This window comes from Pipra filicauda, unplaced genomic scaffold (genome assembly GCF_003945595.2).
Source record: "Pipra filicauda isolate LSUMZ 115617 unplaced genomic scaffold, ASM394559v2 scaffold524_size386432_pilon, whole genome shotgun sequence".
Classification (NCBI taxonomy): domain Eukaryota; kingdom Metazoa; phylum Chordata; class Aves; order Passeriformes; family Pipridae; genus Pipra; species Pipra filicauda.
This window is the reverse complement of record NW_024104670.1, coordinates 12,992-149,581: the sequence shown is the minus strand read 5'-3', so window position 1 is coordinate 149,581 and position 136,590 is coordinate 12,992. Positions and strand designations below refer to the sequence as shown.

The window sequence follows — 136,590 nt, the reverse complement described above, 5'->3', positions numbered from 1 at the left end:
CCGTGTTTGGGGGTGCGAGGGCAGGGGGGGCTGCCCCCAGTAGCCAAACGGGGCTTCTCCCCGCCCGGGCGAACTTTGCCATCATCGCTTCTACCCCCTATTTCTGCCGGGATTTCTGTCCCTCTGTGTCAAACCCTGTCGCGGCTCCTCTGGGTCGTTGCTCTGGCGGCCCAAAGACGTGGCAGAAGGAGGATTTTTATTGCCATTTGACAGTCGGAAGGCAGAAAACTCTTGATTTCTTTGCGACGCTTGAGTTCCAGCTGCCTTGGGGGGAATTTCGGCAAAGCTTTCCTCAGACGAGGCCTTCGGGAGAAAACCAGGCAGAAAAAGGAGGAGAAACGTGTCCCTGTGTGTTCGTACCGTGGGCGCAGATGATTAAAAACCTGCATACCTGAATCATTCAACAGCACGCACTATTAAATGGTTACTGTATTTAAATGATTCTTGTGTTTACCCCAAACTTTTCCGGCCCGATGTGACTCCTCATCACCACGTCTGTCTGTCTTTCCCCTCCTCTGCCTGTGTCTCCACCTGTCCAGTGCTCCTGAAACCCAAAGGGACTTTCTGTGTTATTTTCCCACCTCCCTTTTCCCAAATTTGGGACGCTTCCTAACGCAGATCCACACTAACCTGCAGCCCAGGATCGCACCGGCACCGGGTGTGGCAATATCTGGGTGCGAGCAGATTGTTCCCCACCAACACCTCTGCCGTTATTTTCTCGGGGTACCAGAGACCCTCTTTTCCCTCCATCCTCGCTTTTAGGGTCTGGAGGGCACGGTCCTCTCCCCAGCCATACAGAATTGGGGTTTTTGCAGCTCGAGGAGGGGCTGCCCGATGATGTGCGTGGGATAAAACCCCCCGAGCAAGGGAAGAATGAGGCTGGAGCCGAGGGGAGGCCCCATCCCCGGGGGTCCATCACTGCCCCACCATCACCCACTTAGGCCGAGATGGGCCGCTGGGTCTGCTCGGGCTGTGCTGGGATTTTTGCGAGGGCAGAAGGCCCCGAACCTGCGTGGGAATGATCCACACAAAAAAAGAAAAAAAAAAAAAAGGTGATTTAACCTGAACTCGGATTTTTCCACCGTGATTCTCTCTTTCCCCCTGCCCTCCCTCCCCTCGTTCTCCCCATTTCTCCACCTCTGCCTTTCCCCTTTTTTTATTTTTTTTTTCCAAGATGCAGCGCAGGAGGCGCTTCCCGCGTACCCGCCTGTCAAGTGCGGGGGAAGGGGGGTCGTGTCCTCCTCCTCCTCCTCCTCTTCCTCCTCCTCCTTCTCCTCCTTCTCTTGCAATAAAAGTATTTTCGCAATTTCTGCAGCCGGGGTTTATTGGGGCTGGAAGGTTGGGTGTTTTTTTTTTTTCCTTCTGTGCGGGGTTGGTTTTTTTTTTCCCTCCTCTCCGTCCTTTTCCCCCGCCAGCAGCAGCCAATGAGGCAGCCCCCGCCCGTTGCGTCAGGGCAGCCCGGCGGGGAAAGGCAGCTCTCGGCAGCTCTCTCAGCCTTTTAAAAAGATCCGGGGACCCCCCTCGGGCAGTGCCCGGGTGCCGCCGAGCAGGCTCTCCCCATGCCCCGGCCCCCGCGCCGCCCCCCATGCAGCCCCCGGAGCCCCGGGGCCTCGAGGGGCTCCTGGCAGCCGGCGGCTTCGCAGGCGGCCAGGGCAGGGGGCTGCTGCCTCCTCCGCCCCCGGCCCTCGGCGGCCCTTCGCCTCCCCCCGGGGTGAACCCCGGGTTCCCCGCGGAGGGGCCGCCCGAGCCCCCCAAGCCGTGCCCCGCCGCCCCGCCCGCCCCGCCGGGTCCCGCCGCCTCCGCGCCGCTGCCCTACGGATACTTCGGCAGCGGGTACTACTCGTGCCGCGTGGCCCGCAGCGCCCTGAAAGCCGGCCCGGCCCAGGGGCCCTTCCCCGCCGACAAATACCTGGAGCCCCCCGGGGGCAGCGAGGACTTCCAGAGCCGCCCCGCCGAGTTCGCCTTCTACCCCGGCTACGGGGCCCCGTACCAGCCCGTGGCCGGCTACCTGGACGTGTCGGTGGTGCCGGGGCTGGGCGGCCCCGGGGAGGCCCGGCACGAGACTCTGCTGCCCGTGGATGGCTATCACCAGCCCTGGGCTCTGGGCGGCGGCTGGAGCGGCCAAATGTGCTGCCCCAAGGAGCAGGGGCAGGCCGGGTACCTCCTGAAATCCGCCTTCGCAGGTAAAGTCCCCTCTTCTGGGGCTGGGAGAGGATAAAGGGGGGTCGGGGGGGGGCCGAAATGATCGCCGAGGGTTAAAATGATCTGCTGTGGGTTTGTTCTTGCCATCCAGGAACACTCGCTCGAGAGTTGGACCAAATGAGGTTTCACAAAATTAGTTATGATTTAGGTTATCACCGCCCTTTGCAACTCATCGCCCCGCGAGCAGGGAGGCAGATGATGTTAGCGGGGTTCGGGTGACGGTAATATCGGGGTTCAGATGGCGCTGTTACCGGCGTACAGACGCTGATATTATCGGGGTACAAGCGGTGACATTATCCGCCTTCCGGTGGTGACACTATCCTGGGTCAGCCACGACCCGGGTCAGCCGCAGCCCGCAAGCAGCGCTGGGATTCGGGGAGCTTAAAAGGGAACAGGGGGTGCACATGGCCCCCATATTTCAGGGCCGTGAAGGAGGGGGGCTCTTCCCATCGCCCACGCCCCTCCCGTGGCATTGAACCTTCCCCCGGCCCTGCTCGGCCGAGTAGAAACCGCGGTGTTAGCGCGGCTCTCACCCGTGTCGGGACTGTGCCAATACCTGGATTTCCTCATTAAAAAAAAATAAAAATAAAAATAAAATTAAAAAAAAAAAATCCCAACTTAGAAATTCAGGGAAGGAAAAATAAAAATCTATAAATATCAATAGGGAGAATACAGAAATTAATGACAGAACTGAAATATCTTTAAACATCATCGCTGCCGCGAGGCTGGAGAGAAGAAACGGGAGGGGGGCAGGGAGAGAGGAAGGGAGGGTGCTGTGCGCGGGGAGGTGGGTGCAGGGGGGGTGCAGGGGGCCCGGGGACCCCACTGAGCCCCGTGTCTCCCCTCGCCCAGACTCCGCCGGGCAGTTGCCCCCCGACGGCTGCTCCTTCCGCCGGGGCCGCAAGAAGAGGGTCCCGTACAGCAAAGGGCAGCTGAAGGAGCTGGAGAAGGAGTACGCCAGCAGCAAGTTCATCACCCGCGACAAGAGGAGGAAGATCTCGGCCGCCACCAACCTCACGGAGCGACAAATCACCATCTGGTTCCAGAACAGGCGCGTGAAGGAGAAAAAAGTCGTGGCCAAAATCAAAAGCGGCACCGGCGGCACCCCGTGAGGACGCGGCCCCCGCCGAGCCCCCGAGGGGTCCCCGTCCATCCCCGAGGGGTCCCCGTCCATCCCCGAGGGGTCCCCGTCCATCCCCCGCCGTCCCCGGGGGGCTCCGGCACCGCAGCAGAGCCGGGCCCGCGGCCGGGGCAGCGCGGGGGGCGGGCATCGCTTCGAGGGGAGAGACCCCCCGGAGGAGGGGAGATGCCCCCTCCCTGCAGGCAGAGCGCCCCGGACACTTTGCTCTCGCCTCATCACATCGCGCTCCCACCGCTGCGGTTCCAACGGCGCCCTCGGAGCGCAAAAATATCGACGAAAAACTGGCCTGATTGCGTTAATTAACCCCAACACGCAGCTCCCGGAGTGCGGCGGGAGAGGGGTTGTCCGGGGGTGCAGGGAGGGAGGGAGGGAGGGGGGGACACGGAGAATTTGGTCTTTAGGAAAGAAAATCCGTCCCTAAAAAAAAAAAATAATAATCTCCTTAATTCAGGCAGAAGTATCAAAATGCGCTTGTAAGGGAGAATAAATAAATAAATCCGGGTGCGTGGCAGCGAAACGCACCTGAATTATTTGCATAAAGGTGAATGTACAGAAAACACATATCACATATATGTAGGCACGCATTTATAGAGGCACGTACGACTTTTTTTCTTTTCTTTTTTTTTTTGTTTTTTTTTTTGTTTTTTGCGCGCGCGGTTATATATAAAATATACATATGCCCACGCCGATATTTAGCGTTATTTTACCTCTTCTCACACGCGATATTTGTGTCGGTGAGTTTCTCTGTCCCCGGCTCCGTGTCTGCACGTCTGCATTTTATATAGTCCTGGCTGTGTGGATATAAATATGTACTCGGATGAAGGTGTATATACACGTGTTCCATGTACCTGCAAATATCTATGCTCGTGGCTATATTTTGATACAGGTAAACGCGATGCCTATAATTCCAAACGCGCTTTCGTTTGTGCTTAAAATCCGTGTATTTGTACACAGGTTTTTCCTTCTACTAATCCAGAATTATAGCGACTCACTTCGTAGCATGCGCTGAGATAATCCCCGTGTAACACTAAATGATCCTGGTTAATATTAAGAAGCGTCCTCATCCTTTTCAGCGGAATAAATGGGGTGAAATTAAATACACTCGAACGTGCGTTTTTCTCTGCTCTTTTCGGCTTATTCACGGCTCGGGGAAGGGCCGACTCCACCTACACGATTTCTTTGTTTAATATCTCGGCTCGCAGAGTCCCCGCGGCGTTCAAACCTGCCTGAAACTCCCCCCAAAAAAAAACCCCACTCAAAATGCGAATAAACTCCCAAACGCTTTTACCGCGAACAAAAAAAAAAAATTGCCTTTTTTCCCTGCCTCTTCCCTCTTTTTTCGAAATTCGAAGCTTTAAGCCGCGTTTCGCCCTAAATAACGATCATTTCAAATAGTTTGTTGTTTAATAAAATATTTATTAAGTATTTCAGCCCTGGGGCGGCTCCGGGTTCCCGACGGGGCCTGGAGCGGAGCCGGCGCGTTATCCCTGGGTATTTTTCCCTTTTCCCCCAGTTTTCCCCAGATATTTTCTCCCCGAGCTTTGCGGAGGTGCCGAACCCTTCTCCGAGTGACGTCACGCGTGACGTCAGAAGCCCAGGGAGGAGAACAGCCAATGGCGGAGCGCTTTGACCGGTGACGTAACATAGGAGGCGGGGCATACGCCATAAACCCCGCCCACCCGGGGGGAGCCTCCGCGACCCCCGACGGCACAAAAAATTCCCTAAAAAAAAAAAGAGGAGGAAAAGGGGCGCTGCGGCCCCCGGGAGCTGCGTTACCAATAATGGGCTTTCTCGCCCCAATTTCCGTGCGTTCGTACCCAAAGCAGAGCAGAAGAGGCGTGACCCGGCGGGAGGAAAACCCTCGGACGGCCCCCAAAGAAAGGCGAATAAGCCAAGAAAATAAAACAAATCCGGTTGGATTTAGGGGTTTGGAAAGGGACCCTCCTCCCAAACCCTCCCCCCGTGGCGCGTTAAGGGTTAATCCTCTCAGCGAGACGTTTCTTTTCCCCATCCTTTTTTTCCCCCCTCCACCTGGGGATCTTTCCCCGATGTCCCCAAGGTCGCACAGGAACTCCTGGAAACCCCCGGCCACCCCCGGCCCGGTCGGGATCCTCACCCAGTGGGAAACTGGGCTGGAACTGGGAGAGACACGACGCCCCCGCCCCCAACCCCTGCCCTCGGCTCCGGCCCCGGGTCCGGAGCGGAAAATGCAGATGGGAAGGGGAGGAGGAGAGTCTCGGGGAGAGCTGTAAAACCTTTACACGGCGGCCTCAGCAAAGGGCGAGAAAGGCCCGACATCCTCGTAAAACGCCGGGAAGGAGCCGCTGCCGGGGGGCGCCGGGCCAGGTGAAGGCTCCCCCCCTCCCTTTGCCGTTGAACTTGAAACTCAGAAAACCTGGGCCAGAACAGCCCCAAAACCTGGGCCAGAACAGCCCCAAAACCTGGGCGAGAGCAGCCCCAAAACCTGGGCGAGAGCAACCCTGGGAGGTCCCGGCTGGGAAAGGGGATTGGGGGGGCTCTGGGATGCTGTTAGTAAGAAAAATGTGTTTAAAACAGAATCTCCTCTTCTCTCTCTTCTCTTCTCTTCTCTTCTCTTCTCTTCTCTTCTCTTCTCTTCTCTTCTCTTCTCTTCTCTTCTCTTCTCTTCTCTTCTCTTCTCTTCTCTTCTCTTCCTTCTCCCTTCTCTCTTTCCCCTTCCTCCCCTTTTCCCTCTCTCCCTTTCCCTTTTCTTCTCTCTCTCCCTTTCTCCCTCTCTCTCCCCCTCTCCTTTTCCCTCTTCTTTCTTTTCTTTCCCCCAAAACAAATTAACCCATCCCCAAAACACACCTACAGCCCGCAGCCCTGCAGCCAGAGGCGCGTTGGGAACACCTCTGCGAGCCCTCCCCTCCCTTCCCGCCTCCCCCCTTCCCAGCCTTTGACTCCTTTCCTTTGTTCAAGTTCATGCCCACTGCACAAAGTGTCTGGGATGCTTTTTTTCCCCCCCTTCTTTTCCTCCCCTTTCCCCTTCAAAGGATTTTGTCATTGAACTTGAGCCCGCGCTGTAAACATTCTTGGGTCTTACAAGCATCTTGCCGGGATGTCATTAACGGGGACCTCAGACTGCTCTGTCTTTCCCTGCCTCTCCTCCAGCACAATCAGAGGTACATTTTTTTACCTCCTCGCTCCATTTGCTTCTTAGTTCGAGCCCCAAAATTACGGTACAATATTTCATTTTGTACATAAAAAAGGGAGCTCTGCCTCTCTCCCTCTCTTTCCTTTCGAATTTTTTATTACTGTTATTTTTTTCAAGCTCTAAAAAGACGTGAACTCTCAGTGTGCGAGCTGCTCTACGTCACCTTGTAATTTTAGACCTGTAAACAAAATAGGAAAACTCCTCGTCGTAGTTACATCCAATAAATTCAAAATTAAATTCGTTCCTCTCCAGCCCTGCCAGGGTAATGCCTCCTCGACATATCGGTGTTACCCGCCGCGCAAAAAGGCAAAATAGGATTAATTTTCCACCGGAATCAACGCTTTCTTTTCTCTGCTAGATGACTTAATTGCTTTTCATAAAATTAAAGATTTAAACCAAAAAACAAACCCCATGGAACAGGTTTATTGTTTGCAGCAGCCTCGCCGTTGGCGGGTCTCGCTCCACTCTGGAAGCGCCACCGGGACAAAATATTCCCCGAACGAGAACTAAAGCGCCTTCTCGATGGGGTTTTATTTTCCGCTCCCATCTACAGAACTTAAGTGTCCTAGAGAGAAATATTTCAATTTTCCGAGCTGGAATTTAATACAGTCGTGGTTTCCTGATGGGGTTTCGTTCATTCCCACCCGATCCCACCTCGTTCCTGCTGCAGGGAACCGTGTGCGGAATGTTAATGTCCGCGGGAAGAGCGGGGAATGTCCGCAGTGGAGAGCCGGCCGCGAGTTTCTGCCGCAACCAAAAGCCGGAGAGAGAAAAAGGGGCTCTTTTCGATCCCTTTCAAGCGCCGTTTCGCCTTTATTCTGGCGAATAAACATTGCGGGTTTATCTTTTTTTTTTTTTTTCTCTTCTTTAAAAGGGCGATAAAGGAAGGCCCGGAAAGCCGAGGCTGCCCCTTCGCGTTCCCCCTCATCCCTCAGCCCCCGTCCCCCTCCTCGGCATCGGTTTGAGCGCAAAAAACCCGCGAGAGGAGGCGATTCCTCTGGAGAAACCAGAGCGCGGCGGGGAAATGAGGGGGGAAACCCGATTTTTTTGGTCCCGCCGCCCCCGTCACCCCGCGGGAGATGCCGCGCCCGACCCGCCGGGAGCGGGAGGAGGGAAAAAAACACCTCGAAAACACAATTTAACCTAAAAAGAGAAACCTTGAGAGTGTCTCCTGTGTCCATCAGCAACCTGAAGCCCGACAGAATTTTTGCAGTGCCTGTTGGTTTTTTTTTTTCACTAAACACCCAAGGTTAAATTATTTTTTATTATTATTATTAATCACGATTTCATTTGAGGATACACTCCCTTGCTTTTAATGAATAAAGTCTCTCTACAGCCACAGGACTGGGATCAGCTACTGAAGAAAAACATGTGGGCATCAGTACGTTGGTTATTGTGAGATTATGGGGGTTTTAGCACGGAGGAGGGTAAGAAAACCCCGGTGGTGCTTGTGTTCCCCTGCCTAAAACCAGGCAGTTCCCAGGACCTTGTGGGATTTGGGGCTCCCAAGGTCCTCCTCCAGCTCCACCCGCAGCCACAACAGTCACGATATCTGTGGGTACGAATGGCTGAGGTCGCTGGGATGGTCATTGTCACCTGAAGAGCAGCAGAGGAGGGAGAGGAAAATATTTCTGGGTTCGTGAATCCCATCAGGAAAAGGTCGGTTGGAAGAAATCTCTTCCTGGGAAAAAAAAATAATTAAATATTAAATATTCAATTAGCTGCATGCCTTCACCTCGCTTCCCCCATCCCAAATTAGTGAAGTGATAGAAAAGAAATTCCCTTTTGTTTTAGCGGGTGCCTGCACAGCCATCCACATCCAAATCCAAATCCACAGCCACAGCCACATCCACAGCCACAGCCACAGCCTCATCCAAATCCACACACAAAGCCAGGAACACACCTTTTATAAAGGTTATCAGGAAGATTTCCTGTCCTAGTAAATAAACAAACGACAACTTTTATTCTTTTCTCTGTATTTTGGGGTTGAGCCCTTTAACACGTGAGACAGGAGAGCCTGGAGGTGGAATGTGACTGAATTGGGTTAAATGACATTTGTCCTGCGTGAGGGGGCTCAGTCAGCCTTGGGAGCTCCAGGAACAACAACTTCCAGCTTTTTCCAGGGCAGAAGATCCCAGTTCTACCCCAAAGGGTTGGAGTGGATTTCCCAGGGAAGCTGTGGCTGCCCCATCCCTGGGAGTGTCCCAGGCCAGGCTGGGGCAACCTGGGACAGTGGGAGGTGTCCCTGGGGGTGGAACCGGGTGATCTTTGAGGTTCCTTCCAACCCAAACCTCTCCATGACTCTCTGGGATTGCAAACATTCCCTCAAAAGCCAGGGCTGTGCCGAGGTGCAGCAGGTTTGGCCCTGCTGAGCACACCCAGCCCCGAGGATGGTGCAGGATATTTGGCCCTGCTGAGCACACCCAGCCCTGAGGATGGTGCAGGACATTTGGGCCCTGCTGAGCACACCCAGCCCTGAGGATGGTGCAGGACATTTGGCCCTGCTGAGCACACCCAGCCCTGGGGATGGTGCAGGATATTTGGCCCTGCTGAGCACACCCAGCCCCGAGGATGGTGCAGGACATTTGGGCCCTGCTGAGCACACCCAGCCCCGAGGATGGTGCAGGACACTTGGCCCTGCTGAGCACACCCAGCCCTGAGGACGAGGGTGACCCTTTCCTTCCCTCCCATACCCGAGCTCAGCACCTCGACCCCCCCCCCTCTTCATTTCCTGGGCTCACTCTGACCTAAATCAACAGCAATTCCCCTAAAATACATCAGGAAAATGGTGCAGAGCTCTCCTCCATTACAGTTCCCTCCCCGGGCTGGGTGCAGAGGGATTGTCCTTCCATGGACATTTCTGAGGGATGAAGCAGCACCTTCCCACAATGGGAGCCATCATTTTATATCCCTTTATTGTGGCTTCTATTTATCCCTCCACATCCCTCAGCCAGCACTGCTGGAACACCAGCCTGCTGCTGGACTGGGGATGGAGCTGTTGGCTCTGAGATTCCCCCTTCCCTGGATTTCCCTCCCTCTCCTCCCCACCTGAGATTCCCCCTTCCCTGGATTTCCCTCCCTCTCCTCCCCACCTGAGATTCCCCCTTCCCTGGATTTCCCTGCCTCTCCTCCCCACCTGAGATTCCCCCTTCCCTGGATTTCCCTCCCTCTCCTCCCCGCCTGAGATTCCCCCTTCCCTGGATTTCCCTCCCTCTCCTCCCCATCTGAGATTCCCTCTTCCCTGGATTTCCCTCCCTCTCCTCCCCATCTGAGATTCCCTCTTCCCTGGATTTCCCTCCCTCTCCTCCCCGCCTGAGATTCCCCCTTCCCTGGATTTCCCTCCCTCTCCTCCCCATCTGAGATTCCCCCTTCCCTGGATTTCCCTCCCTCTCCTCCCCGCCTGTCCCTCTCAGGCCTTTCCAGCCCAAGTCTCCGAGCTGGGGCCGAGCTCCGGTGGCTGCAGGAGCTGAGCCATCCTGTGCTCTCGTGTTCCTTCAGATGTGCCCCCAGAACTGCTCCCCGGGGCCCTGTGAGCGCCAGGCTGAGCCAGACAGTTGGGAAAGAAGTGGGAATTCACGGCCCGTTCTCTTTAGCCGCCGGGAAATTCTGCCTGGGCGGAAGAAAGAGGAATTTGGTCATGGGTTTTGGACATCCAGAAACGCGGAACTGAGGGAAACAGGAGTGGATTGGATCCGTGGAGAGTGTGTTTGGGATGTGCTGGACCTGCCACACCCGAGCCAGCTCCGTGCAGAGCCCACAGCGAGTCCAGCAGTGCTGCAGGGCCCACGACCCCGCTTTGTGCCGGGAATTTCCGAGCCCTGCCTGTCCTCCCTTCCTTCCCCTCCTTCCTCCAACACTCATTCCCTCCCGTGTTCTGGATGCTCGTTTTTTTAACCCTGGTGAATATTGGTTAGTCCCAAATATTCCCTCCCCTCTGGATTTGAGACGGGGGTGGCAAACACGCGTGTGCAGGTCCTGCAGCAGCTCCAGAGCCGGAGCTGGGCCCAGGGGACCATCTGGGCCCGTTCTTCTACTCCTGCAGAAGCACAGATCGGCTGTTAAATCCAATACCTTCCCCATCTCATCATTCCTCCCCTCTGATACTCCTCCAGAGTCTGCCTGAACTCTTGGATGCTGAGAACATCCAAGTGTCTGATCCGGAACCCGCAGGTTTTTGGCCAAGCAATAATTTGGGAAGGTTTTGAACCCCCCTCCCCACCTCCAGCTCTATGTAAAAAACAGCCGTGGAGAGTTTAATCATTAGAAACAATATGTAAACTGATGTGCTTGATTAAATTTAACAATGTGTGTAAAGCCATAAAGGCCAGAGCTGAGCTCGAGGAGACAGGCAGGTGCTTCTTGTTAAAATTCCTCTGCTGAATGACACGGCAGGTTGGGGGGAGTTTCCTGCCATTTGAAGGCTCACCCTTTTTGCAACGACCATCCCTCTCCCCCAGGGTTCTCAAACAGCTTTTCACATCTCTGTATTTGTCAACAACACTTTGGGATATTGTGATTTTTAGATACCTCAACCTTTCCCGGAGCTCAGGTTATTTTTCTGAGAAGACACATGTATATATATATGTAGGTATTGATTCTTCATTTTTGAAGAATATGTAGATGTGTGTATATATATATATATATATAAATATGTAGGTATTGATTCTTCATTTTTGAAGAATATGTAGGTATATATATATATTTATATGTGTATATATATATGTAGGTATTTATTCTTCATTTTTGTAGAACCAGCAGAAATAATTTTCCCAGCTCTTCACAGCAGTGTGGTTTTTTCCCTTGTGTGTTCTTTCCTTGCCCAGCCCTGGGTCTTTCTTTTCCCAGCCCTGGGACCTTCCTTGCCCAGCCCTTGGATCCTCCTCCCCGCCAACATTAAAAGAAAAAGTGCTTTTGTGTAACCCGGGAGAGGAGCCCTGAGGTGTTGCAGCTCCTCAGACGAGATTTGCACAAGCAAAGGAAGGTCAGCGGTGCTTTTATGGGAGCCCCTGGTTAATGGACGCTGCCGTGCCTGATAAAACCCCTCGGTTTTCTATTCCTGTTATTGCTGAGCTCCCTCCCTCAGCCCTGAGTGCCCCGGGACTCAGGAGGGTTTTCAAGGAAACGTCAAGGTTTGCTCACGGCAAACGTGCCCCAGGTTCAGAGTCTGGAAGAGACCAAAGAACCGGCATCTAAATAAATGTTTGCATAAAAATCACACACCTTAAGCTTTATGGTCCCTCCTGGCTCTGTCTGCAGTCTGGGTGGGAGGGGAGAGCTTTGTGGGCTCCCTGCACAGCCCGTGGCACGGAGGGGAAGCCCAGACTCTCCTCTTGCCCCCCAGATGGGCTGGGCAGGGTTGGAGCTGGGCAGGCTGGTGCCCTGAGCTCCTCTGGCAGCTCCTCTGGCCCCCAGGGCCGGGAATCTCAGCTGGGGCCTTTGGAAGAACCTCAGGGAAATCAGAGAGTGGTTTTAACTGGCAACCAGAGGGATTCTGGGCTCAGCCTCATCACTTTGTTCCCATCACCAAATGGGCTTTTCCTCCACAGCCACTCGGACGAAAAAAGGGACAAAGCTCATTCCCAGAGCCCTGCACGGCCCCAGCCCTGAGAGGAAAGGGAGAGTTGTTGGGAGTAAGAAACCCTTCTCCCTGCCCTCAGTGTGGGCAGCTGATGGTGGAGAGCGAGAGCACTTCACCTCATGGTTGTGCTGGTTCTGCTTCACCTCTCCAGGCTGAGTTTGGCTGAGCTGTGGATTCCTGGGAATCTCCGTTCTCCCACCCTGCCTGCCCAGAGCTCTCTGTGTCCAGAGCTCTCTGTGCCCGGAGCTCTCTGTGCCCAGAGCTCTCTGTGCCTGGAGCTCTCTGTGTCCAGAGCTCTCCATGCCTGGAGCTCTCTGTGCCTGGAGCTCTCTGTGTCCAGAGCTCTCTGTGCCCGGAGCTCTCCATGCCTGGAGCTCTCTGTGCCCCAAGCTCTCCATGCCTGGAGCTCTCTGTGCCCCAAGCTCTCCATGCCTGGAGCTCTCTGTGCCTGGAGCTCTCTGTGCCCCAAGCTCTCTGTGCCTGGAGCTCTCTGTGCCCAGAACTCTCTGTGCCCGGAGCTCTCTGTGCCCGGAGCTCTCTGTGTCCAGAGCTCTCTGTGCCCAGAGCTCTCTGTGCCTGGAGCTCTCTGTGCCTGGAGCTCTCTGTGCCTGGAGCTCTCTGTGTCCAGAGCTCTCTGTGCCTGGAGCTCTCTGTGCCTGGAGCTCTCTGTGCCCAGAACTCTCTGTGTTTAGAGCTCTCTGTGCCCCAAGCTCTCTGTGCCCAGAGCTCTCTGTGCCCCCAGCCAAGCCCCCAGCACCATAAATTGGTGTTTTCCAACACAAACCACTGAACCACCTTCAGGTTTGTCTCTTCTCACTTCCCACTTGCTCTTTGTGTGTTGCTGAACCCAGCCCCGAGCTGACTGGGACAGCAGCCCCCCAGTTTCCTGTCCCTCTCCCAAGTCCCCCATCAGCACCAGTCCGCAGAGGATGTGAAATCTGGAATGAGATTCCAGGGCTCGCAGCCTCCGTTCCTGCTGATGCAGCTCCATTTATTGCCAGTCCCATGTCCTTTCTTGGAGTGCTTTTGGCAGTCCTTTCCTACATCTGTGCTCAACCATCATTCAGGCACATTCCACTGAACCTAGGACTGTGCACAGGCCCATGAAACAATGGAATATGTGTGGAGCAGAACTGGAAAGGCACTGGAAGCTCTGGAATCTGTCCCGCTGTTGCCATTACCTTTGTCTGTGCTCCACATCTTAATGTCCCGTGAAGAGGTAAAATACTGGATTAGGAAATCCCATCAATAAAATAATTTGAGGTTTTGAGTGTGGCTGTAGCTATTCTTTATGAAAATACTTCCCAGAATCGAGTTCTCCCTCTTCCCCACCCAAACTTCAGAGGAAAAGGGGAACATTCAGGACTTGGATTTCTCCAAGACCAAAATAAATGTTGGCTCGTCTCTGCTCCCAGCGGGAATTCAAAGCCCAAGACCGAGCACTTTAAACAGAAATCCCAAGATTTGGTTTGCATTTGGTTTATGGCTTCTGCTGTAAAGGAATTAATGTATTTCAGAAGCCCCAAGAGCCTGGTGGTTGGGTACTACCCTGGGACTTGAGAGGTCTGAGTAGAACTTCTGGCTTTACCATCATCTCTGATTTTATTTCCACCTCTCCCAGCCACTGTAAACTACGCAGGGACCTCTGTGGAACTTTGCTCTGTAAGGGCCAAAGTCATTTATAGCCTAAATTGCAAAGAAATCCTCCTAAATCGGCCTGGAATCCAAGAATCCGCCTTGTTTGCCAACACCAGGCACGAAGCACCGTGAAACATGGCAAAGCTGGGGGGTCACCCGGCCTGGAGGAGGGCAGGGCTCGGGGAAAGGCTGCAGAGAGGATTTGGGAACAGTGAAACATGGCAAAGCTGGGGGGTCACCCGGCCTGGAGGAGGGCAGGGCTCGGGGAAAGGCTGCAGAGAGGATTTGGGAACAGTGAAACATGGCAAAGCTGGGGGGTCACCCGGCCTGGAGGAGGGCAGGGCTCGGGGAAAGGCTGCAGAGAGGATTTGGGAACAGCAGGAATTGGCTGGAGCACCAGGAATGGCTCCAGCAGGGCCCAGGGCACCGAGATCCCCGAGGTGTGTCCACCTCAGGGGGTTGCTCTCTCCCCAAATCCAACCCCCCTTTAGCTGTTCCCTTTAACCAGCCCCCCAAATCCAGCTCTCCCAAACTTCCAGAGGAACAGGGTGACCTGGGAGTGGCTGTTCCTGGCTGGCCAGGACGATGCAGGGCAGGGTCAGCAGTGCCCGAGCAGCAGCCTCAGAGCTCAGCAAAGCCCTGCGGGAGGACGGGACTGATCCCACAGGTGGGATTTCCAGACACAGGCTCGGAGAAAAGCCCTTTATTCCCACCTCTGCCGCGGGAATTAGGGCAGGGCTGGCTCTGGCTTTGCCCCCTGCAGCCCTGGCATCACCAGCGCTGAGGGGGCAGAGCTGGTGGGCTCGGGTCTGACATCCCCAACTTCGGCTCCTGGGGCTCCACATCTCCTCTGCTCTGGCCACCTCCCAGGACAGGCCTGCAGGGGAAGGAGGAGAAATTAATTAGGAATTGGGGTTCTCTGTTCAGCCAGATTGGTTGCTTTTGATGGGGTTTATTGTGGGGTATTTTTTCCCTCCTGTCTCCCTGTTTGGTCTTAAAAAATCACCCCAATCAGTGGGAATTACCACTTTTCCTCCTTATTTTATTTTCTCTCCCTCTTTTTATTTTTTTTCCGACTTTTTTTTTTTTTTTTTTGCAAATATCAAACGCGAGCAGGACAAAAAGTCAGATACAAAAATCCTCCGAGGGTTTCTCTGCTCTCTCCCCTTCTGCCAAAGCATTTCTCCCCCTCGTTGCTCACTTCCCCCTTGAACCCCTCAAGAGAGAACCTTCCGGGTTCTCCTACACGATGGAGCCCCGGAGTGATTTGGGGGGGCTGAGTCCGCCCGAGCCCACCCCAAAATCCCCTCCCATGCTCTGCACGGGGCCCTTTTCCCTCTGGGGGGGTGTAATTCCACCCCATAATGCTCTGGACAGAAATCAGGATCCCCGATCCCCCCAAACCCGGCTCGGGGCACCTTCTCACCGGGCAGGGGGTGCTCCGGTGGGGAGCTGGGTTTGACCCCCAGGGACGAAGCTGCCGAGAACCGAGGGGCTGCAGACGAGCCCCCTTCCCGGCCGGGCCCCCCACCCTGTTTCCCCCCCGCCGCGGTTCAATTTGCTCCGTGCCACAGGGGAAATTTATCGCCGCCCGAACAAGAGCACCGGGCTTTTCTTTTTTTTTTTTTGGCGACAAACTCGGCCTAAGTGACATTCTCAGACTTTGTCGCCTCGAGTCCCCCTCCGGGAAAAGCCGCCGCGACGTTTTACAGTAAATCCCGGGGCTTGGGCTTCCAACGGGACGGATCGTAAATCCACAGCCCGCCCTCCCCCTCCCGCGGCTCCGGAGAGGAAAAACGGGGGGGAAAACCTTTTCCGTGCAAGGAGAGGGGGAGAGGGAAAAGGATGGGGATGATTCGGTCATAAACTAAATAAATCCTGCGTAATCCAGGGAAATCCCGGCTCCGGGTGTCTCCTCAGCCCAGGGCCGGCCCCCACCGTCTGCAGGGAAAACCAGCCCGAATGAAGCTCCCGGGAAGAGGCTGAGGGGCTTCCCCGGACGAAAAGGACCGGGAAGGTCTTGGGGGACAGTTTTCCTGCCTCAAGGACGAGTCTGAGGTGGCGGTGGCAGCGGGGGGGTCACCCGGCAGCCGGGAGGGTCGGACCGAGCCTGTTCCCACCATTGAAAAACCCTGGAGCTGTTCCTGTGGACGTTTGGGAGCACGAAAACTATTCAATTTTATTTTTTTTTTTTTTTTTTGCTAAAGAAAAGAAACTAATGAAGGCAGCGGGAAAAACCCAACCCCTTTTTTTACATCATTGAAACTGGCAGATAATGCCGATTTTAATTTATTTTGGACAACTCTCCAATATTTAACCCCATCTCAAACCCACACAACCTAAAACCTTTTTTCCCATTTTGATGGGAAACCCTTAAAATCAGCGTGGCCCTTCTGCAAAAGCTCTGTAAAAACCTCTCGATTTTTGTTGTTTTCGTTTTCTTTGTTCATTTTTTTTTTACGTGAACACACAGCGAATAATAAGGAGTCATTTAAACAATAATATCGGCGCTGGGTAACGTTCTGCTGGGAGGAACGATTGCACAAAACGCAGATTTCAACCTCGAAAATATCTCTGTAAAACCGCTCGCGCTCGGTATCAACCATTTCCCTGTCGAAAATTTGCACTAAATCCCCACCCGCAACCGCTGTTGCTCTTCCCGAATCCGAAATAAATCTCTCCCTAGATCCAGATACCGAGTTTTTTAGGCTACAGATTATTGTTTGTCTCTGTTCGCAGCTACACTTCCCGCCGGGTAAATGAAATTATCCCTACCGGGTTCCCCGCGTGCGTGTGAGGCTTTTCTTTGTTCGCTGCCTGCCCGAAGAAGAGGAGAGCGAAGCAGCTAAATAATGATATAAAGTTATAAGCGAAGATAAGAAGATCCCGCAGCCCCAAATTTTCTCGTGGAAAAGCCAAGAAAGGTTCCCTTTTCTCCGGGGCTGAGGGGAAGGTGAAGAGGAGCTGAATCCTCCTCGATTTCTGTTCCGCAGAGAGCCGTGATTAGAGCTGAGCGACGTAAAACAAAATAAACCCCGACCCGACGTTTGTTCTTCGCACAAACCCGCTGCTCATTCCGTGATTTTCCATCTGCTTGGCTGGCGAACAAAGGCACTCGCGATTTTTCAGAGCTCGGCCGCAAGAAAATGTATTTTAAAGGCGGCAGAGGGAAGCGGAGCCGCTTGTGCCGCACACGCGGGGTCTTCCCAGGCAATAATCCCCTCCTGCACATTTGCAGACGCACCTGATGAGCTTGCGGAAAGCACAAATACATCGCAGCACTCTGCTACCTTTATTTTACTCCTTATCTTCCACATGTCCCCCTCCTCTGCCGGATAAGTTATTCCTTCTGTCCCTTTGCGTTAAATATTGCTGGTGGCGTTTGAATAATTGTTATCATTAATCGCTTTATTTTGCTTTTGTAATTCGAGCCGGTCCAATTCTTTACTCTTGAAATTTAATTTGTGCTTCACGGGGACTTCACGCAACTGCGGGGGCGGCTACAAAGAAATAAAGGCGAGGGAGAAAAGCAAAGTACCAACCCAAAAAACTGCTCTGTGTTGCTTCAGGAGAGCGCGGTGGGACACAGGGCAGGGAGGATTGTGGACTGATGAGGATTCACAACCATCGCAGCTCTTGCTCCTCACACCCGTCCTTCGCGTTTGCTGCCTGTCACAAAGAGGGGACAGTGAGCCCCTCACTGCGGGCTCGTTTCGGAGGGGTGATTTGGAAAACTAGAAGCCCTAAAGCTCGTGAGAAAGGAGAATCCAAGGCGGGATTTGGAGGAGCTTTGCTGTCGTCCGGCTCAGTCAGAAAATCTGGGGTTGTCAACGCCCAGACGGAATGATTCTTATATATATGAATATATATACACAAATATAGATATAAAAATACAACGTGTGGAGCCCGATCGAGGCCCGGGGGTTTCCCTGCCCGAGCTGGGGGGTGCGGAGCTCTCCGCGGTGCTGCCGCCCCGGGTTCAAGCGCGGGAGGATCCCACCGAGCCCGGAGCCCTCTGGGGTGGGACCCCCGGGCTGCCGGTCCCTGCTGCCCCCGGGGGGGGCTCTGCCTTGGGACGGGGGCGGTTCTGCCCCGCGCCTGGGCAGGGACGTTCCTGCAGGAGCACCGAGAACATCCGACCGTGCAGCGCCTCGTCCCGCGAGCCTGCGCGTCCCCGGAGCCTTTTGGGGGTAATTAAGGAAAAAGTAACATTTATTGTCTGTGTTCTGTCACTGCGGGCATGGAGCGGGACATGACTTGCTTATCATTCTCCCTGTGATCTTTCTCCTCAAAGGAACGAGACCCATCTGTCGGGCAGAGCAAAGCTGCTCGAACTGAATCCATAAATGTTCCCGTTTAAGGGGTGCAACCTTTGACAGAACAGAGTACAAGCCTTTGAACGCCTCAGTTGTGCAACTGGCGTTAAATGGCCCGACTGGCTCCGTCACCAACCACACGCGCCCGCTTTGGGCAAAGGTTTGCTCTGTGCAAATATGATCTTGTCCATTTGCCGGGGAATTTATTGCCTTTCCGATCATGTGAGTTCCACGCTATCTGCCGACTTAAAAGCTTAAACATCGCGGATTCATCCTCTGCGTGCCCGCGTTTCATTAAGGTGCCCCATAAATTCATTCTGACTTTCATTAGTTTGCCTTCGCTTCCGCGTTACACTCGTTTCTGTCTTTTCAAAGCATCTCGGTTCGAGTTTCCCCTCCAGCTCTGCCCCTCCGAGCCGGAGACACGATATTTGTTCTGGCGTGTGTTAAACCGGAGCGGTTTCTCCTGGCTGGGCAGCTGCCGTCTGAGGGGAGCCCCCGAAATCCTCTGGGGGTGTTGGCCACGTCCCTTCTCGAGTGGACATTCCATCCCCTGCCGGACTCTGCTCGGTCCCGGGGGTTGGAGGAGCCGGAGCCGCGCAGGGAGGGCAGGATTCCCGCGGCCGGTCCTGCTCCCGCTCCCTCCCGGCGGGTTTTATCCCGCACCTTTGGACAGCAGGCTCGGGGGCCGACGGGGAAGTGAGGACAGGCTGGGGCCGGTCCGTAACCTGCTGCTCGGCTGCTCCCGGGATCAGAGGGCAATAAAGGCGTCCTGGAGGGAAGCGGGGCTGGAAGGAGGAAGGTCGGAGTCCCGGCTCGGTTTGCCACATGATCTCGGTTTTACCTCATGATCTCGGTTTTACCTCCTTCCCACCCAGCACCGGGGATCTCCCTCCGCCCTCGGCCTCCAAATCCGTCCTTTTCGTCCCTCGCAAATGCAAAAATCACTGAAAATGTGTAACATAAATCTCAGCTGTGAACTAAACCCGCTGTTCCCTGTCCTGTCCACCAGGAAATGAAAGCCCCCAACACACCCCAGTCTCGCCCCCACTTTCACCTATTATTTAGGGTAGTGCTCTGAAATTTATCTTCAGACTTTACTTCTTCAAGAACTTAAGTATTTAAATGTCTTCAAGGTCTCATTGCCTTTATACAGAAAAAGAGAAAATGCTGGGTTCACTGCTCAGTGTTTGTGAAGGGTCTGAACCGGGGGAAAAATGAAAAGCCACCGGAATTTCTTTTTTTCCTGCTTTGCAGTCAGTTTGTGAGTCCCCCGTAGGATTTGACCTCACACAGCTATGGCAGGGCAATAATTTTTATTGATAATAATGGTAAAATTAGGTGCATATGGATCGTATTGTTATAATATGACCGGGTTATATCGTTCTGGTTCTCTTTTATTTTTTAAAGAATTGTTATATACGGCTGTGAAAGGGAAGTTTAAATTAGAAAGCTACTCTGGACATTGGATTTATTGCATTGCATAAAACACTCACCAACCTGCTTGATCTGCTTTTTTCCTCTTTACAGCTTTCTGGGTGATGGCTAAGACGGGACTTTGCCCAGACTCTGCCCCTCGCAGAAGGAAAGTCCCTCCTGATGGTTATCACTGGCTCGGAGACTTTAAGGAGTTAACTCCAGACCTCGCTCTGGCTCCATTTCTGCTGAGTGGATTTTATGGGCTCCTTTTAACTCCCAGCACAGATTTGACACTCTGGCCTTTCGTAATAATCCTCTCACTCATGTTGTTTCTTCTGGAAGCTTCTCCTGCTCAGCCTGTGCCAAAAAACTCCACATTCCACTTCTCCCAGGCCTGAGTGGTTTTATTCCTCATTCCTGCTTTTTTTTTTTCCCCTGTAGTTACCAGTGAGAGACAGGATGGTCCAAGGACTGTTGCAACAAGGTTTTGTTCCTTTATTTTCCAGATATTCCCTCGCTGAGCCACTCACCCTCCCCGGGGTGAAGAGGCCTGGTGGGATGCACTTCCCTTCCAATATCTGCACATTTTCCCAAGTTTCTCCCTGGAATCAGTCAGGAAATCACTGAGGTGACGAGCTGCCCTCCTCCAGAGGGTTGTGCCTTTACTCAGGAGCATTTTAACCCCCTTTCCTCTGCCCAGCTTCCCCTCCTGCCAGCTCCTGGACACCTCCGAGTGCTTCACTGGCACACCCGGGACCCCTCTCACGTGGCCAATAAAACGTGTTTGAGAGACTGGCTTGGATCTTCACCGCCCTCTGAGGAAAGAGGACATCTGAAAAAAATTAGGTTTAATTCCTGCCTTCTGCAATGGGGCATCTTGCAAAATGTTACAGTTTCGGGAGCCTCGTTTTGCAGATGGGGAGGCCGAGGCAGAGAAGAGGCTGATTTGTCACCCAGTGGCACAGAATTAAACTTGGAATTTAACTTTTGCCGGGGTTTTGCTCACCAGGCTGCCTGCTCGGGGCAGAGTCCTTTTGCTGGTGTGGGAGTGCATTGCATAAATAAATTGTGTGCTGAAAATCGAGTATTTGGAGGAGGTTGAGAGAGAGAGAGAGACCTGTGGAGCTGCTTGTTTTACCCACCATACAACTGAATCCTCTGTCTGGGGTTTAAAAAGAAAAGATTAAAGAAGATAAATTCAACAAAAACCTGATGAAAATAAATGGTGAGCTGGGTTTAGGATTGGATCACCCAGCATAAAGTTCTGACTGATTCAAAAGAAACTCTGGCTTATTTTTAACTCTGATTTTTTTCCTTTTCTTGGGGCCAGTTTGATGAATGTCACTGTGTAAAGAAACACTGGCTGCCCCAAACTCGCACTCCCCATAAGTTCCCCCATCTGCGTTTTCCATTTCACAGCCTTCCTCCATCGCGGTAATTTGAGCTTTTGCCTGGAAGGAGCAGCGAGAGGGGAAAACCCTCCCGAGCATCTCGGGCTGAGCAGATTCCCGGCTCAGCTCCAGCTCCAGCCGGGCATTGCCCTCTCCTGGAGGACGGGGGAAAAGTCGCAGCCCGCGACCCCGCAGTCCTTCCTCTCGGGCTGGGAGCTGATCCCTCCACCTGCCAGAGCCCGGGCACAGTTCGGCTCCCCTGGGTCAAAAGAGAAGATTTTCTCCATCCAAAAATTGGGGTGATGAGCCCGTCTGTGGGTGACTGAGCTGCCAGGGACAGAGGAGGGTGGGGAGGGAGGGTGGGAGAGCTCTGCCCCAGCCTGGGAGGTGAAGGGAGGGCCCAGGGAAATATTCACCCTCTGTTTCAGAGCATGGGCAAGTGGTTCCTCCCCAAACACGGCAGAACTCGCTGCTCCTGGGGGACTGAGGAGCCAGGACTGGGGATGAGAGTTGGAGAGGGGTCTGGAGAGGCAGATCACCGAGGGGGGCATCCAGCCTGTCTGTCAGTCATGATAGACCAGGCCAGGAAGGTTTTTACCCTGCTGAGACATCATCCCCAGCAAAGGTGCACTCTGTGCATGCTGCCTTTTCCCTGGACATCTGCTCCTGGGTCACACTGGAAACAGGGATTGGGGTTGGGAGTGGGTTTGGATGATGCTCCAGGGTTGGGAGTGGGTTTGGATGATGCTCCAGGGTTGGGAGTGGGTTTGGATGGTGCTCCAGGGTTGGGAGTGGGTTTGGATGGTGCTCCAGGGTTGGGAGTGGGTTTGGATGGTGCTCCAGGGTTGGGAGTGGGTTTGGATGGTGCTCCAGGGTTGGGAGTGGGTTTGGATGGTGCTCCAGGGTTGGGAGTGGGTTTGGATGGTGCTCCAGGGTTGGGAGTGGGTTTGGATGATGCTCCAGGCTGACACACCTTGTTCCACCCGGCAGCTCCTGGGACTCGCAGCATTCCTGGTGTTGGTTCCTTGCTGAGGGCCTGACATATTCCAGTTCCAGCCATCCTGGGTCACATGGAGAGTCACCTCCATCCAGGCAGAGGGGGACCTGGGAGTTTGGATTGACAAGAAGCTGAACAGGAGCCAGAGTGTGCCCAGGTGGCCAAGAGGGCCAATGGATCCTGGCCTGGCTCAAGAACAGTGTGGCCAACAGGTCCAAGGAAGTGATTCTGCCCCTGGACTCAGCACTGGTGAGGCCACCCCTGGAGTGCTGTGTCCAGTTCTGGGCCCTCAGCTCAGGAAGGCCCTGGAGGGGCTGGAGCAGGTCCAGAGGAGAGCAACGAGGCTGGGGAAGGGACTGGAGCACAAGTGCTGGGAGGAGAGGCTGAGGGAGCTGGGGCTGTTCAGCCTGGAGAAGAGGAGGCTCAGGGGAGACCTCCTCACTCTCTGCAACTCCCTGACAGGAGGGGGGAGCCGGGGGGGGTTGGTCTCTTTTCCCAGGCAACCATCAGCAAGACAAGAGGGCTGGGTCTGCAGCTGGGCCAGGGGAGGGTTAGGTTGGAGATTAGGAAGAATTTCTTTGCAGAGAGGGTGCTCAGCCATTGGAATGGGCTGCCCAGGGAAGGGGTGGATTCTCCATCCCTGGAGGTTTTTAAGGTGAGACTGGATGTGGCATCAGTGCCATGGGCTGGGAACCACGGCGGGGTTGGATCAAGGGTTGGACTGGATGATCTCGGAGGTCCCTTCCAACCCAGCTGATTCTGGGATTCTCTGATTCTGCAGCTCTTTCCTCTCCCTTCCCGTGTCCCCAGCTCTGTCCCTGTGCCCATTTCCAGCAGCTGCTGGCCCTGGACATTCCCAGGGTGCCGGGAGAGCTCCGCGGGGCAGCGACACGGGAAGGCGAAGCATAAATCCTTTATGTATTTAAGTCTCGTAAAAACGAAGCCCACGTCTCCTTCAGCTGCTCCCCCGAGCCCCAGAGACTCGGCTGATACGAAACAGGGTTGTGCGGGGGTGTTTTTTAGCGTTGCTATTTGGATAAGGGCACCAGCAGGGGAGAAGGTCCATTTCTCTGCCTAATGGTCCTTCAAACGCTCCTGTGAAGTTGAATTAACGCCACTAAAGGGGAAGATTAGGAGTCACTTTAAGCGGCTCGGGGGGAAGTTTTCAACCCAATCTATTTGCACCCATGACACTGTGTAAAGGCAGAGCTAATGGGAGTGCAGCGAAGTCGTAAAGACGGGCTTGGTTTTAAATTAACAAGAGCATTATTTACACCTAGGCCGTGGCACACAGCAAACCCTTCCCATCATCTCTGCTGCTTTCCAGCTTCCCCCTCCCTCACTGGCTTAGAAAATATTAGAGTGGTTAATTAAATAGACGATATAAAACTTCCAAAAGCTTTGATTCCCCTGTTTTCCTTATCGAGCAATTCGTTTTTATTAAGGTTGGTTGATTTCTGTCAAGATAAATGCACAATATCGGTGTTTTATTCTCCAAAGAGCCACTGAATGGGATGCTAATAACATTAAAATGACAATAAATAAGCCCAACAGCAGCTTTTATGACCTCATTTCTTCCAAGATCCCTTTTGGTTCAGCTTTGCTCCCACTCAGGTCTGAACTCACCCACCACAGAGCTCCAACCCTTCCCCCACGCCAGGGGGACTCACATGGGGGCTTCTTTCCCTTTTCCCCCGCACCCAAAAATCTCTCTTTAAGTCTTCCACGGCCCCTGAAAGTCCCTCGTTGCCTTCAGGAGGGTTTGGTCCTTCAGCAAAGGGAGGGGGAAGCTGAGCCTGGGGCTCAGGAGGGACCTGCAGACCCTTCTCTGTGCAGACAACACCCTACAGGCACCCCAAACCCCGGGGATCCTCCTGGGGCTGCTCAGGCTGCACCCAAAAACCCCAGGGGATCCTTCTGGGGCTGCTCAGGCTGCACCCCAAACCCCGGGGATCCTTCCGGGGCTGCTCAGGTTGCACCCCAAACCCCGGGGATCCTTCCGGGGCTGCTCAGGTTGCACCCCAAACCCCGGGGATCCTCCTGGGGCTGCTCAGGTTGCACCCCAAACCCCAAGGATCCTTCTGGGGCTGCTCAGGCTGCACCCCAAACCCCGGGGATCCTTCTGGGGCTGCTCAGGCTGCACCCAAGGGCCCCTGAGCCCCTCACCCGTGCCCCCTTGGCTGTGATCCCGCTGCATTTGCAGGCTCTGGAGCAGAGCCCGGGGTCCCTTCCCAGCCCCTCTGGTCTCCCCGGGCACGAATTTATGGCTGGAAAATACAAAACTCCTCAACATTTATTCCTTACATTTCCCCTCCCTCCGGAGGCACTTCAAAAATCAATGCTGGCATAAAAAAAAAAAAAAGGGGCATTTTGGAGACAGATTGATGCTTTTTGCTTCCCTACAAAGGCTTCAGAGCACAGAATAAATATGTAGGTGAAGGGAAAGTGGGTCTGACGGTCGTTTAAATCAATTGGAGCCCCAAATTGCCCCAAATCAGATCACAGACACACAAAAGCCTTTTCCTTTGCTGTGTTTTGGGTTGGTGGCACCTCGCTGGGGTTTTTTATTAATACATAAATGCAGCTTGAAATGCCAGTGACAGCTCAGGGAAGTGAATTCTCGCTCTCTCTCCCAGCTCCGATGTGTTTCCCTCTCGGTTAATTCTCTCTGGTTAATTAATCGAGCCCGGGGCTCCCTCTAGCGTTGCTCGGGGTCGCTCCCGGGGCAGGGGCTGCTCTCATCCCAACCCTGTCCCGTCCCTTCCCGACCACCAGGCCTGAAAAAGGGCAGGAAAAGGCCCTAAGGATGAGCTCAAGCATCTCAGCAAAACCCGGGCTGTGGAATTTTCCCCCAGATCTGTTGGAGGTCCTGGATCTCCCAACCCTGGGGGCATTTTGAGGGTGGATTTAATGCCATGTGACAGCCAGAGGGGTCTGTTTGCAGGGCTGTGTGGTGCTGCCTGCTTTGGGTGGGATGTGAGGCCTCCAGCAGGGAACAGCAGCAGGACTGTGCCCTGATCCTGCTCCCAGCACCCACATCTCCCTCTCTGGGCAGAGCAGGGCACAGCCTGGGCACGGGTACCCAGCAGGAGACACGCACAGACCTTCACCTGCGGGGTCCTGGGGTGCAACTCGATGTCTCTGACCCCCTGAATGCCTCATTTCCCTCTTTGGGATGGAGATCCCAGCAGACAAATAAGATTTCTGTGGACTGTGCTACCCTGTCTGCCCCAAAACAAGGCTTGGGGTGCTCTTGGCTCCTCTGGCTGCTGTTCCTGGGGGGAAACCAAGGCACAGAACTGGGAGTGACTCCCCAGAGTTCTGTGGGATCTCCAGGAGACTTTCCTGGTTGTGCTGGACACAGGTTTGAGAACCAACCTCCTGCTCTTCCTCTGGGCTCTTTCCCTGCCCTTTAGGGAATCTCTTCCTCTCTTCCCACGCTGCAAAGATTCTTCTGGGCAGCCTCTTTTCTCCCTTCTCCCCTCCTTTCTCCCTCCTCTCCTCCTTTCTCCCTTCTCTCCTCCTTTCTCCCTTCTCTCCTTTCTCCCTTCTCTCCTCCTTTCTCCCTTCTCTCCACCTCAAGGCTTCCCCAGTGGTGGGATGTTCTTTCTGTCCTTTCCTTCATAAACCTGCCAGCTCTGGGGCCTCTGGGCCTGCCCAGAATGCAAATAGTAATAAATAATGGGGCCTCCTGGCTCCAGCCATCCTGCCCCTCCTTTCTGCCCTCCTTTCTCCCCCCCCTCAGCCCCCGAGCATCCTTTGGGGGTCTGCAGGTATGCAGCCAGCTGGAAGGAGCCCAGAATTCCTGGGGAAGTCGTCGTTCCTCGCCCCCATCGAGGGCATTCCTCTTTGTTTGGAAGACTTTTCCTGGTGATCTCCAGCAGACACACCTCAAGTTTCAATCCCAACCTCGCACTCCTGCTCCTTTATTCAAGACCGTGACCTGCGACCTTCAAGGTCAGACGGCTCTAATCCCAAGAACAACATCTCTCCAGTCAACAGGGGGATCTCTCTCTCCCTTTCTCTCTCTCTCTCTCTCTCTCTCTCTCTCTCCCCCCCTAAATTCCTCCAATCTGGCTGCACAAATCCCTCCTCCTCCGAGACGAAAGGAAAAAAAAAAAAAAAAAAAAAAGAAAGAAAGAAAAATCCCACCACATTAGTAAAAATAATATATGAGGGGTAGTGGCTCTGGGGGGTGGGGTGGGGAGAAGAGACCTTAAAAGGCCCCCATCTCCCATGGATGGGAACTAAATGGTTTCAGGATGGTGCCACGACTTGCCTTTGCTCTCTTGGAGGGGAGACACTCCGAGTTCTGCCTCTGGGATTCACCGGCTCGTTTTGCTCCTGTGACTCCCTTTTTGATTTTGGGGCCTTTTCATTCTGTTTTATTACTTTATGGGGGAGCAGGGAGCAGACCCCACCACCTCCCAAGCACAGAGGTGGAGAAGGGGGGGGGGTTTTTGTTCTATTTGGGATCCAAACCTTCAGAGGGACCGGAGAAGGGGAGTTTGTGTCATCGAGGGTGTGAAATGCTGACACTGCCCAGAGAAGAACCATAAACCCAAGAGCCGAAGGTCCCTGGCCAAGGGCCAGGTGGGTGAGGGGGAGAGGAGAGCTCACATCAGCCACTTCCAAGTGGAGTTAAGCCATGGATTTGCTCTTGCTTTGCTTCTCCCCTGACTGGATTTCCAGGGTTGTTTTTCCCCTTCTTCAGCTGCTCCGGGCCGGGATTGGATCGGGATTTTTCTGCCAGCACGGGAGCAGAGTGGCTTTGGGATGTCCTGAGGCCGGGAAACCCTCGGGACAAACCAGCCTCAGCATCTTCCTGTGGATACCAGAGGGGCTCTGCCACCGCCCCGGGAATTCCAAGGGCTTCTAAAGAACCGAAAATCCCCCCGGCTGGAATCAGAGTTCAACTCCAGACGGTCTGAAAATCCTGCGGTTTAAGGTCAGGTCGCGAATCAGCTGCTAGGTTTGAACGTTTAAATTCGCGCTAAACCCGGAGGGGTCTCAGTGGGAAAGGCAGCCAGGAGGGAAAGGGACGGGGAGTTACGGAATTAAACGAAGCCGCGTCCTGGGAGTCGGGTCGTAAACACTCGTTACCTGGCAGTTTCCAGGCTCGGGAGATGTAAAGTGACTTTTACAAGGTTTTTCTGAGAACCGGGGGTGCCCCGACCAGACCGGGAGCGGGATGCCCGGCCCGGGGCCGGTCGCCTCCAGCACCCGCCGGCAGCGAATTTGGGGAGGCAGCGCTTTGGGGCCGTTTCTGGCGTCATTTGTGTCGTGTGGCAAAATCCGTCTCGTGTCCCCCGCCCCCGGTTGTGGCCGCGGGGCTTCAGCGCGAAAACCCGAAAGCGAAGAAATTCGGGATGGGGAGGGGATGGGGCCGCCGGCTGAAGTCGAGTCGAGGAGCGATTATCGGGATTCGGCCCGGGGGAAAAGGGAGCAGAGCCCTCGCCCCACCCGCCTCGTGGGCCGTGTTTGGTCCGTCCCGTCGGTGTCTCCTCCGGGCGGGGATAACGCCCTGAGCCCCCTCCAGCCCCCCCGAGGAGGCCCATTTGGCATCTTTCGAGTATTTCCAGAAGGAAACCCTCGAGAGGGTCCTTCCCGAGGGATGATCCCTGCCCTCTTCCCCGCGAGGAGCGCAGCCCGCGGGCTCCAGCTGCCTTTTCCTTCGCGCTTTCCCAAAAACCAGATACTCGCCTTAAAAAAAAAATAACCCAGCACCCGAACACCGCCCAAACCACTCCTTTTGGCCGAAACACCCCGAAACCTCAGCCCTGGATTTTCCTTTGCGAGTCCTGCTCCCATTTATCCTCCCCGTTCCCCCTCCCCGAATTCCCCGAGGGCTCCCGGTGATGGGGAGACGGCAACGAGAAGGGAGCAAGTGCCGGGAGCGGGGTCGGGGCTGCAGCGGGTCCTTGGCTCGGGGGGCATCGCCACGGCCGCTCCCCTCGGGAACAGGCCGGTTTTATCCCCCGGCTGGCTGGAAGCGTCCAAGGGTGACCGTTTGAAGGGCAGGATCAATGTGCAAAACGCGCCTGGACTTCGGTCCCGGGGGGAAGGAGAGGCTGAAGGGAAAAGTCCCCCCGAGGGACCGCGGAGCAGAATCGGACCCTGCAGGAGAAAGGTGGATTTTTTTTTAATTAAGGACGGCAAAGACCCGTCGTGAGAGCAAATTGGGATCCGGTTGGAATCGGAGAGGGGAGGCAGAAAGATAAAAACGGGGGAAACCACCCCAATTTCACAGTCACGGCTGCGGCTCGGGAGCGGGTCCTGCCCCAGGTCAGTCCCGGCCCGGGGGGAGCGTCGGGGCAGGAGGTGGCTGGAAAAGGGCTCAGGGCTCTTAGAAATGTGTCCCTTCTCCTCCCTCCCCCGATTGTTTTGTACCAGAGGTTTGGTTGGGTTTAGGGTCTTTTTTTTCCCAGTGCGAAGTTTTGGTATATCCTTACGCTGTCCGAAACCTCTAAAATCCCACTCCTCCACATTTTCTCTTTTTTTCCCCCATTATTGCCCATTATTGACTATTTAAATTGGCGTATTTTAATATTTTTAGGAATGTGTCGCGAATACAGAACCAGACACAACTGCAAAATACCTTCTGCCCGCCTAAACTTTAGCAGGTTTCCTACAACACCCGGTTCCTTTCCAGGTTCATTTCCAGGAGGGAAAGTGTATTATAATTGGAAAAATCGCATAAATAGATTCTATGGAAGAACCGGATTTTCCCTTTTCTCCATGTTCTCCGCCTGAGCCATTTTGGGAATGGTGAATCGAGCCATCGGAAACCCGCCAGTGCTGTCGGGGTTTGGGTTCTTTTCTTCTCTGCCATGACAGAGGGTTGGGCCACAAACCATCATTTCTCTCCAAGGCAGAACCAGAATTAATTCCGGCCGATTATTAAATTGTCCTATGCGGGCGGGGTTTTAATCCCGGGAAAAAATCCTTTCTGAGGAGAGAGCGAGCGGGCCGGGCTCCATCCTCCCGGGGATCCCGTCTCCATCCTCCCGGGGATCCCGGCTCCATCCTCCCGGGAATCCCGGCTCCATCCTCCCGGGAATCCTGGTTCCATCCTCCCGGGGATCCCGGCTCCATCCTCCCGGGAATCCGGGCTCCATCCTCCCGGGAATCCTGGTTCCATCCTCCCGGGGATCCCGGCTTGTCTCTGTGCTGGACATTCCCCCAGGCAACCCCCAAATTCGGGAGACCACAGCAGAGCCCGGGGGGAGGGTCCCCACACAGCGACCGGCCAAGAACTTGAATTCCTGCGGGAGAGGGGTAGGAAAAAGGAGGTGGATGAGTCGGAGCGGGGGGGACACGGCCGGGAGGGGCTGCTCTGCCCGCTGCCCCCCAGCCCTGCAGCCCAGCCGGCTCCAGGCGTGTGCCGGGCGGCTTTTCCGCCGATCTTCGCTCCGGTTTTGGCCCCGGGAAGGACGAGGCGAGGCCGGGGGAGACATCCTGGGGTCCCCCAACCTTTCGGGTACTCCCAGGTCATCCCCTGGCTCTTCCCTCCGTTGTTCTCGGAGCCGCAGAAGGAAAACCCATCCCTGAGGCCGGGTCGTCTTCCCTCCCCTAAAATCGCATTTAATACCTAATGTTCAATATATAATATTTAATATTTGCCCCCCTCTGCAGCAGCCGCGTGCAGCCCGCGGGCGAGCGGCGCTGCGAGGAGGCTTCGAGTGGGGGAATCTGGCGATCGGCTGCGCGCAGGGCTCTTTCTCCTCCTCATTTTTTTATTTTTGGGGATGGGCTTTCACGCCCTGGCACGGCCACGGGCTCTCGCTTCACCTCTGCGGAGGGCTTTCCCAAAATAATCCCCTCGCCAAAAATGGGGAGCCCGGAAGGAGAGGTGGGAGCCAAAGCTCCCGGGAGCCGAGCGGACGGGGAGGGGCGGCGGCAGCCGCGGGTTTTATATCAAAAAATACATCCCCCCCCTCCGCAAGGCAGCGAAGTTTCCCATTAAAACTGACACCGGGGGACGGTCTCGGCAGCCTCGCCCGGCCCGGATTGGTGAGCTCGCCCGCAGACGCGCTTTCTAACAGATAAGTCGATCGGCAGAGACCTCCCCCACCCCGTTTTACCCCCAAAATATCGGCTTTGCCAAGCCCCAGCCCGCTCCTTCCCCCGCAGCGGCGGCACCGACCCTCTCCCTGCCGCCTCCCCTCCCTCCCTAGTGGGGGGGAAGAGGGGTCCGTCCCCCCTCCCCTCTTTTGGGGATGGAAATGAGCCGCCGGCAGCCGGGACTGCGGGTCCTGCCGGTCCCCCCACCCCGCCGGGGTCACCCCCAGAAGAGCCCTGCCCACCCTTGTCCCCCCCATGGCACAGAAGAGGGGGCCTGGCTGGAAAATGAGGAGGTTGGAAGCCCCCTGGACCCCCCCCGCGGCTCGGGGGGGACGTGCCCGAGAACGGCTCCCCGCTTTTTATTTTTTAGGCGGGTCTAAAGGCGCTGAAAGAGCCCCGAGAATTCGAAGGTGGGTAAAACAAATCAATAAAAATTAAGCTCCACTCCCCCCGTTTTACAGCAGAAGGAGGCAAACACGAGCAGGAATTAGGGAGGAGCGGGGAAAGGCTGCGGTTCGCCGTCAAAACAGCGATTTGGTCTAGACGGGGAGGGAAGGTGCTTGGGGTTTTTTCGCCTTTTTTTTTTTCCCCTTTGCTAACACAATGGCCCTTTGGTTAAACATTAATTGGCAGCACCCTCGCTCTCCAGCCAGACTAACGCTCAACCAGAGAGAGTCCCTGGGCTTAAAAAAAAAAAAAAAATAAAAAAGAAATCTAAAATTCTTTAAGAAATCAAATTAAATCGGGCGGAGCTGGAGAGGGATTTGCTGGGCTGTAACAAGTGGTGGAAGGATGCCTGTGCAAAGGAGGGGTCTGCTGGGATTTCTTTATTTCCCTGGTGTTTTTAAGGGGGAGGGGAAGTTTTTGATTTAAAAAAAAAAAAAAAAAAAAAAAAAAAGAAAAAGGAAAAGAAAAGAAAAGGAAAGGAAAGCAAAAGAAAAGCCGGAGAGCGAAGGCACGGCCAGGTAAGTGAGTGCTGGCGGCGGCTGGAGAGGGCGGCGTTTTCCCTGTCATGTTGGGCTTTGATAATTTCCCACGTGTAGCTTCCCGAGGATATTTTATCCTCGTCATCTGCAGAGCTCGGGGTAGAAAAGCCCCGACCGGCCCTCCGGACGGGCGGACACACTCGCTCATCTTCCTCCTTCTCTATTTTTTTTTCTCGATAATTTCACGCCGCGGTTTCTGAACCACCTCGGGCTCTCTTAAAACGGAGCTGGGGGGGCAAAGCTCGTGTCCCCCTTTTCCACCCGCCCGAGTCTCCGCCGGGAATTCTGACGCTTCTTTTTCCATCCTTGACCCGACTCCTCCTCATCACCACGGCCACTTCTTTAGTTTTCTCTTGGCCTCGACCCACGAACCCGCGCGATGGACTCGGGGTTCGGAGGCGGCCGCAGCTCCGGCTCCCGAAGGAGAAATCCTGCTCGGCTCAAAGGCCGGGAAAACCTTCGGGAATAACTCCCCCCCTCCTCTGCAGCCTCTCCCGGCGCATACCTGGTGTTAAAATAATACCGACAACAGCCCAGCCCGCTCTCCCTGCTCCCGCGGCTCCACCTTTCGCACCATCGTCCCTTCTCCCTCTTCTCCCCCGCCGGCGGGATGGGAGGCAGGCAGGCTGCTGTGGGATGGGGAGGAATTCTCCCGGCTAGACTTGAAACCAAAAGGTCACTTCGCCGGGATTGCCAAGGCCACTCGCCGAGGGGGACTCGGCTCTTTGCCCGCGTCTCCACGTGTTTCTCTCGCCGTCTCCACAAACTCGCGTCCGTCCGCAGCGAGGCAGAGAAAGCGCCTGTGCCGCAACCAGGTACCTTTAAACTTAATTTCCTGTCCCCTCCCCTGCTTTATGGATTTCTAATAACGATGTTGAAAACCGGAGAATAACCAATTAAAGTCTCCGGGACGGAGGGCTTGTGTAAATAATTGGAGGTAGCCAGGCTTAATTGATTTTCCCAACAAATGGATGGAATAGGAACAAATGGAGTATTTTGTCTAAGGAACGTCCGGTGTTGGATTTATTTCTTTTGCTCATTTTCGGGGAACTTTTATCAATATAATTCCTTTTTCCTTTTTTTTTTTCTTTTTTAGTTTTTTTTTCTGACTAAAAACTCTTACAAATATTGAAGTGCAATTCACAATATCCCGAATATGGAAACTAAAAGACTTCCTAAAAAGCCAGGAAAACTCTCCGGAAAATTATTAAAAATAAGATTTTAGAATTACTTCGCTGGCATGAGAATGTACGGGGCTAAATCAATTCTCGCACGAGTTGCTGGACCCGAAATGTTCTTGGCAAAGCGAGAGGTCTAATCCAGGAAAGTGAAATGCGCTTGACCGATGGATTTGTCCGACCCTCGCCTTACCTGAAATATTTTGCTAATTAATTTTATTTAATCACGGCCAGCGTAACGTTTTGGATACTTTTATATCTGTAAATATTACATTTTAAGTCTTAGCCCCCAACCCTTCCAGCCAAAGCCTCGAGGGTTAATTAAGGGAAACCTCATTTGACTGAACTTTGCCGCGAGTCTGGAGACTAATTGATATTTTCTTCCCAAGCGAAACAGCTTTTCCTGGGCCCGGTTTTTGGGGGTCGCGGCCCCCGCGGCTGGGCCTGAGCTCAGCCGGGAGCCCACGGAGGCTCCTCCGGCATCTCTGGACATCCCAAACTCAAGTCGGGTAGAGGGGAAAGTTTCTTACGGGTTTTGTGACGACGAGATCTCCTCGTTTCGCTCCTCCGAGCCATCCGCGTCTCCAGTTGGCCCTGCAAAAAAACCCGGGAATTGTCGGAGTTCTCAGGAGGGAGCTGTGCAGGAACTCCCGCCGCTTTCCTTTCCTATTCATTAGAGTTTTCCCACTAATTGGAGCGTTCGAATTAATGAGAGCGTCGACGGGAACTTTTCCTTTTTAGCCTGGGTTCTGCTTTTGGGGTTTGTCCTCCCTAATTCCTCCGAAGGCGGAGGGGAAGGGGCTGCGGGGACACGCGCGGGTCGTTCCTCTGCTTTTCCTTCTCGGGATTAAGATTCCGTCGGATCGCGGGTTTCATCCATAAAATCCGGGCTGTCCCCGAGGATTCCCAGGGGGAGGGAAACCCCCGGAGGCAGAAAAGCGGCTCCTCCGGGCCGGCCCCGACGGGGAGGGCGGGAGTCTGGGCCGAGGGGCTCCACCGGCCCCCCCTTCACCCCCCGCGTCTCCCTCGGCCCGGAGGAAAACTTTTCCCGCAGCCACAGGGAGCGGGGGCGACGCCGCCCTCGGGATTCGCTTCTCCCCCCTGAGCCCCCCCGGGGGGTTTGCCCGCGGTTTCGGGGGGTCTCGCCCCTCCCGCCGGGGCAGGAGAGTCTCGCTCGGGGGTTCTCCGCCCCTCGACACCCCGGGGTCCCCTCTGGGCCCCCCGGGACCCCTGGGCACCCCCCTCTCGGGGCCTCCACCCCACCGCGACTGCCGGCCTGGTAAAACTCTTTGCGCGGGGTTTTAGGGGCCCTGCGGGACTCCAGAGAAATGCGTGGGTGTCATATTTTACTTTTATTTTATTTTATCCTATCATTTTATTGCGTTCCATTTCATTTTTTTTATTTATTGAATTTCTTTTTTATTATTTTATTTATTTATTTATATTAATTTAATTTAATTTTTTAAGCTGTTTTATTTCGCTTCGTGTCACCTGACTTTATTTCATTCGGCTTTCGTTCATTTTATTTCATTTGACTTCAGTTTATTTTAACGCGCCTTTCCCTACGGCAGAAAGTTTGATTTTTATTGCGAAATCCTTTTCTTCTTCTTCCCATTTAAAAAAAAAAAAAAAAAAAAAAAAAAAAAAGGAAAAAAACGGAAAAAAAAGGAAAAAAAAAAAAAAAAAAAAAAAAAGAAAAAAAAAAAAAAAAAGAGAAAAAAAAACAAAGGAAAAAAAAAAAAAAAAAAAGGGGAAAAAAAAAGAAAAAAAAGCAAAGAAAATAAAAAAAAGTGGGGTGAATGAAAATGTTTATCTTCTGCTTGGCAGAGGAACAAAAGCGGGGCCGGGCCGAGGGCGCTGCAGGAACCGGCCGGCGAGCGCCGCCCCGAGGCCACGGGTACGGCCACCTCCTCCTCCTCTTCCTCCTCCTCCTCCTCCTCCTCCTCCTCCTCCTCCTCCTCCTCTTCCTCCTCCTCCTGCTTCTCTTCCTCCCCATCCCTCTCCTCCCGGCTCCCAGGAGTCAATAATCACAACCCCTGCCAGCGCAGGGGCGGGATTTATTATTTATTCCCCTTTATTAAATTATTATTATTATTATTACCGGGCCTGCAATAATTCAAGCGCTCGCGTAAAAAATAAATAAATAAATAAATAAAATGATGGCTTATTTTTGCAAAGGGCGGTTCAGAAACATCCCCGCGCCTGATGGATACTCGGGAGCGAGGGAAGAGCTGCTTCCCACTCCCATCCCCACCCCGCGGGGAGGGGGAGGGCGGCGGGAGGGTTTAAGGGCAACTTTTTCATCTTTCTGCCCTAAAAGCGCCTCCCGTTCGTCACCTATTCCGCTTGGGAATCCCCGCCCGTGGCCCGGGGAGCGGACACCGAATATTCCCAAAGGCTTCCCCGCTGGATGGGGGCGGCGGGGAGCGGCTGCTGGAACGGCATTTTAATCAAAATATCGCTTTTTATCTGAGCGGGTGGCAAAGAAACTGCGATTTTCGAGATTCGGGGCCATTTCCCTCGGATCCTCACTAATATATTCTTCTGCTCCGGGAGTGCGCGATGGAGATGTGCACACATCCGCATTTACTGATGGATGCTCGTGCAAACACTCGAAATCCCCCCGATTCATTATTTTAGCGCTCATTCCCCTGACAGGGAGGAGTTATCTCGGGGCTCGCACATCCATTTACCGCCTGAGAGCTCCAGCTCGTCCCTGACATCTGAATTTAAAATGTCTTTCGAAACTTTAGCGACAGCCAGAAGGGAAGGAAAAAAAGCCCATTACCTTAAAATGTTGTTCCAGCGCAAGATTTAAACCTGATCCATCCCCTACTTAGATTTGGGGGCACTTTCAATTTTTTTCCCCCTCCTTTTCCCCCTCCCTGTTATTTATTTTTAAACCCAATCGCGAAATTAAACGGCACACGCGCGTTTTTCACGCTGATCCTGAGTGCTTTCCTGTATTTATGTTTTTCCATCTGCGATTCGGGGGCTTCATTTCCAAGTTGCAGGAAGTGAAAGCTCTTCAAAATATATCCCTCCTGCCTGTCGGGCGCGAAAGAAAAGAGCTTTTAATAGCGCGAGTTCAAGTGTGACCGCCACTTTTGTTTTACAAATTGCGTTGGCAGAAAAAATTGAAGTGGTGGGTCTGAGGGTTTTTTCGAGTTTTGTTTTGGGTTTTTTTTATTCCTCTTTTTAGGAAATAGAAAATAGTCGACAAATTGTTAAATTATCGTAGGTGTGGTGCTGTAAACAGAGGAGATTCTCTGTTTGCCTGTCTGCAAACACACACCACGCAGTGATATGTAGTAACTACCGCAGGTGTGTGATACTACGGGTTCTTCGTTGGCAAAAATAATCGAAGTTTTACAGTAAACTTGAAATTCTTGCCCCTCACAGCTCTAATTTTTAGCTGAACCTGCCCGTATTTGCGTATCAAAAAGGAGGGAAAGAATGAATTGTGAATTAATCGGGGGAAATCTGTATTAATTTCAAATTAGAGCCTATAAAAGACGAGGACTCGCAGGACCTTTTCCTCCCTTTGTGCATTTAGAGCTCTAACCAAGACAAAACCAGAATCCAACCCTCCCGATGTCCATATTCCCCCCAAAAAAAGAGTTCCCCCCCTCTTCTCTTCTCTTCTCTTCTCTTCTCTTCTCTTCTCTTCTCTTCTCTTCTCTTCTCTTCTCTTCTCTTCTCTTCTCTTCTCTTCTCTTCTCTTCTCTTCTCTTCTCTCTTCTCTTCTCTTCTCTTCTCTTCTCTTCTCTTCTCTTCTCTTCTCTTCTCTTCTCTTCTCTTCTCTTCTCTTCTCTTCTCTTCTCTTCTCTTCTCTTCTCTCTCTTTTCTCCTCTCCTTTCTCTTCTCTTCCTTCCTTTCTCTTCTCTTCTCTTCTCTTCTCTTCTCTTCTCTTCTCTTCTCTTCTCTTCTCTTCTCTTCTCTTCTCTCCCAAAAGGTTGTTTGGGGTTTTTTTCGGGGGTTCTTTGTGGGTTTGTTTGTTTGTTTTCCGATTCCTCCCCGTCTCCGACCTGCTCCGAAGCGTTGGAAGTTCAACAGCGTGGCTCGGGTTTATTGTATTTCCGGTACAACAGATTTATATCCCGGCCCAGCCAGGCTTTTCAAGGCTTCTGGGATGAAATGAAGCCAAGTTATAATCAAGTTTCTGGCTCCTCTTTGCGTCTCTCTTGAACTCGGAGGATTTGTTTCTTCAACGAACTTTTAAACTCCCCCAAACTTGCCCTCTCGGGCCGGGGCTATCTCTGCCTGTTGTCTTTCCAGCCTTTCTCATAATTCCTTTCGCTCGGCCCGGTTAGTTATTTATTACACTTGAGGACAAACCCCCAGGTTACCAGGTAAGACACTGACTTTATATTAAATATGTAATCACTATACACATAGAGAAGTGGTTTGTGCCCGACCCGATGGGCTGCGGGTTGTATTGTCCTTTTTAAAAATATATAAATTTATAATATTTTTTTTCCCCCTAAACGGGAATTTGGCCTTTTTTTTCCTGCCAGACTTCCCCCGCGGAAGTCGCTCGGAGCTCAGCAAAGCCCCCGGGGCCTCGCCGCCTCCCCCGGCTTTAATTCCCCCTTTTATCACCACCGACTCATTATTTTATAACACGCTTTTCCAGCGCGTTGGAGGGAGAAAATGACACAATAAGTTTCTCTCTGTTGCTATTTACACCTAAAAAATAGCCCCGATGTCGCTTTTCTCCCCCTCTTGCTTTAATTGATTTATATGTTTTTGACTTCTTCTTCTTTTTTCCTTTAAATGAATCCCCTTATACTTCCTTTCGGGGGAGGAGAATATGAATTAATCGCCTTTTTTCCCCCCGGAACTCACTGCTTTAGCTCTATTCTCTGCGGAAAGTTCTCCAACCACTGGCAGGTTTAGATTAAAAAAAATAAATAAATCTGGTAATAGTGTTTTAATACGAAGTCTTGATAAATAAGCTTCATATAGGAAACGATCCTTTAAATTGGCTTTCCAGAGGAGGTGGGGGAAGAACTTTAGGGATTTTTGCTCTTTTTTATAGCTGCGATAATCGCTTGTTTCTCAAAGTCAATAGCATTTTACTGTTTCCTCTGGTCTATTTGTAAACTATTTGTAAGGTCCTGCAGGAGGGATCCGCTCCAGACACTGTACATAGGAAATCATCTGAATAGTTGTTTCGGGCAATCCGAGGGGTTTTTATTTCGTCCCTGAAAAGATCCTTTTGTTGCTTTTGTTTCCTAGCAACTGTTTTCTATTATAAAAGTTCAGGTTGCAGATGATGTCAAACAAAATGGCTGCCCGGGCGCCTTTCTTGGGAGTTTTAGCCTTTGACCCAAGGCTGAACTAGAACTGCTCTGTGAATTAGGTAGTTTCATGTTGTTGGGGCTTTTAATTTTAAACACAAGGACATCAAACTACCTGATTTACTCCAGTTAATGCTCCTCGCTCTTGCTTGCCGAGGGCACTTGCCCCCGGGAGGATGGGGAAGGGGTGGCAGCCCTGGATCCCCCTCCTCTCCATCCCCTCCATCCCCTCCATCCCCTCCGGCCCCCGGACCGCACCGGGCGCGGAGACGCCGGGTCCGTGTCCCCCAGACCGGCTCCGTGTCCCCTCCCCTGGGACCGTGATTCCCCTCCACCCCCGGTCCGAATTCCCCTTCCTGGGCGCGAGCACTTGCCCCAGGAAGGATGGCAAAGGGCTGACAGCCCAGCTTTCCCCGTCTTTTCCACCCCCTGGACCACACTGGCACCAGGCGAGGAGGAGCCGGGTCCGTGTCCCCCAGCCCAGGTCCGTGTCCCCCAGCCCAGGACTGTGATTCCTCTCCACCCCCGATCCCAATTCCCCTTCCTGGGCGCGGGCACATGCCCCGGGAAGGATGGGAAAGAGCTGGCAGACCGGTTTTTCTCCCTCCTCTCCATCCCCATGGAACCGCCGGCTCCGTGTCCCCCATCCCAGGTCCGTGTCCCCCATCCCGGCTCCGTGTCCCTCATCCCGGCTCCGTGTCCCCCATCCCGGCTCTGTGTCCCTCATCCCGGCTCTGTGTCCCTCATCCCGGCTCTGTGTCCCCCATCCCGGCTCCGTGTCCCCCATCCCGGCTCTGTGTCCCCCATCCCGGCTCTGTGTCCCCCATCCCGGCTCTGTGTCCCCTCCCCCGGGAGTGACTCCCCTCCACTCTCGGCCCGGATCCCGTTTCCCGGGCACCAGCCCTCGCCCTGGGAAGGATGGGAAAGGGGCGGCTGCCCAGTTTTCCCCCTCCTCTCCATCCCCAAGGAACAGCCGCGCCCGTGTCCCCCCACCCGGGACCGTGACTCCCCTTCACCCCGCTCTGTGTCCCCCTTCCCGGGCGCGGACACTTGTCCCGGGCAGGATGGGAAAGGGCTGGCGGCGCGGTTTTCCCCCTCCTCTCCATCCCCGGGACCGCATCGGAGCCGCCGGCTCCGTGTCCCCCGCCCCCGTTCCGTGTCCCCCGCCCCCGTTCCGTGTCCCCCGCCCCCGTTCCGTGTCCCCCCCCCGGCTCCGTGTCCCCCGCCCCCGTTCCGTGTCCCCCGCCCCCGTTCCGTGTCCCCCGCCCCCGTTCCGTGTCCCCTGCCCCCGTTCCGTGTCCCCCACCCGGGTCCGTGTCCCCCACCCGGGTCCTTTTCCCCCACCCCCGTTCCGTGCCCCCCACCCCCGTTCCGTGCCCCCCGCGCCTCCTCCAGGCCCCAGGACTGGGCCCGGCCGGGCCAGGGGTGATGGTTTCTTTGTTTAAATCCCCGTTTCAGGGACCTCTTTGCGAGACAAGGCGGTCACGCCCCGAACCATCAAGAGCTTATTAACGGTCTAATTAGGCTGCGGCGCCTCTCAGAGGCTAAAATCCCCCTCCCCAGCAAATCCCCCCTCCCCCCCGGGTCAGCAAACCCCTCCGTGTGCGCAATAAACTTTGTGTCTGGCATAAAAATATAATATCCCTATAAATATACACAAAGCCATAAAGGAATTTAAGCGGCTCTTATTTTAGGAGCTGTGATCTCCACCTCGGTGTAAAGGGTAACGCGTGGGTTTAGGGAACACAAAAGAGCTCCCGGGTTTAACTGTTCCAATGGATAAAATAAGTTTATTAAAGGTACCGCTGGCAACGCTTTTAGGGACCGGGGTGGGGAGTGGGTCCTGTGTCTTTTCCTATGGAAAATGCCACATTTTGCCATCGGATAAGGAATATTCAGTCCCCGAGGAGCTCCTGCATCTCGTAGTAAACATGCCCACGTCTTTAGGGACTGATAAATGCCAAGCTGGGGTCTGTACCCCTCAAAAAAACGCCCAGCCGATCTCGTGGCTGGGCACTGATCTGTAAGTTCATCATATAAAACATCATTTTAAGTTCGCAGATATGACATTTTTCAGACCACGGCTGCGAATTTCACTAAATCAATGGGTTTATAGGTGGTCTCGGAAATGCCCACAATAGTTTCACCACATCCTCCCTCCGGGTCTCAACATGTTGAGCTTGGGCATATATTGATAAAAAAAAAAATTAAATAAAATAACTCAAAACCGTAAAAATCTCTGTGAGAAAGAGGGAGTGCGGAGAGTTCTGCGTGTCAAAGTGTGTGCTTGGATGAAGTCCACCCATTCCACTTTCTGCAAACTGGAAGCCCGCAGAGTTCTCTGTGTGTGTGTGCGTGTAAGGAATCGGCTCATGGAAGCGATTTTCCCCGCACTGCTGTTCCAAACACGCATAAAAACAAATTTCACATGGTCCAGGCCACGGCTAAATAAGCCTGGGACTTGATCTCCCTTCGAGCTTTAAAGAATTAAACTTTGATACCATATCCAGGGTCCAACCCACCATCTGCTGCTACTTTTTGTGGCCTTGGGTAGGGATTTTTTGTCGTCGGTGTTTTGCTTTTCCCCCCCCCCCCTCCGCTCTGAGTGTTTAAAGAAAACGAAAACAAACAAACAGCCAACTTGTCTGGGTTTTAAACCGGTGCGTGCTTTATTCCCGAAACTGGTGATTCTTGTAGGCGCTGTGCCTACCTCGCCTATAAACAAACACCCGCTCGAGGGGAGGAGAGGGAAAGTCAAACAGCGGAAAATAACTCGGAGTTTTCTGCCTCGCTCCGCGAGCCCCGTGACTCCTTCCTTAGAAACAACGCGCTGCTTGTGCCCTCACTCAAAGCCCTTAAACGGAAAAGGACAATCTGGGAAAGTTAATCATAAACCCTTCGGGAATAATGGCCCCGAAGGCAACCCCACCAACCTGCCTTGTAAATGTCTGGGCTCCTGATTCTGATCTGCCTCCTCCCCGCCTAAATACAGGAAACAAGGGCCGGGGGGAGACCGGGGGACACGGAGCTGGGGAAGGAGCAGGATCAGGCCCGGGGGGGCTCTGTGGCTGCCTGAGGACGGGAATTGGGGCTCCTTCCCCCAGGGAAGCAGCGGGGAGAGGTGGGCAGGGGGTCGGGGAGAGGTGGGCAGGGGGTCGGGGAGAGGTGGGCAGGGGGTCGGGGAGAGGTGGGCAGGGGGTCCCGCTTGTGCCTCGGGAGCGCCTCGTTCGCCTCCTTTTGCGAATTAAAAAAAAAAAAAAAAAAAAAAAAAAGAAAAGATAAAGAGGACCTTACCTGGAGAAGCAGCTGCGTGGGGACGGATAAAAGGGTTGTCCTCGGCGGAGGAAGTGCCCGGTTTGGGACACGCTGCACATTTCTGAGCCAACACACGAGGAGCAACCGCGCTTTTAATGCGCCGCATCCCCCCCACCCCAGTCGCTGCCCTGCCAAAGTCCAGCCTGTCCCATATTCCCCCCACCCGGGACGAGTTTTAATTACGGGCAAAAGTGTTGATAGAGGAACCACTCCGCAAGAAACTCCCCCTTTTATTTCGCTGGGGCTCGCGCTCCCGGTTTTATGGAAACAATCCCATCGCAACTTCACCCTTGTACCTGTGCTTGTGTTTTCCCACCCTCTTCCCCTGCCTTGAGTGGGAGCGACAGATTTCTCACCACCGCGGGCTGTTACTTCCCTTCCTCCCAGACTAAACGCGACTTGGACGATGCTTTGGGGGTGGTTTTTTTGAGTTTGGGGGTTTTTTTGGGGGCTTTCCCGGTTATATCGCGGTGAGCCCAAAGCAGGGCCAGTGGAATCCGCCCCAGCAGCTCCCGGGGTGTAAAATCCGCAGCAGCCGGAGCCCAACTAGTCCATGGGAGTTGAATATTATTTCAAGGAGGGAGGCGAGAGGAGGGGGAGATCAGTCCAGTAGCCAGAATGTGGGTTCCCGAACAACAACCCAACTTTATTTCAACTTTCTCTCCTTCCAGCTTCCCTTTTCAAATGCACATACGCTTTTACTTTACAGGGGGATCTAAACGCTTTATTAACTGCTGAGATTACAAACCTCATTTGGAATTGGTTTTTTTTTTTTTAGCCAGAGTACACTTTCGGTCCTTGGAAAATTGCCCACATGTGTAACTTGTTTTTGCTTCTCCTCAGACAAGGAATTCCCCCCCTCCTCCTCCTCCCTCCCTCCCCACTTACGGATTTTTAACAGACGGCAGCATTCAAACCGAGAGCCAGCACAGGAAATGGCAAAGGTAGATCCTTCGGCTTTTAGGCTCCAGAAACTTATTTCACCTTTTTTTCCTTTTTTTTTTTTTTCTTTTTTTTTTTCTTTTTTTTTTTTTTTCCTGTAGGTTTTACTCTTCAGGGGGGAATTTTTGTTGCCCTTTCGTGCGTTCGGAGGGGTTTCCATGACTGAAGTTTCTTTCATAACCTCTCAGACCTGCCCTAAAATGTATCGTTCATAAATTACGTTTTGAGATTTTGCTCCTTAAAAAAAAAAAAAAAAAAAAAAAAAAAAAAAAAAAAAAAAAAAAAAAAAGCCATTCCCTTGTTGTGATTATCAGTATTATTATTATTATATTGTAATGTTTTATATCACCAAAAATAAACGCTCAACCCTTTGAAGGCTGAGTTATCAGAATCTGGTCTCCAGACCCTCCATAGCCGTGAAGTTCACTCTCAGCTTTTATCCTGCCTTAGCTTATCCTTATCGGCTTCCAAACCTAAACTGGGGAAGAAAATATCCCTAAAATATCCCTAAAGTCGTGCAGGTTCCACCCCGACGCCGTGTCGGCCTCTGGGGGTAAAGATCCTGCTGGAATCCCCCCAATCCTGCCCCGTCTGGGGGGAAAGCCCCGCACCCCCAAATCTCCCCCACCTTCTCCATCTCAGTGACAAAGAGGCAAAAGCGGCTGGAAGAAGTCACCAGTTCTAATAAATTATAACAAAAAGCCTCGAAAAAGTGGTTAAATGTGTTTCCGGTAAGAAATGGACCATCCGGTCTTTTTCTTTCTTAAGCCCCAAACTTATAAATCAGTAAAAAGCGACGATTGCACAGACTTAAAATCTGCATATTTCAAAAATATTGTGTGTTTGGTTGCTTTCAGCTCAGAAACGCCGACCCGAGGAGTGATTTGTAAAGATGGATTTTGGCAGTTGTGCGTTTCAAAACACTGCTCGGAAAATATTCCTCCTCTCCACAAACAATAAAGATTATTTATAAACACTACCCGAGCTCAGAAGCTTCTGGTTCTCCACTGCAGGCTGACAATGCTCTGAGTTTTTCCTCCCAGCCAGACACACTTGGCGCTGATTCTGCAAGCAGGAAAAAGTTTTCACTTCGAATTTTATTTTGAATAACTCTTTCCACTTCCTCTTCCCTTTACACGCCACAACAACCCCATATCTACAATGAATCTCGTTCTCAAACCCAGCAAAACTCGCATATCCTGCCTCCTCTCTTCCAAGGATTCAGACTTTTGGACTCTGCTCCTTGAGTTTTCCTTCTCCCAGTTGTGTTGGTTTTTTTGTTTTTACAGACGGAAGAGTTTTTTATTTAATTTCTGGTGGGCTTTAATTAAGGATTTAAAACCCAAACGCCTCTGGAATGTCACCCGGAGCAGGCAGCGCTGCACGACGTGGTCTCCAAGCGAGCAGACCTGGGATGAAGCTGTAATTTGCCTTAAGCCCCTCTCAGAAAAGGCCACAAAGAGATGAGCGATGGGGAGATGCATAAAAAATAAACTCTTGAACAAACGGAAACCTCCAGAGGAGCGAAAGCAAATGGGTTTTGCAGATCTTCTTGTGAGGTTTCCATTCACCAGGGATCTGAAACCCCTTGGTTTCTGCCTCACAGCCACGCTCCTGAGAGTCTTCTTGGTTTAAATTTATATACTACAGAAAATTATATACTCACATGCTGACATAGTTCATCGTTATTTATAGGAGGCGCACCAGGATTTTTTTTTTCCCAGGAATATATTTATTACAGGTAAGACACGGCCAATCTATCTGGCGAACAGAGAACAGGTGTTTTGCTTCAATTAACGTTCAATAATTTCATCTCTCCTTATTCAACACCCTGCTACCAACACGGCTGTTTATCCATCACTTGTATAAACACATTTCCATGCGCCAGGCGAGTTTCGTCTCCACAACACACTTAAATCAGCCCTTTCCTCTCCCGAGCTCTCATAACATTTGCGGAGTCCCTCCGAATCTCCTGTGGACCGGCCTGAATTTTAAAAAATCATTTCTGAAAGGCAATAAAGCCGAGAAATATGACAGCGCGAGCTCCCGGCTCGTATTTCACGCCTGGTGACACAGGGGCTCTGCCTTTCAAAACCTCACCAACTCTCGGGGAAGTTTAAAGAAGGGAGCGGGGGAAAAAAAAAAAAAAAAAGGACGTAGAAATGTGGAAAGTTGGAAAAATGAGGAATTCCCCCCTCGTTTCACACGAGCCCCGTTTGGGGGAGAGGCACCGGAGGGAGCAGCGCCCCTGCCCCGCTCTGCTCGCTGCTGGGGGATCCCTCTGCCCGCTCCAGCTCCGGGGAGTCATTCTGGGGAGTCATTTTGGATGAAACCCCCCCGGAAAGGAGAGCAGAGTTGGCAGGGCAGCGGGAAGGACTCACAGGACTCACCTGGTGACATCTCCCCACGGGTGGCTTGGCAAGATCTCAACCCCGAGGCTGGAGAGGGGTCCCCAAACTCTGCCCAACCCTCACCTTGGCTGGAGCCCGGGACGGAACCTCCTCGTCCAGCTCAGGGAGGGCTCGGAGCTGCCGGGGGGGGGCTCGCGGTGTCCAGACAGTTGCAAAAATTCGAATTAAATCTGACCTCCGGCATTGAGCTCCGGCTCTCCTTGCCCATCATCCCGACCCTCTGGATTTTTTTTTGTTTTAAAATGAAAATGGACAACTTCCTAATTGTGCCTCATTTAGAGGAGCCCCGGTCCCGGGCGTGGGGGAAACGCGTCCCTCCGTCGGGCTGCAGGGCAGATGCTCCTGGAAAAGCCCCGGTTATAGGAATAAAGGGAAATCTCGGGCTTTGGATGGAGGTTTTTAATCGCCTTCATCATCCTCCAGCACCAGTGAAACACCTCTGGCAGCGATTTCCCACCTCCGCTCTGTGCAGGCACAGACACTCGCACGGACACTCACACGGACACGGGGAAACGCGAAATAGGTTTTTCCTTCATCCCAGGCGGTTATTGGCACCCCCTCACTGTTATTATTAGCCTGTTAATACAGATTTCCCACCTCTGTACACCTCAGGAAGGATTCGCGATGATTTATCATTCCTAGAAATCTCTTTGCCCTTCACTTCAAATATCCTTCGGTGTTGTGGGGTGAGAGGGAGCAGGACGGAGGGGCAATAGATTAAAAGAGGCAAATTGATCCGGACTGTTACGGCTGAAGTCCAGAGAAACACTTTTGCCGTGCTCACGGGGAGCACCTTTTCCTTAACCAACATTTACGGCGCCATCGGAGCGTCTCGCAATAAAGGGATTTATCATCAGAACTTGGGAGAACCGAGCCCGTTTCCCCGCGTCGCTGGGGCTGGAGCCGCCCCGAGCTCGAAGCCCCGCGTCCATCACGAGGGGAAAATCCCCAAACCGCCAGGTTTTGGGAAACACGCGGAAAAGGCGCGCGAGGCGGGGGTGGTGTTGGACACGCACACGGGGGTGAGGTGCCAGGGGGGCACGGGCGCTGCGAACGCGAGGGATTCCTCCTTCGCCCCCTTTCTGTTCCACAGGCTATAAATTCAGGGCTATAAAAATCAAAGAAAGCTAATGTAAGTTTTATTAAACTATTTAAGCATCGCGAGTTTAAGGCGTTCTGTGACAAAGCCGGATCAGTGGTGCACTGTATTTTACTGGCCTTGTAAAGTTAAATGAAGGCTTCTGATTTCAGCCATGTGGGGAACTATTTTAGCTCCAGCAAAGCGACCCCGACGATGCCGCCAAACATGCGAACATATGTTCATAGGCAGAGATATTTTTAATATATTTATATATATATATATCTGTAAGCACGAAGCCGAAGGCAGGCGTTGGATGCACGCAGGGCTCGCAGCTCGGCAGCTCCCTGGACAAAGTTGCGACGGCACCTCCACGCCAGTGGCGTTTTGAATTTCATATTTACCCACATTATTTTACCGTGTTAACGATCCATTTTCCCCCATCCCAGATGGTTAATTATTTATAACGCCCTCCCCAGCACTCCTGCTACCTAGAGCCATCTTTCCGCTTTGCAAAAAACGCATATATGTGTGTATTTATGCGCGCGTGTGACTGTAATGAATGTATATGAAATCACGCGAGGAGGGGGGGTGGGGGGTGGTTTGTACTTATTCTCTGTTTTTCCCTATCGTGCTCCGGAGCCCGAGTGGCAAAGAACAGCTTTTATCTCTATTCCCCCATGGTCGTTATTAAAGGCGAAGCGAGCCCATCAGCATCTTTCTTTAAAAGAAAAAAAAAAAAAAGAACCCCCCCCTCCTCCCCCTTTCGGACCCCAGCCCATAATATTGCAGGAGCAAACCTAGGAAGGGAGATATTTAGGAATATCAGCCCCGGCTTTGACCATTCGGTGGCCTTTTTTTTTTTTTTTTTTTTTCGAAAACTCCTGACGTTTTGCAACATTGCATAAACATAAAACAATCCATCCTTGATATGGAATGCAAGGGCGGATGACAGCGCAGCGCAGCCCCCTCGGCTTCGATTGATTTACGCCGAGACTGACGCTTTATCAGGCACACGAAAAAAGTTTGACCAATCATTTCGCTGGGAGCTCACAACACAGCAGCCCAACTGTACTTTGTTGGCTGGGAAGTTGGAGAAGGGGGTAGAGTACAAATCTAGATCTGTCCTATATATGTTTTTTTTTTTTCCCTTCACTGAACCGTGCTTTGTATGATGTCTGAGAATGTCCATTTCTGGGACTCTTAGCAATTATTATGTCGACTCCATTATAAGTCATGAGAGCGAAGACTCGCCTTCAGCTAAATTTTCGTCTGGGCAATATTCGAGTTCCAGGCAAGCTGGGCACAATGAGCATCTAGAATTCCCCTCCTGTAGTTTTCAGCCAAAACCTCCAGTTTTCAGCGCCTCCTGGACTCCTTTGAATCCACATTCTTCTGGTACCCTTCCTGCCGTCTACCATCCATATATTCAACATCAAAGCGTCCCATCTGAGAGCAGGTACCTCCGGAGCTGGCTGGATCCAGTACCCAGGGCAGAGAACCTCCCCGGGCAGGGATCTGTTAAGGCAGAGCCGCTGCTGGGCCGTCCCGGGGATGTCCATAAACAGGGAACACAGGAGTACAATTTAGAAACTTCTGCTGCAAGGGAAGGGATCGTTTCCAATCAAAGGCCCAGCTTCGAGGACAATAAAGTTTGTGAAGGAAGCGAAGACAAAGACAGGACAGATCAAAGTAAGTTATAAAAGTGAGGAAGTAAACAGTATAAAAGCTGGAGGAGGTGCAATAAAAGGGGACAATGCTGCGTAAAGTTTAAAATCGGGGCTTAAAGAAAAGTCTCGGCTTTGCTGATGCCAACCTAAGGGGAGAGGTGGGGAGGGGAGAGGGGTGGCATTGTCTCTGCCGGGAAATAAAAATAAAAATAAAAATGAGAGTCGTCTCTGGGCTTAAACGGAGTCCAGAGCGGACAAAAGCCGGAGCGAGTCACCCTCTTTCCTCCAGAGCGCTGGCTCCGGCAGCAGAGACGCTTTAGTAAGCGGGAGGAAAGGCGCGGGTGCGGGAGCTGGGAAGGGACGGGAAGGGACGGGGGGAGCCGGGGAGTGCTGGGGAGAAGGGAGAGGGGGAGAAGGGGGGAAAAGAGGCGAAATCGCCGAGGAAAAGTTCCCGTGTGCGGGGGGGAAGCGAAGAGCAGCGGGGGCTTTGCCGTGCCCGGCGCATCCTCCCGGCGGGCGCGGGGCCACCGCGCTCCCTCCGCGGCTCCTGCCGGGCTCTGCTGCCCCTGCCCGGCGTTCGTTCCTCGCGCTGGCTCGTTCGTTTGTGCTTTTAATCGTTCGTTTATTAAACGCGACGATATTCCGGGTATGACTATTTCAAAAGCGCGCTACTTCCTCGTTAAAAAAAAAAAAAAAAAAAAAAAAAAAAAAAAAAAAAAAAGAAGGGGGGGCGCTTCCAACTTAATTAGCTTTTATATCAGCTTTTATTTGTGATGTAGCCAGATTGGGGAAACGCTTAAACTTCAGCACTCGCTTTTTCGGCGAGTTGGTTCGTCTTTTGCCCGTTGAAATACAGAAAAAGACTCGTTCGCCTTGAAAATATTTAATAATACCCTCAGCAACGCGATTAATCGCGCTATTATTAATACTAACGATAATAACAGCGTTGCTAAGGATAACAATGCGTTCGAGTGAGGAAGAATCGGTATCTGCACCTCGTGCCTGCCCGGCTGGTACCTGGTTTGCAGCTGGAAGGTGAAGCCCGGGCAGGAGGAGAGAGGGAAACTTGGCTTCGCCCTCCCAGTAAAAAATATTTCGCAGGGAAAGCCGAACTTTTCCCGACTGGCAGAGCAGGAGCCCCCGCCGAGGGTGGAACTCCTCGGAGCAGGGGACGCCCTGACATCCTCCTTCCCTTTGAAGCAACCTCTGTTTTCTTTTCACTCGGCGTGGAACAGCCACGGAGTTTTTGCCGTGGCAACCACAGAATATTCTGGCCCCCGTGATTTCCTCCCCTCCTTGTGCAGGATATTACGGTGACATTTTTTTCTCTTTCCTCTCGTTTAACTCGCGCACAGACACACTCACACACACACACTCACACACTCACACAAAAAGAAAGTCCTGTTCTATTGTGCTGGGCAGAGATCCAGAACAAACTGCAACCGTGAGGTGAATGATTGGAGGGAATTAAACCTCCAGGTCCTGTGCTCAATGTCCCTGAAATTGAAAATAGAAAAATCTTGTCCAAGAAGATGTTATTAAGTTATAAGCGAGTGCAGGGACCCGCGCGAAGAGGATGCTGTGTGGTTTCCATGGCGTGCGGTTACGGCGCATATTTTGTTTTAAATAATAGTTTAATTTGGGCTGATGGTGAGAGCCTGCCAGGGTTGGAAGACGAAGCTGTTTTGCAGAAAGTCCTCCCTCCGATTTCCCTGACTCTTTCCATTTTTGAAAGTATTTCTTCATAATGGATCTCTGCCCTGTGTATGGCGCAGGAATCTCTTCAATTATTTGCTGGATTTTAAGGAAAGGACGTGCCAGAACCGCTTCCCATTCGCTTTCCTGTTTAGGGATTTGTGTCTAGTGAGTAGATAAAGCAACGCTGGCATTTAAAATGTATTTTAACGATCCAAAATATGACCAAAAAAAATAAACCCAAACCGAATAAAAACCTGTTATGAAGCACGGCCCTCCATCGCCATTAAAGGATGGGTAGCAGGATTAACAGTATCAATTATTAACAGCTTTCTTCCTCTTTAATATTTAATTCTGCATATTAGATCAAGTCAATTACATTAAGGAAATAGCCGTGCAAATTTGTAAGAGGCAGTACTTACAGGGCAAGATTAACCGGATTATTTTTTAAAAAATATTCAATATATTTCATTTTACGTGGAGGAAACGTTGCAATGGCGTGTGTGTGCGTGTGTGTATTTATAATGGTCCATTTAATTGGTGTAAAGGTTTATGGCTTCAGTCATAATTTCAGAGGAGGCAAAGGAAATAAAATAGAAATACGCGGTGTGTCCATAACCCTTCGTTTTACCCTTTCCCGCCTCTCAGTCACCCAACGGGCAGCCGATATTTGCATGTGATTAGTAAACGTTCCATTATTTACCCTAAACCCACTTCACCTCTGGGTGCGACCTTCGCCACTCTGCTGTCTGCGGGGGTGGCTTTGGCCCCCAAATGTTGGGTTTTTCCCCCCCTTCCTCGGACGGACTAATCCCTGGAATGTCCTCTCGGCGAGATTCCCACGGCACTTCTCCCACCCGCGAGCGTGACGGGCGGCCTTTATTTATTTTCTGGCTGCCTTTCCAGCCCTGCAAATGTCCGTGGCTCGGGGTGACGCTGTCCAGATCTCCGGCAGCCGCGTCCCTGCACCCTCAGAGGATGTTTATTGGATCGAGACCCGTTTTGGTGTTTTTTTTTTTTTTTTTTTTTTTTTGCCACAAAGCAGAAAAAAAAAAAAAAAAAAAGGGCAGGATTTATAGGATTTATGAAAGGTTCCTCCAGCCCTCCTCTCTCTCTCTCTCTCTCTCTCTCTCTCTGCCCTTTTCCGTGCGCGGCGCGTCCGTAGAAGTAAATCTATGAGTAAATCTATGGACACGTGGGGAAAACGCGCCTCGGAAAAAAAAAAAAAAAACCAAACCAGAGATATATGTAATTTTCGCCTGGGTTTCTTTGTAGCCGACGCGCAGATGGGGCGCTCTGACAGCCTGGGAGGGGATGGGGGTGTTCACCTGGCACGGAGGGACCTGCGGGAAAGCGCGGGGGGGGTAAAAACTCTGGCACGTGTGAGCCCAAACATCCGTGTGAGCCCAAACATCCGTGTGAGCCCGGACACGGGTGGGCACGGGCAGGGTGGGCACGGGCAGGGTGGGCACAGACACCGCTCTGAGCTCACACAACGCGCCCCCGAGTGCCCCCCAGACTCGGGAGGGCTGGGGTGCCTGTGGGACTCAGGGATCGGGCCCCCCACCATCTGTGCCGGCCCCGAGGATTCCAAATGATTTTCCTGCGGGCTCTCCCCCCTCCCGAGCCGCGCATATGCGTGTGTGTATAATCTTAATATTTGATGGCGTGATTAAAACCTTCTGAGAAACACTCGGGGGCCGCGTGGTATTGATCTTGCTGCTGCTTTTCTTTCAGCCAACCCAGCTGCCAGCTGGCTGCACGCCCGCTCCTCCCGGAAAAAACGATGCCCTTACACCAAATACCAGACCCTGGAACTAGAGAAGGAGTTTTTATTCAATATGTACCTGACGAGGGACCGTAGACACGAAGTGGCCAGACTCCTCAACCTGAGTGAGAGACAAGTCAAAATCTGGTTTCAGAACCGAAGGATGAAAATGAAGAAAATGAACAAGGAGCAGGGCAAGGAATGAAAAAAAGCAAAAAAGCAGCACCCCCACCCCCCCAGCCCCTTTCCCCCTGTCCCAGGCTCCGCGGCAGCTCAACCCCCCTGTAGCGCTGCCAAATCCCCCCGAAACGAGGGAGAACACCCCCCCTCCCCCGTTTCCCATCTCCACCTTTGCATGCGAGATGTTGCTTATTATTCTTTCTTTCTTATTTTTTTATTTTTGAATCTTCTTAGCGCTGCCACTTAGGAGGCAACTTAGCCAGAACTGCAGCTCCTTTTCGGGGACACACGCTGGGTTTTGTTTCTCTTTTCTTGTTTTCTTTTTCTCTTTTTTTTTTTTTTCCTTTCCACCCCCTCCTCTCTTTTCCTCTCCCCGCGGTGTTAACACAGCACAGGCTCCTGTTGGAGCAGCAGCTTTCCCTGCTCGCGTTTTCTCCATGGAAAACACAACCGGCCACCAAAAAAAAACCCAACCCCACGCCGGCCCAAACCCCCAGCAAAGCTCGCTGTCTTTCTTTCTGCACGCGAGGCCAACGATGCCCTGGAAAACAGGCGCTCACCCCACTCACACTCACACGCCGAGCTGGCCGAGCAACCAGACGATTTAATTAAACCACTCGCAGGACAGACACATTCGTAAGACTCGCCTTTAATTGCACCCAACAAATCATTTGCAATTCGCCAACTTTATCCCGGGGTAGCCGGTTAATGACAGCCCCAACTCCCAACTGGGGTTTCCCCCCCTTCCGTCCTCCGCCCTCCTCCCCCTCTCCCCTCCCCGTTATTTTTTTACTTTTTTAGCTCGTTTGATTCTGCGGGATTTTTGTTCCAATCGTGCCGTGGCAGAAATGTGACTTTGACCTGAAAGTTTAGTGGGATCTTTGCAGGCGAACCCTCCTCCTCTGGTAGTTTTATACTGGGGCACTTGGAAGAAGAGAAAAGACGGGGAGGGAGGCGAGCGAGAGTGTGCGGGGGGCACTCTCAGAGCCGCATTGTAAATTATTTAGGAGAAAAAGGGGCGGAAGAACCCCTGCCAACTTATCCCTAACTTTTAGAGAAGAGGAAGAATGGGATTTTTTCTAGTTAAAAAAAAAAAAAAAACCAACTACCTTAGTAGAGCTATCAGGGAGGGGACGGTTGTGTTCTTAGCGCTAGATATTTATAATTTATTGTGAATTGACTTTTCCTAAAGCAGTAGGGCTGTTGCAGAGATAAAGTGCCAACCCCAGCCTGTGCGTTATTCCTTCCCCCTCCCGTTCGCTGAGTCGCTTTTAATACTTGAATGTCGCTGGGGTTTTGCTGGGGTTGGGGTTGGGGCTTTTTTGAGCCCCCGGCGTGTTTTCCCGCTGCCCCCCTGATGCCCCCGCTCCCCTCCGGGCCCCGGTGCCACTCCCGGGGCCTCCCCGAGGAAGGAACCTCGTCCCACGGGTGGCACCGGGGGATGCGGCGGCTCCTCCGACTGCCTCCCCCCCTCCCTAATCCTCGTCCTGAGCCCCGAGAGGAGCAAATCCGGCCCTCGGCGGGCTCGTGTCCTGCGGCCGGAGCCGATTCCCCGTCGGACGGAGCCGCTGCGGGTCCCTCCAGCCCGCCCGGGCGGGACTTGGGTGCCCTTTATCTCTGTAAGACTTAACTTTGTTTTGGGAAGGGAGGGGGGAGGGAGGGAGGGCCGGGTTCGGGGGGGTTAGTTCCAGTCGCTGATATGGTGGGTGTTGTAAACCGTGTTCGTGCTCGTGTTTCTGTGAGTGTTGGAGCTCGTTTTCTGTTTCTACTGTGGCTTTTGAAGTATGCGAAGAGTTCTGCAGTTGATAGTGGACGGAAAAAATATCGAAATAAACCTCTGTCGTTTTCTTCGTGTGCAACTTTTGTATATTTAGCTGCCGGGAGGCTTTCTAGGAACAAGGCGAGTGTGAGGTGGCTTGTTTTAATGGGGCGAGGGGAGGAGAAAAAAATAGAGAAAAAGAGACATTTTTTCAGCCGTGTATCTGAAGGACCCAGCGCAAATCCGTTTGCAGAAGTGACTTGTGTATCCTCAGAGTCAGGTTTGGCGAGACCACTTTTATCTGCTGAGCAGCGGCTGCTCTGGGAAGGAGCGATAGGCAGATTGGCGTTTTTTTGGAAAGTGTTCCTGCTTCTTTTTTTTTTCCTCCCCCCCTCCCTCCGCGATCCAGAGATAAGAATCGAGTGGCTGCGCCTCTGAAATTTCCACCGCTTCAAATCCTCTTAAGGGGGTAAAAAAAAAAACCACCCCAACGAAACCTTCCCCTGGACAAGAAACCAGAGCTTAAGTGTTTAAGACCATCCCTCAGAAAGTTGTTTGAGTTTTAGTGTGGTTTTTGTTTTGTTTTTTTTTTTAATGCCTAGACTTTCTGGTGTAAAACTTTCCGTGGTGAAGTGGCTCCTTGGGGGCTTCAAAATTTAACTGTTCTCTTGCCGGAGGGACTTCGGTGTAACCAAACTTCGCTCCGCGGCCCGAAACTAAATTAAGAAAAGCTGTTCCGGAGACATTTTGAGCCGCGGAAGTTGGTGGCAGCGGGATGGTTCCCCTAAATGGGGATTTATTAAAAGAAAGAAAGAAAGAAAGAAAGAAAGAAAGAGAAGAGAGATAGTGGGTCGAAAAACAACGTTTCAGCTGCGTTTAAGCTGGGCAAAAAAAATTCAGTTTTGTTTGATTCTTCCCAAGGATGGAGGAATTTCAGCTCTGAGTTGGTTCGTTCCTCGTATCTCGAGCTGAGTATGGACTTGCCTAAACCCTCGTTGCTATATTTTTCAGAAGCTTTTCCGTGAGTTAATTGATGTTTTGCAACCCATCGGCCACCAGGACTTAGAAAGGTTTTTTTCCCTTTTCCTTAGAATTGTGGTAAAGAGCGGATATTTTTAAGATGACGATATAAGGTTCTTTTAAAATAGAATTTAAAATGTTAGCTCATTTTATTAGGAAATATGCTTACTTTAAAAAAAAAAAAATGTTGGGAAAAAAAAAATTGTCTTCTGTAGCATCAGCCCGGATGTATTTTCCAGAGATGTTTAATGCTCCAGAATAAAAATCGATTTTAGAACAACAGCTCCTATATGTCATTGTGTTCTACTGCTTCATCTAAAGCCTCAGAAATATTTGCGTTGTGTTTTCCTGCTCGTTAAGTGTGTTCCGAGGATTCTTTTTTTGCTTACGTTTAAAAAAAAAAAAAAAGGAAAGTCCAGAGGAAATGGAAATAATTCCCCTCTGGAGCAGCAAGTGTTTCCTTGGTCCCGCACAGACTCGCTGCTTTCCCAGTTCTTTTTATTCTGACGATTATTTTATGGTTAAATGGGAGATCGGGACTCTCCGGTCCCGTTTCTCGGGGCTCGCTCGTTTGTTTGCCTGTTTGGTTTTGAGGGTTTAATCCTCGCGGCCCCACACCGGCCTTTGGGGACGGGGAGGGGACAAAGCGGGTTTTGCTTCCTTTGCTTTTATTCCCCAGGAAAAACTTTCCTGGAGAAAAACGCGAACCCCGAACCAAAGAGCGGGGACCCCCCGGAGAAAAACCCGAACCAAAGAGGGGGAACCCCCCGGAGAAAAACCCGAACCAAAGAGCGGGAACCCCCCGGAGAAAAACCCGAACCAAAGAGCGGGAACCCCCCGCCCGCTCTCCCCTCCTGGCATCGCCTCGGCTCCCACACGCGGGGCCTTTTTCCGGGGGGGGCTCGACCAGCGGTTCCTGCAATTCCGTCCCTGAATTCGTCTGACTTTCTATTGCTCGTGGAGAAATACAAGTGCTTGGAAAGTGCTTCTATCCCTATATTTAAAAAAAAACCCCAACCCCAAACCCCAACCCAACCCCGAGAGCTGCTCAGCCCTGCAGGAAGCAGGTAGTGACAAATATAACCGAGGGTCCCTTCCCACTAATTTTTAACATAATGGGCGCTCTAAAGGGCAATATTTCACTTCTTTTTTTTTTTTTCCCTTTAAAAAAAATCCTTTCTTTTGGGGCAGCTCTGAAAAGAAAACAAAAGAAGAAGAAGAAGAGAGATATTTGGAGCTTACAGAGGGAAGGGAGAGAAAGGGAAGTAACTTGTCATAAAAAAAGGAAAATTCAGTGCAGTGTGCTGCAATAAAAGAATATGACCGCTATAAAACTTTATAGGGTATAAATTTCTGAAGGTTAAGGAACTAAACGGCTGTAAAGGAAACAGTGCAAGAAAACTTTCAGGAACTCCTAAATTACTCCAACGACTTGGGAATGTGGGGAAACCCAACGTGTAAATGCTTTTGCTTCTGCTTCGCTCACAAAGTTCTCCTCTTCTTCTTTTATTCTTTTTTTTTTTCCCCACTAAGGGAGGGGGTAGTTAAAAAATAAGGGGGGGGGGAGAGAAAAGGTGGGGAGGGACTTTTGCTAATTTATTCTTCTCTTGCAGATGCCGTGAAAATCCAGCGCTCGGGATGATTCCCTTTGTTCTTTATTATTATTATTATTATTATTATTATTATTCCTTATTATTATTATTCTTTTTTTTCCCTTTTTTTTCCCCCCTTTTTTCTTTTTTATTTTTTTTCCTTTAAAGCAATTCCAGGCGACCAGAATTCCAAACCACGCACACCAACACCCCCCCCACGCCCACGGGCACCCCCCTCACCCACTCACACCCTTCGAGGTTCTGGCGAGACGTCTGGGCTGGGGAAGGTTTTTATGAGTTTACAGCCCCGGCCCTTCTCTCTCCCTCCCTCCTCCGGCAGCAGAATGACCAATTGTTTAGTCTCGGAATTTGAAACAATAGCGGTTTTCAAAAGCGAACCCGCTTCGCCTCTTTTTTTTATTGCCGCAATGGTGAAGCTTTAAAAAAAAAAATCACACACACACAAAAAAAAATAAAAAAAAAATAAACCACAAAAAAAATTCCAGCGCTGTGAGGACAAAAAACTCTAATTTTTTTTTTTTTTTAGCTGTTTTTTTATCCTCTTTTTTTTTTTTGGTTTTTTTTTGGTTTTACCTCCCCGGGTCTGAGCGGGACGCCCCCTCACTCCCCCCCCAGCCCCCTCCCGGTTTCTTTTCCCTGGATTTTCCCTGGATTCCCTGCAATGCCGGTGGAGGACGCGAGGTGGCGGCCTTGCTCCACGTTAGACGGCGCGTCCCCCCCCGCGCTCCTCCGCGGAAAACACCTTGATTGCGTGGATAAAACACCCCCGTCCCCCCCTCCCGCCCTAAAACACACGCTTAATTACAGCCCCTTTTATACCTGACATCTCTTTTCCTCCGCCCGGCTCGATTATGCCAGGTTTAAAAAAAAAATAATAATAATTAAAAAAAAAAAATTAAAAATACTGCCTGGGAGGCGGCGAGAGGTGGGACTGCTTGGAATATTCATTTAGAGAGGGGGATAAAAAAAAAACAAACACACATCGGGGTTTTTTGTCTTTCGTGGCGGTGGGAGGGAGGGTTAATTATCCCAAACCCCCCAAGATTTACGTTGGCACGGCCGAAAAAGAGGGTGGCTCAAAGATTTTGGGGAGAAAGGGACTCACAGAATCAGGGGGGGGTTTCCCCCTCCCGGCTCTTCCCCTTTGCCGTCAGGATGATCTCTGCTTTCTGGGCTCTGTGCTTTATGTGTTTTATAATCCCACAGATATAATCCCACAGATATAATCCCATATATCGACCGAAAAAATACCCCCCACCCCACAAAAGCAGAGCAGCCCCTTTTTCGAAGTTCAACGGGCCATTTTTGGCACATTTTGCTCCTTCTTTTGGCGACGCTGCTGCTCTTTGCTCAAGACCTTCACTTAATAGGTTTAGAAATATTTTTGAAGGCTACAAACCAGTAAATTAACCCGAAATGCTTTTAACCAGCACGGTTTGGGATGCACACAAATACATCACTGAGGCAGCAGCAATAATGGCAACTTTTAACTCCATTTACTTCACTTTTATTTTGGCCTTTTTTTTTTCTTCGAAATTGCGGGAGAAAAAGAAAATATAATTATTCAGGCGTTCTAATCCTTCGGCCACAAATGGGGTCGGAAGGAACGGGGGTAATAATTTCAATGGGGTTTTTTTTCTCCGATTGTGGCGAGAGGGTGTTTTCTGACTCGATGTTTCTCCGAAGTTCCATCAGAAAAACCCTCCCGTTCCTCCATAAACTGCGTTCTGGGGGGAGAACGGAACAATTTAAACCGATGCAAACGAACCGGGAGGCGAGAGGTTGGTGCGAGAGGCAAAGTTTCGGCATCTCCAGACTCTGTTTAAACGCTATAAAATGAAATACGAAAGGTAAAGAGAAAGGGAAATTAAGGAAAATCTCGCCCTCGTGCATTCAGCAAAAGGCAGAGCAGTGAAAACTTCAGGAAAGGATTTGGGGTTCTTTTTTATTATTATTATTATTATTATTTTAATTTTTTTATTTTTTTTTTTTTAATCCTATGAATTCCTAATAAATCTTTGCTCCGCTGGGTATTTATAAATTATCTCTGGCGGACACGCACCCACGCTCACACCCATCCCCGCTCGCTTTTTCCTCGGAATAGAAACATTTTCCTTTCATCGGGACCCCGAGTCCGGTGCGGGGGATGATTTAAGATCAGCCATTGATTTCTGGGGCATCGCTGAGTTCCCATCGCCCCGCCACCCCCAAATTCCACCGCGCTTGATAAAAATGGGAACTTCCAAGCCCAACTTCGCTGCCCGCCCGCCCGGCTCCTGCAGGAACGGCAATTCCTGCCATTTCTCGCTTTACAAACTTCACTGGATGAGCTCGCGGCTGTAAATACCCGCGGAAGAAGAAACTTCTTTTCTAAAATTACTTCGGTCGATTCAGTTGTTGGTTTTTGGTTGGGTTGTTGTTTTGTTTTTTTGGTGGTTTTTTTTCCCCTTGAATATTCCAGCATCCCCACGCCGGAGCTGCAGAGCTCTATTTACTTCTGTGCACCATTCCGGGGCTTTTTATGTGCAAAGATGAAACCCAAATCTGCTCAATCGACAATAAAAGTGTTGGGAAAAATAAAATGTTAACTTGTCTTTTAGGGGGGAGAAAGCCTTAATTATACCACTGCAAGTACTCCAACAACAATAATTACTTGAAAAGGCTCTTAGACTCGGCTGAAATTATCCCTACACAAAATAAAGGAAACGTATTTACTTAAATTATTTCTCTAAGGATGGTTTTAAAGTTTTATTCCGTTACTATCTTTGTTTTCTTTCCTTCTCTTTCTTCCTGCCTTTCTTCATTCCCTGCCTATTCCCACTCTTGATTTTAGTGGATTTTTATTTTTTTCCCCCAAAGCCTTGGCAAGACAGACTGACCGAAGCATCCCAACTTTTTTTCCTCTTTTTCCATGTCGTGGAGGTCGAAAATTGTCCCTCAGCTGAAGGCGGGGAGGAGCAGAACCCCCTTTAATTCACCTTTCTCCGGGCAAAACCCGCGCAGAGGGATGCGATGGGAAAGCAGCAGAAACCTACCCAGGGCAAAAGGGTGGAAAAGGGGGGGGGGAATTGAAAATAGAGGTTTAAAAGAGTGTCTTTAACTCGTCTTGGAGGTGGAAGGGTTGGAGAACAGGGGCTTGGAGGGGCGTCCTGGGGGTTGAGAGGCTGGGGCAGCGCTGGGCTGGGGAGGGCTTGGAGTCGTTATTAACTGAAATACGCCTCGGTAATATTTGCTGACTGCGATAAATGAATTTGAAAATCTACCCCCTGTGTGTTTAGGCGGCGGAAAATTGCAGCGTTGGCATCTTCGGGGTAAGTTTGCACCGTTGTTACCAAATGCCAATAAAACAGAAAGCCTCTCTCTCCTCTCTCTCCTCTCTCTCTCCCCCATCCCCCCCTTCCCCCCGGTTTTCACCGGCAAGGACGGGGCGAAATAAAGAAAGAACTGGAAGTTCTCGGGGAGGGGGGAGCGGGGAGCGGCCACCGGCGAGGTTCTGGGCGGGAGGTGATAAGCGACAGCAGACTTTGAGTTCCCGATCGTCCCCAACCGCATCTTGAGCGAGTCCTCGGCGGGGGAGGAGGAGGAGGAGGAGGAGGAGGAGGAAGGCAGGGAAAGGGGCTGCGGGAAGAGCCACGAAAAGTCAATGTTATATATGAAAAACTATAATCATTTTAATTCAATATTGACACCCCGACATCTCGCCGTAATGCGGACGGGTCCAATCGAAACCTCTGCTTTATGGCGGTGGAGGAACGAACTCGTAAAATCCTAACGGCTTTTATGTAGTGCGGTATAAACAACAACAACATCCCCGGCTTTATGGCGTTTTATAGTTTGTTAAACAGTTTACAGCCTTTTTTGGGGCTATTACAAATGCAATTCCCTTCATGTGATAGTTAAACCTTTATCAATAATAAGGAAATTGATCATTAAAATGTTAAATATGACTACCTCGTTTGTTTTAAAATATGTTTAGGGTAAGAAGCTGTATGATTTGATAACTTGTATTAAAATACCAATTACATTTATAGGACCTTTTAAAACTGGTAGCAATTAAATCGTGTTCTTTTACAGTTTTCCAAAGCGACCCTGACATTTAAAAAGGCTAAAACTGCCTCGTTAAAATTTCGAAATTAACGACTGCGAGCGCTTCTCTTTAATTTTCCAACACTCCCCAAAAATCAATCTTTTGGGTGGTCTAGGTACGTGATTTGTTGTGAGGCGAGCGATATCTCATTAATGTAGGTAGTTAAACATATTTAATCCGTATATTCACCCCACCTCCTTCTCCCTTCCCCTCTCACTCCCTCTCTCTCTCCCTCTCTCTCTCTCTCTCTCTCTCTCTCTCTCTCTCTCGCTCCCTCTCCCTCTCTCGCTCCCCCTCGCTTGCTTTTCCTTCTTTATTCTCTCACACTCTTCCTTTCACAATCATGCGGTGCAGAGTCCGTGTGGAGTAAGGAGAAGCCAATAGGATGAGGTTTTGGTAATAGATGCAAATGATCATGAAAAGACACTGCAAAATATGAAACAACTCATTTGCGCTGAAGTAAATCACTGAAAACTGTTTATGAACTGGCATCTCTTCTTGGAAATGTAAAGCGAGAACTCTTTAAGTGGCGATTTTTTTTTTTTTTTTTTTTTAGGGGTGGGGGGGAGGAAAGAATTCAATATCATGCAGGCTTAGAGTTTTGATTATATCCTCCTTTTATATTCCTGGAAATCACAAACTGTCGTTGCTTAGCATCTTAGCGCTTTCTTTTTTTGCTAATAGATTCCCGTGGTCTGCTTTTGGTTGGCTTCTCTTTTTGTTGTTTGGGTTGGTTTTTTTTTTTTTTCCCCTTTTTTTTTTTTTTTCCCTTTTTTTTTTTTTTTTTATATAAATATTTTTTCTTCCTTCCTCCTCCAAACCCGACCGTCTCTTATTTAAATTAAAATGAGCTCTTATTTCGTCAACTCACTCTTCTCCAAGTACAAAACCGGGGACTCCCTGCGCCCCAACTACTATGACTGTGGGTTCGCTCAGGATCTCGGGGGCAGACCCACCGTGGTGTACGGCCCCAGCACGGGGGGCACCTTCCAGCACCCCACCCAAATCCAGGAGTTCTACCACGGAGCGTCCTCGCTCTCCAGCTCCCCTTACCAACAGAATCCCTGCGCCGTGGCGTGCCATGGGGACCCCGGCAACTTCTATGGCTACGACCCCTTGCAAAGGCAGAGCCTCTTCAGCGCCCAGGAGTCGGACCTGGTGCAGTACACGGACTGCAAGCTCGCTGCCAGCGGCCTCGGGGAGGAGGCGGAGAGCGCCGAGCAAAGCCCTTCTCCGACCCAGCTTTTCCCTTGGATGCGACCGCAAGGTGAGGCGAGATGGAAAAGGACGGCGAGGAGGCATTTCCTGAGCCCGCAAAGTCGCCCCCTCGCTTTTCTTTCTTGCCCCTCTCGGTCGCTCGCTTTTCTTTCGCTGCCTTTTTCTTTCCCCGCTGACTGTATTTTACTGCTTTATGGGGGTAAACTTTTGCACTTGTAAATTGCTTTATAGTTTAATTACCCTGAAGGAGACCTTTTCTTCTGGGGGCTGAGCGAGCCGGGCTTTCTGTGGAAGGAAGCGTCCTTAAAGTTTATGGCACTTTTATAGCCTTAAAAAGCCCCTTCATTTTTGCTTTGCGTTTGATTTGGGATCTCGCCGGTGCTGCCGGTTCTCCCGGGGCCGCGGCTATTTATTTATTTTTATTTTATTTAGGGCCTGTTGGGGGTTTTTTTTCTCTCTTTCGCGGGGGTCCCGAAGTGCCGGAGCGTGTTGTTGTTGTGGTGCTCGGGGTAATAATCAGTGTGCAAGTGCAGCCTGCTCGGGGTGGGCTGGTGGGTGACCCCCCCTCCCCTCCCTTTCTCCGCCACCATCGCCCCTTTCCTTTATAACCATCTTCCCTTTGAAAATATCCTCCAGGAGCCTTTCCCTCGCCCTCTTTGCTTCCTGCCTTTGCTCCTGCCAGTCCTTTCTTCCTTCCCCCTCCCCGCCCGCGTGTGTGAGTGTGTGGGAGCGGGTGGGAGCCCGAGTGTGCCTATTCCCGAGCCTGGTTTATGTATCTCTCAACCTCCTTCTCTCTCCTTCCCCTCTCCCACCCAACCTTTGCAATCCCCCAGCAGCCGCTGGACGGAGGAGGGGGAGGCAAACCTACAGCCGCTACCAGACGCTGGAACTGGAGAAGGAATTTCTATTTAATCCCTACCTGACCCGCAAACGGAGGATCGAGGTCTCGCATGCCCTGGGATTGACAGAAAGGCAGGTCAAAATCTGGTTCCAGAACAGGAGGATGAAATGGAAAAAGGAAAACAACAAAGACAAGTTTCCCAGCAGCAAATGCGAGCAGGAAGAACTGGAAAAACAGAAAATGGAAAGAGCCCAGGAGGTGGACGAGGAAGGGGAAGCACAGAAGGCGGACAAGAAATAAAAGGATTTTTAAGGACTGAAAGGCAAGCGCTGCTGGGGTGGCAGAGCCCCCGAGCCCCACGTTAATGGCAGTTAATGTAAGGGAGGGGTGGGGAAAAAAAAAAACAACAATGCATAGAAAAGAGAAAGGAAAAAAAAAACCCTTTTATTGCTGTAAAACAATATAGCTGTAAGCACCACTTTCCTGATTATCCTTTGATACAATGAACAGTATGCAAAAGTGATCGGGAGCTCTCTCCTGCCTTTTGCCAGTTATTAACTAGTGGTAGTGTAACGCAATAGCTTATGTAAAACATGACTGTGAAATCTTCTCTCTCTCTCTCTCTGTCTTTCTCTCTGTCTCTCTCTCTTCTTTCCTGGGGGGTGGGTTGGTTAACGTAGCTTTCAATGCTAGAGGAGTTACGTGAAATTACGTTCGTGTTTTTTTTTTTTTTTTTTTTTTTTTGAAATTTGATTTTTCTTTTCCTTTTCCACCTTTTTGGTTGTGGTTTATCTGTATGTGCCGGAGGTAGCTACTGAAACAAACATCCCAACAACATGAAACTGCCTATTTATGCTCTAGTTATCTCTCTCTTTCTCTCTCTCTTCCTCTCGTTGCTTTCCCTGCTGTTCTTTTCCTTGGTTCGTTTTTTTTTTTTTCTTTTTTTTTTTTCCCCAATTTTTAAATGTCTCTTCCAAAAAAGGGAAAAAAAAAGAAAAAAATACCAGAAAAAAAAAGCGTTTTTCTCTCCTTTAGTTAGCATGCGCACAGTGAAGCAAGTTGTAAAGTGATCTTTAGGTTAACTGTGAAAAAGAATGTATACTGTATACGTGAATTACTTTATTGGGGGAACTAATGATATATTTTGTTGTTCTTTCATCACTTTGTTCTATTGTCTAAACCTGGAAGCGGCGGAAGAAAGTTACAATAAAGTTTACAAGCGAGAATTCCGTGACATCATTCTTTTACCCCGCTCCGTTTCCTCCAGGACCACTTCGATAGAAAGGAAATAAAAGTCAATTGTGTCGGAGCCGCGGCCGTGGCCATCAAAGACCTCCTTTGCCCGGAGAGCTGCCGGCGGGCCGGGGGCTGCGGGCCCGGCCGGAGCCGGGGCTGGGCCCGGGGAGCTGCTGCCTGCGAGCCGCGGGCGAGGGGAGGAGGGGGTCGGGGCAACTGCCATGGCTCCTGCTCCTGTTGTTGTTCCCAACAGCTCCCGGCTGCTGACAGCTCGGCAGGCTGGGTGGAAATCCTTCCTCGAGAGGTAACGTGGCTTGGTTTGCTTCGTGGGTTCTGGTTTTCTCTTCTTTTCCCCTTTCCCTTCCCTCCTTTCCCCGTCTCTCCGGGCCCTCCCCGCTGCCCCCGCCAGACGCAGCCCAGCTCTGGGTCCCCTTTCCTTTCCTTTCCTTTCCTCCCACTCATCTCGCCGTAAAAAGAACCCACATTGTCAGTGGCGCAGCTGAGCCGTTCTCTGCTCCTTCGCCTCTCGGCCGGAGAGGAGCGCGGGGATGCACATAACCTTGGGAGAGGAGAACCGGCGCAAGCCCCAGATGCACATCCACCATTGTCTGCTTTTCCTGCCTGGAAACCTTTTCTTTCGGCACATCCCCCTCCCCTTTAAAAAAAAAAACAGAACACCACAACAAACCCGAGGCAGATCCCATTTTGGAAGGTCTCTCTGCTTCTCCAGCAGAAAGCAAATCAGCCAGCTGGGAAGGTTTGACTTCTGCCTGTAATTGAGCCCCGCAGAACCGCTGACACGCCAAACAAGGGATCTGGGCACTCTTTATTTTTCGCCACAAGAAAAGCAAATGCCAGCTCAATACGGAGCTCAAAGCCTGTGGCACTGGAATAAATTAGATATAGAGCTGAATGGCATTTGGGGAGGGGGGAACAGAAGCCTGAAACTATTAGGTATCAATGAGACATTTGTCTTTTTTTTTTTTTTTTTTTTTTTTTTTGGGGGGGGGAGCGAGGGTCAAGGGGGGAGAGGAGGGAATTATGTACAGTCTCGTGAAAAACTAGCTCGGAGCCGAGGAAATGGTGCGAAGGAGGGAATTTTAGACGGGATCAATAAAGGGATAAATAGAGCTCCCTTCCTTTTCCTCCAGCAGAGAGAGACCGAGAGGGAGTCGCTGTTTTATCAGCAACGTGCTTTTTTTAACCCCCTCCCCTTTTTTTTCCTCTCTCTTTCTCCCCTCGGTCTGAGCTGAAAACTGATTACAGGTTGCTTATCGACTCCAGCACAATTTCACCCCTTCCAGCATAGATCTTGGAGGGTTTTATATCGCATCAATTATTTATCATATTTTATAAATCCAGCCGCACAGTCTCGTGCCCCCGAGGAGGGGGCGGGCGGCGATTGGCGCCGCAGCAGCCACGTGCCCGCGCGTCACAAGGGCCGGGAGGAAAAAGGCTCCTTTTTGGTGTAAATCTGGACTCTAATTCCGTAATATATCACGGTACCTCGTAAAACCGACACTAAAACGTCCCGACCTACAAATCACCCGGCCAAATTATGAGTTCATTGTATTATGCGAATGCTTTATTTTCTAAATATCAAGCCGCAAGTTCGGTTTTCCCATCCGGAGTCTTCCCCGAGCAAACTTCTTGCGCTTTCGCCTCCAACACCCAGCGAGCGGGGTATGGGGCCGGATCCACGCCTCCCTTCGCCGCCTCCATGCCCGGGCTCTACTCCAGTGGCAGCGCCGTGCACCCCCAGCCCCCCGGCATGTACTCCTCGGGGTACGGCCTGGAGCCCGGCTCCTTCAACATGCACTGTGCCCCTTTCGAGCAAAACCTTTCCATGATGTGCCCCGGAGACGCCTCCAAGCAGAACTGCAGCAAAACGGACCAGAGGGACTCAGATTTGCAGAGCGACAGCAGCAACTTCCGCATCTACCCCTGGATGAGGAGCACAGGTAAGCCCCGGCCTCCCGAAAGAAAAGGAGCGCGGGGTCGGGGAAGGGGGGTTAGGGGGTGGGGGGAGTGTAAATTATTCCATGGCGTGCGCGGGGGGGGGGCGGAGGGGGAGGTGGGAATTGTCCCCAACTCCTTTCATGACGTTTCACTGAAAACGCATCTTCAAAAGAGAGAGGCAGAGAAGCGACCACACCACCCCCCCTCCACCGCCACCCCCCCCCCCCCAGAAAGCCATCCTTTTAGCTTTAAATATTTATTGGTGCTGCCGGGGCCGTGTGTGTGCCGTGCAAAAGGCAGTTTGTCTCGGAGGGGACAGACGGAGCCGCAGAAATGATGGCCAGCCCCTTCTCCTCCGGTATTTACAGGATGGAGGTTGTGCTGCCCCCGCGTAGGTAGAGACGTGGGTTCTGGAGGGAACTGCTGATGGGGAGCGCTTGCAGGCTCGGTTTGTTTTCTGTTAGATGGCGAAACCTTCGCCCGCCGGCCCCTCACAGCGTCCCAAACACGGGGACTGAGCGCAGCCCTCAGAACCGGCAGCACATCGGCCCCTCCTCAGCCCAAAGCTCCGCTCCCGGGTCGGTGACACTCCGGCCGGAATCCGGAGGGATGGAGGGAGGGATGGAGGGATGGATAAGGGGGGGAGGGGCACGTTTAACTGTGTCCCCAAAACATCACACGTTGCGGAGGGCACTTTTGGGGACCTTGGGGTGCTCGGCGCGGCCCTGCTGGGGGGGCTGGAGGGTCCCCGGGGCCGGCCCACGCCGGGTCACGCTGCCCCCGCACACGGGTCTCAAACCCTCCGCCTTCAGTCACCGACGCGCTCCGTCTGAGGGTATTAATGTCAATTAACATTAAATAAATATCCATTTCCCTGGCCGGGAGCGGGCCCGGGGCGTCCCGGCTCCCCCCGGGCCCTCCTGCACTGGGCGCTCCGGGGCTGGACCGGAGCTCCGGGACACGTTTATCCCCCTGGGAACAGCCCGGGCCGTGTCCGAGCACACGCGTGGTGCTGTTTACACTCGTGTGATCCTCGGAAGGGGGGGGGAGAAAGGCGATGCTGTCCCGGCTGGGAGAGGGGGAGAAGGCGTGAGCTCATTTTCCAGCCGCCGGATTGCAACTTGAGAGCATCATCCCCTGCGAGCGAGACGCTCTCCACCGCCAAAAAAAATTCGGGAAAGGCCTTCTTAGGGGTGCGGGCCAGCCTCCCTGCGAGGCAGAGGCGAAAGAAAACAGCCGAGCAGCCAATGTGGAGCTGCTTCTAAAGGCAGGAGTTACCCTCACACTTATTTGGTGGTCAGTTCTTTCCATTACCTGCTCCATAATTCATCCTCTTTTACAGTTGATTTATCAAAGACCAAATATTTCTGGTCGTAAACACTTCACCTCTGCTTTTATCTGACTTTAGATTTAAGAAGCCCCCCCCTTGCTCACCCCTCTTTTAGCCCGTGACTCTGCGAGGATCAGCCCTGGAGATGGTTTGGAAAGGGGGCGAATGCTCGGAAAAGCCCTGGATGCTCCGGGATCTGCTGAGCCTAAAACCAGAAAAACCCGGCCTGGGTCGTAAAAGCGGGGTCCCCCCTCCCATCCCCCTTTCCCAGGGCTCCTCCATGCCCACTGTGCGATCCCGCTTGTGGAATTTCATCAGCGAGCAGAGATAGAGTTGTCATCCCTATTCAGCAGCAGTTTATGGCTCTTCCCTCGGCGGATTTTACAACCCGCATTCCACGACCTGCACAGTTTTACTTTACAGCTAGCCTGGCTATTTTGCCTTTTTTTTTTTTTCCCTCCTCTCCTTTTAATGACTGGATCTTTTCTTCTTTTAAAAAGAAAGAGGGCTGGGGTGGGGGGGAAAGAGGGGAGAAGAAGAAGAGGAGTCCGGTGGAATGTGTGGAGGAGAGGCCGAGGGTTGCTCACCATCCCCACTGCCCTGGGAAAGAACGTGTTCTGCTGCAGACACACACAACATTTACACGGAACACAGAGCCAGGATCACAAACACCATATTGTAGAATAATTTCCAATCAGACTCCAGGAAATGTCGGGTGGAGGGGAGAATCAGGAGCTGGGCCCTTTCCAAACCCCGCTCGCAGGCGGCTGGAGGGTGCTGGGGGGCCCGGGGTGAGTGTTGGGTCACTTCTCGTCTGCACACCCCCCAAAAAGAGCAGCCTGGGCGGGAGAAGCCTCTCTGAGAGCCCCAGAAGTCACCCCTGGGCCCAAAACATCCCCTGAAATGATTAAGACCATCACACACCTTCCAAGCAGGCATCCTGATGACAGCTTTAAGAGAGGACAAATAGTTGGATTGCTGTAGGTAGCAGATGTCTCTGTCGCTCTGCTCCACCGTATTTCTCTATTTATTCGCCAAGCATCCCGATTTTCTGGTGTCTAAGCTGAAATTAAAGCAGGAACTCAGAGTCTGACCGGGGATAGCAGGGCAGGAAACTTTCTGAACTTTGTTGTTCGCTCAGAGACGCGCACGGGCACACGTATAAAAAAAGCACTGCACGCTTTCCCAGGACGAAAGGAAGTTAAAGCTGGGGTGGTTTGGGGGGCTGAGGACACAGAAGGTGAGCTGGGAAAACCTCGAGCAGCAGGAGTTGACATTTCAAATAAAAAAGAAGGGCTGGCCCAGGTGGTGCAGCTCCTCCGAGGGTTTTGCCCCTCGTGGCACTGCAGGGGCTGGGTGGGCGCCAGGCTGCACCCAGAGACGAAAGCGAGAGAGCAGAGGGCACCGGCAGCCCCAAAACCATCTCCCCAACCCCCCGGCTGACCCCAATCTGCCTTTATTTCCCAGGCACCGACAGAAAACGCGGCCGCCAGACCTACACCAGGTACCAGACCCTGGAGCTGGAGAAGGAGTTCCACTACAACCGCTACCTGACCAGGAGGAGACGCATCGAGATCGCCCACGCGCTGTGTCTCACCGAGAGACAGATCAAAATCTGGTTCCAGAACAGGCGCATGAAGTGGAAAAAAGAGAATAAAACCGCCTGCTCCGGCTCCGGCGGCCAGGAAAAACCAGACGCGGAGGACGACGAGGAGGAATGAGAGGGGCGAGAGAGGTGGATGCAGAAACGTGGATGGAATCCCGGGCGGGAAGAAGAGGGCGCGAAACGCACGGGAAAAAAAAAAAAAAGACTATGTATAAAAATAGAGAAATGATAAGCGCATAAAGAATTCAAAACCCTAGGAGTGATACGTCGTGTTTCCTGACACTGAAAAAAATACTACCTATATTAAAGTCTTTTTTTTTTTTTTTGTACAATAGAATATCTACCTATTAAATGTGGCTTTAGAGTCAGAATAGACACATTTTTCTATGTGAGCCTTCCTCTAGTACCGGTAATTTGTAAATCTCCGTTTGTACTTCGCTGTGTACTTTTTTTTGGTAAAGAAGTAACGTGGTCGTGTTTTAGCACCTTTTTAATTTAGAAAATGTGACCTGAAAGCCTGAATGCAAATCACACTTAGCCTATATAGTCCTGTACAGAATATGGATTATTATTATCCCTTCTCCCTGTAACCTCTGTGGTTCTTTTCTCCTTGCTATGCTCTTTTGTCTGTGTATATTTTTACCTGGGTTCCTTCGTTGTTCAAGTCTCTAAGGGGGGGGAGGAAAAAAAAAAAAGAAAGATAAGAAAAGGAAAAAGAAGAGGAATTAATATCGTGCTACGTAAAATGTTGTATATCAAAGTAGCAAATTATTTAATGGCGACGCGTTGCTTTTTTTTATTATTATTATTATTATTATTTTCCTTGTCTGTGATTATCATTCTTCGAAATAAAACGGAAATCTCCAGTAATCCACCAAGGCGTTGGCTGCGTTCCCCTTTTCTTATTAAAGATAACACACGGGGGGTTGAAGTACCTTTTTTTCCCCCGTGCAAAATAAATGGGATAAAACATCCTTTTACCCCCATCTAGCCCCTAAATTTCAATCCTTTTCTTTGAGACGGACAACCCGTTCAAAATATTGGAGTTTTTTTCCCGTAGATTTGGCGAATATACCGAGAAATAACGGATATTCGGGGCTCTCGAAATGCGGGCTGGTCTCTTTTCTGTCCCTCCCTTGTGATTGCGCTGGTGCTGCTACTGAGAAAGGTAAGAGCGAAAAGGAGGAACGTAAAGAGCCCGGAATCAGCCCAAATAGCCTTTCCGCTCCTTATTTTAATTCTCTTCTTCTCGTAACTAATTTACAGAAAACCTGTTTTACCGCGCCTTCGGTAATTTTCTTTTTATTTTCCTTTTTTTTTTTTTTTTAAGGTTCTCCCTCCTCCCTTCAGCGGCTTTACTGCGGACCGCCACTCTTTTCATTAGCGCCAAATAACGTTTAGCATCAAAGCGCGCATAAAATAAATTAAAGCAATTAAACGCCGGGAGAGGGGGGGGGGGGGGGCGTAAAAAAAAAAAAAATCAACAACGCCAAACAAAAGGCGAGTAAATTGAGTAAATTTAAGCATCATCCGCCTCCTTCGCCCCCCCTCCCAGCGCTGTTTATTTACATCGCAGTAAGGACGCGGATCCTCCCGCGGAGGCTCCACGGAATTTACTCCATAAAAAAAGATGCCCGGGGAAGGGGGGGAATAAAAAAAAAGCGGCCGGCTCTGGAAGGACTTGGCGGTGGCAGCTTCCCACCTTCCCCCTTCCCTCCTTCCCTCCTTCCCCCTTCCCTCCTTCCCTCTCTGCTTTTTCGCCACCCACCCGCCCCGATGACTTCACGCCCCGAGTGAAGGCGCGTCCTCGGGCAGGTTTTTTTACCCCAAATGAAGGTGCCACGTCAAAGCCCCCGCGCGTGTGCCGCAGATCCCGATCATGGGAAGCCCCGTTATTCAAGAGCAGCGGCTCTCGGGTTTTTTGGGTTTTTTTTTGGCGCCCCGAAATTCCCGCTGGAAGGGAAAATGAGGGAAATATTCCTTTTTTTTTTTTTTCCCCCTTGGTGCGGGCACTTGGAGGGAGCGCTGGGTGCACGGCGCGGAGGAGGAGGAGGAGGAGGAGGGGGGGGGGGGGGAATAGAAGCGATTCCAGAAATTTCCCGCCCCCCCCCCCTCCTGCTCGCTCCTGCGCTTGGGGGGCGAGCAGGAATTGGGGGAGAATTCCAAGGCAAAAAGGCGCCGCGGGTGGTGCCGGCGCTGCGATGGGCTAAAGGCAGGGCAGGGGTGTAGGGGTGGGGTCACCCACCTTGGCCGGGCACCCCCCGCCCCCCGCCCCGAGCTGTCGCGGGGGGACCCGGGCGGGGTCCCCGGGGGGGTTTTTGGCCGTGGGGAGCCGGGCAGGCACGAACCCCTCCGGCCCCGCTCTGCCCGGGGCATGGGCACCCCGACCACGCTTTTATCGCCTTTATTTCCCCCCTCCCCGAAACCTCCTGATTGCCCCTTTCGACAGAAAGGATCCCAACGGCGGGGAAAAAAAAAAAAGGGGAGAGCCATCCAAACTGGCGGCGAAGCCCACTGTTTTACTGTGCCTTTCCCCGCTCGAAAGCCAACCCCAACCTCGAGCTCCTTATTCTGGGGGGGCTCTTATTGTTCACAGCGCGAGGAGATATTCGATTATTTCTCCTTCCCCCCCCCCCCGGCCCCGCATCCAACCAAGGAATGGGGGGGGGGGGTGTAAAAAAAAAATCCCCGAACCCCTTTTCTATTCCTTTATTTTTGTGTTTTAAAAAAAAAAAAAAAAAAAAAAAAAAAGAAGATGGCGGCTAAGAAAAAGACTGCTGTTAAACCGGTCATGAAGAAATGCAATAAATTCCTTGTTGTTTTATGAAAATTTACAACTTTGTGATAGAACTTTATGAGTGGCTGGGTTCTGGGATTGGCCAGAGCCGGTCATGTGGACTGCTAACCGTGAACATGAACTTTTTATTATTTCCCATGTGGTTATATTGCACCATTCTTCTGTCCGCTGCACCTTGGGTCGGATCAGTGTCCTCTATAGGGCTCTCGCCTCTTTACATTTTTTTACTTTTGTGTATAAGCTCGATAGGGCTAAAACAGGGGAGAGAGGGGAGGGGGATGTGAACACACATCCACACGCACGCGGAGCCACCCACCCTCCGCGCACACACACGCGTAGCTGAACAGTTACATAGGATTTTTTTTTTTAATTATTATTATTATTATCGTTAATATTTTTAAAGAGAAAAAAAAAAAATTTCCTCCGTTAATTGGCCCGCTGCTTTGGAATCTCAGTAATAATGGAAGGGCAGAGGAGATTCTGGACGGAGTGGAGGCGATCATTTTTCACAGAGGGAAGTTACTCCATTTTCTATGCAAATGACAGAAATGCAAGAAGCTCTCACAAGTCAGAGAGGCGATCGACGGCTCTCAGGTTGGGACAATATTTGTCAGCTAACAGATAAGCAAACGCTGTCTCTCCCTCCCTAAATATTTTACCTTATGCCACAGAAATGGACGTCAAAAGGTAAGGGAATCGCACGTTTCTCTTCGTTTAATTTTTTTTTCCTTTTCCTTCGAGAAAACGCGTTTGTCAAGATGCCTTTTCTGGTTCCTTCCCCATCTCCTTCTGCCCGGGGAGGGAGGGGGGGGAGAGAAAGAAAAGGGTGGGGTGATGAAGAAGGGAGGCACTGGAAGAAATTTGGGCTGGTGGAAATCTGTTCCAGTGCTGTTTTCCCCCGCAAATGTGTAAGGCAAAGGTGAGGGAAAGAGGGAACGGGGAGAGAAAAAGGAGAATGGAGAGAAAGAAACGGAGAGAAGGAGAGAAAGAAACAGCGAAAGAAAACAGGAAAATACGAGAAAGAAAGGAAAAGAAACGGAAGCAGAGGGGGAAAATATAAGAAGGGAAATAAGAAAGAGAGAGAAGAGTGAAATAACGGTGTGGGAAGGATAAAAATGAAGCCTGTAAGGTCACCTGGAGACAGTAGGCTCGGAATGAAGGGGTTTGCAGTAGCTCGGTGACGGAGGCTTTTAGAGAGCGCCTTTAAAAAAATACCAAACCCTTTGTGGGCAGTTGTCGCGTTTTATTTTGTTCCCCCTCGCAGAATCTCTTGCCAGTTTGCCTGTCTTGAGGCGAGCCCAGTAATTTGGCGAAGTTTGTGTGGAAGCCAGTTGGGTTTTGCGTTGCTCTCCAGGGTCATTATTATGTGGGTGGTTTCTTCGGCGAGGGCAGTTCGCGGCAGTCCCCGGAATTAAGGTTCTGGAAATCAGTTGGTGAAAAAAAAAAAAAAAAAAGAAAAAAGAAAAAAAAAAAAAAAAAAGAAAAAAGAAAAGAGGGAATTAAAAAAAAAAAAAAAGAGAGGAAAAAAATAATAAGAAGAATGAAGCCAACCCAGAGCGCAGCGCTCTCATTGTAATTTCTTTTTTTAACTCCCAAATGAAGCTGACGTTGCGATGCAATAAAACCTCCTCGTATTTAATTGCGTTCTGCAGTGTTAAGGGGCTTTACGGCTTTCCCGACCGGAGTACCGGCTTGGGTTTCAGCCCCGCGGTGTGTCGGGGCTTTTCCACACCGGGTTATGTGCAAATCTCCCTCTCCTTTCCTGTCCGATACCTTAACGTTTGCCTTCCTCTAGGAAAATATTATTCCGGAGATGCCCGTCATTTTAAATGTCTTTTTTTTTTTTTTTCTTTCGCAATATTTCAATATATTTTGAAATGTAGAACTAATTGCTACCGTTACGAGGTGATTTTTAAATAAGATAATGTAAGAGCCTGTGCAAGTGTAGCGAGATTGAGCAAGAGGAGATTCATTACTTAAGCATAAACCATTTTATGACGTGACGATTTATCTCATCTAAACTGACTGCGCCTGAATATCGTGCGGACAAGAGTAAATGATCGCGAGCCGTGGAAGTAATAAACAGAAAGACATTTTTAAAAGCCATTTCTTCCCGAACCTGTTACATTTTTCATCAATCACGGGGCGGGAAAAAAAAAAAATGAACGCGGGTTCAACCGCCTGTTCTCCCTTTTCCCCCCCGATCTCTCCTCACTCGGCTTTTTCTCTTTCCTATTCGTAAGGGGGGGGATTAGAAATCAATAATTTAGTTTGTAAACCTCGCTCCGAAATGCTTTTATGCCGGTTTTACGCCGGGCAACCACTTGTGGAAACCCCGCACCTCGGTGCGGGCGGGACGGGGACCCGAGAAACCCCCGCGTGTGCTGGATGCGGGATGGGGGGGTCTGATGGTGACCGGGGGGGTCTGAACTGCTCCTGGCCGCTCTCCCCTCCCGGCATTGCCTCTCGTTTGTTTAGGAGAAGGGAATAAGAAGGGCAGAAAGGGCGGGCAGGGCCCCCCCCCGGTGCCGCCTCCCCCCCGGTGCCGCCGCCGCCGCCGCGCTGCGGGATCGCCCATTCCCCGCCGTCTGCTGCCATCTACCGTCGGCGGGCCGCCGCTCCCGGGGGGCTCCCCCGCAGCCCCTGCCCCGCCGGGGGGGTCCCTGCCCCGCCGGGGGGGTCCCTGCCCCGCAGGGGGGGTCCCTGCCCCGCAGGGCCTCCCCTGTCCCCGCAGCGCGGCCCCCCCCGGGCGGTGGAGGTGCTTTATTTTAGGCAGGGAAATGCGGGGAGGGATGGATGGATGGATGGATGGATGGATGGATGGATGGATGGATGGACGGACGGACGGACGTTATCCACAGGCTAAAAGCGCCTGGAAATACATCCAGAGGATGCGCTGAGATGGGGGCGTCTGATGCATCTCTACCCACCCCCCCCCGAGCTGTCCCAAATCTATCCATCGCCTCCCATCCTTCCATCCTTCCATCCATCCTTCCACCCATCCGTCCGTCCTTCCATCCGCCCATCCCGCCGTGTGCGCGCCCCCGGGAGATGAAAGGTGCCCGCTCGGGGGCTGTTGGGCGCCAGCCCCAGCGGAGATGTTGGAAAAGGCGCTGGGATCGTGACGTGCGAGGCTCGGGGGGGGTTGTCGGTGCGTGTGGAGGTGGCGGGGGCGCTTCGCGGCTCCTCATAAAAGGCAGAGGAGCTTTTATTTCTTTATTGCTCGCGGTGGTCATTTCGCCGGGGTCTGGAAAAGATATGTCCGGGCGCGGCCGCGGGCTTGGGGTGGTTGCCGGGGAAGGCGCTGGGAGCAGAGGCAGACGACGGATCACTTTTAAGTTACTGTAGGCTTTGAAGGGACAATGCGCGTCTGTTATTTTAAAAGGTTTCTCCCTCTCTCTCTCCCTCCCTCCCTCTCGCTTTTCTCCCTCTCGTTTTCTCCTTCTGCCACACAGTTTCCTGGCAACTGTTTACGTCTAGACTAGAGACATTTTCTCGAAGAAAGTGAGATGTCCAGGGATTATGTGAAAAAAAAAAAAAAAAGAAAAAAAGTTTCTCTCTTTTGACCAGCAACAGCCATGATTAACTTGTTCCATGCTGTAATTCCCAACACCCCCCAGCACTCGCTTCCAGCATTACATGATCCGTCTCGCCTTTTCCTCTCCTTCCCCCTGCTTTCCCCACATTATTTGACCAGCAGCCCCCCTTTCCCCTTCCCGGGAGCTGCTTTGGCGGAAATATTTGGGTCTGGGTGCATTTTGACTCCCTCAGTGTCCCTCTCTCCCTCTGGCCTCCCCCTCCTCTCCTCCACCTCCTCCCCCCCTTTTTTCCCCTTTTTGTTAATAATTAGCCGCACTCTTTAATGGAACAATGGTAGATTATTATTGCTTCTTTTCAAAGATCCCATTAACAAGGTTATTATGCGCTGCACGGGAAGTCAGGTAAATTAAACTTGCATTGCTGGAAATTAAGTTTCAGGCGGTTTTGCGCGGGGAGAACGCGGAGTTTTTTACACCTTCGGGGGTCATTGTTTTAAATACTCCAGCCCTGCAGCTCACGGCTCCGTCGGGTTTATTTTCCGATGTGATTTTGGGCGTGCATGAGCATTACAGGGGAGGCTTCACTGCTGCCAATGTCTCTCTATGTCTGAGTTCCAAGAACAAGGGGTTTTTTCAAGTGTTTTCGTGGTGTTGGCTTGAACTTTATGGCTGCAATAAGTCCCTCGGTAGGGAAACCCCCGCTGTGTTCTCACTTCAGAAGGATCGGGAATTCCAGCTCCCCATGAAAAAAAAGAGAGTTTCATTTTTTATTGGAACCAACTGCACTGAACTTTTTACCAAGTTCTCAGCGGCTTTAGCTCTCAGACAAGCAGCGCTCTGTTCTGTTTGCATTTCGAAATATTTGGGTGTTGTTTTAATCCCCTCATCTATCTGCCTGGCTCTGCTCGGTGGGCTTGATCTCCGCCGGCCAGAAAAGCCAGGCGACAAAAAGTGGGACCTTCCCGAGCGGAGAACTGGGGTTGCACATATCGTAAATACTTCTCTTTATCTTTATTTACACCCTGGCAGCTGAGTGATGTCTGTCAGGAGGGGAAAGCCGCCTTTCCCAGCGCCGTTCAATGTGTTAGACCACCTTCTGGGTTCCCCATTTTATGGCTCCTTTTTAGCAAACCTGTTTTTTGGGGAGACGAGGCCAAAAATCGAGGAAAGATGCGCCCGTCGGTGCCCTCAAAGGGCAGTGGAACTTAAGGGCTACTGTGTGAGCTGGCCTCAGCCGTTATTGCTCCTGTCCGTGCCCCTCCCGGCTGAGCCGGCGTCAAGGCGTCCAAAGAAAATACATTCGCAAAATCGGGCTCGGATTTACTTCGGACCTCAGGCGGGAGGGCGCCTGTTAAACGGCTCCCCCAATAACCCGGGGGGTTAGATTTTAAATTTCACTTTTAAAAGCTGCCGAGCCGGGAGTGGAAACCGCGTCTGCGCTTAAACATTCAATTCTCGGAGATTTAGTGCGGTTTAAGACCTCTGCTCGTATTTACATGTATCATAGGTGGCAAATCAATTAGACCGCGGGCCTGACCCTCCGGAAGACGAAAACTGTGACAGGCTTTGGGTTTGTTGTTTGGTTGTTTTGGGGTTTTTTTTCCCACCTTGGGAACCCAGTTTTCTTTTTAAACTCCCCCAAATAACCACTTATAGGGGCGTCCTTCTAAGAGGAATAGTTTTTTTGTCTATAGCGCATCTAAGATGTCAGCAATAAGCGATTAGCAAGCGGCCGCCTTCGATTAGAGCGTTTTTATTTTCTTTTAAAACACTGACCGTCGAACCACGTGAAGCGCCTGTTTCAACCACAAATTACTGCAATGAGCAGTTTTGGGATCGGGGGGTCCGAGATTCCCCCCTCCCCTCCCCCAAACTATTCGCAGGGATGTATTTGCAGAGCAATCACGAGAAGTGGGAGAAAATACGAGAGCGAACATTTTCAGCGGATGTACTCACGCGTCGAGCTATCGGGACATCCCATTTCTTTGCCCAAAAATTTGCATGCGGGGCTGCTCCTGCCAGATAATCGCTGGGTTTGCAGGGTTACAAATATTGCGTAACTCTCTAATCAGATGTGGGAGCTGTTCGGCTCCTGCAAAGCAGGAAACTTCGGGCTCTCATCCGAGCTTTTCTCTTTTTTTTTTTTTTCCTTCTTCTCTAGTCATCGTTCCCTTTCAATCTCACTTTTTTTTTTTTCCTCGCATGCCAATAAAACAGATCTACGTAAGTTTGGGTCCGTTCCATACACAAAGGGAAACTCTGCAAGAACAAATATAAAAGATATCAGTCAGAGAGGGGGGTGGAGGGTGGAAAACTACTTCCTTTGCATGTTATTTCCTTGAATTATAAGGATTACGTTTCAGTCGAAATGTTCATTGCAGCCGTGGCATGAAACAATCTTGGCTTTGCTGCTGTAAACACGATGTTTAAAATAAATTAGCTCGTAATAAGATCCCGGTTTCGTAGATACTTAAAGCTCGGTCAGAGAGAGCCGCATTGGCAGCTCTACAGCCACCGTGGAAGATGTGTAATTCTAGATTTGGAGCACACACAGCCACAGATCCGGGCAGTGGGGAATGTGTGTTCTAAGGCGCGTCATTTCACCGCGTGTCAGACCCGACGGACAGACGGCCACAAATTCGGACAGGAAACAAACCCTTGACAAAACGCCAACGAGCGGGGGACGGTCCTGGGGCCAATTTAGGTGGATTTTTTTTGGTTTGGTTTGGTTTTCCCGCGCGACGACTTTTGATTTTCCCCCTGGAAAATCTAAAGCAGGCGGCGAGCAGAGCTCCAGCTCCACCTCGGGCAAACGAGGAGCTGAAGGGGGGGATGCGCAGGTAGAGCAAAGCCCATCTCTGGCGAGCGAATCCGGCAAACCCCGGAGCAAAGTGGAGCTTTTCGGGTGGGTGGCCGGGAACCGCTCGAGACTTTCGCTGTCGTCCTTTCCAGCCTTTGAACTTTGCAAAAATCGGTGTTTTGTGAGGCGGGCGGGCTCAGAAGGGGGGGATGCAAACCCCGCGCACCTCCGAGGCACCGGCACGGCGCAGCTTTGCCCTCGATAAAAAACCTCCAGCGACATCTCGATCGGTAACAATCAATAAACTCAGCTTTGGACCGCAAGCCAAGGCTCTTTTTTAGCCATGAAAGGTCGGGGCATAGATTTGGTATTAACAAAAAAACGCAAGAGGGCACAATGCGGTGCCGGACACCGGAGGAGAGCGGGATTTAGCAAAGGATAAAGGAAATACTTCGATTTTCCATTTATCTTCCCAATCCGGAGCTTTGGCAGAAACAAGAAAGGGGAAAGATGCGATGGATGCAAAGGGAAGGTTGGGTTCAATCGAGCGCAGCTTTCCTGAGCAGGGAGTGCTAATCTATGGTAATTAGGCAAGCACGAACCGAAATAAGTTGTCAAAACCGATTTCTTCCCATACAGCAAATCTAACTCGATCGACCCCGCGGGATCCCCTCCTCGCAAAGTTCGCACAAAAAACTTTTTATTTCGTGTTTTCCTTCCCCCCCACCCCCCATCTCCTGTTTTATTTAACTCTGGCGAAGCACCCGGACATTTTAGGACGATCTGCGAACACGAGGGGTTGAAGTTTTCCGAATGCAAATAATTGACCTCCCCCCACATCCCCCCCCTTGCAGCGGGTATTTGTCCGCGTTCTATCTGTGTAAATATATATATATATAGGCGCGCACATCGCCGGCCGCGCAGACGGGCGCTCGCACACCCCCGCGCCGAGCTCCGGGGGAGGGAGGGAGGGGAAGGGAGGGGTGGAAAACACACGTTTATTTATTTATGAAGCTCCGAGCGCGCCGGGAATGTTTCTTTCGGCAGATATTATATATTTGGTTAAGGGGGTGCATTTCTGTTGTTTAAAAGGGAGGGAAAAGGGGGTGGATGGTTTGTTCTTAGGGTCCCTGGTGCAATCTCAGCTCCTCATGGGTGCTATTTTGCAACCTCAGGCGCCTGCTATTGGTCAGCCCATGATCAGATGGTTGTATTTCCTTGTGTCCCTCGCTGGCACCACGCCATCTCCCTTCAGCTAAAACCCAATCTCCGATATACTACTAATAGCTAAACCACTTGGACTATAAAACACAACAAATCATAAAGCCGGGAAAGGACGGCGAGGCTCCTTCCAATGAGTTCTTATTTTGTCAACTCGACCTTCCCGGTGAGTCTGGCGGCGGGGCAGGAGCCCTTCCTGGGACAGATCCCGCTCTATCCCTCGGGCTATGCGGATCCTTTGAGGCACTACCCCAGCACCTATGGAGCCACGGGCGTCCAGGAGAAGGGCTACACCTCCTCTCCTTACTACCAGCAGAGCAACGGAGCCTACAGCCGCGGCTCCGCCTGTGACTATGGGGCCGGCGGCTTTTTCAGGGAGAAGGACCCTCCGTGCGCCCCCCCCAGCCTGGACGAGGTGCCCTTCGCCCCCGAGCCGCGCAAGTCGGACTGCGCGCAGAGCAAAACTGTGTTCGGAGAGAGCGAGGAGCAAAAGTGTTCCGCCCCGGTTTACCCCTGGATGCAGCGGATGAACTCTTGCAATAGTGAGTTTACTCTTTTACAGAAATAAATACATCAATCTCCTCCCCCCCTTTCTTATTTGTTAACCGCCAGAGAGAGAGAGCGAGCGAGCGAGGGAAGCAGGAATAAGGTTCACTTTAGAGCCCAAACTTCCAGCGGGGAACTTGGGAGACACGAGAGGCTCCAACTTGCTCCTGACACGCACCAAAACTTCCCACCGCCGAAGTATTTTCTCCCAGCGACACCACCCCCCCCCAGAGCTAAAAACTTTGCCTCGTATTTAAATCCCAATACAGTGAATGAACGGGACATTTTTAATGTCTTCGCACGAATGACTTCTTTGCCTGCTGGGATCAATTTTTCCCCTGGTGATATTGACAATTTAAAAAAAAAAAAAAAAAAAAAAAAAAAAAAAAAAAAAAAACCAAAACACCAAACAACAACAACCAAAACAACTGGGGGAGGGGGGGGAGAAAAAATAATAGAGGCTCACTACCCTCCTTCCCATGTTTAGATGCATTTGTTGCCTTTTAAGTTCCAAATTGATGTCCATTAGCGCAGGGACATAAAGTGTTGTGTCCTCTTTAATGCGGAGTTTGGGCAGATCGATCCACTTCATTATTGCTTAAATGCTCAGATCTATTACAGTTGCCGGTAGGGTGGAAAATAGCGAGGGCGGGCGGGGGGGGGGATGCCGAGAACACCTTGCGATTTTTCATGCCGGGCTAAGATAGATCTCGCCCTGTCTGCCCAGCCCGGCGAGCGCAGCCTTAACCCCCCTCCCTGCGCGGCTCCTCCGCGGCCGCGGCCCGGCCGGGGGACCCTCGCAGGGCTCCGTTTGGAGTCGGCCAAAACCTTTGGAGGGCAGGGAGCGACCACACAGCCCTGTCCGCCATCCCCGCGGCCCCACCAAACCTCGGGGCTCCCCCTTCTTTTTGCTCTCCTTTATTCCCCTTCTCCTCCCCCCCTTCCCTCCCTATTCCCCCCTTGTTTTTTCCTCTATTTGTCTCCTACGTGTCTCCTATTTGTCTCCTGTTTTTTTTTTCCCGCGGGTGTCACAGGTTCTTCCTTCGGGCCCAGCGGCCGTCGAGGCCGCCAGACCTACACCCGCTACCAGACGCTGGAGCTGGAGAAGGAATTCCACTTCAACCGCTACCTGACCCGGCGCCGGCGGATCGAGATCGCCCATTCCCTCTGCCTGACCGAGCGGCAGATCAAAATCTGGTTCCAGAACCGCCGCATGAAGTGGAAAAAAGAGAACAAACTGCTCAACTCCTCGCAACTGAGCGCGGAGGAGGAGGAGGAGAAAACGGCGGAGTGAAAAGTATTATTTAAAAAACGCACGCAGGAAAAAAAAAAAAAAAAAAAAAAAAAAAAAAAAAAAAAAAAAAAAGAAGGAGAAATTAGGGAGTGAGTGAGGGAGTGTGAGAGCCGAGAGGATGAGGGGGGTGTGGGCTGGCTGCGGGGACAGGGAAAACCCGCACGTTGGTGGGACAAGCCCTCTGCAGCAGCGGCAACAGCCGGAAAGTTTGGGCCACCAATGCCATGGACTCGTATTCCCAGTGATCTGTCGTGTCCAGCAAAAAACAAAAGAAATCAGGCTTCTAGTTGCGTTTGGAATTCTTTTTTTTTTTCCCCTTCCTAGACCTCCCTTCCCTCCCACTCCGCCCCCCTCCTCCCCCTCGAAATGAAATAATAATAATAATAATTAAAAAGCGAAGAGAGAGCGAGAGAAGGAGGGAAAGAAAGGGAAAGAGAAAAGGCACAAAAAAAAAAAAGAAAAAAAAAACAAGGACTCCTAGCCGTGTTTCTACCCTTGGTGTCACTGTTAGTAATCTGCTAACTCTTGTATTTAATGGAAGTGCTGCAATATATGTCATTTGGGGTGTTTATTGTCCTAATTTTGTAAAAATGTTTCATGCACGGTTGACATAGGTTTGTTTTTTTTTTTTCCTTTATTTTTTTCTCCTTTGGTAAATTAATCAAGCCCTGGGGTCTTTGTAATTAGTTTTGGGGTGATTTTTTTGCCTCTTTTTTTTTTTTTTTTTTTTAAAAAAAGGAAAAATCTACTGAAAGAACGAGTACTACCTAAAAGGATGCAAAAGCAACAACAGAAAGTTCTATTTTATTAATTTTTTTGTACGTGTTGTGTTTGAAGTTTGTCTTAGGTATGAACATGGAATTCTCTAATAAAAGCGAAGTCTTCGATCTCACGCACAACCCCCCCTGTCATTATTATCGCTTTTATTGTTGTTGTCTTTCCCTTTTCCAGGGGAACTTGCCCTTCTTAAGGAGCAGAGGGTTGTAAAGAAAGCCTTTTTTTCCCTCTGTATGACAATGTCTCCTAATCTGCAAGGACAAGCAACTCCGAGCCCACGGAAGTTACAGTGGAGAGATAAATCTGGTTTTCCCTCTTTTTGTCTAATCTCAAATGGAAGACCTTTCACCAATAGTATTTCCTCGCTGACATTCTGCTTTAGTAGCGCTCTTTTTTTCTTGTTACAGTACAAAGAGTTATGACGAAACGCTCTCCATATACATAATAAATCAAGGAAACGGGCAAAAATATGCTCTCATTTATCTCCCAAAGATACCTAACATTTGCCTAGCATCTTTCAAACATCTGGTCCCTCACTTCATAGCCCCAAATCAAAGCGAAGTGTATCGCAAAAAAAAAAAAAAAAAAAAAAAAAGTCCAGATTTCCAGGGAATTGGCCCCGAGAAACGAGGAGCTTCTCAGCTCCGGGAATTCCGGCGTCCATCGGAGGTGATGGTGGTGGTGGGGTGTGAAAAAAGAAACAAAAATCTAAACTAAACCTAAGGAGCTCTTTGGAAAGAGCGGATTTTTGTCTTCCCTTGGAAGCGTTTCCAGCGGCTCCTCGGGAGAGCCGGGACTTCCCCGGGAACGGGACGGGGACCGTCCCTGCTCCGCGCCGAGGGAGCTCGTGCGAACAGCCAAACTTTTCCCGGTTGTTTTTTTGGGAATGAAACGAAAGGAGCCGCTTTTTCCGCCCGGGGATTCAGGACTGCGACCCAGCGAGCAGCCCGGCCCAGTTCGGATCCCGTTTTCTGCAGCTTCGCGGGGGGAAAACGCGACGAAACAGCATCTCCTGCCTGCCATCCCCTTTTCCCCCGCTCCCCAGCAGAAATACCTATGTATGAATGCATTCCCCCGTGCCACAAGCTGCTTTAATGTCAGTCACTTTTAAAATCAATTCATGCAGAAGCTTCACAGCTGTAGGACATTTACTATTATTGCCACGCTTTTCATTGCCCGTAATTATTATAATTATATGTCACTTTCAATATGGCGCATAATTTCCAATGAGTTGCAGACGAGCACACGAAATTCCTAAACTGCCTCGGAACAAAAAAAAAAAAAAAAAAAAAAAAAAAAAAAAAGGGGGAAAAGAAGAAATAAGAAACGGGAAAAAAAAAAAAAAAAGAAAGAAAGAAAGAAAGAAAGAAAAGAAGGAGAGAGAAAAAAAAGAAGAAGAAGGGGGGAAAAAAAGAGAAAGTAATGCTTAACAAAGCGCAGCTCTTTCCCAACGTTTTTACCAATTTCAGGGTGCTTTTGCTCCCCAATATTCCTTACAGGTTAAACAAATGGAAAGGAAAAAAACCACAATGCTGTGCCCAAAGAGGAGGCGAAACGCTCAGGAACAAGAATATCCTAAAAGCAACGTTGTCGACCAGTTCCACCGGCCGGATTTTCCCTCCTTTTCCTTTCTCCCCCCCCCCCCCCCCCCCCCCGCCCACGTCCCCCCTCCTTTTTTTTTTTATTTTATTTTATTTTTTAATTTTTGTTTTCCCCCTCCAGAATTAAGGTGCGACCTCATCGCTGGTCCCACTCTCAGCGCCCGAGAAACCTCGACTTTTTTCCGGCCGCAACCACGCGAAACGACCCCCAAAGCACCCCCACACTCTCTCAACAAGCAGCTCCTCGTTGCCCCCCTACTCCAGCACCACGAGAGAAGAAGAACCTCCCGGCGCCTCATCCCAAACTTCCCCGCCGCTTTTTTTTTATAGAAAAAGGAGGAAATCCAAGAGTTTTTCATAAAAAAAAAACGCCCAGAAGACCCACCGCCAGCGGCCAGCACAAGGCCAGCAGAACATAACACCGCCCCCCCGACTCTTTCACCCACCAGCAACCAGCACACGCGATTTTTTGGCCGATTTTTTTTTTAAATTTTTTTTTTTTTTAAGGGCAAAAAAAAAGAAAAAAAAAAAAAAAAACTTAAAAAAGAGGGGGCGGAGGGGGGGGAAAAGAGGAAAGGCCGGGGGAGGTTTGGGGGGTCTCGGGGGCCCCCCCGGAGGGGGTGCAGCTCCCCCCGGTTGCCGGCAGGTGGCGCGGTCCGCCAAGGTGGGGGGCGATGGCGGCGCCGGCGCGCCCGGGGATTTGGGGCGCCCGCGCACCGACTCCGGGCCTAAACGGCTCCGCGCTCGTCATTATTTGTAACCATAGAGCATGAATTACCTCTTGAGGTCATCAGTGAGAATTTACGACTGGTCAACAAAAGCACGTGATTCCCAAACGCACCCCCCACCCTCCCCCCATATTTGGCCGCATACATAGCAAAAACGAAGTACAGTGCATCGCTATAATTCATTAATACATCATAAATCGTCAAGCACAGGGTTATAACGACCACGAGCCACAAATCAAGCCCTCCAAAATAACCCAAATGAGCTCTTACTTTGTAAACTCGTTCTCAGGGCGCTACCCAAATGGCCCCGACTATCAGTTACTAAATTATGGGACCGGCAGTTCCATGAACGGTTCTTACAGAGATTCAAGCACCATGCATTCCAGCTCTTATGGCTACAACTACAATGGGATGGACCTTAGCATCAACCGCTCAGCCTCCTCTAGTCACTTTGGGGCTGTGGGGGAGAGCTCCCGCGGTTTCCCTTCTCCAGCTCAGGAGAGCAGGTTTAGACAGGCGTCAAGCTGCTCCTTATCTTCTCCCGACTCCCTTCCCTGCTCCAACAGCGAGAGCCATGGAGGCAAACCCGCCCCGTCCCCCTCCGACCAAGCTACTTCTGCCAGCACCACCAACACAAATTTCACAGAACTAGACGAGACCAGCGCGTCCTCGGGAGCCGACGAGGGCACTCCAATAAGCAGCAGCATCCCCCGAGCGCAGGCAGAGCCCATCGCGACCTCCACGGCAGCGACAGAAGGGCAGGCACCTCAGATATTCCCTTGGATGAGGAAACTTCACATTAGCCATGGTACAGCTACTTCTTTTTCCGTCGTTGTCGTTGTCGTTGTTTATTTTCGCACACCCCCTCTCTTTTTCTCTCGTGTTTCTTGGTTGTTTTTTTTTCTTTCCCTTTCCCCCCCCTTTTTTTTTTTCCCTCCCCACCCCCCCCACCCGGCTCCCTTTTTTTCCTCTCCTTCCTTTTATTCGGTGGAGGCGCTTTGATGAGAAACGCAGCTACTTATTGCTTTTGTATTTCTTGCTCTGATCGCTGCTTTAAAGCTGCCTCTGGCGCCTGGAAGGGGGGGTTGGGGGGGCCCTGGATTTTATTTTAGTTTCGCTATTCTCGCCGCGAAAGGGGCGCTTATTTTAAGCTCGTAGCACTGTGGGGATGGTGGGAGAAGGTAATTTAAAAATTGAGGCGAGGGGGTGTTCCTCGGGGGTGGGGGGGGAAGGAAAGAATTGACCATTAAAATGGCATTATATGCACAGATGGGTCTCTCGGCCCTTTCCTACTCTTATTTTGCCGGGTGTATTCTTGACGATCTGCTCTCGACAAAACCCAAATTGCGAGGAGATACACGGGGAATAGTGACCCCCCCCTTCCCTTCCCTTCCTTTCCCTTCCCTTCTCTTCCTCTCCCCTTCCCTTCCCGGTTTTTCTCCTGGAGACAAGAAAGCAGCACCAAACCTGACCTTCCCTGCAAACAGACCCACAAACCCCCAGGCAGAGGCGAAAAAGGGAGATTTCAGGCTCTCGCTCCTCCAGTTAAATTACGAATATTGAGTCGGGAATGTCGGTTCCGGAGGGGCCAAGGGTGGGGGGGTTTACACGTGTCTGGGGGTGTGGGAGAAAGAGGAGGCGAGGGGGGGGGGGCTGTTATTTGGGGAATAAGCAGCTTTCCAAGCTGCAGGAGCGAGGCGAATATTTTACCTCGGTTTAAAAAAAAAAAAAAAAAATAGTCTTTAAAAAAAATAAAATAAAATTCTAGCAGAAAGCCAAAAACCCAAACCCCGCTGTTGTCCGTGTTATTCAGACATGACTGGACCAGACGGGAAGAGGGCGAGGACAGCGTACACTCGCTACCAGACCCTGGAGTTGGAAAAGGAATTCCACTTCAATAGATATCTCACCCGCAGGAGGAGAATAGAGATCGCTCACGCTCTCTGCCTCTCCGAGCGCCAGATCAAAATCTGGTTCCAGAACAGGAGGATGAAATGGAAGAAGGATAATAAACTGAAAAGCATGAGCTTGGCCTCGGCGGGCAGCGCCTTTCAGCCATAAATTCTCGAGGAGGAATTCTCGAGGAGAAAGAAGAGGAGGCGAGAAAAGAAATCACGGAAATAAATAAATAAAGCGCCGCAGATCTTAGTTCCCGAGTACTGTACAGTGAGGCACCTTCTTTTCGGCATGTTGTTGATATTCTAAAACGACTCGTATGGTACCGTTGTCCCAGGACTGAGTTCATGTCTTGTTCCGTTTTGGGGTTTTGTTTTTTTTAAAAAAAAAAAATCTTTTTTTTTTTTCCTTAATTAAATTTTATTTCCAGATGCTCCTCATGCTCTTGTTGTTCTTATAAATGTTATGTGTCCGTGCTCTCTTGATGCTTTCTGGAAAGCCAGCATGTGTTCTGTGAGCCCTTTAAATGTTATAACTTATTTATAAATTGAGAACAGATACGACTGTTTGTTTATTTGTTGGGATTTTTTTTTTCCCCTCTTTTCTGAGTTTACTGCTTTTGGGTGAGTTCTTCTCTGCCTAAGCTAAAATCGGGGGTTCCTGCACTACAGTCGCAGAAAAAAAAAAAAAGTCTAAAAAACCAAACAAAAATGTAAAAAATGGGGGGGAAAAAGAAAAAAAAAAAAAAAAAGAAGCAACTCTTGTATCTTTCTGTCTTAAAATTGTCCAGTCTGTGTTTTAGTCCAAACTTCAGGCCAGGATTTCTAATCCCAGGCTAATTCCGAGACGTACTCTTAGACGTGGCTAAACTTCACTATTAAAAGGAGGAAAAAAAAAATGTATAAAATCGGACCAACAATGGAGTGCTCTAATGTTTGTAAATACTAGAAATATTTCTGATGTGACTAATAGCCGGGTTGTAGTGGGCAGAGTGAATGCAATGTTATGTGTAAAAATGGCATCTGTCATGTCTAGCTGCCTGTTAGTACTTTGCCAATAAGCTTTTTGTATTTGTTTGTAGCTTTACTTGAAGTCAAATAAACGTTTCTCCTACTCACAAAGGCTCCCGCTCGCACTTTATCCCCAAGCCCGGGGACTGAAGCCGGGGAGACGCCTGGCACGGGGCCGGGAGCGCTCGGCAGAGCTGCAGCCTCTCCTGGGCACCCCTGGCAGCTCCCAAACCCCGAATATCCGCAGCAAACCCACCTTTCCGGCACCGCGCGCGGGAATAAAACACGAGGCTTCGCGCTGCCCCAAACGCCGCCTCACCCCAAAACAACACAGGCGTCCCCCCCACCCCCTCCCCAACACCCCGCACCGCCAGAACCGCTCTCGAGTCCTCCGAGTTGCACCAACGCGCTTTAAACCCCTTCCCCGGCAGATTTCCGCGCGTCCCGAGGAACTGTCAGACAGAAACCAGGCGCGTTTCCAAAGCCAGAGGTACCACAGACACAGCCACGGCCACGGAAAACTGCGCTCGAGAGAATCGCGGGGGGGAGAGATGGGTTAGAGACACGGAACGCGCCTGGAAATCCCACAGTCCTGGGCTAAGCTCAGCTCTCCGCTGCTTCTCCTCCTCGCTTTATTGTGCTTTTACCTCTTTAGGCTCCGGCTTAACACGTAAATAAGAGCTCGCAGCTCTGTAACTCCTGCCACTACAACGAGGCATTTCGGCTGCAGACAATTTAACATCATCAAAGATGGCAAATGTTGCCGTTTCGCTACCCAGGGAATCGAACAAGGCACGAGATACTTCGGTTTAAAGTCGCTCGATTTGGCAAAACGCCACTGACATCTCTACAACACGGTTCAGGCTTTTTCTGTTCGTAGCAAGTAAAGTTGGAGCTTAAAACTTACCAAACTTAATCTCCCACTGTTTAGGTACTTCTTAAGTGATTTTGAGAGGGATGTGAAGTGGACTGTCAGATCCCAAACCATTTGCTCGCCTTCCTTTGGTATTTTTTTTTTTCCTTTCTTTCCTCTCTCTCTCTCTTTTTTTTTTTTTTTTTTTTTTTTTTTTTTTACCAATAGCAAACTATACCAAAAGTGGGTATGACATTTAGATGTCAAATGGATAGGGTTTTATCTAGAAGTTAGATCGTAAAAATCGCCCAGACCTCAGACAGATACCCCTCACTGGCTCTCAAAAGTCACGTGAGGTCCATAAAGTTAGTTTTATGGTTTTGGGGAGTTGACAATGTACAATATATTTCACATTCTCTAGAATGTTAAGTGACACTTTAACTGCTTGGTTTGGCTTGTAAGGGGCAGCAATGGGTGAGCACTTTTCCAGATGAGATAAACGTTGCAATTGCAGGGAACATGTTTTGCGGGTCCAGTTTTCAGTCCAGGGAGCCAATAGACTGGAGTCCTGAAAGTAAGTCCTTCTGAAATATTATCTGCTTAAACTGTTTTAAAAGGGTTTGGATGTGGCTGAAGGCTGAGCGGGGAGGAAAGAGGGGCTGGCTCTCTTTCGGAGCTTTATTTCTCGCTTTTCAGAAGGTCCTAATTCTCGTCCTCCCGAGAGCCGGAATCGCGTTACGTTCCCATCCCGGCTTCCAGGCCCGCCAGTAAAACTTTGTGCGAGCGGGAGAAATAGAGAGAGAGAGAGAAAAAATAAATCCATAAAGATTCATTATCATGGCCAAAGCAAACTCCATCCTGCCTTCGCCGGGGGCCGCGTGCGCTTCAGCCAAAGTTCGGGGTGAAAAGGCTCTTCTGGCTCGTTTGGTGGAGGTGGTTCGGGGTGGTTTGTGCTGCTCTCGAACGGCCCCAAACCCGGCCCACGCCTTTGCGTCTCGGCCAGCTCTGCTCTGTCCGTGCTCCTCAGGTTGTTACCACCTTCGCATTTTACTTCTTTTCCACCTGCTTTTGCCAAAGAAATGTGTGCAGGGTTTTTTTTCCCCCCCTTTCGGCCTGTGCAGAGACCGGGGTTGGTTGGTTGGTTGGTTGGTTTGAGGGATTGGTTTTGGTTTTGTTGTTGGTTGTTTTGGGGTTTTTTTTTCGACCCAGGGCATTTTTAAATTATTATTTTATTTTATTTTATTTCCTCTTGGGTTTCGGTTTGTTGTTTGGTTTTTTTTTTTCCCTAATAATACGAACGAGTGTCCTCGTATTTGTGTGGTTCGTTCCTACCCTACAGAGACACTGGATGACCACTGTTGTGTCTCCAGCCTGTCTCCAAGTGCTACAGAAAAATAATCAGAGAAGCTGCACTTTGCCCACGGACCCTCCAAACCTTACTGAACCCACCGGTACCTCCCAGATTCCCTTCTCTCCCCTCTGAGGGTGACAACTTTCTGGGAAAGGCAGGCAGCAGCAGCGGTTTTCTCTGGGAAAATAAACAAGTGAGCGGGGAAGGGCAGGAGAGCAGAGCCGGCCGTGGGTCGGGGGCGAGGGGCTGGGGTGGGCAGGTGGCCCCGGCCAGGGGTTCCAGCCTCTGGTCCTGGCAAAATAAGACACTTAGAGCAAAATAGAGGGCAAAAAACCCAAACTCGACCCTCCAACCCAATCCTGGAGAGGCTCCTTTTTTTTTTTTTCTCTTTTGAAAGCCCAGTCGTCACATCTGCAGGGGAGGGGGGGGACGGGGACACACTCCGTCCACACCTGAACCGACTCCCCTCCTCCTCCTCTCTCCTTAAAAACTAAAATAATCTTTAAAACAAACAGTTCAAAGCGAAGGTGCTGGGGGAGAATGGAGATTTTCTAGAATTTAGAGCAACCACGAGCTTCTTTTTGCCTTCCCCCCCCCCTCTTTCTTTCTTTCTCTCTCTTTTTTTTTCCTGTGAGACAACATTTGGTGGACACATGTCCGTCTCTCTCACACAAAGCAGAATGTCCCCCTTTCGCACACTTTGGAGATTGCTTTTCCTTCCTTGGGCTGTTTTTCCTGCCCTGCTCCATGTGTCTCCTCGTATCTTTGCCATCATCAGCTGAACTTCTGGCTTCTCCCTCCCTGGGCCGGTCGGGGGGTGGCCACCGCGCCCCTGAACCCCCCTGGAAACGCAGATGCCAAAGCTGGAAAGCCGAGGGAGGGAAGGGGTCTGCGGGCAGCCCTTCCCACCCAGCAGATCGGGGCTGTGCTCGGCAGCCTCTCCCTAAGCCCCGCTTTTCAGTGGATAATAAAGATATTTTATGGGATGCTGGAGGACTCGGCCTTTAGGGGTGGGTTTGGCCGCAGGAACGCGAGGGGCTGCGGGAGGTTTGGAGAGGTTTGGAGGAGAGGGATGTGGGGAGAGGGGGGTGATGGTCTGGGGTCAGACCGAGTGGTGGCCTGCTCGTCCTTCGCCCTTCTCGGCCGCGCTGGTGACTTGAAATTATCTCTCCTGATTCGAATATTTAGGCGAGAAAAGTGACTTCCCCTCCCTTTAATGCATGTTTGGGATATAACCGTGGATTCGGTGCCTTCGTGTACCCACAAACACCGTGTTTCCAAACTGTATCCATCCCCCCATGTGTCCCCGGATTGTCCCTTCATCCACCCCCTCGCTCCCCATCATCTGCATCGCTGTCCCATCCCCGCCCCGAGGCACTCAGGTTTTATACAGCCCCAGGCAAACTTCCCTCCCAAGCCCACTCTGATCGCAGGAGATCACAGGTTTTCTGTGGTTTTTCTTTTTGTTTTTCTTTCAAATACCATCATTTCTAATCGGTCGGTGCAGAAAACGCGTTATTTAAAAGGAGAAAAAAAAAGCAGATGCAGACCCGCAGAGCCAGGGGGGATTTGCGGTGCAGTTCAGCTGCGGGATGAGACGCCTGTAGGGGGGACAACAGGTACCAACCCTGGGCCACCCCCTCGTCTGGAGCATCCCGGGCACCGGGAACAAGGGCGTAATAACATCATCCTTCCAATCGATCCCGAGAAACCCTGTCCTCTCTGGCCATGAGATCTGATTTCTACCTTCAGCACGTAGCATTGTTTTGGGGTTGGTTGGGGGTTTTTTTATCTGGTTTTGTTTTAACAAACTGGATTTTTTTTATTTTTTATTTTTTTTTTACTTTACTCGGGCTTTTTTTTTTCTTTTTTTCTTCCCCCCCCTTACGTGGTGAAACCTCGAGCTTCCTGTGAGGTATCATTGTCTGGCGTTTTACAGCCTGGAAAGGGTCACAGGCTTAGCACAGGCTTCCCCCCCCCCCCCCATCCTCTAAAGCAACAAGCAAAAAAAAAAAAAAATCTCCCTGTTTCTGGTGAAAAAGGAAGTATAAGGAGAGTAAACAGGAAAGCGAAGCTCTGACCGTGCAGGTAGGCGGGGATTTTCCTTGGCATTTTTCATCGCTTCTCTCACTTTAATGCCACGCATCAGGCACGGGACAATTAGTTCTTCTGGAGCTGTAGAAGACACAGAATAAACACAAAGCGCTTTAATATCGAGCCTGAGAACATGGAGAATCTCTGGGACGCGATTCCTGCTGAGGAAGGGGGGGAAAAATCTCTCTTGTTTTAACCGTGTGGTTGTGCAGATATTTCTGCAGTGCCTTTGGGGTGAGGTGAGAAAACCTCTAATTAAGGGCTCTCAGACCTAAGAACGGTGACGGCCTGGGTAGGTGGGGGTTGTTTGCCCCAAAAATGCGAAATGAGGCCCCTCCCCGTGAGTTCACCTGGCTCAGGGGATCTCTCCTCAAGAAATTGGTGCCACTATCCCCAATTTCCCCCTTTTTTACCCCCCCGTCCTGTCTCTTGAACGTCTCCCCTCCCCGAAGGTGTTTTTGTTCAGTAAGCAGTGTGTAACCTCGCCGGGGCTCTGAAGGGGGAACAAACCCACCCCCAGAGCGGTTCTTCCTCCCCCAGGAGCCAAGCTCAGGTTCCCCCGCCCGCCCGAGCCGAGCTGAGCGTCTCTATTCATTCCAAGCCTCATCGAGCCGCCTTCTGGGGGGGCATCGCCCCGGGGCAGGGCAGGAAGGGACCCTCCTGCTCAGGCTGCTGCTGGACAGTGAAAAAAGGGGGAATTTCGCCCCTAAAACCCCCATTTGGCTGCCAGGTTCGTTCAGCACTGAACGATTTGGGGGGTGGACGGAGGGAAGAATCTGTTTGGGAGCGGCACAGGGAGGTTTGGGGAGCTGCAAAAGGCGGCTCGATGCTGCAGTGCCGTTGTCAGGCCATTTTGAATGTCGTGCCTTTATTTATTTTATTTTAGAGGGTTTTTCTCTTAACGTCTGCGCGTTTTACACCTTCCCTGCTCGCTGGGTGCGGCGTTAAGACAAAATTCAAACGCCCTCCCACCCAAAAATCCAACCAAGAAAGGCAGAGGCCGAACTAAAAACCACCCCAAAACAAAGAAACCCCCACCAAAAACAAACTTCGCCAAGGTAACCTAGTTACAGATGCGCGCGATGTCTTATTTTATTCAACAAAAAGTGATTAAAATCTGTTAAAGGATTTAATTAAGAGAATTAAATGAAAAGGAAGGGGCACAAATGAGTTGGAAAAAAAAAAAGCGGAGCTATTCTAAACGATTAAATCGCCATTTTAACAGTATAATGGGGTTTGCATACTGAAAAGAGAAATCAGAGCTCATATCTCATCAATAATTCATAGGCAAGAGGGATCATTGCGAGGTCAGCAGACTTGGACAGCCCCGGCTCCTCTCTCGGAGGAGAAGGGTGAGCATCGGATCACAACACGACACGGACCCCGGGGCTGCCGGGTCACCTTTTTAAGGAAAACATCCAGGGTTTTGTTGGGGTTTTTTTTTTGGTATTGGTTTTTTTCTTTCTCTCTTTCTTTTCCCCCTTTTTTATTTTATTTATTTATTTTTTTTTTTTATTTTCCCAAGTCCCGTGTTGGCAGCGAGGGAGGGGGGAGGGCTGGAGAAGGGGCTGGACGTGGTTCATATTGCTCCGATACAGACACACACCAACAATGTGGTAATTATGCTTTGGAGAAGCCAAAGGGATCTCCAGCTCCATTTCCACCCCCCCTCCTCTTTTTTTTTTTTTTTTCTTCCTGGCCACACACACAAAAAAAAAGAAGGTCGGGAGGCTGCGGGTCCTTCTCTGCCTTGGAAGGGATGGGCTGGAGGCAGGGACGAGGATTTGCGCTGCTCGGGCTCGTGTTTCATTCTATTTGGAGGAAACCCGCGATTATTCCCCTATTTATTTGCAATAGCGCCGTAAATTAGTCCGGCCTGCACACCCCCGCCGTGACCTCCCCGAGCAGGGAGAGCTTTCCAAAGGAACCGGCCCCTTCCCTCCAGCTCCGCTCCCCGACCCGCTCTGCCCTCCCCCACAGCTGAATTTCAGGCTGAGAAATTGCTCTTTCCTTCCCCCAGCCCCAACCTCGGCCTTTTTTTTTTTTTTTTTTTTTATTACACGTCCGACCTGAAGGCAGCGAGCTGACGGGATTATTTAAAATCCTCTTGATAAAGGTCTCTCAATTAGGGAACCCGAGGAGGGACTTTTATGGGGTTTGGCTCCTCCTCTGGGGTCTCTTTCCAATCCTAGAATGGATTTAAGAGCGAAATTTTCTTTCAGAGCGTGGCTATTTCGGTGTCTGAGCTGATTTTTTCCCCATTCTTTCCTCTCCTAACGTTAAATAAATTATATTTGGAGGGAGGTTGATAACTTAACTCGAGAGGTGTCCACCCGGCGTAGTTTTCCCGTGTTCTGTTACCCTAAATAGCTTTGAAAAGAAACTATTTTGACAGCGAGCGTTGAAAGAACAGGACTAGCGCGAGGGGTTTTTTTTTTCCCCTCCCTTTTGATTTATCTCTTTTTAACATGTGTATGTATGTCCACGGATATATACACACGTATATACATACACCCTTCAAGTCAAAACAAATGACAGCGCCGGGATTTTGCGCGAAGGGCGTTTGTTTGGTGGCAACCCGGGGTTGTTTATGTGGGGAGAACTTGGCGAAAGCGGGGCGGGAGCGCTGCTGGAGGGGTTTGGGGGATGGAGCAGGGGGGGAACGGGAGACCTCGGGCAGGGGGTTCTCGGGGCAGGCGCAGCGCTTGTAACGTCCCCGAGCAGCCAGCAGAGCTCGCTTCAGACCAAGTTCACTGCCAGCAGGGACGGGCCGAGCCGGGCCGGGCTGGGCATGGAGCGGGACCGCTCGCCCCGCAGCCCCCCAGGCCCCCGGGGGGAGGCTCCGAATCCCCCCGGGTGGAAGCTCTGAATCCCCCCGGGTGGAGGCTCCGAGTCCCCCCGGGTGGAAGCTCCGAATCCCCCCGGGTGGAAGCTCTGAATCCCCCCGGGTGGAGGCTCCGGGTCCCCCCGGGTGGAAGCTGCGGATCCCCCCGGGTGGAAGCTCCAAATCCCCCCGGGTGGAAGCTGCGGATCCCCCCGGGTGGAGGCTCCGGGTCCCCCCGGGTGGAGGCTCCGGGTCCCCCCGGGTGGAAGCTGCGGATCCCCCCGGGTGGAAGCTCCAAATCCCCCCGGGTGGAAGCTCCGGGTCCCCCCGGCGCGACCTCGCCGAGCCCTCGGGTCCTGCCAAAACCCTCCAAACCCCGCCATGCCTCCTTATCCCCCCCCACCAAAAAAAAAACCTCCCATAAAAATGTCATAAATGATATCCCGAATAAAAGAGAAATAACACCATTCAACCACTCTTCGAGGAAATGTTGGTTTTTTTCCTCTCGATCTTTAAAATATAAAAGCGACGGGGAGCAAAAGAAGGAAAAAAAAATATGCATGGGTCTAAGAGAGCAGTGGGTGACGCGGAGATAAACACCGAACGTCTGCAAAACTCCCATTTTTGCTGTTCTCCCTCGGGGTAAAAAATCACCGAGAAACGTCCATTTTTCCCCCCCACCTCCCCCCTGTTCTTTTTAAATTAAAATAAGTAAAATAGGAGAGTCAGCGCCGCGTTGGTTTCTGGAGCCGTAGACGGTAACTGTGGTCTTGGGGGGCTTGTTAGTACAGCGTTATAGCTCGAGGGGTCAAAAAGTTGAGGGTCAAAAGTTTACGCCGTGCGTGACTCAGTCTTGTGTATAACCCTGATAGACCCATGGCAGTGTGAAAAAAAAAAAAAAGAGGGAGAGGGAGAGCAAAAGAAAGAGGGGAGGGGGGCGAGGTGGGAGGAAGAGTCTGGGCAGAGATGGGAGAAGATGAGGGCGAGGTGGGAGCGACTTTCGGCCGCGAGAGGAGAGGCAGGAATAAAAAAAATAAAATAATAATAATAATAATAATAATAATAATAAAAAGGGGCTTCAGGATTTCGGGTGGGATGTGGGTAGAAAATCAGGTAGATTGATTTGGGTCTCCCGCGAGGAAACGCCGAGCAACTTCTTAGTGTTTTTTTGGTTTTTTTTTTAAGATAAGCCCTGAAACGCTATTTGGAGTCGAATTAACAGAATATGAGGGGAAATGCATTTATTAAATCCAATTACGCCGAGGTCCCTCTAGGATATTAACGCGAGCAGTTAAAAAATAATTTTCATTCCGGCGTGGATTTTGTTTGGAGAGGGTTTAAATTATACCGAAAAAAAAAAAAAAAGAGGTCTGACACGGTTGGTGAAAATCTGTTCTAACATCTTTACTTGGAAACGCTTCCAAAGCCCCTGGAGAGGTGCCGGAGCCTCAGTTTTTAATAAGTCCGCCGTGTGAGTGCAAATCCAAACCCCCCAAAAATAAAAGGATTACGCGAAATAACGCCCGCGATTTATTTGCCTTTCTACCTTAATGGTGGGAAATCTGGAATAGTGATATATAGGCGAAATCAGTGGGCTGATGGCTTTAAAAATTTCAATATATGTATTTAAAGGCCTCTTTAAGTGCCCGTTTCGCTCGGCCCGGTTGAAGTGGCCGATTTTTATTTTGCAGCACGGTTTCCGTCGGAATTCGAATGAAATATTTTCTATTCCTTGCTTGAAATGTGACTCCACTCTGGTCACTGCAGCAGTTTAATGAACTGATATAATAAATATTTCCCTTGGCCTTTCAAAGTTATTTCTGCGCCGCCAGACTTCGAACCCTCCAAACTCTAAATATTATTTGCACTGGGACCGGGGAAGATCTTTTCAATCGCTCCTTAAGCAAACAGTCGGAGCGAGGCAAACTCTCCTGGAAAAAGGAGGGCAAAAAAAAAAACCCCAAAAAAAACCCTGCAAATTTGCCTCCCTCCCCCGGCTTTTAAATATTTTCAGCGGCTAAATACTTATAACAAGGGTCATTTTTCTTGGAAGAGAAAGGGAGCGAATATTAGAGCCCTGGGAAAGGCATTCTGGAAAATCCATTTGCTCTCCCGATGCGGATATATTCGTGGAGTAGGTGAAATTCAAGAGAACGTAAAGCGTTTTGTTTCGCCTGATAAGGCTCGGGTTTAATTAATTGCCATGAATTTGCTTGGTATTTATAAAATATCACTATATAAGGGCTACCGTTTAGCTGTAACTTGGGTGATCCATCTCCTCGCCCTTGTAATTACTACACTTATCTCTCTAGAACAGTCATTTCTACTCCAGGTTTATAGAACAGGTAATGGATAATAAAGGCCATTTGTTTTCGGGGGATTAAAACAAGCAGGTATAATTTCACGGCAATAAAAAAAAAAAAAATAAAAAAAAATCCAACACCCACCTCCCAACTTTCCCCCGTAATTTTCCCTCCTCCATCACGGCGTTTAACTTTCAATTTAGGGGCGCGTTCATTTGAAGTGGGTTCGTTTGGAGAGAGGGGAGGAAGGAGGGAGGGAGGGAGGGAGGGAAGGGAGGGGAGAGGGAGGAAATGAAAGGTATCATTTTCAAGGGTATTTCTGATTTATCTCCCCGGCTCGGCCCGGGGGGGTCTCTGAGTCCGGGGCAGGCGCTGCGAACGCGTTTCAGGCTGTGCTTCTTTCTGTTATTCCTTTTTTTTTTTTCCCAACCGAACAATCTATTGAACACACTTTTTAACCCCGAGTTCCTCCCCAAATAACCTCTTTATGGCGGTGTTGGAGCTGGCGGTGTGAGCGCGGAATTCCCGCGGGGATGTTCCACTCCCTGGGCACCCCGACCCTGCCGGGGCTCCTCGGAGCTGCTCCCCGAGCTCAGAGGGAAATATTCCATTTTTGATCGTTATTATAAATTAAAAGGACGCACGAGGCTGACTGGGAAACCACGTAAGACTTAAATCTCGGTTTCCCTGTTGCAAAACAGGTGTGGTCTGATTTCCACCTTCCCTCCCCGCATTTATCACATCCCAAAACGCCGTCAAGGCGCCGGTTGCTCTTTTATTAAAAGTTCTGCCCTAAGGAAACACCTCAGACCTCCCGCGCTCCCCGTTCGCTTGGCCGGGGGGAAATCCCAGTTTAATTCCCCCAAACCCGAAAGGTTTCGTGCTCCCGAAAGGGAAAGGGGGGGAAGGAAAAAAAAAGAAAACACAGCTAAATTAAAAAAATAAATCTCCATCCTCGTTGCTGCCAGATTGGAGAGGGATAGCTCCGGGGTGAGAGGGGGGAATATACCCGGGGGGTGAGGGGGGGGGAAAAAAAGAGAAAAGAGCCCTAAAAGTTGCGGAGCGGCGCGGAGGGAGCGCGGCGCGGGGTGAACCGCGGGTCAGAGCGGCTCTCGGCGGCCGCCGCGCTGCGGACACGCCTCGCTGTTTAACAAAGACTGACAAACTATGAGATTAATACCAAAACTTGCGGGTTTCCCACCCCAAAATGCTTCAGAGGGCCTCCTGGCGCTGCCAGGAGCAGTTCCGCTCGCCTCGGAGGACAATAGTTGGGTTCTGGTGGGGCGGCGAGGGGAGGGGGCGCCGGCGGAGCCCACCAAAACAGAGAAACGACAACAGGAAAATAGGAGAAGAAGAAGGAGGGAGAAATTAGTGTTCTTATGGAGAATTAATGCCACTGAAAAGGCAACACGGAGAGAGAGAGAGAGCAGGACAAGCCGGGCTGGAGCGGGGAGGGGGCGGCAGGGGGGGCTTGGGGGGTTCCTGTAGGATTCCGCCTGCAAAACCTTCCCAAGTTTTGAGGGAGCGCCCTGAACCCCCCCGGGGATCGCTCCGAGGAGAGGAGCCGCGCTTTGCCAAGGTAGGTACCCCCGGGGGTCACACCTGGGCCGGGGGGAGGGCACCCCCCGCCTTGTGCCCCTTCTTTTGGGGTGACCTCGGGGCCTCTGAGGGCAGGAGCGGGGGGTTCCCCCCTGCCCCGGCAGGTGCCTCGGCAGGGATTTTGGGCAGGGCTGGGGGGGCTCCGCAGGGCAGAACAGGCCGGGGGGTCCAGGGGAACCCCCCCCCGCCATCCCCCCCCGGCCGAGGCCGCTTTGAACCGGAGAAGAGCCGGGGGGGGGAAACTCTCCGGGAGAAACTTGCGCGGGTTCCCAGCGAGAAAGGTGCGCGGAGCGGGGGGGGGCGCGGAGGGGCCGCCTTTAATTCGGGATCTGAGGCGGCCGAGGGGGAGATTTCTTGGAGGTGCGCGGGGGGGAAAGAATTGTGGTAGACGCTAGGGGTGCTGGTTCGCAAGCGCCGGCCCCGTGTCAGCGGGAAGGGAAATTAAAACCCATTTTTTTTTTTTTAAAGGGATGTGGGAGGGGGGTAAAAAGGCAGAATAGGCCTAGTTATTTCTGCTCAGGCTCGTCTCCTCGGGTAGGAGATAGTTACGGTGCCGGCTGCGAGAAAATACAATAAAATAAACCAGCGAGGGGATTGGAAAGGAGGAATAAAATCCAAGAGGAGAGGAAAAAAAATAAATAAAAGGAGCTCTAATGGGATTGGTTCTGTAGCGTTATTTTATGGCATCCCTCTCCACGTTGTACAAGCAGATTAGATTTGGCTTCTCACTTTTATGGCGGGTTTTAGAGGGGAAGGTAAATTTGAGGGTTGCTGTCGGCTCCCCGGCACGGCGGAGGAGCAGCTTTGGGAGGTGGGAAACTCCTCTCCGAGCAAAAAGAGTCTTCGCTTCGCTGCTCCGGCTGGAAATTCGGGGGTTATTTACGCGCATAAAATGATTTTGGGGTTGTCCGCGTTGCGTTTGGTCGTGTTTCTTAAAGCACCACTTAGGTTTTCCTGTTTCTGTGGGAATTACGCATTTTAGCAGCAAATCCGACTGTTCACCTTAAAGTACCTGAAAAATTTCGCGTCATCCCGAGCGGGGAGAGCGGCGGGGGTTTCAGTCTTGGCCATAACTGTCTTTTGTTGGGGAAAATGGAGGAGTTCGTGGAACCCATCGAAGATATTCGCAGGAATTTTGGAGCAGGGGAAAGGCAGGTTTTCTCTGATATAGTCTCTCCGCTGCGGCATTTAAATGCAGTTAATTCGGGAGATGCTTTGACCAAAAAAATGTTCTGCCTTTTGAAATACAAAGGGAAGGGAAAAAAAAAAAAAAAAGGAAGAGAAAAGGGGGGTGCTGTACTTTTAATCTCTTGGGCAACTGTAATTTTAAACGAAATCTCAACATGATGCTACCCTCATTAGTTCCGAATGAAGGTTCATTACCTAGACAGTATGAATATTTTATTGCTTTATATCCCTTTTTCGGAAATGAAACGCCTTTGATCTTTTTCTCGGGTTGTAAAAAGAATTGCCTGTCATTAAAAAAAAAACCTGTCGTCCCATCTGCCTTTACATTCTGTATTTCTTTTCATCTGTTTATTTCCTTTTTTTTTTTTTTCCCCCCCCCTTTTTTTTTTTTTTAAATACGATTTATCTGCACTCGCACCCAGAAACCCAAACCTTGGTTGACCTCTAAGAACGAAAAATGGATTAAATCTTTGTGCTGCGCATCAGAAAATAATTGCGAGGGTTTCAGGGTGAGGTGGGGACAGAGCTGTGACATTTTACTTTTAAAAGGCCGTCATTTGGATTCGAGTCTCGTTGTGCGTCTACACTCAAATATTCAGTCCAGAAGCTGATTTTTTTAGATCAGCGATAAATTAACGTACAAGATACGGAGGAGAGGGTGGAAAACTCCCAGTTTTTCTCTCCTGGTATCGGCTATTCGCGTGCTGAGTGGGTGCTTTAATTAATCGCCTTTCCTCTCAAGAGTGAATATTTTAACCGGCTTCACCTATAGATTAATTCTCGATCTCTCGAGCCACAAAACTTTCCCCCCTCCCTGCCCCAGAAGAGAATTATGGCGGTAGGAGAAGATCTCTGACCGAGGAGGACGCATCTGTCTTCTATATGTACCCTGTAGATCCGAATTTGTGTAAAGGAAGTTGGGTCACAAATTCGTATCTAGGGGAATATGTAGTTGACACAAACACTACAGGTCACAAACCCAGAAGGAATTATCCCCCCCTTCCTCCCCCCCCCAAAAAAAAAACCACCCACATCCCCAGAACCCGAAATATGGGGGGTGAAAACGAGGTCTTAACCAGAAAACCGATTTATAGCTAAAAAGAAATACTTTGGATTTGACCTTAGCTCAACTCCGGCGCTCCCGCGATAAACTTTATCATCGCTTGGAGATAAAATCTGAGCGGCGGAGGGGATGGGGGAGGGGGGGGGAGGATGAGCGCGGGCGTTATTGCTGCGATTTGAGAGCCGGGATCCCACCATCGCTTTAATTTGTGTCATCTCAGCACCGACACCGAGAAACAAATATATATATATATATATTATGGCTTTCTTCGCTGCCGCCTGTGAGGAGCTCATCGCGCGTTTCGGGTCTAAAGGCGAATTTGAGGAATTAGGGGTGGCTTTTGAAAGGCTGCTGGTTCGCTCCGGCTTTTAAAGCGTCTTTATTACGAGAAGGGCGAGGCGAAGATGCATTAGGACTTGGGCTAATTCGCTTTTGTAATTGTTCATCAAGTCCTTGATTTCTCGCTCGGAGGACGGGCTCCTTTTTTCCATCGGTGCGTGGGAAAACAGTCAATCTCGGAGCCCGGCTAAATGTGATTTAGGAGCCCGGGTACCCCGAATTAGCTGATGAATTTCTTATCGATCCCAAAGCAGCCCTATTCATCTCTGCCAGGCTCGGGGCGCAATGGCCCTTCCCGTATCACCTTAGCGGGGAATGAGATGCAGCCCCCGCCCGGGGGGGGCCTCCATGGATCATGTGCCGGGGCAGCGCTCGGGAGCGGCCCCAACCCCCCCGAAAAATCATTTTTGCCTTATATTCTAATTATCTTTTTTTTTTTTTTTTTTTTTTGGCGGGGGGGGGGAAGGGAAAAGGATTTTTATTTTCCCACCCTCCCCTTCCCTTCGGGTCCCCGAGCCAGGACACACCCCCGAGGGGTGTGGGCCCAAGGGGGGGTGTCGGGGCTCGCCCACGGGGCGCTGCCGGAGCCCGGGGCCGGCGGGGCCGGGGGAGGCCGGAGGGGAGCGGGAGCCCCCGGGCCGCCTCCCCGGGGATGCTGGGGGGCCCCGGGAGAGCCCGGGCTGGGCAGGTTTCCTTATCCGGGGCTCGCCGTGCCCCTCGCCATTGGCCCGCGCTGTCACATGGACTCAACTTTGTTCACTTGACAGTAAGTAGGAGGGTTCCACGAAACAGGAAAACGAGGAAAGGGGGGGGACAGGAATAAATTTTAGGAGAGAGAGAGATATATATTTTTTTTTCGTGTGTGCAATTCTAAGAAATTAATGGCCATGAGCTCGTTTTTGATCAACTCCAACTATGTGGACCCCAAGTTCCCACCCTGTGAAGAGTATTCCCACAGCGATTACCTTCCCAATCACTCGCCGGAATATTACAGCAGCCAGAGGCGAGAGAGCACTTTCCAACATGAAGCGATGTACCAGCCGCGGTCAGCCTGCAAGGAGCAGCTCTACTCGTCCTGTCAGAGCTCCGGCCACCCAGCAGCGGTGTTATCCCCCCGGGGTCATGTCCATCCTCCGGCCGGATTGCAGAGCCACCTCTCGGAGCCAAACCAGCCCTGCGAGCCGGTCACCCCCAGCCCGCCACCCTCCTGCAGCCAAAACTCTCTGAACCAAAGCCCTTCCAATTCCTCTTGCAAAGAGCCGGTAGTTTACCCCTGGATGAAAAAAGTCCATGTAAGCACGGGTAAGTGAACTAAAGTGGCTTTGCTTTATAGTAAGTAGCACCTCAAAGTCTTGTAGAAATCTTATTGCACCAGTTGTAAAATAACCATTCGCGGAGATTTACGATCGCCTGTTTGCAGAGCGGTATAATTACATCCTCCATAAATTTTTATTGCTCTGCTTGGCCATGTGCCTTTGAAGTCTCTGTTACCATCCTCCTCCAATTTCTTGCAGGCTACTTTTTTTTATGGCTGTTGAATCTTCATAAGTTAAGTTTTATGTTTTTGTAATTTGTATTTAAGTGGCGGGTTGAGTAAACTTTTACTATTTTCCTTTCCCCTCCCCTCCTCTTTTTTTTTTTTTTTTTTTTTAGGGTGATATTTAATAAATAGGAGTGTCTGTGTTCGCCTGTTTGCACGCGTGTAGGGGCAACTTTAAAAGATTTGGGGATAACCGAGCGATCTCTGGTAGAGGTGTGTGTATATACGAGTAAATACACACGTAGAGGGCACGGAAAATGTGTCTGGGGGACCTTATAAAAACGTTTAGACAGGAATACACGTCAAGCAACGAGGATGGAGGTGGAGATTTGCAGATAGGTTGTGGGTATATTTTTAGAAGGTTTGCCGTGTATTTTTTTTTTTTAGTATATCCCCCCACCGAAAGAATGTGTGATGCTTTTTTTTTTTTTTTTCTTTTTTTTTTTTTTTTTTTTTTTTTTTGAGGGGGGAAGGACCCTTTAAAGGAACAGCTCGGTAATTCTTCTGCTCTTTTTTTTTTTTCCCCCTTTGCTGTGGTTTTTTTTTTTTTTTTTTTTTTCCCCTCCTTTGTGTTTGTTCAGTAAACCCCAATTACTCAGGAGGGGAACCGAAACGCTCCCGCACAGCCTACACCAGGCAGCAAGTCCTGGAGCTGGAGAAGGAATTTCACTATAACCGTTATCTCACCCGGAGGCGCAGGGTCGAGATCGCCCACTCCCTGTGCCTCTCCGAGCGCCAGATCAAAATCTGGTTCCAGAACAGGAGGATGAAATGGAAAAAAGACCACAAGTTACCAAACACCAAGATCAGGTCCAACCCTTCCAGCTCCTCCTCCGCCAGCCTGCAGATCCCCCAAGGAGGATCTCAGCCCCGATCCCATGGACCAGCCAGCAGCCTATAACCATTCCCGGGATGTCTGGAGTGTGTGTTTGTGGCTGGGAGGCCGTGTGTGCGTAGGGAACACAGGAGAATATTTCTTTTTGTTCGTTTTTGAACGCTCCGAGAAGCGAAGGAAGGAGGGTGCTCTTTATTTATAGGGGGAACAGAGGGAGACTCAGCTGCAACAAAGCAGAGCCGCGCTGCTGTGCCTCTCTTCCATTAAAAGGAGGCTGTAGATAGTAGTTTTCAGATTTGGCTAAGATGGATCCTTGTTTCATCTTTAATCACGCCAAGCTCTGCCCCATTTGTCATGTTTACTCTCCCGTACAAAGGATGGACCTTATGTCTGCTATTACCTCGACAACCCGCGCTCACTTTAATAAATGAGGCTCAGTTTCTTCAAGACGAACTGGATTTTCTACACCCCCTCTTCCCCCTCCCCGACCCCCCCCATCCCTTTCTTTTCTCGCCTCCGAGCCACAAACGGGAAGTTTCTCTGGCCCGGCCACCCCAAAACACCGGGCGGTTCTACCACAGCAACGGAGAGACAAAAAAAAACCCACCCCAAAGCAACGAACCCACCCCAAAGCAACAAATCCACCCCAAAGCAACAAACCCAACCCCAAATCCCCTCCGGGCGTGGGGAGCGCGGAGCTCTCGGACGCGGGAATGGAGCGGGACAAAAAAAAAGAGCGAAACTGGGTCAAGTAGGTGGTGGACAAAGAAAGGAAGAGGATGGAGAGCGATATAAACCCCGCTCCTTTGGGGTTTTTTCCTTTGTTGGTTGTTTTTTGGGGTTTTTTTTTGAGTCCGGCAGGTTTATTGTGAGTCCGGGAAAGGGAGGTGGGAGGGGGGGAAGCGGGGGGTTCAGGTTAGAAACTGGGCCATGAACTGTGGCACCTGGAGTCACCCCCGGGCGAGGGGCAGAGGAGGGGGAAAAGCTCCTCTCCCGCTGCCTCGCCCGGGTTTGGACCGAAAATGTGAATTATGGGGGCGGAGGGGCGAGGGTTTGCCCCTCCCGGGGTGAGCGGGGGCTCGACTCGACCCCCCCCCGGCCGCCTCCATCCCTCCCTTTGTCCCTCGGGGTGTCCGGGATTACCCGTAAATAGCAGAGAAAAGGAACGACAACAACAACACCAACAACAACGACCACGAAAAGCGCGATTGAAAATAAATTTTCTCATTGTTGAATCTGCCCCCGTGTGGTTTTTGGTTTTTCTTTTTTTGGGGTCTGGAGAGGGGGGAGGGGATGCGGGGGGGGGATTTTGTCTTTTTGTTCCGCTGAGGGGAAAAAAAAAAAACCAAAATACATATTTTAAGGCGATTAATTAAACAGCACGTTTCTCTTTTTTACAGGGGTTTCTGTTGTCAGTGGCACAGCCTCGAGTCCCTAATGAAAACAAAAGATGTTTGACTAGGGTATATCAGCTTTAAGTACTGCTAAGCCGTACATATTATGATTTATTTGTTCAAAACCTGTATTAATACGCTCTTCCCAAACCGGGCTCGGACAAAAAAAAAAACCGAGGCGTCATTAGCGCTTCGCTTTGCTGGGAGGAACGGAGGGAGCGTTGCTTTTCTCCAGAGAGCTTTTCTGCAGCTCCAAAAAAAAAAAAAAAAAATAAAAAAACCCCCCTCTCCTTCTCCAAGGTAGTTAATGCATTAATGAGTCTAATTTTTGCCCAGATGTTTCTCGGTGTTTGCAGGTTTTCGGTGTATTTTTATATCACAAAGGAGCTGGCTCCTGCGATAGCTCATGGCCTGACAAGCAAATAGATAATCAAGAAGACAAATGGCTTCTTTTGTGAGCCGCAGCTCTTGTATTAATTTTCATTTTCTTTCTCATAGAAAAGTATCGAAAATGCTGTTCGGGACGGAATAACGTTCCAGTGCTAAGTTAGAAATATATATATATATATATATATAAAGAAAAGACCGTTGTGCTCAGGGGGGTGGAAGCCTCGGCACCAGCTGAAGAAAAGAATCATTTTCTTCTACTTGCCTCTTATTAAAAAAAAGAAGAAAATAATAATAATAAAAAAAGAGCTTTGCTTATTTGTTCGATGTCGGAGGAATTCTCCGAGACCCCCCATCAGGACCGAAATATTCCCCTGCGTTATTCGGAAACAAAGGCAGGGCTTGAAATATTTCAGCTAAGAGTGCGCGTTCGTGCCTTGTCCCTCTGGCTGCAGCCGAGTCACCGCGCGGCCACCTCGCAAATAAAGTGTCCCCAAAAGTCCCCTCCGAACAAAGGGCCGCTGGATTTTCCTTCGTGGTGACATTTTAGCACTTAAAAATAATATTAATGCGATCGCGTGGCGCGCGTGACACCCGCTGATATAAAAGAAAATGGATTTACGGCCGGATTTTTTGTGAACTCTCGCGTTTTTAGAGGCAGCAACTGCAAACCTTTAAAGTTTCTTTTTTTTTATTTATTTTGGTTTTTTTTTCCTTTTTCCGGGGAGGGCGGCGAGGGCTGTATTTTATTGCGGTGCCTGAAGGTTGGGGCGTTTTGTTGTTGTTGTTGCATTTTATTTTGCTATTTCTCTCTTTGATCTGCTGAGAGGTTGTAAAGGGGGTGTTATTTTCAGGATAGGCCTTCTAAGAATGGCAAAAAATGGTTGTTTAAAAAAAAAAAGGCATATGCTTCCAGGAATGCGGGGTCTATAGAAGCAAATCAAAGCTGGAAAGTATGAATAGAATAGAAGGGGGAGAAAAGAAGATTTCTATAGGACCTAAAAGTTCACAGCCATTATAAGCAGACAGAAGCCAAGAAAAATGCGAGAATTATACAGAAAATCATTAATCACTTCTTTTCTTTAAATACTTATCCTTTTCCCATTGTTATTCAACAGCAAATCTCCGCAGACCGTCTGTTGGGAAAAAAGCACCCGGAGCCCTCCAAGAATCTTCAGGGGGAAATAATAATATTAATAATAAAATCTGGATCGTAAAGGTGAAAGTTTTATTTTTGGGGGAGAAAAAAAACCCAAAAATCAAACGGGTCCCCCCCCCGCCCCGAGCCGCCCCCTCCCCCCAGACCTCTCACTTTTGGAAGAAAAGCACCCAAACCATGAGGGCCGTCTCTGGGGCGCTGGAAAAAGGATGTGGGAGCGAACCAGGTAACGGAGCTGCTCTCTTGGCATGCATTTCGGATCGGTTTATTGCCTCCTTTCACCAGAAATCTGGGGCGAAAGAGAAAGGGGGGAAAAAAAAAAGGAGCTAAAAAGGAAAAAAAAAAAGGGGGGGGAGGGGGGCGCAGAAAAAGGAAAAAAAAAAACCGGGAATTCTCGTGCGGGGTTTTCCTTCTGTCTCCTGGTTTTATTTTGACCGATGCGAGCGAGGGGGAGCGGGCAGGGAAAGTTTGCAGGCGGGTTACTTGTGCTGATAGTTTTTGGGGGTTTTTTTCCCCCTCCTGGATTTGGGGTTTGGGAGCGTTTGGGGCTCGGCCCTGCTGGGCTTTGCTGCGGGACCCCCGGCCAGGCTGCTGCGGGTGTTTGGGGGTGTTTCTCTCTCCTTTGTTCATTGTTTTAAGTCTTTTTCTTTTTCCTTTTTTTTTTTCTTTCCTGAGGAAAATCTCGCCCGGGGTGTTTAGGGCAGAGTGTCCCCGAGGGGTGCGGGTGTCCCGGGTTAAGGACGTCCCAGAGGCGGCGAATATCCCGGGTTAAGGCCGTGCCTTTGTCCCGGGATATCCTGGAAGCGCTGCTGCTGCTCCCGGGGTTTGGCCGCCCCGAATCCCGGGAGCGCGGCGGGGATACGATGGGAAGGGGTGAAAATTGGGGAGACAAAACCCAGCGCTGGCAAGCCCCGGCTCGGGGGAGAGAGTTCACGCAGAGGACACGTTTTCTAGGCGATTAGCTGGGTATTATAGCCGGGGACTGACCTCGCAAACCCCTTGACCTCTCCGAGGCTGGACATTGTGCTGGGCGACAGCTCAGCCCCCAGTTCAGCAAAACTTTGCGTGTGCGGGGTCCCGGCCCCAAAAAACCCAGGGTTTGAGCCGTGGAATCGGGGAAACAGGCCCGGGAGAAAAACCCTGGGGGACTAAAGGACTTAGAAATGGGTTTATTTCTGCTTTCTCGCTGTTTATGGTCCCGTCCCCGAGCCCGCGCCCCACAAACCGCTTCCCTTCTCCTCTCGCTGCGAAATCCCTCGGTGTTTGCGGCTCGCTCTGCTTTGGGAGAGGGAAAAGGGGCAGGAGAGAGGGCGGTGGGCGCTTCGCGGAGAGGCCGGGCTGCTCTTGCCTTCCCAAAAATAATTCGAGGGGGAAAAAAAAAACCCCAACCCCGAGCGGCGAGCGGAGGAGCGAAGCCGCGGCCTGGCCGCGTCCGTCGCCTCATCTCTCCTCTCATTTTCAGAAATTCCTTTGTTTCCGAGAGTCCCCTCTCCGACCCCCCCTCCCCGCCTTTCTCTGTCCCCCGTCCCCCCCCCGCACCTCCTCCCGCTTCTCCCCTGCCCAGGGCGCTCTCAAAAGCTCCTCTGTGCCCGCGGAGCAGCGCGGAGAGGGCGCGGAGAGGGCGCGGAGAGGGCGCGGAGGATCCCACCGGGCCCGGGGAATCCCGGGAAGCCTCTTCCCGGCACCCCCGAGCCGCGACCCCCCCATCCCAAACCCCTCGAACACCGGCCGTGGTCGAGCCGCCCGTGCCCTTTGTTACCTCCAGATCCCCAAATTTGATTTAAAATCTGAGTTTTTAGGTGAGAAAAACCGCGCAGCCCAACCCCGCTGGGGCGGAGGTGACAGAGAGCGGGGGTAGAGAGGAAGGGAAAATAAATAAATATATATTTATATATGTGAATCCATGGATATAAGAGGGGTTCTGCCTGGGAAGGGGGGTCTTGGGAGAAGCGGGGGGGTGGGATTGGCGCTGGCCCGGTGTGGCACCGACTCTCTTTAAAGGCCGCTCAGCTCTGGGAGCGGCTCGGGAGTTTCTCAGCCCCGGTGACAGATTTATGATCCGCAATAAGAACGGCGTGTTTAAATCTGTAAATCAATCTCGCTTTCTCACTGTATAAACGTTCATTTTATCTTCAGAAAGAGAACGGCTTTGATCACGGCACCTCGGAGGGCGAGGCCGCTGTTTATGGCCGCGTTTCCGACCCTTTGAACCGGGGGCTTTAAAAAAAAAAAAAAAAGAAAATCGCCAAACCCGAAATGGTGCTTCTTTTGCATGAAACAAACCCAAAAATGCCAGCGGAGGCGGAGGGGGAGTATCTGCTCCGTTTGCTGCCTTGGGATGGCTCTGTTCCATTTTTTTTCCCCCGTGTCCCTTTTTTTCCTCCCTCTTCTTTTTTAAATTTATTTACCGGGCTCCATTCACAGGGATGCACTTTTTATGACAGAAAAAAAAAAAAAAGGGAAAAAAAAAGGAGTTGTTTTATGAAGCGAATTGACCTGAAGTCCTCATAAAAGCCCCCCCCCCCCATCCTCCCCGAAGTTTCCTCCCTCGTGGAAATTCCCCCCCAGCCACGGGAACTCCTTTTAATCGCATTTTTTTTTCCCCCTCGCTTCCTCCCACACCTTGACCAAACGTCTTTCTTCCGACAACTCCTCGCACTCGATAAAATCGATTCCGAAATAATCGAGGGCTTTGGAGAACGAGGCGCTTCCCCCGCTCACTCCTTCCCGGCCGGGGGGGGGCCCAGCCCACCTCGCCCAGCCCCTCGGGTTCGACTTTTAGAGGGAAACACCCCCCCGTTTTTAAGCTCTTTAAATTCATTTTTGCCTTTAATATAAGCTCCCTCCAGGCTTTACCCCTGCAGGGAGGGCTCTCTGCTCCCGGGGGGGCGAGGGGAGCTGGGAAGGGCTGGGAGATGCTCCTGGCTGGGCTGTCCGTGCCTCCCGCGGGCTCTGGGCAACCATCGCGACGGGTTCAGGCTCTGCTCGGTGCCTTTTCTCGGGTGACACTTTCCCCCCGTGGGCGTGGGGAGCGGGCAGGGCCGTGCCAGGGCAGGGCCGTGCCAGGGCAGGGCCGTGCCAGGGCAGCGCGCCCGGCTCCCCGCTCCGCGTCTGCTCCGCGGCCTTTCCCAGCGGTTCCCTTTGTTGTCCTCTTTTTTTTTCTTTCCCCTCCTCCTCGTACTTGGCAGCTTTTCCTCGCAGTCAAAATTTGATTTTTTATTTTTTTTTTGTCCCTAATGCAATAGTCTGGCCAAACAATAACAGCGGCGGGGAGAAAAGGCCTGGAAGTGAAACGAAGGCTGAGCTTTTTTAAACCCGGGAGCGTAAATATTCTTAGCTGGTTTAGACTCTGTGATTGTTGTGCCTTTCAATACAAGAGTGTAGAGAGAAAAAAAACCCCTAAAATAAGAGAAATGGTGATGAGGCTTTGCTGAACCGAGGTCCAACAAAGCCAACTTCCAGGAGAGGTTTAGAGAAGGGTTTAAGCGCTCTGAACTCCACGCGGGGTGGGGAAATAAAGCTAAAATCGTGCTCTTCAACAGAGGAGTGGGTGCCCCTCGCCCTGCCCAACTGGCACGGCCCTGCGACCCGCCCCGGGGAGGGGGGTCTCTGTCCGTCGAGAAAAACTGCGTTCAGTTGGAAACTTCTTTAAAAAAATCCTGTTCCGGTGGAAGGTCACAGTGGTCCTTTGAGTATGAAACCGAGAGACCCCCTTCCCCCTTCCCCATCACGTGATTCATTAAATAATTAATGCAGAGGTTGCAGAATAGATATGTATTCGTCAGGAAAATCGCAGACATGGTCTCCTTGTGTCTGACGTGAAATTCAACTGTCCTTTAAAAAACAAGCCTATAGCTGAGGGGGGAAAAAAAAAGGAGAGAAAGAGCGAGAGGGAGAGAGAGAAAGAGGGGGAGAGGAGGAGAGAGGGAGAGGAGCCCGCAATAAAACAATTCTCAGGAACCACGAAGCCACGCCGAGGGCTGGATTATTGTAAGTAGCAGGGGCTTCCCAATTCCTAGCGTGTCTATATGTCCATGTAAATTTATTGTTTGTTATTAATGTTATTGTCGTAAAATGTGACAAATAGCCGTCTTCATTTCCTCCCATTTCTCTTCACATGGTGGTATGTGTGTTTATACCCATCGAGGCATTTCATTGATATTTTTAGGAATATTCCTCTCCCTCTCCCTCTCTCTCTCTCTCCTCGCAACCTTTTTTTTTTCCCCTCTCTCTTCCCCCTTTCTTGATTTATTACAATAAACATGTCAGCAGCAGTGCGGCTGCCATTGTGTGTGTGTTTGTGAGAGAGTTGTGTTGTTTATAGCGCTGTCCAAGATAAATCATTTCTCGAGTGAAAATGATGTGCGAGCGATGATATTTTAGAGCGAGGATCTCTCTCTACCCCGCTCCCTGGAGTTGATTATTTCAGACGATTTACAGTAATAGATCAGCAGCTAATATGAAAGCTCTGTAGCTGGGGGTCTTAAATTACAGCATCTGTGATTACCAATTAAGGAGAGATTTGTATAAATTTGGTAAACCGGGAACGCCTCATTGGCATATAAACCTAGTAAAAGAGCACGACCTTAAGACAAAAATTACAGCTCGGAGTCCTGCGCTGGAGCATCCCTTTATCAAGGAGAACTCATTTTCTCCCCACTTCCCTCTCCCCAGCCCCCGGGACGTTCCTCGCTGGAGGGCAGGCACAGGTTGCTTTAGCAAAGCAAATTTCTGGAGGTGCTTCGTTTTAAACCAGATTTCGGACTTTAAATCGAAAAAAAAAAAAGAATTAATAGTAGAATGGAGGTTGCAGCGGGAGGGATCGGAGGTAACTCTGCCTCAGAGAGTCGGGGATCTGCTCCCGGGCAGGACGCGCCGTTTGCCCTCAGAACCAGAACAATGGGGGTCTGCGGGAACTGGGGCGCTGCCGAGTGACCCCAACACGGGCGGGATGTCCCAGTAACCGCCGGCAACAACAGAAAGGGGAACGAACTCCTTGCGGGGGGTTCGTTGAGCTTTTCCAGCAGGAGGAGGACTTTGAGTGGTTTTTTAGCGCCCGGTTCCCGAGGAGAGTGGGATGGGGTGGATGGAGAGGTAGAGGATGATGTTCGTGAGGAGAGTTGGAGAAGGTGCTCTAAGGGACACCTTTCTATGTAGGACGCCGGGCCTTTATTCACCTCGTGAAAAACAGAGCTCCGAGAAGAAATAGCACTGAGAAAAAAAAGGCTTAAATAGTAACAAAACCTGGCCGGCAGCTGTTACCTTCTGTAAAACATCGCTGAGCTGGAGCGGGGAACTCTCTGCCAAGCCACTGAGGTGGGGTAGGGAGGCTGAAGCTTTGGGGGCGAGCTTTGTGTCCCAGACGGGGGGCACCGCTACCTGCTCTGCTGTCAGCGCGGGGAGCGCATCCTCCGCGCGAAACGGGAGCTCGGGAGGCAGCCGCTGCCCTCCCCTCCCGCCTCCGAACTGGACCAAATTGGTCCTGAGCGGGAGTGTTGAAAGGGAAGGAGGAAGTGGGAGATGGCGTTTTTAAATATTTTACAAGCCCCAAACATGCGAGGAGTCAATAAAACTGACAACAGGAGCAAAGATTAAATGTTCGCACCGGATTCTCGGGTGAGAATTCACCGCTTTTCCCCCCTTGCCTTCCCTTTCCTCCCCTCTGCTCGCCAGCCAAGTCTCACACCGCCCGAGCGGGGATATTTAACTCTGTCTGCTAGTGTAAACCTTTATGTAGCAAAATTAGAAGAACTCAGCGACTTTCATTAAATATTAAGGGATATCCAGGGACGGTGACTGAGCCAGAAACACGGCATCATTCTCTGTCAAGCCCCGTATTAATTTAAGTTGTCGACTTCGAATGGACGCAGACCCCCTCCCCTCTCCCTCCCCCCTCTTTATTTTTTTCTGTTGCATCTGATTCTATTTTGTTTCGGATTTTTAATTATTTATTGTTTTTCCCTCTCGGTTTGGGACGTTGAGCGTGAGAAACCGGCCCTTGGCGGGAGGGCGGCTGCGGGCTCGGTGCGGGGGAGCCTCCCCGCAGCCCCCGCCCCGGGCGGCGGCCCCCTTTAAATCAATACCGGGGCTTTATTTATCCCCGCTCCAGACGCCTTTGTGCGAGTGTCGTCCTTTAATAATCAGATGTCAGGAGGGGATGGGGTGGCCGAGGCTGCCGGGTCGCTCTGGCCGAGCCTTCGTGCTGGGGACGCTGCCCCGAGCCCGGATCCGGGGGGAGGCTCCGGCCCCCAAACATGACCCTGGAGACGAGTCTCAGACTCCGGTTATGAGACTCAGAGGCAGAACAGAAGCTCAGCTCCCGGAAAACAGCTCAGAGCATCCATGAGGAGAGCCAGAGCCAGGAGGGCACCCCAGAACAGGGATAGGAGCCCAAAACCCGGGAGAAGAGTCTCCAGCCTTGGAGGGGACCCCAGATCCATGCCAGGACCCCAGATCCATGCCAGAACCCAGATTTGGGAGGGAACTCCACACTCGGGATAAGATCAGACCCGGGAGGGGGATCCCCAACCCAGGCTGGGCTCTGGGCCGGGGGGTGGAAGGCAGAGCTCTCCCTGTCCTGGCCGGGGGCTGAGGGAGGGGACGGGGGCAGAGAGAGGGGCTTGGATGGTGCAAAACATCCCTCCAGGCAGGACCTGCTCTGGGAGAGCCCCGCGACCCCCCGAGCGCCTCCTCCCTCCCTCAGATCCTCAGGGCTCTTCTCCCCACCTCCCGTCAGCTCCAACCCTCCCAAACCCCCGAGTTTCTACCCTCTGGGACCAGCGGGGACCCGCGGGAAAGGACTTGCTTTGGCTCAGAGCTGGGAAGAGAAGCCCGGAGCAGAAGCCTCTGCCCCGCGCATCTCCCGCGCATCTCCCGCGCATCTCCCGCGCAGCCCCGCAGCGCCTCTCCCAGCTCGGCAGCTCCGCCGCCTTCCCAGACCCGCCACAAACCACGAGCTGAGAGTTCCTTACCATTTCAAGCTGTCTTTCTTTATTAACTCGTGGAAAACGGGTTTTTCTAGAACCGGCCACTGCGCCTTATGGCCACGAAGGGCAGAAATAACGTTGGAGGGGCGGGAGGGGATAATTGGCCATTTCGAGTGGCTCGAGAGAGGGGCATCTCATTGATTTCTGGGCAAGAAGCCTTTCTCCTTGCCCGTCGCCTCGTCAGAAGGTCCTGGTCCATCAGCGCTGCGAATCGGTGTTTATCACATCGCATCCCCCAAGAAATCTCCCTCCCTTCCCCTCTCGGCCAGACGCGCCCTATTCCTTTACCCAAAGAGGAAGCGATTAACGCTGTAAATATGAGTCAACGGCACCTTAATTCATAATTTATTGCGGGCGGTAGGAGAGAGTTATTTAAGACCAAAGCGTCGCGGAGGGCGAGAGCTGCAGGGCGTGGAGAGCAGGGAGAGGGGCAGGGAAGGGGGATAACGGGAAAACCTGTGGCTCGGGAGCGGAGAGGAGCGGAGCGGGGCGGGCCGGACGCGGCAGAAGCTGTTTCTCACCCTTTTTTTTAACTTTTTTTTTTTTTTTTCCCCTGGAAAGGGGTTTGAGGCGGTGTTCGCCCTGCCCGACCCCCGGCATGGCCCTCGGGCTCCAGCGAAGGGGTTCGGGGCAGAACAACCCCGCTGTCCCACCCGCTGCAGGCCGAGGAGCCGCCGGGGAGGGCCCGGAGCCAACGCCAGCGATGCTGCCGCTTCATTTTCATATTTAAAAAGGGAGGCGAACACAACTCCCGGGCAGTGAAGACAAAAGGGAAGGGCTCGGTGGCTTTTCGGTTAAATAGGCAGAAGTTTGGAAACAGGGACGGTTTGCTTTGAAGTGTTCTCTTTCCTTTTTTTTTTTTTTTTTTTTTTTTTTGGCGGGGAGGAGGAGAGGAGGGAGACACGAAAGAAATAAAAGGCAACTACCACGTTTCAACACTTCCCCGCGCGTAACCATCCCAAGTTGAAAAGGAGGGCTATAAATCAGAGGCGATGGTGGAGATTTGACTCCTCTTTTTTTTTTTTTTTTTTTTTTTCTCTTCTTCTTCTTTGTTTTTTAGCGTAGATATGAGGGGAGGGGTTAAGGAGAAATCCCCACTCGTTGCTCTTTCGTCTCCTTTTGATGTCCGACTCAATGCGAAAATATCTCAGCGCTGCTTTATTGGCAGCCAAATCGAGAGGTCAGGGGAGAAGCCTGAAAAACGCCGGGTCAGATTCTCCCCGAGCATGTCCCGCTGAAATCCATAGGGAAGGGCAATCCTCGACCTCCGGGATGGGGGGAGAGGGACCCACAGTGTCCCCCCCGTCCCAGAGCCCTTCTCCCGGGAGCGGAGCCTGCGAGCCCCTCACCTGCCTCCGGGCGCGGGGCTCCGGCCTCCGCCTCCGGCCAGCTCGGGGTGGGGGGTTTTTATGGATGGGGAGGGTTTTTCCCCCCCTTCCCTGCAGGTTTTGGGGAGCCGAGGCCGCGCCCCAGCCCCCAGCTCGGTGTTTGCTCTGCCCGCGCTGAGCTCAGCTCAGCTCCGGCTAAAAATAACCTCCGGGATCTGCTCTGTCGCTACCGGTGCCTCTCCCTCTCTGTGCTTCCAACGCCAGAATCCAAAGTATTCCCCGAAAAAGGGGCGAGATTTAACGGCAGGGCTCTTTCCCGGGGCTACCGGGAAGGGGTGGGGGGTGAAAGAAAGTAAGAAACCCGGTGGGCTCTGCATAACTTTTATTGCCCCCCTTTCTCTCTCTTTCTTCCCTTCTTTCTTTCTTTCCTTCGTTTTTTCGCCTTTCCCCGGCCGAGACATATGGAATCAATTTTGAATCCTGACATTGAAGGCTGGCCAATTCCTACTGGCTCTAAAAACCAGAATCCATTTGGTTCCCTTCTCTCCAGCACCCCTTGTCACTCAGTATTATAACCCTCTTGCAACATTTTTAAGTCTTTATAAAGAGAAACAGCTTTCCAGATAGATACCGAGGATTCGGCGGTGGGGGAGGTTTTTCGGGGGCTTTTTCCTTTTTTTTTCTTTTTTTTTCTTTTTTTTTTTTTTTTTTAAAGGAGAAGGAGCGCGCACCCCCCTCCCGACACCCCCATCTCAGCCCCCTCGGCTCGGTGTCTCTCCGCAAAGGGCTCCTCATCCTTGCCGTGCTTTATAAGCTCTTTTTGGAAGACTTTCTGTTTTTCTCCACGTCGAGTCAGTTCCGTTCGAATCGAACAAGTCAAAAAAAAAAAAAAAAAAAAAAAAAAAAGAAAGAAAAAAGAAAAAAAGAAAAAAAGAAAAAGAACAGAAGTATCTTTGGGGGGAAAAAAAAAAATTCCAAACCGTCCGAGAAAGCTGCCGGCGAGATCCAGCGGGTGCAATAAAGTAGTTTCTTCTCCTTAATTTGCCTGCTCCAGTTGCCAAGTCGCACCACCCCGATCCGGCTTCGCTCCTTCTCCTTGAAGTCCCGGGTCGGACAGACTTCGCAGGTAAGAAGTTCAAAAAATAAATAAATAAAAGGACGCCGCGGCTCTGCCTTTCCTACCTTCGCAGCTCCGGGGCTCTGCGATGTAATTAATTGCTCCGAAAAGCTTTGACAGCCTTCAGCGGCCACCGCGAGCCGGAGCTGACTTTCTCCCGCTCACAAATTAAGAGTGATGCCTCGGGGAAGCTGGAGATGAGCAAAAAATGATCTCGCTGGGGTCCATAACCGAGACCGGCCGCAGAACAGCTTCTTCCCGAGCGCGTGTTTTCCCCCCGCAAACTTTGCCCGGGCCACATTTGTTAAAGGTTTAGCACCTCTGTCCCGTTTGAAAAAGAAACTACAAAAGCCCGTTGGAAAAGCGGGGTGTTAAAGTGAAGAATGTATGCGAGGGTGATTTATGGCCCCACGAAGTTTTTTGTTTACTCGGAGCAGAGCCTAATTACAAGGGCTTCCAAAAAAAAGAGAGAGAGAGGGAGAGGTTTCCCAAGCCCTGGGTATGTCCAGAGCGGGCTTTTCCCTCCCCAGGTCCGGGTGCAGTGGCCAGATGTGATTCACAAACATCTGGTTCCTCGAGCTGCTTTTCCTTTTAGCGTTTGACCGAAATGGGGAAAGATCGAGACGCTGCAAAATTCGCCGTAAAAGCGGCGGCTACCGGGGGAATCCCGGCCTGGAAAGATCAGGCTTTGAAAAGGGTTCAGTGTTTGTTTTGGAGGGAGGGGGATGTCCTGGAAAATGGGTCATTTCGCTCAAACGCCGCCGCGGGGACGGAAAGGGAGGGCGCGATTTCGCGTGGGAATGTGGGATGCGTTTTATTCTATGGATTTGTGCTGATAATTTCTGGCTCCGGGAAAAAAAAAAACGAACCCCCTCCGCCCTCCACCCTCCGCCGTGAAGGCCCGACGCGCGTTTTAAAAGCAAGACAGGAAAACCTTTTGTAGGGAGGGCGGTGGAAAGGTCGGAAAAATCGAATTAACCCGGGAAAGTTTCTCTACACACATATATAAATATATATATTTGTGCTCTCTGTTCTCCTCTGGCTCCTTTCCCTTCCGAGTGAGATAATAACTCAGTCCCCGGGACGAGCTGCCAGATCTAAAAATGTCCTCAGACACTGTGAAAGTGGAAAAGTTTGGACTCAGTGTCTGATATTTCCCGAGGCCAAGCGGTGCCTTGGCAGAGAGAGCAGGAGCTCGGATACACGAGCGTCTGGTTGGGTTTTCTCTCCTTTTTATATGTTTTTTTTTTCCTTCTTTGTGTTCGGTTTTTTCGTCCGAAAATTGCTTTGCATTACATTTCCTCGGCTTTAGAATTATCTTCGCTCGCCTCCAGCTAAAGTTGAGATTTTTTTTTTTCTTTTACCAAGCGCTTGATCTGTCGGCGAATGAAACCCGAGAAGAAACCGCAGGCCCTAAGTGGCCGTAATTTAATTGATTTTATCATAAATCACCAACTTCATGAAGACCCAAAGTTTTCATTGAAGTAAATTGATATTAATGGACACTTTCTGATCTTTAACCGTGCAGATCTATGTGGTGGTGGCGGCGCTGCCGCTTCTGCTCTTTTGGGACAGGAGAATTTAAGGGGGGAGTTGGTGGTTTTGGTTTTTTTTTTCACCCTTCCACTTCGCGTTTCTCCCACCCTCCCTAAAAAAAACCCGACTTTTATTTCCAGCCTGGGGAATCTGATTCCCGGTGTGGAGGTGGGGATTGGAAAGCTCAGCTCCTGGGTGAGACTTATTTTAGGGGGACGGGGGGTAAATGAGCCCCGAATAGATGAGTTTCTCCGGGTTATTCCCCCAGGTAGGTTGTCCCTCTCTCCAGGGGTTCCGCGGGCGTATTTTTGGGATGTTTGTGTCAAACCCACGCGTGTCCCGGCACGGCCGCGGCCTTGTGTTAAAAATAGAAATAGGATTTAAATCCTCCCGCCTCCACCCGCGCGCTGCCGCTCCCCAACCTTTCCCGCCTAATTAAAAATTAACGACGAGCTCGGGGTGGGTGGGAGCGCTTTGAAATGGTGATGAGGGGGCCCGAGCGAACACCCTCGGACTCGGGGAGGGGTTTTAGCCGAGGGCAGCGGCTCGCGTGGGTGTTTTGGGGGGGTGTTTGCAGAGATGCCCCGTGCAGGGAGGATGCAGCTCTCGGGGGTGTCCGCACAGGTCTCTACAGGCGAGAAATATTCGGTGTAAACAGCCCAAAGCAGAGAAATATCGTTCCTTGGCACTCCTTTCTCCCCCTGCCGAGGCTCCCACCCCTGGTACTGTTGGTCTTTCTGACTTATCAGGAGGAAGCAGGTAAAATGGAACTCATTTCTTCTCCCAGGTCCCTTCTCCCCTATGCCCAGCTCGTTCTCCAGCGCCAGCCGGCTCCCGCATTCAGGCGAGTATCACCAAAAAAAAAAATAAATAAATAACCGAATTCCTTCCTTCTCTCACAGAAACGGCCCCGGCGGTCGCGTGGGTGCCTGGTCCTCCCGGGGGGGGCGAAGGAATTGCGCTGGGAGAAAAGCTTTGAATCCTCATTTTCTCCCTCTCTCTCTCTCTTTTTTTTTTCTAAATATTTTTTTTTTTCATTTGGAGGAGGAGGAGGAGGAGGAGGGTGGGGGTTCAAACGGGAAGAAACGGGAGCCTGGATGTGAGCGCAGGAACCGAGCCCGTCCCCAGGGTCTTCAGGGGAGGCAGAGCAGCCCCTCTCCGCTCTCCCTGTCCCCAAACCCCGTCATTTCCCCCTCGTTTTCCGTCGTCTTGGCCTCCGTGCCGGACTCCGAGGCTTTGGGAGCGGCGCTCGCTGCAGTCGCTTTTCCTCCTTGGTGTCTCCTTCGGGTTAAAAGATTAAAAAAGGAAAAGAAAACTAGAAGGAAAAATAATAATAAGAAGAAAGGATAAAGCAGCCCAGAAGGTCCCAAAGGCCGGGGCTGCGGCGGGAGGGAGAGAGAGGAACCGCCCGCCCGGCTCCCTGGGACGTTTGGGGAATTTGCTGATGGGGGAATTAGTGGGACTGGAGGGGGGAGCCGCTCATTTCCCAATTCTCTATAAAATGGGCGAAAGGTTGACGTGTCTCAGTCACGTGAGCGCATAATTCAGGCGATTATTTTGGCGTTTGGAAGGAAGGGAGGGGTGGGGGGGGTGGGGAGGAGAAGAAAAGTGGGGACGGTGATTCCCAGCCCCTCTCCGCGAGCTGCTCCCAAAATAGCTCCTCACCCCGCGATCTGCCGCCCCCTCGCCCCCCCCTCCCCTCCGATCATCCCCCCCCCCCAAATTCGCAGCTCACCCCTCTCTGGGGCCAGGAGAGGTTTTTGGCTGCCCCACGGCAGAGGGGTTCTGGAGGGGGGGGGTTGGTGGGGCCCAGCCCGGGGGGTGTCGGGGGGTGTTTCCGCCCCTGTTTTTATTTTGGGGTGTTTTGGTTTCTTTTTTTTTAAGACAATTCCAAAGCGCTTCCGCTGATTGATCATTAACCCGGTGAGTTATTGCTCTTCCAAGCAAAGGTCAGGGGGAGAAAAAGGTCTAATCTGTCAAGGCAAAGCCACCGCTCACTCAGTTTAATTTGGATTTCTTATCCCGGCCGGCTTCTGTTTGGGGTTTCAGGAGGTCCCGGACCCTCCATAAGTCTCTCCTCCTCCTCGCAGCTCTCCCCTCCCTCGCGCTCTGTGGCTGTGGAACGGGAAAACCCAAACTCCTTCCCTTTAGCCCCAAAAAGGGCCGCGGGAGGGGGGGCGGCCCCGCGGGAGGGGGCGGTGGGTGCTGCTCCCTGGCCCGGGGGGGCTTCAACCCACGGGAGGAGCGGAACCGCCCCCGAGGGAAAAATTAATAGAGGAAAAAAAAAAAAAAAACAACCCAAATCAAAACAAAGAACGCGGGGAGGGGGTGGGGGAAACCTGGCTCCATCCCTCTTCTGCCCGTACTGAGGGGGAAGAAATTAAAAACAAAGAAAAACACCCCCCACCACTCATTGCTGGAGCCGTTATTTATCCCGGCTCCTTTTAGCCGTTCGCTTGTTTCTCTTTTCCCCTCCTCCGCTCCGAATAAACGCGTTTTCCCCCCTCTTTTCTCCACCTCCTCGTGCCTTTGCCCACTTTTCTCCTCTTCCTCCCCGGGCCCGGCGTGGGAGGAACTTGCCAAAGGCTCGGTTTGGGTTTGCTGAGCTCGCAGGGCAGAAAAGGCGCTTTTCTTTTCTTTCCTTTCCTTCGTGTTTTTTTTTTCGCCCCCCCTTCTCTTCACAAACCTCAGCAGAGGGGACTGAGAAGCCCCAGTTACGCGGGGCGGGCGGGGCCGTAAGTGGAATATTGCCAGAGCTGGGTATTAAAGCGCGTGTAATAATAATACTAATAAAAAAATACAGCTACAGGCCGCCGACTAGAGAAGGTCACGAAGCATCCGCGGGTGATTTATGGACTCGGGGATGTTGTCGCAAGCAGGAGCAGGGGTGCGAGGGGAACATTTTTATTTGAGATTAATAACATCAACATACAGAACGGAAACAGGATTATTAAAGCGACCGAATGTTTCCCCGAACGAAAATATTTTTAAATGAGATTGCTTTTTCTCCCTCCTTTTCCCTTCTCCCTTCCCCGGCTCCTCCGTGCCAAAGCTGCGTCGATAAATCTCGGCGTGGCTTTAAAAATGTTTACGGCTCGAACCCGTTAATTGTGGGGCCGAATCGCTGCTGTGTGGATGGTGTCCTCCAACACCATAAAGCATCCCCGTCCTCCCCCCCCCTTTCGTGGAGATCCTCCGAGCACGCTGTGGAAACTCAAAAAAAAAAAAAAAAGAGAAACATATTCTGAATCCTTGAGGATTTTCCGCCTTTCAGGAAAACGGCCTCGTATTTTTCCCTCCTGTTTTATTGTTGGTAGCCTCAAACTAATTAACTGCGCGTATTTAATCTCTTAAACGCCTTTAACTCCGAAACGACCGGCAGAATTTAAGCAAAAGCCTTCGGGACGCTCGTGGTTTTTTAAATTGTGGTCAGAGTTCCCCCCCGGCCGTGGAGAAAGTGGACAAGTGTTTGCAGCCCTAACGCGACCCCCAGGACGGGGGAAGCGCTTCCCTGTCCCGGGAAAGGGGGGGTTCCACGGAGGGAAGGTGGAAGGAAACACCGGAGGGGGGGAGAGAGGGCATCAAATCTCCCGGAATAACCCGGTGCCCCCCGGCCGCGATGGGTCCGGTGGGTTATCGGGGGATGGAGAGTCCCCAGTCCCGGGAAATGCTATCGGGGGATGGAGAGCCCCCCAATCCCTGGGAATGCTATCGGGGATCCCTGGAAATGTTCTCGGGGGATGGGGAGTCCCCAATCCCTGGAAATGCTATTGGGAGATGGAGAGCCCCCAATCCCTGGAAATGTTCTCGGGGGATGGAGAGCCCCCCAATCCCTGGGAATGCTATTGGGAGATGGAGAGGCCCCAATCCCTGGAAATGTTCTCGGGGGATGGAGAGCCCCCCAGTCCCTGGAAATGCTATCGGGGGATGGAGAGTCCCCAATCCCTGGGAATGTTCTCGGGGGATGGAGAGTCCCCCAATCCCTGGGAATGTTCTCGGGGGATGGAGAGCCCCCCAGTCCCTGGGAATGTTCTCGGGGGATGGAGAGCCCCCAATCCCTGGAAATGTTCTCGGGGGATGGAGAGCCCCCAATCCCTGGAAATGTTCTCGGGGGATGGAGAGCCCCCCAGTCCCGGGAAATGTTATCGGGGATCCCTGGGAATGTTCTCGGGGGATGGGGAGCCCCCCAGTCCCTGGGAATGTTCTCGGGGGATGGAGAGCCCCCCAGTCCCTGGGAATGTTCTCGGGGGATGGAGAGCCCCCAAAGTCCCTGGAAATGCTATCGGGGGATGGAGAGCCCCCCAGTCCCTGGGAATGTTCTCGGGGGATGGAGAGCCCCCAAAGTCCCTGGGAATGTTCTCGGGGGGTGGAGAGCCCCCCAATCCCTGGGAATGCGCTGCTTGCTGGGGTGGGAGACAATCTCCGAGGAAATGCCGGGGCTTTTGTTCGGGAGAGCCCGTCTTGTCCCCACTTCCACCCCAGGGTCTCTCTCGAGGAAGACTCCCCTTGTTCGCGCTTTTCTGACCGAAGTTTCATACTTTTTTTTGTTGTTTCTTTTTGTTTGTTTGTTTGTTTTTCCCTTCCCCCCCACCCCCTCAGTCCTTCTCCTTCCTCAAAATCCGCCGCTGCCTCGAGTTCGCTGGACCGGCCATCCGAGGACTGGTGAGTTTTGCTGAATCTCCCACCTGGTCCCTGTCTCTGCCCGTCTCTCCCTCCGCACCAGCCTTGGAAGCCTTTTCTTCTCTAAACTCCCACAACGTGACTTTTTTTTCCTTTTTTTTTTCTTTTTTTTTTTTTTTTTCTCTTTCCCCTCCCCTCCACCAAACCCCAGGATAAGCAAAAGCTGCCCTGGATTTCAGCTGAGTATTTTCCTTTTGCTACCGGCTTGTCTTTAAACTTCGTGATTTATGGCCGTAAACTTTGAGGGAGTGTTTTAGATGGAAGATATTTCCTGTACTCCCTTTGAAGGGAAATCCAGTCAGATTGCAACATTTGCTGCTGATTTCGTGACGAGTGCGAGGGAGTTACAGTTTAAAGAATAATAAGCTGCAACCAAAGCAAAAAAAAAAAAAGGCAATACGCTGGGAGCCTAAAATAACTACTTACAGGAGCTCAACATATAAACGTGCAACGACCTCCTGAACGGGGATTTTTTTCAGCTGGTTAAAGTTAAAACAAAATTTTGCACTTCAGAGGAGTTCCTTGCAGAATCCGAGGTACTTCTGGTTGCCCAAGTGCTCTAAATAAGTCAGTGGAGATCCATATTCAGAAATCTAGAGAGCACTTCAGCCACGGAGAAGTCTTTAAATAGTCCACTACTGTTTTTCCTCTTTCCTTCCCTGGGATTTCAACGCCGGGGTTCCAAAATAGGAGCTGTCTTGTAGCAGAAGATTTATGTTGGAGCAGTTCATAAAAAGCCAGATGAGGGGGGGGGGAAGGAAAATAATAAAATCGCAATAATGGTGTTCCCTGGTCGAAACCCTCCCATCTGGGATCTGAAGGCTGCAGCCAGAACAATAGCTGGAAACACCGTAATCCTTGGGATAAGACTTTATCCATCACCTAGAAAACCTTGGCTGTCCAACCCAGAGTGAGTCCTCTTAAAAGTCAGATGTTTGCTTGGACGTCCTTCTTTTTCTTTGCAGAGTCCTCGGCCTAAAGGTGCACACACACACACACACACACACACAGGAAAAAAAAAAAGAAGGGGAAAAAAGGCGCTGGAACCCCCTGGGCGGGTCGTACCTTCCCAGCGACAGTCCAAAGAGCCTTTGTGGTCCCTCTTTTTCTTGCTTTGCTGAACGTAAATTCCCCCCCACGTCAGCACTTTAAGGAATTGAAGGAGGGGAGAAAATCGCGACGCGAAACAAAAGTAGCACTTAAAAAAAAAAAAGAAGAAGAAGAAGAAGAAGTGCAGACACCTAAATTCCTCGCCCTGCCTTCCTCCCACTCGCCGGCCCCTCCTCGTCACAACACGGACTTTCCTCCCCAAAACAGCGTCTCGGTGCTCTCGGGGCCGCGTGGGAACGGGGCAGAGGCGCGAATCTGCCTCGCGCGGCCATCCCGCCCTTATTAATAACGGCAATAATAATCGGCTTTATTGGCCGGCACCGCCTCGGCCTCCCCCGAGGCCCATTCGCCTCCCCCCCCCCAAACCCCGCAGCCGCTCCCCCCCCTCCCAGAGGAGCCCCCGCGGCCGCCGGGACGCGCAAACTTTGCGCCGAAGTTCCGCGGGAGTTGCGCGGACCCCTCCCTGCCCTCCCCCTCCTCCCCCGCCCCTCCGCGAACCCCCGGGCCGGCGGCTCCTGTGCCTCCCCCCGGCACCCAAAAAAAGGGGGTTTAGGACTGGGGGGGAGGCAGGAGAAGGGCCGGGGGGGGGTGGGAGCGGCAGCTCTTGAGGGAGCCGCGGAGGGCCGGGGGGGCCCCGGGACTGTGGGAACGGCGCATTAGCATAAATTGACACCTAATTGTTAAACACGTGAATCAAAGCCCAGCTCCGCTCGCTTTCCGCCTAGGCCTCTGTCCACCCCGGCCGCAATTAGCATCATTTTTCACGAGTGACGCCGTTCGGGAGGCTCCTCTGGCTCGGCCCGGCAATCCCACCCAAATCTTTTATTTTTAAATACCCCCTCCGCTTTATTCCACCCCCCAACCCCCCTCCTCGCCCACCCCCGACTCCCCCGTAGCCTGGATTCTTTTCGTTATTATTTTAATCCCAGCCAAGCATCGCGCAGTTAAAAGGGGGGTGGTGTGGGGGGGGTGTTGTGTTCAGCTTTTCTTTCTTTCTTTTTTTTTTTTTTTTTTTTCCTCTCCCTTCTCCTTTCCCTTCTTCCCCTTTGCTGTGGTAAAGCAGAGGCCATTGTTATCAGTGAGCAGCGCGTACCAGTCCATAGGGCAACCAGAAATCTCAGGGTTTGTCCATTCAAAGCCCCGCAGCTTTTCTGCACATCTTGGAAGCTGGAAAGCATCTTGATTTTTTTTTTTTTTTTCCCTTCCCCTCCTCTCCCCCAAACGGAGACCGAGAGACAATTTGAGCTGCCGTAACCGAAAGCTCCACTGGCTGAGCCCCCTCCCCCTCTGTTTTGGCTTTTTTTTTTTTTTTTTTAATACATATATCCATGCCTATGCCGGATTTTTTTTTCCCCCTCTCTCTCTCTCTCGTATATTCCTTTAACGCTTTTTTTTTAAAGGAAAAGGGGGGGGTGTCATTCCTTGCTTATTGATTGCGTGGATGCTGGATGTGAAAATATATTATGTCTGCCTGGGCTTTGCTCGTCAGAGACTAAGGTAAGCCGGACTCAAATAGGCTATCACTTTGTGAATGGCGGAGTATATGTCCCAATGATTTATGACCATATGACTCCAATCTCGGTTCAAGAAGAGTTCACAAGCTTTAAGGCTTCCTTCCACGCAGAGCCTCTTTTGCAGCCCTCATCCAGGGCCCTTTCCCCCCCCTCCGCCGCCCCCCCGCTTTACAACTGGGGAGTTCTGCTTGGGGTGAAGCTCCGCCGGTGGGGGGAGGGAAGAGGGAAATTTTAGGAATGTCTCTCTTATTTTTCAGGCGTCTCCAGCGCCAGGCGGGTCGCTGCGATCCGAGCTCCTTCCGAGCGGCCGACCTATTGTTACGGGGGCGCGTTTAGAATATTTATTATTAATAATAATTTAAATTAAAAGCCGGGGCTATGCCTGGCTCCTCCGGCTCCGCGAAATGTACCTTAGGAGGGGGCGGGGGAGGGGAGAGACGCTGCTCTTCTTCCCCAACACACTCAGGTTGTGAATTTAGGATTTCCAACATGGAGGGGACGCCTTTCCGGCAGAATACCTCTGCATTAGCTTCCTTTTATCTTTTTCCCCCGACCGCCTGATTCTTTTTCTCCCCCCCGAGCATCCTCCTCCCCGCGGCCCTTTCCCTCTCGCACCTTCCCCCGATACCTATTTGGTTTTTATTTATTTATATTTTTTTTTTTTGTATTTTTCTTTTTAAATGTCTCTAAATCCTCGCCCTCCAAAGTTGCGGGCGAAGAGTTTGTGGTTAAATGTTACCGCTCGCAAAGTGAAACTTGGAGCGCGGTGGAAGCGGCGGGCGCGGATCCTGCCCGGCTTTAATTGGAACGGGAGATCATCGAATATTTATTATTCTGCCTGGGATTTTTTTTTTTTTAAAAAGCAATTCCTTGGAGTAAATAATTAGGATTGCGGCCGTCCTGGGCGAAGATAAATGAGCGGCATTTGTGAGGCGCTGAGAGATGAGGTACAAAGCAAATCCGTGGAAGCCACAAGCCAGGGAGCTTTCGGACGAAGGGGGTTGTAAATTTATTTTATGGACATTTAAAAAAAAAAAAACAACCAACCACACAACAAAAGCCCCAAAAATCACCGCTGTTATTTTTAGCTGCTTTAGCTGAGCCTCACAGCCCTGATTTAGGTTTGTTTTGTCGTTTTGTTTTGCGAGGGTTTTTTTTTTATTTTTTTTTTAAAGAAACCTTCGCCAGACAGGAAGGCCTTGGAGAAATTCCCACCTCTGCCCTCGCAGATATTTTCAGCAAACCTATCCATAATAAAGGCGCTGCCGTTTGTTAATTAATTCACGAGCTCCTCGGCTCGGGCAGCGGGATCTACTCTTTTTTTTTTTTTTTTTTTTTAATAAGACATATTTATCATGGCGAGGAAAGCGAAGGAGAACAACTCCCCGCGAGGAGCTCGTCCCCTCCGCAGACAATGAGACATCTCCGTGGAAGACACAACGCGGACCTGGGAATGCAGCGAGGATTTAATCAGTGTGAAAAAAGCCGAGCGGTCCCTCCGTGGACGCGTTGTCTGAGGCTGTGGTGGAAGCAAACGGAGGTTTCATGTGACGTGACATAAGAACGCAGCAGTCAGGGAAGGGGGGGGAAAAAAAAAGAGATGTTATTTATTGTCGAGCCGCGGCTTCTGTTAAACCCCGGCACTTAGAAATATCGCATCAGGCTTTATCTCCGCGGAGTTTATTTTATTTTATTTTCCAGAATGAAAGAGCCCAGATAAAATTAAATATACAAGAGATACGATTAAATATACAGTGGGTATCAACTGGCCAAACAAAACGCACAGTGGCTCCTCGCAAACTCTTGGCTGCAGAGAGAAGTCTCCCTGGCTTTTTTAAACCCGGGTGCTGCTGGATTGAGCCTCACCCATCAGATTATTTTCAGGCCGAGATAGTTTTGCCGGTTTTGAGGGTATTTCTGCTCTGTCTTTATGGTGGAAAAAGTTTATGCTTTGAGGAAAGAAAAAAAAAGAGAAGGAAAGAGATAAAAGAACCGTGAAAAAGGTCAGAGAGAGAAGGGGGAAAAGGGAAGGTTTCGTTTTGTAATTTTAGGCTTTGGAACGGGGGTTTTTTTGGACTTTTTTAGAGCTTGGGTTGAGGGAGGGAGGAAGGATGAAAAATCAAAGGGGGAGAAAGTTAAGAGCAAATGGCCTGGTGACGTGTTTGTTTTCCAAAGGGGGGGGGAAAAATAGCAACAGCAACTGGACTGGTTTTGGAATCAACATCTTGCCAAGGGGAGCTCCGGATTCAGGAGGGCTGAGTACAAAGCCGTGCAGGCAGGGAAGGGGGTTGTTTTCTAAATACAACCTGTGCTTCCAGAGGGGGAGAGGGAGAGAGAGAGAGAGAGAGAGACACTCACGAGCAGGCCAAAGGCAGCACATTCTTGAATTCGTGCCCCTGCTTAAATCTGCTGAGAATATTTGCTCTGAATTCCAGAGACATTGTGAGTTCCTGTGTAAACAGCAAAGGGAGCCAACTGTGCCAGGACATGGTTACCTGGAGAAAACATATTGATGTTTGCTGCTTTCAGCTTCAAAACAAACAGAGCAGGCAGAGGCCCTGCAATAAACCCACCAGACTTTTAATTTGGGAAGGTGCAACGTCTCGCCCGCTGCTGTGTGTGTGAAGGGCTGATTTGAATAGGTCAGGGCTGAGAAAGCAAGACTTTCATTCCTTTCGTGCTTGTGGCCAGCAATTCTCCCTTCTGGACCCCAACATTTGGGTTATTTTTCGTGTTCTGTGGACGTGGGTGTGGATGTGTGCACGTGACACACATCCCCATGGATGCACCCACGTGTTTAATGGGGGGTGTGTGCAGATCTATTTAATTGTGCAGCATATAGAGAAATACAGGAGGAAATAGATGTGTGCAGATGAAACCACGTGCGCTTTTGGAGCACGTTGTACATCCTGGCAGGGGGGGAAAAAACAAAAAAAAAAGGTGCAACCAACAGCCAACCAAACCAACCAGGAAAACTGTCGTGTCCCCCCCCCCCCAAAAAAAAAAATCAGCTCAACTTTTGCACTGTAACATTTGTTGGAGCCTCCTTAGGCTGCACACGGGACGAAATCTGCTCCAAGCATCTGTTCCTCCTGTTCTGCGGGACCCTATTCATGTCATGGGCCTTTCAGGCCCCAAGATGGATTCCTAGGCCGGGGACTATTATTGTGTGTTTTCTCCTAACCTTTCAGGTCAGCTTCCAACAGACAGCTGGAAACGGCCTGTCACGTGGCCTCGGGGTGCCAATGTTCTGCCATAGGGGTGTCAAGACCCTGGTAGCCGGAAAAATCGTTTTGGGGAGCCCCAGAGATGCAGAAGACCACGTACTACGACGGCTCCACGCTCTTCGGGGGCGGCTACTCCTACGGGAGCGCCAACGGCTTCGGCTACGAGGGTCCCCAGCAGCCCTTCCAGGCGGCCTCTCACGTGGAGGGCGACTTCCAGAGGTCTGCCTGCTCCCTCCAGTCTCTTGGCAACACGACCAAAAGTAAAGAGCTGAACGGGAGCTGCATGAGGCCCAGTTTGCCCCAGGAGCACCACCCGCCCCCGCCCGTGTCGCCGCCCCCCAACCCCGCCAGCGGCGCCGGCGGCAACAGCAATAACCAGCCCGGGGGCGGCAAAAACGCCCCCGGCAAAGCCAACCTGGGTGCCAACGCCAGTCTCACCAAGCAGATCTTCCCCTGGATGAAGGAGTCGAGGCAAAACTCCAAGCAGAAAAACAGCTCCCCCAGCGCAGGTACTCGGGCGTGCTCTCGTGGCCGTCTGTCTGTCTCCCGCTTGCCCCGTGCGAGGTGGGGAAGCCACCGGTCAGGGTGGGCCCGTTTGGAGGGAGGGGAGGATGCAGAGAGGATGCAGGGAGGATGCAGAGAGGATGCAGAGAGGATGCAGAGAGGATGCAGAGAGGATGCAGAGAGGATGCAGAGAGGATCCTGGCACTGGGCACGAGCCCGTCTTGCAGCTCTGGCCCCGCACACTCGGTTTGTTTCCGACACAACCCGAGCGCCGCGGGCAGACGCGGCCAGGTGATTGTTCACAGGTGATGTCCGACCGTGCAGACACAGGAACGTGGAAATGGGCACCCACCTGCTCAGCCTGGGGCTGCTAAAGCTGTTTGTTCTCCTCCCACCTCCCTGCCTCCAGACATGGCAGCGAACACGGGCTGTGTGGGCACCCAGGGAGCAGATGCACAAACATCTGCACCTCCTTGTGCAGAGACACACCAAAGGCTGACAGGATCCAAAAAAAAAATAAAAAATCACGTTGGGAATATCCCTGTTCCGACAAATATATTGGTGTAAACTTTGTGGCACACACTTCTCCCTACATTAATGTAATTCAGCTGTTACATCACGTGTCTCTCACAAAAAGGTGGGTACAAACCTGAGCTGGTGTTGGATGACGTGCAGGCAAATACTTGTGTTGCACAAATACGAGACACACAAATATTTGTGTTGCACAAACACGAGCCACACAGGATGTGTGTGTGTGTTTGAGTGTGTCTGAGGGTGCATTCACACCTCAGCAAACCAAACAGCTCCCAGCACTGCCCCGTGTTAGCACTAATTGGCTTTGCAGCGCCTGCCCCCCCCCTGCCAAATATTATTTTCTCGAAATTATCTGCTGGAAATAATCGACTCCTAAATAAATGGCCCTGGAATCCTTTTCTACATGACATGATCAAATTTTCATAAACCAGGGGCAGCTTTGGAGAACAGAACTCTTAATAAATGACATGATTATGGAGTGCAGGCTAATGTGAAGGGGTGATGAAGGGGGAGGGGGGTCGAGCTCTCGCGCCCGTTCCAGGATTTATTAAGAAACGCTGCATTCAATTTCGGCGTGTAAGTAATTATCTTTTATTTCATTTTGGGGGCCCCGGCAGAAACCTGCGGCGGCGAGAAAAGCCCTCCGGGCTCCTCGGCCTCCAAGAGGGCCCGCACGGCCTACACCAGCGCCCAGCTGGTGGAGCTGGAGAAGGAATTCCACTTCAACCGCTACCTGTGCCGGCCCCGGCGCGTGGAGATGGCCAACCTGCTGAACCTCAGCGAGAGGCAGATCAAGATCTGGTTCCAGAACAGGAGGATGAAGTACAAGAAAGACCAGAAGTCCAAAGGCGTGGGGTCCTCCTCGGGAGGGCCCTCCCCCACGGGCAGCCCGCCCCAGCCCATGCAATCCTCCGCCGGCTTCATCAACGCCTTGCACACCATGGGCGGCAACTACGACGCCCCCTCGCCGCCTTCCTTCAACAAACCCCACCAAAATGCCTATGCCATGTCCAGTAACTACCAAAACCCCATCAAAGGCTGCCCCTCCCAACAGAAATACGCCAACACGGCCCCCGAGTACGACCCGCACGTCTTACCGGGCAACGGGGTGGCCTACGGGACTCCCAGCATGCAGGGCAGCCCCGTCTACGTGGGGGGCAACTATGTGGATTCTATGCCCGCCTCCGGCCCCTCCCTGTACGGCCTCAACCACCTGCCCCACCACCAGGCTGCCAGCATGGACTACAACGGGCCCCCCCAGATGCCCCCGAGCCAGCACCACGGACCGTGCGAGGGCCACCCCACCTACACAGACCTTTCCAGCCACCACGCTTCTTCTCAGGGCAGAATCCAAGAGGCGCCCAAGCTCACCCACCTGTGATAGGGAGCCGGGGTGAAGCAGCTGGGACCCCTCCGTGGGGCAGGGGAGAGGGGAAGAGGGCAGGCTCAGCTTCAGGAACATTTGTGTTGAGCTGTTTTCCTTTCTTTCTTTCCTCGGCGGGGATGTTTCCACCGGCTTGTCGTGCTCGCCGTTGTTGTTTCTGGGATTTCTTGGGCGCCCTTTCGGTGTTCGCTGCCTAAAGCAGCTCTCTCTCTCTCTCTCTGAAGGGATATACCTCCTGTGTTTCAACACAAATGCTTCTGAAATGGGCTTGGGGTGGTTTTGTGGGAATGTGGCGGATTCGGAGCAGTGACGCCCCTGAGCTCCAACCCGAGCACAGGTCACCACTGGCAGTCCTTGGACAACTGGAAAGGAGAAGAGTCAACCAGCCAAGTCTTTGCAGTTGGTGTCTCTGCACCCACACAAACGTGCACACAGTTAGAAGAGATTCACAAGGGAATTACCCTCTGGCTCCTCCTCGAGATCAACCTGTGCTTTCCTCTCCAGAGAGGAAGGGAGTCCTTCTTCCACCGAGTAACTTCCACTGGCCCCCACACGGACTGCAAATATCCACACCTGCCAACGCGTGGGATTCACGCCCTTCCCCTCCAGTCCCTGCTCCCCCTCTCAAAAATAACAGTAATAACACTAAAAACAAACAAAAAATTAGAATAAAAGAGGTCTAAGAATCACAAAGGGTTCGGGAAACAAGTTTTTGAGATGCCTAAACCCCCTCCCAGCAATGAGAGAGCAGCCCAAAGAGAGGAAGGAAGAGTTGACAGGTCTGAATATTTTCCCGCCTTTGCCTCTGCTGACGTGAAGTTTGTAGTTTTGGGGGGGGGTGGTATTTTTTTCTTAGGGGTTCGTTGACAGAAAAGCAATCTTAGAAGTCCTACGCTTCTTTCCTCCTCTTCTCTCTTTGACCTTACGTGAAAACAGGGTATATTTGAACACATGGAATGTCCTCCAATCGAAGCAGAAGTGAATGGCTCACTGGGATTTGCTGATGCTTTCTTGTCTGGACATCTTTGTTGCACTTAGAGTTTACATATAATGGGTATTAAAACAACTTTGAAGGGCCCTCGTCCACCTCAGTCGGGAGGCCCTTCAATAGGTGTGTGTTCTGGTGAACATTCATATATATTTATTGGTTATAGCCAGTTTAAAATATTTTCCCTTTTTTTGTATTATTTATCCCCGATATTACGTATTTATATGAGGGAAAGAAAGAAAAAAAAAAAGAATCAAATTGTACTTTTTTAGTATTTACTTGTTACAGAGGACATTGTGTTTTCCTTGTCATTGTACAACGAGCTTATTTTAGTTATTGTAATTTAGAAAGACCAGTAGTTTTATGTTACCTTCGTACTTATGAATAATGTAATTAGTTCTACTGGAGGCATGAGAGCAGAACCAGACTGTAATTGTATAGTCCTGAATTAGAACTATAGCTAATCCCTCCCTCCCACCTCACCCCTCCTCTTTGGAGATCTTTCTTTGTTCTTACAGTAGTTATTTTATTTCCTCGCTTAAAGGGTTGTCTGTCGAACAATTCTTGAATAAACTTTCTGTTATCAATTTTTATCTCGTCCTATCAGTCGGATTGAAAGGTAAAAAAAAAAAAAAAATAGGTTGTTTGTAGGTAAAAAAATCGCGAAGGGAAGGCGAGGAAGGGGCGGGGGAGTGGAGGTGCCAGGACTGGGCTCGGCGATCCATGTTTGGGGGGAAATCCTGGGAATTGGGGCCCCCTCCGCGCATCCCAACCCGCGCCCGCGGCCACAAAGAGGGAATCACGTGGCGCCGGGGCCGGGCTTCCATTGGGCCGCGAAGGAAAACAAAGGAAAAGGATTAATCCCAAAAAAAGGAAAAAAAAAAAAAAAAAAAAAAAAAAAAAAAGGCGAAAAAATAGGGAGAAATTAAAAAAAAAAAAAAAAAAGCCCAGACTTTCCACGCGGGACCTCGGAAGTGAAGAGAAATTAAATCTCTTAATGAATTAATGAATTATCGTGTTATTTAATTATTAATAAAGAAGCGAGGGGGTGCGATGCACACGCGTGTACACACGAGCACACGCGCACGCACACACGTGTGCACAGGCGAACACACGCAGGACACACACACACACCCCCACACCCCACACGCATCCAAAATCGTGATTAAAAGGGGGCGAAAAGCCGCCGCCGAATGTTACACCATCAGTGAGAGCAAAAGGGAGAGCAACCCTCTGCCAGCAGCGAAAGCAGATGGGGGAATACCGTGAATAATTTGCCTTTTATGCTCCAAAGCCCTAAGAAAACTTATATTAAAGCAGCGAGGAGCAATAAAAGTTTTATGGTCCTGCAAGAGGGGCGAAGTGCTCGTCGGGCTCGGAACGCTCCGTTCCTGGGGCCGAGGAGGAGGAGGGGAAGGTCCCCTGTACGGGAGGAGAGGGGGATTTGATTCCCGCCGGGAGAAAAGGGGCGAAAAGGCTGCAAAAGGCACCGAAAATTCGGGGTGGGCTGTGGAAACAACGCGTGAGTGTGTTTTAGACACCTGCGTGCGCAGCCAGAGGTGTCCGGGTAAACCCCCGGGGGTAAAAAGGCGCAGCGGAGAGAGGCTCCCGCGAGGGCTGAAGGAATGATGCCGTTCTTCCCTGCTCCCTCCCAATAAATGAAATTCCAGGTTAATAATTATAACCCCCCCGCGAGAATAAATAACGGGAGCGCGGAGAGACAGGGCTTGTTTTCCTGCCCGGGCCCGGGGCCGGGTTCTGCCGCCCATGCAGGGAACAATTCACCGTCCGGGGTTACTATAATTTAAAAGCATAAAAGCGTGCAGGCTCTGATGGGGAATCGCCTCAAAGAACAAGGGGTCGGCGTCGCCTTCCCCCCTCCCGCCCCCCTGGAATGTATTTTTCCCGTCGCCATGTTGCCGGGTCGGTGGCAGGGATTCCCGGGAAATAGTTACAACCGGGAAAAAAGGGAAAAAAGACAAAAAAAACACCAAAAAAACCCCAATTCCGGGGCTCCGGGCGCGACACCTCCGCGGGTTCCGTCCCCCACAACTCCTCACCGCCCCGGTTTAATTCGTGCCGCAGCATTAAAGCCGCGGGCCCGGGTTTGTCTCACAATTCTTGCGTTTCTCCATCGTTCACTGACCCCGCGAATTTATTCCTGGGATGTGACGCCTTTCCCCTTGAGTAGGGAGATTTTTTTTTCCTTCCCTTGTGCCTCCTTGTGATGCGTGGGAAAAAAATTCCCTTTTCCCCCAAGAGGTTCTTTTCGCTTTTATTTTTTTTTAATCTCTCTCCTTTCTTTTTTTTTTTTTTTTTTCCCTCCTCTTTTTATTTTTTTTTTTCCTCGCAACTCGGTGTGAGCAAAAAGCGGAGACAACTGTTGGGAGCAGCTGGAAGGATTTTCCTTTTGCATCCCAAACTCTTGCACTTCATCCCGGCTCCTCAGTGACCCCTCGAAAAGGAAGGACTTTCAGCCTCGTGGCAAAGCCCGAGACGCCCAAATTTCCGCTTGATTCCAAACGAGAAAAAAAAAAAAAAAAAAAGATGGGAAACCCAACTGTTCTTTTTCCATTGATCTGCCGAAATTGAGTAGATTTGTGGCGATTTTGATAAGTGCATTGACAATGTAGAACATTGCAGGAAAATCTCCCCTTAATCGAGCTGGTTTGTAATTTTTTTAAAATTATTATTATTATTATTTTCTTTACCTCTTTGCTAAACTCTGTGCTTCGGCCCCGGCTTCAGCTGCAGCTTTAGATTTGTTCTGTGTGTCTCCCAAACCCTCCCCACCCACACGGATGCTTGAAGTGACAAAAGTTTCCAGGAGGCTTCTCCCCTCTGTGAATGCAGCCGGTCCCTCCCGGCTGCAAAAACGGGAGAAATGGAGCTGGAACAAACAAATCCCAAACCAGCCCCTTTCCCGTTCGGCACCAGAACGGCTTCATCTCCCTCCCCCTCCCGAAATTTGTACTTTCTGCGTTTGGATTGAACTTTATAAATCTCTCCCGGGTTAAGCAACTCCTCGGCAAAAGCCAAATTTCTTTGCTGAGCGAGTCAGGCCGAGCTGTCAAAAGTCTTTGGAGGAAAAGATTGATCGTTCCTCTCTTATTTTCGGGTTGTGTTCCCGGGCACTTTAAAGAAGGGGAGGGGGGGGGGGGAGGAGGGAAATCTTCCTGGGAAATGACTTTTCATTTTATTTATTTATTTTGTAAACTCTGGAAGTGGCACTGTTTATTGGAGGTGGGAAGGAGGGGGGAAAATAGATGGGAAGGAAGAAATGTGATTTCCGAGATATCTGTGACCTTAAAACACGTTTGGCCTTTAAGGAAAGTGCAAAAGGTCCATTAAGTGTGGCTTGGGAAGCAGAAGGATTATGCTGTTCTTTAAAAGTCATTTAACCTGGTAAATCGGGCTGGTCTAAACATCCTTGGCTTAAAAGCTCACTTGATTTCCTGAGTGCTCATATCCAGGCTCGGACACAAATCTCTGGCCCAAACCCTCCCAGTGGCTTCAGTTTTCCGAGTTTCACAACATTGGGATGAGATGGAAACACCCCCCAGCAGTGGCGGCCAGAGCCCAGATCCAGCCGGGCTTCCCGGCGGGAAAAAGCCCCTTTTCCAGGGCCTGGGTCCCCCCCCGGGGGTGCGAACTCCGGGGAACTCCGAGGCTGGAGGGACCTGCTGCAGGCAGGGCAGGAGGAGCGGGAGGAGCACCAGGCTGGGCAGGAAGGGCAGGCAGGGAATGGAGGGTGGGAAGGACAGGCAGGAGAGGCAGGACAGGAAGGACAGGCAAAGAGGCAGCAGGCAGGAGGCAGGAAGGACAGGAAGGGAAGGCAGGGCAGGAAGGACAGGCAGGAGAGGCAGGACAGGAAGGACAGACAAGACAGGCAGGGTGGGAAGCACAAGCAGGGAAGGCAGCAGGCAGGACAGGCAGTGCAGGCAGCACAGGCAGGGAAGGCAGGGCAGGAAAGACAGGCAGGGAAGGCAGGACGGGCAGCACACACAGGACAGGCAGGGCAGGCAGCACAGGCAGGGAAGGCAGCACAGGCAGGGCAGGAAGGACAGGCAGGGAAGGCAGCCCAGGCAGGGCAGGAAGGACAGGCAGGGAAGGCAGCCCAGACAGGGAAGGCAGCACAGGCAAGGCAGGAAGGACAGGCAGGGAAGGCAGCGCAGGCAGGGAAGGCAGCACAGGCAGGGAAGGCAGCACAGGCAGGGAAGGCAGCGCAGGCAGGGAAGGCAGCACAGGCAGGGAAGGCAGCACAGGCAGGGCAGACAGCGGCCACCCAAGGCAGCCTGGCAGCCCCGGGGTGCTGGTGCGCGGTCGTGGCTTTTCGGGGGGTTCTTCTCTGGCCTTTTTTCTCCCTTTTTCAAATCAATTAAAGAAAATAACGCTCTCTGTTTGCCACCAGGCCCCGCCCGCCATTGGCCGGGGCTCGCCACGTGACCAGGAATTGGCTGCAATTTTCGCCCCAGTCTCGAGTTTAGCAGAGAAGGTTCCCCCTCCGCCCGTATTATCAGCAATATAACAATTATAAAAAGCCCGAGAACCACCATCAGCACCGCCATAAAAAACCCAGGTCCTCCGTTTTCTCTCCCTCTCCCCCTCCTCCTCCTCCCTCTCCTCCCCCCTCCTGCTTTTGAAACCCTGGGCCCTGGAAAAGCCATGAATTTTGAATTTGAGAGGGAGATCGGGTTTATAAATAGCCAGCCTTCGCTCGCAGAGTGCCTGACGTCTCTCCCCGCTGTCCTGGAGACATTTCAAACTTCATCAATCAAGGACTCGACATTAATTCCTCCTCCTTTTGAGCAAGCCGTCCTCAGCCTGAATCCTTGTTCCAGCAGCCAGGCGAGACCGAGGAGCCAAAAAAGAGCATCTCATGGCCTGCTCCAACCCCAGCCCCCGGCTCCGGCACAGCCCGGCCCCCTGGCAGCGGAATTCCCTTGGATGAAGGAGAAGAAATCGGCCAAGAAAACCACCCAGGCTCCATCCTCTTCTTCCTCTTCTTCCCCCCCGTCATCTTCCTCGCTGCCGGTCCCTGCCGCAGGATCTCCCGCAGGTTCGTACAACGAGGGGGTGAGGGGGGATTTGCTGAAATCCGAGAGGATCCGAATAATACAAAAAATAATCCTCCCCTCCCGTTCCCTCCCCCTCAAAAAAAAAAAAAAAAAAACCCCGACCCTCTCCCCAAAGGGGCTTTGCCCCGCACCTCCCCCGAAACTGTGTCACGGAATAAAACCCACCGAGCGGGGGACCCGGGGGGGTTCTCCTGCCTCCTCCCCCCCGCAAATAGAAGGGCAAATTGCTGGAACTTCAAACCAAGAGGGACAGCGAGGGGGCCGGGGGAGCCGCGCTCCACAGAGGGGATTTCGCAGCTGAACCGCAGCTCCTTTTTTGCTTGGCTTTCTCTCCTACCCCCGCGGGTTTTTTACAGCCTGCGGGGGAAAAAAAAGGGGAAAAAAAAAAAAAGGAAAAAGAAGAGAAACAAAACCTTAAAGAAGTGCAAGGGGGGGGGAAGAAAGACGGGTGGGTAACGCGGGGGTTGCTACCGGCGCGATGGGGAGGGGAAAAAGCGAGGCACGGGCTCTCAGGGTTAACTGCGAAATTAAATAATTAAATACACCCCCAAATTCTCCCCGAGCTTCCCAGTAAAGGAGCAGCTTCTCTCCTCGGCACTCCTCGGCCAGGGAGCTCGGGGACCCCGGCCGGGGACCCTCTTTCCCTCGGGATGAAGGGTTTGAGGCACAATCCACCGGTTGGGTGTTTGAACAGCCCCGTGCAGGTAAACGCTCGGGCAGGAGAAGGGCGGACACCGGAGCTCATTGGCCGCATAAAACAGGAATAATGAAATCAAAGCGTCCGTCCCGAACTGCCGGGAAAGGGGGGGGGGGGGAACAAAAAAAAAAACCAAAAAAAAAGGAAGGAATGGTTAAAAAAAAGGAAGGAATGGTTCGAAATTCCACTTATCGGCGAGGGAGGAAGGTCTCTGGAGGGAGAGGCCGGGGAATAAAATCCCTTCTCCTCACTGAGGCGAAGAGAGCGGATGGGGGGGTGTGGGGGTGTGATTTCCAATCCTCTTCCACGGCGGGAAGAGTTTAATTAAACATTTATTTCCTCACGTAGCGGCTTCCCCCGCACCCACCCCGTGCTCGGTAGTGCCGGGCAGGGAGGGGACGGCTCCAGCCCCTCCGCTCGCCCCCCCAGCTCCTCGCCACGGGCGCTTTTTGTGTGTGTTTAAGACACGCAGGGGCTCGGAGACGGCGGCGGCTCCAGGAGGCTCCGCACCGCCTACACCAACACGCAGCTGCTGGAGCTGGAGAAGGAGTTCCACTTCAACAAATACCTCTGCAGGCCCCGGCGGGTGGAGATCGCGGCTCTGCTCGACCTCACCGAGCGCCAGGTGAAGGTGTGGTTCCAGAACCGGCGGATGAAGCACAAGAGGCAGACCCAGCACAAAGAACCCCCCGACGGGGACCTCGCCTACCCCGGCCTGGACGAGGGCAGCGACCCCGCCGAGGAGGCGGAGGGGAGCCCCGGCTTGGGGCCGCTCCCGGAGCCCCGGGGGCCCCCCGGCAGCTCGGAGCCGGTGGCCGCGGGCGAGCCCAGCGCCCGCCCCGGGAGCCGCGAGTCGCCTCCGCTGCCCGAGCTGAGCATCTTCTCGGCGGAGTCGTGCCTGCAGCTCGCCCAGGGGCTTTCCCCGACTCCCCACGGCTCCCTGGAGAGCCCCGTCCACTTCTCCGAGGAAGACCTGGACTTTTTTACGAGCGCACTTTGTACCATAGATCTGCAACATTTAAATTTCCAATAGCGGGCCCCTTCTCTCTCTCTCTCTCTCCCCCCCCCCCCCCCCCTCGTTTCTGGACGTTTCTCCCCCTTCCAGGGGCACCAACCCCCAACCGAGCCACTGCCAGACCCCCCCCCTCGCCTCTGAGAGAAGGGGGGGCACCCCCAAAATAAACCTCAAGCCATTTCTCAGTCGATCAGCCCCTCCCGGCCCCCAAACACTTGCTTTTTTAAAAGCTCCTCACTTCCGTGAGACCCAAATCGCCTCGTCCCCTCTCCCCGATATTTATTCTAGAAGGCTCACGTGAAAGAACAGCCCGAGTTTTGCTAAATGCAGGTATTTAAGGATAGTTTTATTTTCGCTTTATTTATTTGAAGGAAAGCAGCCGGAGATGTCAGCCCTCGAGAGAGAAATATTTGTAAATCCTTCAAGCGACTTTCTCAGGAATCAGAACGAGACTTTTAGATTTCTTAATGGAACTAAATTTAAATGAAAAAATCAGGGGAATTTTCCTTCCTATTTTTAAGTTTTAGACGTAGACTATTTATTCAAATCCTTTAATAGCAAAGGGCAAATTATTTATTGTATATTATTTTCATAGAGTAAATAAATGTCTTTATAAAACCAAGAATCGTGCGTTGCTACCC

General features: G+C 51.4%; 9 protein-coding genes across 13 annotated transcripts; all 9 read left to right on the top strand.

Annotated features, from left to right (window-relative positions):
- Positions 1-1,585: 1,585 nt before the first annotated feature.
- HOXB13 (homeobox B13) lies at positions 1,586-3,314 on the top strand. Its single transcript, XM_027737658.2, has 2 exons — positions 1,586-2,183; positions 3,055-3,314. Exons 1-2 carry the CDS (start codon positions 1,586-1,588, stop codon positions 3,312-3,314), a joined length of 858 nt encoding a protein of 285 aa, XP_027593459.1.
- A 43,001-nt stretch (positions 3,315-46,315) lies between these two features.
- HOXB9 (homeobox B9) lies at positions 46,316-50,734 on the top strand. The gene is made up of 2 exons (XM_027737639.2): positions 46,316-46,823; positions 50,234-50,734. Exons 1-2 carry the CDS (start codon positions 46,316-46,318, stop codon positions 50,467-50,469), a joined length of 744 nt encoding a protein of 247 aa, XP_027593440.1. The 3' UTR covers positions 50,470-50,734.
- A 9,019-nt stretch (positions 50,735-59,753) lies between these two features.
- HOXB8 (homeobox B8) lies at positions 59,754-61,474 on the top strand. 2 transcript variants are annotated; one of them, XM_027737641.2, is made up of 2 exons: positions 59,754-60,190; positions 60,978-61,474. In XM_027737641.2, the coding sequence occupies exons 1-2, from the start codon at positions 59,770-59,772 to the stop codon at positions 61,280-61,282; spliced, it is 726 nt and encodes a 241-aa protein (XP_027593442.1). In that variant the 5' UTR covers positions 59,754-59,769; the 3' UTR covers positions 61,283-61,474. The 2 variants fall into 2 exon arrangements, with proteins under 2 accessions (XP_027593442.1, XP_027593441.1); XM_027737640.2 differs by having other exon boundaries at positions 59,770-60,190; positions 60,975-61,474.
- A 2,183-nt stretch (positions 61,475-63,657) lies between these two features.
- Positions 63,658-67,755, top strand: HOXB7 (homeobox B7). Its single transcript, XM_027737642.2, has 2 exons — positions 63,658-64,179; positions 66,975-67,755. The coding sequence occupies exons 1-2, from the start codon at positions 63,777-63,779 to the stop codon at positions 67,226-67,228; spliced, it is 657 nt and encodes a 218-aa protein (XP_027593443.1). The 5' UTR covers positions 63,658-63,776; the 3' UTR covers positions 67,229-67,755.
- Positions 67,756-70,173: 2,418 nt separating this feature from the next.
- HOXB6 (homeobox B6) lies at positions 70,174-79,342 on the top strand. The gene is made up of 3 exons (XM_027737638.2): positions 70,174-70,597; positions 77,425-78,012; positions 79,051-79,342. Exons 2-3 carry the CDS (start codon positions 77,604-77,606, stop codon positions 79,308-79,310), a joined length of 669 nt encoding a protein of 222 aa, XP_027593439.1. The 5' UTR covers positions 70,174-70,597; positions 77,425-77,603; the 3' UTR covers positions 79,311-79,342.
- Positions 79,343-82,620: 3,278 nt separating this feature from the next.
- Positions 82,621-85,416, top strand: HOXB5 (homeobox B5). The gene is made up of 2 exons (XM_027737634.2): positions 82,621-83,224; positions 84,230-85,416. The coding sequence occupies exons 1-2, from the start codon at positions 82,675-82,677 to the stop codon at positions 84,475-84,477; spliced, it is 798 nt and encodes a 265-aa protein (XP_027593435.1). The 5' UTR covers positions 82,621-82,674; the 3' UTR covers positions 84,478-85,416.
- A 1,249-nt stretch (positions 85,417-86,665) lies between these two features.
- Positions 86,666-102,184, top strand: HOXB4 (homeobox B4). 2 transcript variants are annotated; one of them, XM_039387038.1, is made up of 3 exons: positions 86,666-86,749; positions 99,812-100,238; positions 101,058-102,184. In XM_039387038.1, the coding sequence occupies exons 2-3, from the start codon at positions 99,818-99,820 to the stop codon at positions 101,375-101,377; spliced, it is 741 nt and encodes a 246-aa protein (XP_039242972.1). In that variant the 5' UTR covers positions 86,666-86,749; positions 99,812-99,817; the 3' UTR covers positions 101,378-102,184. The 2 variants fall into 2 exon arrangements, with proteins under 2 accessions (XP_039242972.1, XP_039242973.1); XM_039387039.1 differs by lacking the exon at positions 86,666-86,749 and having other exon boundaries at positions 99,534-100,238.
- Positions 102,185-125,831: 23,647 nt separating this feature from the next.
- Positions 125,832-128,412, top strand: HOXB3 (homeobox B3). 3 transcript variants are annotated; one of them, XM_027737651.2, is made up of 2 exons: positions 125,832-126,258; positions 127,405-128,412. In XM_027737651.2, the coding sequence occupies exons 1-2, from the start codon at positions 125,832-125,834 to the stop codon at positions 128,166-128,168; spliced, it is 1,191 nt and encodes a 396-aa protein (XP_027593452.1). In that variant the 3' UTR covers positions 128,169-128,412. The 3 variants fall into 3 exon arrangements, with proteins under 3 accessions (XP_027593452.1, XP_039242969.1, XP_039242968.1); XM_039387035.1 differs by having other exon boundaries at positions 125,832-126,264; positions 127,396-128,412; XM_039387034.1 differs by having other exon boundaries at positions 125,832-126,276.
- Positions 128,413-133,824: 5,412 nt separating this feature from the next.
- On the top strand, positions 133,825-135,967 carry HOXB2 (homeobox B2). Its single transcript, XM_027737654.2, has 2 exons — positions 133,825-134,218; positions 135,399-135,967. Exons 1-2 carry the CDS (start codon positions 133,825-133,827, stop codon positions 135,965-135,967), a joined length of 963 nt encoding a protein of 320 aa, XP_027593455.2.
- Positions 135,968-136,590: the final 623 nt, after the last annotated feature.

What these genes read in the sequence shown, in the direction of transcription:
- HOXB6 (XM_027737638.2), top strand. Translation starts at nt 77,604, where the DNA reads ATGAGTTCTTATTTTGTCAACTCGACCTTCCCGGTGAGTCTGGCGGCG. An exon ending in GCGGATGAACTCTTGCAATA is followed by an intron (nt 78,013 to 79,050) that starts GTGAGTTTACTC and finishes CGGGTGTCACAG; the next exon opens with GTTCTTCCTTCGGGCCCAGC.
- HOXB7 (XM_027737642.2), top strand. Translation starts at nt 63,777, where the DNA reads ATGAGTTCATTGTATTATGCGAATGCTTTATTTTCTAAATATCAAGCC. An exon ending in CCCCTGGATGAGGAGCACAG is followed by an intron (nt 64,180 to 66,974) that starts GTAAGCCCCGGC and finishes TTTATTTCCCAG; the next exon opens with GCACCGACAGAAAACGCGGC.
- HOXB13 (XM_027737658.2), top strand. Translation starts at nt 1,586, where the DNA reads ATGCAGCCCCCGGAGCCCCGGGGCCTCGAGGGGCTCCTGGCAGCCGGC. An exon ending in CCTGAAATCCGCCTTCGCAG is followed by an intron (nt 2,184 to 3,054) that starts GTAAAGTCCCCT and finishes CCCCTCGCCCAG; the next exon opens with ACTCCGCCGGGCAGTTGCCC.
- HOXB8 (XM_027737640.2), top strand. Translation starts at nt 59,770, where the DNA reads ATGAGCTCTTATTTCGTCAACTCACTCTTCTCCAAGTACAAAACCGGG. An exon ending in CCCTTGGATGCGACCGCAAG is followed by an intron (nt 60,191 to 60,974) that starts GTGAGGCGAGAT and finishes GCAATCCCCCAG; the next exon opens with CAGCCGCTGGACGGAGGAGG.
- HOXB2 (XM_027737654.2), top strand. Translation starts at nt 133,825, where the DNA reads ATGAATTTTGAATTTGAGAGGGAGATCGGGTTTATAAATAGCCAGCCT. An exon ending in TGCCGCAGGATCTCCCGCAG is followed by an intron (nt 134,219 to 135,398) that starts GTTCGTACAACG and finishes TGTGTGTTTAAG; the next exon opens with ACACGCAGGGGCTCGGAGAC.
- HOXB5 (XM_027737634.2), top strand. Translation starts at nt 82,675, where the DNA reads ATGAGCTCTTACTTTGTAAACTCGTTCTCAGGGCGCTACCCAAATGGC. An exon ending in GAAACTTCACATTAGCCATG is followed by an intron (nt 83,225 to 84,229) that starts GTACAGCTACTT and finishes CGTGTTATTCAG; the next exon opens with ACATGACTGGACCAGACGGG.
- HOXB4 (XM_039387038.1), top strand. Translation starts at nt 99,818, where the DNA reads ATGGCCATGAGCTCGTTTTTGATCAACTCCAACTATGTGGACCCCAAG. An exon ending in AAAAGTCCATGTAAGCACGG is followed by an intron (nt 100,239 to 101,057) that starts GTAAGTGAACTA and finishes GTGTTTGTTCAG; the next exon opens with TAAACCCCAATTACTCAGGA.
- HOXB9 (XM_027737639.2), top strand. Translation starts at nt 46,316, where the DNA reads ATGTCCATTTCTGGGACTCTTAGCAATTATTATGTCGACTCCATTATA. An exon ending in CAAAGACAGGACAGATCAAA is followed by an intron (nt 46,824 to 50,233) that starts GTAAGTTATAAA and finishes CTTTTCTTTCAG; the next exon opens with CCAACCCAGCTGCCAGCTGG.
- HOXB3 (XM_039387034.1), top strand. Translation starts at nt 125,832, where the DNA reads ATGCAGAAGACCACGTACTACGACGGCTCCACGCTCTTCGGGGGCGGC. An exon ending in AGGTACTCGGGCGTGCTCTC is followed by an intron (nt 126,277 to 127,404) that starts GTGGCCGTCTGT and finishes GGGCCCCGGCAG; the next exon opens with AAACCTGCGGCGGCGAGAAA.